The sequence below is a fragment of the Ostrea edulis genome, chromosome 5 (genome assembly GCF_947568905.1).
Source record: "Ostrea edulis chromosome 5, xbOstEdul1.1, whole genome shotgun sequence".
NCBI classification, from domain to species: Eukaryota; Metazoa; Mollusca; class Bivalvia; order Ostreida; family Ostreidae; genus Ostrea; species Ostrea edulis.
In genome coordinates this window covers 60308333-60452511 of record NC_079168.1, presented here as the reverse complement: position 1 = coordinate 60452511, position 144179 = coordinate 60308333, and the positions used below count along the sequence as shown (strand labels likewise).

General features: G+C 34.9%; 4 protein-coding genes and 2 long non-coding RNA genes across 51 annotated transcripts; 2 read left to right on the top strand and 4 right to left on the bottom strand.

Annotated features, from left to right (window-relative positions):
• Positions 1-26330: 26330 nt before the first annotated feature.
• LOC125652370 (von Willebrand factor A domain-containing protein 7-like) lies at positions 26331-60771 on the top strand. Of its 2 annotated transcripts, XM_048881516.2 has the most exons (20): positions 26331-26753; positions 27495-27617; positions 40531-40704; positions 40824-40902; positions 41099-41373; positions 45630-45866; positions 46760-46879; positions 47033-47197; positions 48537-48649; positions 49478-49525; positions 49785-49941; positions 50033-50106; positions 52299-52452; positions 53982-54151; positions 54261-54372; positions 54489-54687; positions 57470-57539; positions 58240-58463; positions 58700-58841; positions 60295-60771. In XM_048881516.2, the coding sequence occupies exons 1-20, from the start codon at positions 26525-26527 to the stop codon at positions 60544-60546; spliced, it is 3117 nt and encodes a 1038-aa protein (XP_048737473.2). In that variant the 5' UTR covers positions 26331-26524; the 3' UTR covers positions 60547-60771. The 2 variants fall into 2 exon arrangements, with proteins under 2 accessions (XP_048737473.2, XP_048737474.1); XM_048881517.2 differs by lacking the exons at positions 26331-26753; positions 27495-27617 and having other exon boundaries at positions 40572-40704; positions 41104-41373.
• On the bottom strand, positions 29366-31311 carry LOC125652390 (uncharacterized). The gene is made up of 3 exons (XR_007361557.2): positions 30778-31311; positions 29729-29841; positions 29366-29518 (listed from the first exon to the last, which is right to left on the bottom strand). It is a non-coding gene; the product is annotated as an uncharacterized LOC125652390 (long non-coding RNA).
• Positions 60772-73599: 12828 nt separating the features above from the next.
• LOC125652372 (titin-like) lies at positions 73600-123459 on the bottom strand. 44 transcript variants are annotated; one of them, XM_048881531.2, is made up of 10 exons: positions 123253-123459; positions 101700-101780; positions 93292-93414; positions 90512-90743; positions 88447-89706; positions 87052-87375; positions 80528-80584; positions 79917-80020; positions 77180-77276; positions 73600-75512 (listed from the first exon to the last, which is right to left on the bottom strand). In XM_048881531.2, exons 4-10 carry the CDS (start codon positions 90722-90724, stop codon positions 75456-75458), a joined length of 2112 nt encoding a protein of 703 aa, XP_048737488.2. In that variant the 5' UTR covers positions 90725-90743; positions 93292-93414; positions 101700-101780; positions 123253-123459; the 3' UTR covers positions 73600-75455. The 44 variants fall into 44 exon arrangements, with proteins under 44 accessions (XP_048737488.2, XP_048737486.2, XP_056020957.1 ...); XM_048881529.2 differs by lacking the exon at positions 123253-123459 and adding an exon at positions 121343-121779; XM_056164982.1 differs by lacking the exon at positions 123253-123459 and adding an exon at positions 121343-121779 and having other exon boundaries at positions 87058-87375.
• On the bottom strand, positions 112910-120864 carry LOC130054619 (uncharacterized). The gene is made up of 6 exons (XM_056165000.1): positions 116987-120864; positions 115106-115794; positions 114899-115001; positions 114482-114690; positions 113646-113862; positions 112910-113324 (listed from the first exon to the last, which is right to left on the bottom strand). Exons 1-6 carry the CDS (start codon positions 117189-117191, stop codon positions 113182-113184), a joined length of 1566 nt encoding a protein of 521 aa, XP_056020975.1. The 5' UTR covers positions 117192-120864; the 3' UTR covers positions 112910-113181.
• LOC130054618 (uncharacterized) lies at positions 117244-120924 on the top strand. The gene is made up of 2 exons (XM_056164973.1): positions 117244-117367; positions 118046-120924. Exons 1-2 carry the CDS (start codon positions 117323-117325, stop codon positions 120851-120853), a joined length of 2853 nt encoding a protein of 950 aa, XP_056020948.1. The 5' UTR covers positions 117244-117322; the 3' UTR covers positions 120854-120924.
• A 3475-nt stretch (positions 123460-126934) lies between the features above and the next one.
• LOC125652394 (uncharacterized) lies at positions 126935-140894 on the bottom strand. 2 transcript variants are annotated; one of them, XR_007361563.2, is made up of 4 exons: positions 140340-140894; positions 140062-140202; positions 127696-127894; positions 126935-127609 (listed from the first exon to the last, which is right to left on the bottom strand). It is a non-coding gene; the product is annotated as an uncharacterized LOC125652394 (long non-coding RNA). The 2 variants fall into 2 exon arrangements; XR_008802942.1 differs by having other exon boundaries at positions 140062-140894.
• Between the last annotated feature and the right edge of the window lie 3285 nt (positions 140895-144179).

Genomic DNA, 144179 nt, shown 5'->3' with positions numbered 1-144179 from the left:
GAAGCTCCACCCATTCCATCATCTAAATAGATGACAATTTTATAACCTTTGGATCTCCAAAATTTCAACACTTCTCTCATAACCTTAGAAAATATGTAACCTGCTGTACTGAGCCCAAACGGCAACACTTTAAACACATAATACTTACTTCTCCATTTAAAACACAGATATTCCTTGTCTAGTTCATGCATCATAATGTGATGATATGCACTCTTTAAATCAAATGAAAAAATATGATCACCTGCTTGAAATAAGCTTTTTGAAACATAAGCATTGTCATACTTGTGCTTATATTTAAACAAGTGAGGATTCACGTGCCTAGCGTCCAATACTAACCTTTTTTATTTTGTTTCCCGCTACCGTCAATGGATTTACAACCCTCGGTTTACTTGAACACACCTCAATACAATTCTTTCTGAGCAGTTTTTCAATCTCTTGATCTACAAACTCAGCGTTCTCTAACGCAGATCTATTGTTACATAGTTCAACCGGTTTTGGTGTGGTAAACAAAGGCATTTTGTAACCATACTCAATAGTGTCTAAAATATACCTGTTTGCACCAATCGAACGCCATTGACCTATATTTTCCTTTAAACGACCAACAGGTGAAATACACATATTACTTGTCTGATTTTTCATTGCATTATCATAATTATCGCTATTATTTGCGAGTGTATTCAAATGATTTTCTTGATGAACAAATGCACTTATCTTATCATCTAATTTCTCTGTACAATCCTTTCTCCAATGACCCCTTTTGTTACATCGATAACAGTGGCCGGGCTTCCAGGTAGATTCATTGGGCGTTGTCCGAGACGACAACAATGGCTTCGTGTAGGGACTCTTGGCTTCCTTCAGTTCCTTGCGTTGCTTTTTTACGTCTTTTACTTTTCTGTCAGCCCTAAACTGCGCTTTGATGATTTTCTTCTCGTCGTCGGAATCTGATGCGATGGGGTTAATCTGTCGTTGAACTCCTTGGGCGTCCATTTCGTCTATCTCGTGACGAACGGCGGCTAGAAGTGAATACCTGAATTGCAGCTCGAAAACCTGTTTTTCTAACTCACATTCTATTGGCTAAAAATGGATCATTCCATTCTACCTGTACAATATACTGTACCGTCAATACAACATTTTCCCGCTATTACTAACGAAACGCGGGAAACTATAATTATTCTTAACTGGTAGGGGATAACTGGGGTCTTGCCCAAGAAATTACTTTTGAGATTCTCTGTATTCATCGGCAGGATGGTTTCCGCCACATTGTTTGGATGGGTGTTTGAAACTGTAAATGGGGGGAGGGGGATTAGAAGTTTACCCCGATTGAATATAATACACGTGGTTAGTGGTTGTGGATCAACCACGTTTGTTGACCAAATTTGGTGCTTTGGTGGTATTTTATTGGTAATCAGACTTGGTCTGCCCGAGATAGGACTGCTCTGAGAGAGGGGATTGGCGACATACAGCTCGTATATATCCGGACCCGGGGATATTCAGGTTATTAGCCATTCTTAACTGTTCCTCGTATCTGAACTGACCAGGTGAACGATTTGCTGCGACGCGTATCTCCTTCATATATATTACCAAGTCTTGTGCTTTGTTTTGGAAATTTCCCAGAAAACACTATAACAAGAGATGTTTGTAAAACATAATATGCTCCCCTGATGCAAAATTTAAAGGGAAAATAATCTCATGCACGATTTGATTGATAGTAGTGGCAAACCAATTCTAGATATTTATCAGACAATACCTTTCTATGTCCAGAGTGGATTGACCATGTGAGTTAAAAGGCAATGGGGGAGGGGGGGGGGGTCATCTACTTCTGATGTACCAGTGTACCAAGACTGGTGTCAATCAAGCAAATGATTCTTACAATATACAAGACAATATATTACCATGTTAGTTTTACCTTTGAAAACATGAAGCCAAATTTTATAGGGGGCATCTAATCCTGATGATGTACCAGAGTACCCTCCGATCTACAGGATATGCCCCTCTTTGGAAAAAAAAAGGGGCATAAAATAATTAACATAGGCCGATGTCCAACTTCCTACGTTGAGATACCCGTTAGCCTTCTCGTCGATAGTTATCACTCGTATTGAGACGTCACCAGCTGTAGGAGAATTTCCACAAATTTAGACATACATGTATACTTAGCGCTCAGGGTTCTTTAGCGTGCCAGTACCTGCCGCGACACGAGACCTCCGTTTTTAAAGGTCATATCCAAAAGACCCGTGATTCTAACTTTTCAATGCCGAGTGTCCGGCGAAGGAGCAATGAGACGTCATCAGCTGTAGGGAAAGTTCCACATACTTAAAGACATTTAGGTCTGTAGCAGCGAGATTTCTTAAGCGTGCCAGTGCCTGCCGCGACACGGGACCTTCTTTACAAAAGGCCATATCCGAAAGACTAGTGACTCCACTTTTAAATGCCGAGCGTTAGGTTTAAAGCGACAAAGGCAAGAGCGGGGCTTGATCTCATGACCTCCCGGTTACGAAGCGAACATTCTGCCACTGGGCCACCGCGACCGGTTCATGGAACTGATACGGGGGTCAAAATAACTGGGATTGGGGGAGGTTGGTAATCATTAAATTTTAGAGAGCAGGCTGGATTGATAGAAAAGTATCCGAGTCCAATTGGGAGACATCAATTACTACCTCATCGCTTGTTGAGTTGTTCCCGGAGGGTTGTTGTTGTCATTGACGTCTGACGTTGGTGTACTCAGATTCTGCTGAGGGGGTGAGAACCGTATTTTACATCAGTCCCGGCCTCTGGAAGGTGTGACCCTTTGCTCATCTGTTTGCTTTTTGTAAAATATTGCACTTAGTTGCAATTGTGGTGATTTTTTGATTGATTTGTCTCCGCGACTTTTTTGGCCGCTGATCTGTGTTGATGATGCCGGAAAAGGAAATACAAGGGTGATGAGTTTAGATAACTTGATATGGGATTGGCTGTGCGAATATAAGTCGTACTTTACCGAATTCTTGTATTGGTACTGTCTGTATGACAAAGAATACTGATATTATATATTTTGATATGGGAATAAAATAATCTACATTCATGTCTCTCTTCCTCCAGGGGGAAACGTCATGCTTCTGTCTGTATGTCTGTATGTCTGTCTGTCACAAAATCGTGTGAACGTTTCTCCTCCTACATGGCTTATCGGATAGACTTTAAACTTTGTACAATATGCTTCATTGTCATGTGTAGATTTGCACATTTTCGGGACAGGAGGATCCAATTATTCTCCCTAATAGTTATATTGGATCTAAGAGGGGTGGAGGATGTAAAATATCCTGTGAACACCTCTCCTCCTATACGACTTATCTCAAGTTATCTGATAAATTTTAAACTCTGTACAATGCTTCATTGCCATTTGTAGATGTACATATTATCGGGACAGGAGGATCCAATTATTGTCCTAAATGTTATAGTGGATATTAAAGGAGTGGAGGGTGTTAAAATAGCTTGTGAACGCTTCTTTTCCTAATGGCTTATCCGATAGACTTGAAACGGTTTACAATACTTCAATGCCTTTTGCCGATATGCATATTGTAGGGACAGGAGGATCCAATTGTTTTCCTTAAAGTTATAGTGGATCTAATGGGTGGAGGGTGTAAATTAGTTTGTGAACACTTCTCCTATGTGGCTTATCAGAGTTCATAATGTCTATATTCTTGCTCATGCTTTTTTCTTCATACCATGCATTTGAAGCACTTCCAATTTGTGGGACTGAGACATATGTTTTTCATAAAAACAATCTCTAGTTATTATTATCATTTGGGGCACGCAAATGACCATTCCATGCTTCGCTCGGTCTAAAGATCACACCATATAATATACATATCAATATATACAGAACAGTGAAAACTGTCTAATCCGACACCTGTGCAATCCGTTTCACTCAACATTCTGACCCCTTATTTTATCTTCAGTTTCCTATTTTCATTGTTTATACACATTTTATTCAGACACGCTGTGTATTCCGATAATAAGTTGTCGGATTAGACAGATTCACTGTACCCATTTATTTTTCTAAAGCTAATACATATACACGAGAGCCAGAAAAGACTAAGATATAAGTGACCAACTGCATGGCACTTGCTTTATAGGTACACGTTGTAAGTGCATCGTGACTTTCAAGTACGTTATAGTAGTTTAGTAAGAAAAAAATCAAAATCTTACAATGGTTTAAGGTGTATAAAATGTAGAATTTCCCAAAAATATGCCTTTAACTTCCTTTTTAAAAGCTATCATTTAGAAATAAGCATAAAAATATTCATTACTCATGAAATGATTGATGTGATAGGAATGTGCATTGAACCAAAACAACATATATTTTAAATGTAATATTTTTTGGTCCAGGAAACAAAAATTACATAGCTGTTAAAATTATTTCCTTTGAAGAGAAATGACATATGTTTCTATAAAAATATTTCTGATATTTCAGTGCATTTACAAATTAGTAGCGATGGTTTTATTCTAGTCAATATATTATTTTTGGTAAGGAAGGGAAACAAAGATTGTTTTCAAAAGAGAGTATTCCTGTTCTAATCCTAGTGTTTGGTAATTAGAGAACAATTGACAAATAGTCTTGCATTTTATTGCGCTTTACAAAGGTATATAATTGTTTGATTGTAATGTTCTTATTTGAAAGATACACGTAAGATTTTTTTTTAAAGTCTGAATCGTGCACACAAGTATGTAAAGCGTCATTTTCTAAAAACCTTAAAAGATATATATAGCCCACATTTAAAAAGTTTTATCATATACTTAGTAAGAATCATACTGAGTATGCACTGTGCAATAGATGTCACAATAGCCTATATGGAAAACCGGTCCGAAAATCCAAATCACAGATCAGGCATTAAATTGGAACCCCTGTGGAGCTCGCCTCCTCTCGTTTGTGTGTAGCCAATTCAAAAATCCATATAAATCCGAATATTACGTGCTCAGTCGTAACACCTTTACTTCCCTGACAACAATGATGTGAATCCAGAGTTAAGGTATTCCATGTATAATGAAAGGATAATGAACAATTTTGAAGGATTTAGATCAACATAAATGTTTATTGTTGAATAATGATGAAAGTGAAGCAGGTGAAATTCACATGACTGGTAAATGATCAGAAGCTGACCTTTTTGCACTTAAGACTTTTTGGAAGAGTTGTCTGCCCTTTGTAAAAATAAGAAAAATCTAATTTTCTAAAAATGTGTGTGGTCAATGATTAATTTTATTTCATATTTTCATTAAGAGAAAGTGTATGTAACTTTCTACCAAGAGATTTGTATGAAAATATAATTTATTTTTAAAATATTGTAATAAAACATGCTTTTCCCATATACTTCAATGTTAAATTCTAGGTGAAATAAATCAAGCAGTAAACAAAATTTTGAAAATTCCTATGGTGGATTATTTTTATTTGATGAACCCTTAAAAATGATACCATGATTACAAAAATCTCGCCATCCATTTATTAGATATGAAATATTACATATAATACATTGAATACCTTAAGTTTGATTTGATGAATTCTTTGTAGAATTGACTCAGTCAAACAAAAACATTATGGAAAGTGACACTTATGACTTCTATTCGTATGCATACAATATTCAAGTACATTGAATATGATAAATAGAATCCAATAAACCAAGTCTGTCTAGTTGGTTATTGCAAAGAGGGCAAACAGACTCAATCATATTTGCCAAGTGTAATTCCCATAATTCATCTCGAAGGATGCGCATCACTTTCATGTTCATTAGTGTTCAAACTATGAAATCACAACAAGTAGTGCCTTAGTCTCGTTCAACCAGACACTCGGCTGTCTCCGTAAATCTCCGAGGAGCAGAGAGTCTGGTAAGACACGCGATAATAACTGTTACCGCTAGGGAGCGCTAATTTAGTTTCCGTTTGATTCTCTCTGACATAAACAGTCAATTCCGAAATTTGATGCTAATTTGTTGATCCTTCATTAGTGATACTGTAACGTACCCGGGCGGGAGGTTATGAATTTAATATTTATTTGTAAGGCAGTGAATTTATAATCAATAACGAGCTTCCGTGTCGTCGTGAGAGAGACGAGTGAGAGAGAGAAAACGTAACTATGAGTAAAAGTTCAACAACAATTTATTATAACAAAGTAGATATTCTAACCATTAATAAACTCACACAAATCCTTGTCGTCTTGTGTTGTTACTTGAATTGGCAAGAACTAGCCTATGTATCATTAAATATATAATAAAGGGGGGGGGGGGTTAAATCATACTGGTAATGACTGGCAACCAAATTTAGCTACGTATATAAAATATTTATACGGAACTCTGACAATTTCAATCAGTAGTGATCTCCACTTACTGTGGCACTGGATTCCTCAAAATAATGCGTCCGTGCATCAAGCTCAACGGACCCCGAATGACAGATTGTCGCTGTTTATATAGGCTTTGGGGCGGATCTTGTAGGGCACCAATGACGTCGTAATCAATCTGACGTCATATTGGTAACTTACCCAAACCGGAAATGGTGCATCCCCAATCATAAAGTGTAGGAAAACGGGAACAATGAATTTAAAGTGGAATAAAGTGGGCATCATCGCTTCTGACGGGTATAACAACTTATTAGACGATGCCAATAAGTATACGGAGGTAAGTGGTGTTCAATTTAATGGCGAACAACTGCATAAATCGGTAAATCAGCGTAACTTCATATCAATGTAAACAAAACATGTCGGATATCGATCCCGACCACGTGTTATTCAAAGAAACGTGCACATGTGCCGTACACGAACTAAATACGTTGCAAATCATAGCGGCAATTGAATACAATGGGAAACAACCATTGAAATATTCTCCGTACTGCAGCTTGTAAAATAATGCTATGCAATATATAATGACAGGTCACAGCTGTCACAGATACTATTGGGGAAAATCATTGTTACATGTACAATAAAAAAAATTACGCTCTTTGTCAGCTGGAAATTGTACTTTCACTTTTGCCTCCTAAAGTAGTTTTGATAAAACGGTTTTACCATTTTCCGTCGGTAGAACAGCAAATAAATCCTTTCCTCTTACAAAAGTTTTTATAAACACTCTAGTTGTAAATCTTTAAGCTTAAACGGCAAATTCAGGCAAATTCAATCTATTACAAATGTCTACGGTAGTCGTTATTTTGAAGGTGTGTTGAATCAACCAATCAAATTAAATACCGAAATTTTGGTAAGCCTCGTTCTGACGTTACAAACGTTATCACGTATCTTTACCAGACTCTCTGCTCTTCGAATATTTACGGAAAAAGCAGAGCGTCTGGTTGCACGAGACTAGTAGTGCCTGTGGGGTAAAGCTGGCGGAGCACCTGGTGCCAATAATCACGGCTCTCTTTGAGCTGTAGCATACCTTCTGAGTCGCACTCTGAAAATAAATTTTACAAAAAATATATTTAAAAAGACTGACATCAGCTATCTTCTTTCACTAAAATACCAATATATTATTTGGACATTCAACATTTTCTTTTAGCATAATATACATTTATTTACTTATACCCCTGCCTGAGAAAATTTGTTAAGAAAAACTTTATAATGATGTCTGCATTTACCAAGAAAAACATCTCTGTAAGTTTGGCATCCTTTGATGTTGCAGAGAAAGGACATTTTTAAAACGTCTATATTGTCAGGACATAACCTTCATATGTTTGGGATCATCTGAATTTACATGTATACAAGTATTCATTACACAACGATTGATTGATGTTTTCCGCCACACTCAACAATTTTTCAGTTATCTGATGGCGCCCAGTTTTTATCGGTGGAAGAGCGAACCCAGATACAATGTAACTTGGAAGAGACCACCGACCTTCCGAAAGTAAACTGGGACACTGTCTCACTTACCGGCGCGATGCAAGCGGGACTCGAACCCGCGCCGACAGAGGTGAGAGGCTGTGTGATTTTGAGCGCGATACTCTAACCACTGAGCCACGGAGGACTCCCATTACACAACGAATATCAATATAATATTGATAGTCTGACGAGCATATATTGTATAAACAGTTTCACGAGGTGTAGAATTAGGATGCTTGATCCAGCTGTGTAGTTTGCCCTTTGATATCTAAAAGATTAACATTGTAGCCATTATTACACAAAGCATGTAGATTTAGATGTATAAATATGCACATTAAATGCATGTTGACTATTTGGACTTGTAATACATGTAATCATTATATCATAATAGTCATGTAACGTGTTTTATCAATAACACAGCAGAAATAGATCCCCACCTCATGAAATTATCCCCCTCCCCAATTCCTGGATCTGTCATCCTAGTATATATAGAATTGTACTCTAAAATGTACATGTACATTGACTATCTGGATTAGTGATAATTTTGCTGAAATTCAGATAAATCAAAATTCATAAGAAGTATATCTAATCTTAAATTCTAGAATCCATAGAATATGCCAGACGCGGATTTAAAGCCCCCGAATTCCTGGATTTGCCCATGTTGTTTTACATACCAAGTGAATATACTATAATATCATTACTGCAACTACATGGTGGAAACAAAACTGACTCGTGGGACTTTCATATGTCACTGATATGCTTGGTGTTAGTATTGTTTTCATTTTCCAGATATATCTTTATAAAATAAATTTAGATACATTTCTAAATGAGACTGTATTAAAAACGTTCTAAACCATAGAATAGATTATGACTATCTCCATGTTGTATACAACAGGAAAAAGTTGAATTCTTTTCTAGTGCTCTGGGTTTTTCACTCGATGCAGATTTTACTGAAACTGTATAAAAACTAAATGTATAATAAAAAAAACAGCAGAAAAGTACGTACTAATTTTGAATTTCATAACAAGGGTTGTGACTCGAGGGCTGGTCCAAAATAGCCGTATAGTGGGTTGGTAACAAGCCATCCGATGCGATTTTGTAACAATTTAATCCGTCATGTTATGATGGGGAATCGCCCCATATGGGTGTAATTCTGTTTTGGGCAGTATGTGGTTGTCTATATTGTAGCAGGTCGAAGATTGTTTTTCCTTTACGTTTAACATGTGTATTATTGTCAATGCCACATGTAATTGAAATCCATTACTTTATGATTTTTTGTATTCTACATCTTGCCATAAGTTACAGGTATAACTCTGTCTCAAAAGTCCTTCTAGTCAAAAGTCTGGTCATTTTGTACTTGTAACATTTTTGCTCTTGGTGTGATTTACCATATGTGTCTTCTTCATTATTTAGTGATTCTGGGTATATATGTTTACATTTTGTCATTTATTGAATTAATAAATGACAGTTTTAATCACCTTCATCTGGTGTTCACGTATGTTGACAGACATGAATCATATAATATGTAGTTTTTCAGTAGTATGGGCAGTTTTGGGATAATTTATGTTTGAAGAGCACATCTTGTTTAATCCTGTTGCCGAATATTAGAATTTAGCTTTGATATGCTGAACAAAAATTCCTCTAGATTTCATGGCCCTTGGGACTAATGATTCTTTTAACTGATCCTCGGGTGATCGATAAGACCTTTGGGCCTCTTGTTTTATGCTCGTCTTTAAATCAGACATATTATGGTACTGTAATGTCTTTGTCTGCATGTTTGTTCCCCCAACTCCAACCTAAGTTTTCATGTTACAAAGTTCTTGTATATGTTACAGAATGTTTGTATGAGTATTGAAGATTTGCATTACATTAAGATTAGGAATTTTTTTGGCTCAAGTGAGCTTTTCTCTTCAAAATTTGTCCGTTGTTTGGCATCGGCGTAAACTTTTCACATTTTCATTTTCTTCTCCAGAACCACTGGGGCAATTTCAACCAAACTTGGCACAAAGCATCCTTGGGTGAAGGGCTTTCAAGTTTGTTCAAATGAAGGGTCATGCCTCCTTCAAAGGGGAGATAATCACAAAAATAGGGTGGGGTCATTTAAAAACTTCTTCTCAAGAACCACTGGGCTGAAATTGACAGGAAAGCTTCCTGACATAATGTAGATTCAGTTTGTTCAAATCATGGCCCCTTGGAGAAGGTTGTGACCACAATAAGGGATCAAAGTTTTACATGGGAATAAATAGGGAAAATTAAAAATTCTTCTCAAGAACCACTGGGCCAGAATAGCCGAGATTTACATGAAAGCTTCCTGACAGTGCAGATTCACGTTTGTAAAAATCATGGTCCCCGGTGGTAGATTGAGGCCACAATAGGGACCAAAGTTTTAAATGCAAATATATATGGAAAATCTTTAGATGTGGGCCAAGGTGACTGGTGAGCGATGTGGCCCATGGGCCTCTTGTTTAATTTGTGAGAAAAATTGCAGGGTTTTGAATTACGTAGTTTGCCTGTTTAACTCCTCCTAAAATGAGTAAGTTAAAAAAAATCATACAAATTTAATGTATTGGTATTAAGGTAGAGACGGATAGCAACCACGTGATCAGTAAAAATCGTGTATATTCACGTGAATTTATTTTCCGGAATTCCGTACACCGTCATAGAGTAGTTGAAAAACATAAAGGGGTTCCGAAAGTACAAGTTGTTGCTGTGACTGACTCGATGATTGAGGGGGTCGTCTCGACAAAAGATAGAGACAGTTGGCCATAGTTTAGATTAGGAATACGTCAATGTAATAATAGTGGACCAAATGTTTCGTCCGTGCAGAATGGCACTTTTTACCTCACGACCATGCATAGCTGCGCTACGTAAACAATTTTACAAAGTTGTTGATGTAGCGTGATCGTGATGTCCGACTCCGAGTGCTGCGAGTTTCAATACTGTTTATGTAGTCATTGAGAGTTTAAACAAAGTTTCTTCTGAGAAGAGGAATTCGATGGATGCATTCAACGTGGACAACGAGATTATAATTTCGTTTGGTAAGTGAAAAAATATGGCAAATTAAATTTGTATTCAACCCACTTTTCCTCTGCTATTTCACAACGTGATTTTATAACAACATCTATAAACACACAACTTGGAGATGTTTCATTTTCTTTACTTAAGGATACAAGTGTTTGTTTTTTGGTTGTTTTTTTTGCTTCAAATATGTTGTGAAGTATCACTTTTTTATGCACCTTGTACATGTAAAGACCATCACATGATTGTGCAAGGCAGCTTTCAGCAACAGGCTTCATTTTGATGCAGGATATATTTCTTGTCATAATTGGGGGGGGGGGTAAATAACTTACTGACAATTAATTGAACTTTCTAATGCCAATACATGTACTTTGTATGAAGTGAATGATTATAAATTTCATTTATGAGGATACCATCCTATGGGAGGAATAAAAATGTTTCATCTACACACATTGATAGAAATTGCAGCAATGTATCAACAAGCCAAAAGTAGATGAAACTCATTTGAGTTGATCATTAGGTTTAGTTTGAATAGAAAACTCTGTGTAAGCTACACTATTGATTTGTTACAACATTAAATATAATTCTAAAAGTTGTTGTTTTGTCTCTTTATTTTCATTTGTACAATTTCACTGATGGTTCTTTATTATATCAAGGACTTTTAAGTAAACGTCAATTCCAAAATTTGTAGAATTCCAAGAACTAGTTATTTTCTGGTCAAGTTGGTGTTTGCAAGCGGAAGTGATCATACTATCTGAAACGGAGGTAATGATTGGTTTGCCATCTACATCATCATGATCATTGGAATTTATTCCAAAACCCTCAGTTCCATATTCTGCATTGACAAAGTCTATGACCGTAGGATTCTGAATATGTCCCGAGGTCCATAAAGCTTTCGGGGACGATTTTGTTGTTCTCATTCTATGTCCAGCCCAAGCACCTTGCCAAATTTTTAGTTTCTGATTTATAAATGGAATGTATGTATAATGTAGAGCTGTTATCTGCAAATCATCAAGTGGATCCAAAATCCCATCATCTTCCATGTAGTAGAATAATTTGTAGAAAAGAGCCAACACAGCAGTATAGACATCTCTCCACAAGCTCTCTATTCTTTGATTGTGCACACTTTTACCAGTAAGCATGCTTCCTCTGCCAATTCCTCGATTGGCAATCATAAAATCAGCAATTGCAGTATTTTCTAATCCCTTATCTGAACGAACTCTGAGTGGAAGGCCAAATTGAGAAACACCCTCAGTAAAGCATTTCAACAATGTTCCAGCTTTATTATTGTCGAGACAGTTCAAGAAAATTATCAAACGACTGAAACCATCAATGCATCCTGCGATGATCAAATGCCACCGAATGAGTTTATGGTTGGTCCTCTGACATCATAGACTCTGCGTTTTAATCTGCCCCTTTTTCTTTCGTTCACACCCGTCTCATTCACACGATGCAAACTATCTCTGAGACGCCAGGATGGGACAATTATACCTTTCTGTTTTATTATTTGTCCTAAAATGTTCTCTCCGCAATATGGAAAATTGTTTGACGCATCCAAAACATAATTATCTACCGGTAGCTCAATGTCGTTTATATCGGAAAAACTTTTCTTGGACATTCCAAACTTTCTCATTCTGCGATGTACCGTGCTTTCGGAGATTGAAAGGAGTCTTGATATTTCTTTAATTGAAAACCCGTCGTTTAAGAGGTTTTTTAGGACATTCTGCGGAACTACAAATTCCTCTGGACCAAATCTAGAAAAATCTTGTTCGGGTCTTCGAGGACCATATGAAACACATGCATATCTTAGTTTAACCATGTCAGACTTGTTACCAATTCCCAATGACTTCCTTTCTTCAGCTGATAATAAACCCACAATGTCAGGAGAAATGTCCTGCTCTTCAAAGTGTCTAGAGTATTCTCCAAAGCCCAGCTCTTCCAGAATGTGGCGCATTTCCGACATTTTCAAATGGATTTATACAAAGCATTGACTCTTGTGTGAAAAACTTCAAATGCAAGTCTTCGAAACACAACATGATATACATACACGACATTATATATCAAAGTAACTACGTATTGTATAGTTTTGACAGTGTATTAAATGATGTAGCTACATTTTATATGCAAACGATTGTATGATATAGAATTTAAACCCCATATTTTAACGTTTTCGCAATTCATCATATAAAAATGACTTAATAGCATACAGTCACATCAAACTGTTATAGGAAAATGAAATGATAGTAAGGTGTTTTGACATCATGTGGATACATTTGCACCACATGTCATGCAGAAATGACTTATTGGTATATAGTTTTCACAAGCTACATCAGAATTCAGACTGTATAATTATTGTTGTGACATCATATCATAGTGTTTTCACTGCATGTCATAATAAATGAACTTGATGATACAGAGGATAGACTTGATATTGTGTGTGTTATAACGACGGAGTGACATGTTGTTTTGACGTCATCTTATAATGTCTGAACCCTCTGATTTATGAATATGACTTAATGAAATACAACTTGGACAACATAATATAGATTTTAGATTGAATATTATGTACATGTATACCTAACTATGTAATACATTGATTTGACATCATGTTATTGGTTTTTCACTACATATTATATCAAGTAGACGTAATGATATAAAAAATGTCCTTAATGGTATAGAGAATAGACCCATTGAATAAGGAATAAACTTGATATTATATATCAGTGACAATATGCTGCATATCTTATAGCCTTAAGACAGCTGCGGCGTTCCATAACTCTGTATCTAGAACAAATTTTCTAACCACCGCTCTCTCGCTTTTTGTAGTAAGCTCTGTGTGGTTTTCAACGTAGCGAGTCTAATTATTGGTGATGCCATCTAGTCTCGTTCAACCAGACACTCGGCTGTCTCCGCAAATCTCCAACGAGCACAGTCTAGTAAAGACACGCGATAATAACTGTTACCGCTAGGGAGCGCTAATTTAGTTTCGGTTTAATTCTCTCCGTTATAAAGAGTCAATTCCGAGAGTTGGTCCTTCATTAGTGATACTAATGGGGAAATCATTACTATATGTAGAATAGAAAAAAATTGCGATCGTTGTCGGCTGGAAATTGTACTTTCACTTTTGCCTCCCCAAGTGATTTTGATAAAACAGTTTTACCATTTCCCATGGTTAAAACAGCAAATAGATCTTTTCCTTTTACAACAGTTTTTACAAACACTCTAATTGTAAATCCTTAAGCTTAAACGGCAAATTCAATCTATTTCAAATTTCTTTGGTAGTCGTTATTTTGGAAGTGTGTTGAATCAACCAATCAAATTAAATACCGATATTTCGGTAAGCCTCGTTCTGACGTTACAAACGTTACTGCGTGTCTTTACCAGACTCTCTACTCGTCGGAGATTTACGGAGACAGCCGAGCGTCTGGTTGCACGAGACGAAATGCCATAATGACAAATGCCCGGAAGTACGACTTTACGTTATTTTTCTCGGGTCATGTGACGAGACTTTCCGACACTATAGCCCAATCGGATCACGCGCTCGTCCTTTTCCGTAACCGGTAAGAGGATTCAGACGTGGATTGACGCAATGATTATAGATCAACTCGATGCATTTCTTCGCCGGGAGCGCGCATGTGGATGAAGTTAAAAATCGAGAACCGAATCCCTATATAATGTGTTATTTAGATTCTCACCACAAATTCAGTTTTGGTATCATTAATGTCCATAGTCAAGCCTTGTGCTTTATGTATTGTTATACCAAATGAAACAACCAATGGAATTTGCAAGTCTACTTGCAACAATGTTTTTCTCAACAGAGTTATAAACAGTGAAGATTTCTTTCTTTATATCTGTCACAGTGACAGCATCTTTGGTAACATTTAAAACTCTTTCTTGAAGACCATTCACCATGGTACTACTCAAATTCTTAACAAGCATAACTGGACAGTGTTCTTTCAAATGCAAAGTTTTAAGTACGGTGAGCTTCTCCAGAAATTTACTATTTCCCTCATCTTATGCATTAAAAGTTTTCATATCCCCAGATAAATCTACCAATAATGAGGCATTGTATATTTCTTTATCAAAATTTCTAGCAAAAAATCGATTGGGATCTCCACCTGGTGGGAGAGATATGTGTAGACGTTTCAGAAAATTTAAGGTTTCCAATGGTAGTTTTCCATTTGACACATCATTAATTGCATTTACAAAATGTGCTTCATCTTGCCTATGTTACAAAATAATTTTATGTCGAAATACACTTGACAAAAAGCGTGATTTAAAGCAAAAACCACCAGTATCTTGTTTTAACATGTCAGGAACGGGAGGTAATTGAAAAAGATCACCACTTCCAACTATTTGAATTCCTCCAAAGTAATTGCCATTTTCACGAACTTTTCTACATACATTCAGTGGTTTCAACAGTCTCGTTTAAAGTTAATATTTCTCAAATTATGTGGTCGTTATAACGAGCTAGTTTTCCAATACAACCTATCATTGGGTCAAATGTTGTCTGACACGTTTCATACCGATTGTTAGACCGTTTTTGGCACACTGATTTTGACTACGGATAACTCCGTTTAACTGATCAAGATATAGGGCTCATGGCGGGTGTGACCGGTCAACGGGATGCTTACTCCTCCTTGACACTTGATCCCACCTCTGGGGTGTCCAGGGTCCGTGTTTGCCCAACTCTCTGTTTTGTATTGCTTATAAGAGTTATGAAATTGATCACTGTTCGTTATCTTCACCATTCATTTTCAAGTTGAGAAAATAGGTTGGCGGACGGCATGGAAATTTCATCGAAAGCTAAAACGTTGGTGTTTTGAATATTTTTTGTACATCAGTTTATATTTCATTTAAAAGTTCGCAGTCAGCGTATCGGCCATCACCGATACCTGGCCATGAGAGCGTAGTTTTTCCACAGCCACACCAGCGGTCCCTGTTAAAACTACCTTTTTACCTGTTGATTTTAATTCATTTCTTATTTTTTCAATAATGAAACTCTTCCCTGTGCAACTCTGGCCTAAGATAAGTACGTTGTGTCCTTAGATTGTAAGGTCTAGCGCCTTTTTCTGATTCATTGATGTCAACCATGATGGTTACTTCATGCTATAAATAAATCCAAAGAGTTCCTAACGTAATTTTAGAAGAGCATGACAGCCAATCAAAATCGCGCTTCTATTCCGCGCGGTGTCAGTTCAAAGCACTTCGTGGTATAAATTGGAAAATCGAGCTGTATTTCTACAGTTTTTGAAGATACGCGGTAATGAATGCAGTCATGCCATATATGATTTATTAGCTGAAATATCATAGAAGAGAACGATAGTATATACATTTGCATCGCAAATTCCCTGGAAGTTCAAAAGACCGACATTCTCAGGGGGGTGCCATTTGAACCTAAGTACATGTACCTTGTGTTATCATTAGTATACAGACGTCATATACAAATCGAGGTAAGCTACTGACAAACAAGTTGATGGTACAGGGGTTTCAACAGTCTCGATTGAAGTCAGCATTTCGCAAATTCTATGGTCGTTATGACGATCTACATGTAGTTCGTCAATACAACCTCGCATTGGGTCAAATGCTGTCTGACGTATTTCATACCGATTGTTAAGCCGTTCTTGGCACACTGATTTTGACTGCGGATAATTCCGTTTACCTGATCAGGATATAGGGATCACGGCGGGTGTGACCAGTCAACAGGGGATGCTTACTCTTCCTAGGCACCTGATCCCACCTCTGCTGTGTCCAGGGGTCCGTGTTTGCCCAACTATCTATTTTGTATTGCTTATAGGAGTTATGAGATTGATCACTGTTCGTTATCTTCACCTTGCATACAGAAACAAGTACCTGTGACTAAATCATATGAAAATGTAAACGTTCCTATAACTTGTGTGCATTCAAGTTTTTTATGTCCCCGTCGGAATGTGCATATTGTTTTTGTCCTGCCTGAACCTTGCTTAGAGATTCGTTTTCACCCGCTATGTAGCCTCCGAGTTGAAACGAGTCAACCATATTGAAACTTTAAATTTCCGGTGAATATCCGCAGCAAAAGTAGTAATATTGTCCAATCGTTTTGCACCTTTTGAACTTGAGTCATTCAGTGCTGAACAACCTCAATATGGTTGACTCGTTTGAACTCGGAGGCTAATAGCTGGTGAAAACGAATCTGATCTGCCGAAACGGACAATCAACATTCATTCAAATCGTGTGAGGGTGACCACAAGTAAGTATATCTTAAACAATAATTCTAGTTGGACTGCAACGGATGACAGATGCATAAAATCCAACGCAATGAAGGAAAATTGCATGGAGAAAATGGTTTAGGGTTAACGACGGCGACCTTATTCTTGGAAGTTGGACTTGTTTTTTCAAAGTTTCTGTGAAGTCGCGTAAACGATTTTTTGTATTACAAAACAGCACAATATTCTGGCTTTCAACTTGGAAAACATTTTTATGCATTATCACGATTAATACCGAAGTTTTGAGTATATACCATATATACCAGTTTGCTCAGATTCTGTCAAAACGCTGTGGACTATCATATGTAGATGACAAGACATTTCATTTAATGCTATGGTGTTTTACTTGGTGAACTTGACCTTGATCCAAATTTAAGAACTTTTAACTTTAATTAAATTAATGGAAAGAAATCTCGATTGCTAGACCGTTCCTGGCACGCTGATTTTAACTACGGATTACTCTGGGGGGGGGGGGGGTTTCTGATAAAGCCATAGGGCTCACGGCGGGTGTGACTGGTCGACAGAGGATGCTTGCTCCTCCTAGGCACCTGATCCCACCTCTGTTTGCCCAACTCTTTATTTTGTATTTCATTATAAGAGTTATGAAATTATCAATGTTTGTTATCTTCACCTTTCATATTCATGCAAGAAATGAACCTAGGACCCTCAATTGACCAAAGAAACCAAATGTTTTAGAGATTTCTGTATACGGCTGGCATCTTGGAAATTGTGGCACAAAAATGTTGCTGGAAATGGTTTCAGAGTCATCAAATTACCCTAGAAATAAAATTTTCTTGAAATCTGTCATTCATGATTTTTTGACGTTTTTTAAAAGCAGCCATTTTGAAAAGTGACTCCTTCAAAGTTTGGATTGGGTCCATAAAATCATTAGAACAAGTTTAGCAGGGAAGAAGAGGAATAATAATAAGAAAACAGGAATAATGGAAAGCGGATCAAAAACAATATATCCCTGTCAATATGTGTTCGCGGACATAATGATATAAAATATAATACATGTATACTATGGAATATATGAAAATGACATATTGAGTTGAATTTCTCCTCAGTAATGCTAATAAACTTTGAAAATTTAGTTTGATATTTATGCCCCCCCCCCCCCCCCCTTCAAAGAAGAGGGGTATATTGGTTTGCACCTGTCGGTCGGTCGGTAGACCACATGTTGTCCGCTCAATATCGTGAGAACCCTTCACTTGATCGTAATGATATTTCATATGTGGGTTGGTTATGAAAGAAGAGGACCCCTATTGGTTTTTTTTTCAGGTTAAAGGTCAAGAGTCAACCTACTCTGGACATAGGAATATACTATCCGCTCAATATCTCGAGAACCCTTTGCTTGACAGACCTCAAACTTGGTACACTGGTATATCTTTAGAAGAAAATGATTCCTATTGATTTTGAGGTCACATGGTCAAAGATTAAGTGTCAAACTGGACATTGGAATATGCTGTCCGCTCAATATCTTGAGAACCCTTTGTTTGACAGACATCAAACTTGGTACACTGGTATATCATCAGGAGAAGATGACACCTATTGATTTTGAGGTCGCGTGATCAAGGGTCAAACTGGACATAGGAATATACTGTCTGCTCATTATCTTGAGAACCCTTTCCTTGACAGACATCAAACTTGGTACACTGGTACATCTTCAGGAGTTGATGACCCCTATTGATTTTTAGGTCACGTGGTCAATCCACTCTTGACATAGGAAGATATTGTCTGCTCAATATTTTGAATTGATGATACTACTCTCAATTAAATGATGCGTGTGTATAACCCTTTTCAATTTTTCACCATGGGGGCATATGTATTTTACAAACATCTCTTGTTTTATTTCTAACTTAGGTGTTACGAAATTTGGTTCTTCATTTCATTTATATCCCATTAATTATTGGTATGAAACGCTAACTGATATCCAAATTGCACGCCGATTACTAGTGTGATACAGTTTATATATTTACAAATGTTTAGAATCTGGTTCCGTTATTCTGCCCGATCCCGAGTACATGGTCTGCCATTTATTATGTTTCATCTTTGAATGTCTTTATTTCTGTCGAAGTATCACGATAGTAGCTTCATGTACTTGTCGTTTTATAAAGGTTACACTGCCATTTTACCTCAGTATTAGCAGGATTCCATTAGCTATCTAGTCTGCGTGTATCTCCCCATTTGCTAAGCGGTGGGTGCCGTACGTCGCTGGTTCGACCCCGGGCTGGGGCGAAAATTTTCAGTACCTAGTTGTGATTATTTAGTGCTTTTTATATATATATATATATATATATATATATATATATATATATATATATATATTATTGGATGTATTTACTGTATCAAATACCGAATTCTTTATTTACAAACTATATATCTATATCTATATCTATATATATATATATATATATATATATATACAGTTACTACTCAAAATATGATAAGGATCACTAGGTTATATGTGTGTAATTTACCACTAACATAACAAAAGACATAAATTTGACTCAGAAACGTGTTTACTCAGGTTATGAATGAAAATTCATGAACGGCATGAACTTTTAGGCCATATCTAAAAATATGTTTGTTTCCCCTCTCCCGAGCCTAAATTTCAGAGGAGGGTCGGTAGGTAGGTAAAAAGATTTTTTTTTGTTTAGCCAGCAGAATTTTATTTAGTAGTATCAGAGCTAAGTTACACATGCGCATATAAATTAGGTGTTTTTCCAGATTGTAATTATATCAAGTTTGGAAACAAGTTTAGATTGAGAACATGTAGATGTAATGCTTTTTATTGACTGTCGAAAATATCACACCCGTCCAAAATATCAACACTTTCCCCAACTGAAGAACACAACATGCACACTCTGACGCCCCAAAGTCTCTTGTCTCCTCGCTCCTCTTGTAGACAACATTTCTCCATCTCGGTCTAGCTAGCAGACCACCTCTATTCGTATTATCTTTTTTATTTTAGATCGAAACCAATAAAGATATAGAAAATTCTGGTCATTGTGAAATACTGATCTGTACCTGAAACGACCCTGAAATTTTCCGGAATTTAAAAAAGAAATTGCCAGAATGATGGAATAAAAACTTTTGGGTTGGTGTGACTTTCTCAGACTCGGTCGGACGAGGGGAAACAAACAACATTTTTATTTTGGCCTTATTAATACGGAATGCTTGAAATCTGATAACAACACCAAAAGGCATTTCATTACAAAAAGTTAACAGCAAACCAGAGAAAGAATTACACAGTTTTTGGGGATAGTCCATCATTACATTTAGTCGATGAAGTGTCAATACCGGGTATGGCCTCCCCTTGCATAAATGACGGCTTGACAACGGTGAGTCATGCTGTCAATAAGCACCCGGATGTTTCCAATGGGAAGGTTGTTCCACTCTTCCACGAGGGCGTTTCCGAGCTCTGCCAAAGTCGTGGGTTGTGCTCTACGGCGTGAAAGGGCAACTTGCAACATGTTCCATACATGCTCAATCGGGTTCAAGTCCGGCGAGCGCGCTGGCCAGTCCATACGGACAATTGTCTCCTACTGAAGGTACTGCTCCACCACCCTGGTGCTTTGAGGACGGGCGTTATCATCCATCAGGATGAACTCAGGGCCAACAGCACCAGCGTAGGGTCTGACGTAAACATCGAGGATCTCATCCCGGTACCGCACCCCCGTCATTGTTCCTCTCTCCAGGACATGAAGATATGTTCTTCCATCCCTGCTGATTCCACCCCAGACCATGATGGAACCACCACCATAACGGTCATGTTCACTGATGTTGGCATCATGGAAACGTTCACGTTGTCGTCGCCACACTCGGTGCCTCCTGTCTGTAAAGTCCAAACAATACCTGGACTCATCGGTGAACAGAACTTGAACCCAATCGTTCTGTGTCCAAGTGACATCATCTTCAGCCCAGTCCAATCGCTCCCGCCGATGTCGAACAGTCAGAGGGACTCGAACACATGCCCTTCTCGAGTTGATACCTGCATTGTGAAGCCGATTCCGTATCGTGTTAGTGGACACATTCACCCCCGAGGCGTTCAGGAGGTCGTTACGTAGGCTGGTTGCTGTCCAGAAGGGATGGCGTCGTGCCTGAAGAGCCACAAAATGGTCTTAGCGTTGGGTTGTCGACCTCTGACGACCACCCCCATGTCGGTGTGCTGCTGTACCAAAAGTTTGCTGTCGGTTCCAGGCCCTGTTTACAACGCTCTGGCTGACGTTTAGTGCATTTGGAACGTCACGTTGTGAATAGCCAGCGTCAAGCATTCCAATACATCTGCCCAGTTGTTCTGTCGTCAGGCGACGCCTTACACGTTGAGGGGGCATTGTGTTGATAAACGTAGTGTAAACACTCAAGTGAGTTTGAAATTTTAGAAAGAATCAGACACCGATGCCAAAGTGAAAATCGTGCAATGGTAGCAAAAGCATAAACTGTGATGAGAAACGCATTTCCCATGGCATGAAATGCACGTGCAAGTTTGTTGAAGACGTTTTTGATTTCACTTGGACACAATATTGCCAGTTATGCAGTTATTAATTTTTGAAACAGAAAAATATCTATGATCCTTATCAAATTTTTAGTAGTATATATATATATATATATATAGAGAGAGAGAGAGAGAGAGAGAGAGAGAGATTATAATGTTCATTTTCTTTTTGTGAGAGCGAGAGAGAGAGGAGGGAGTCAGTTGACTAATGGAGATCATTTTTCCCAGTCCGTTTTAAATTATCTAATTCATTTCTTTCCTTATAACTATCCTGGTTGATTTGATACAATTGTTTCCAATTATTTATAAAGCTTTAACTGTTAGCTGATTTTTTTTGGCATCTATTCCTATATATATATATATATATATATATATATATATATATATATATAATCCAAATAGAAAGAGTTGATATCACACAGTCAAAATAATTCAATAAAAAAATCAGGAAAATATACAGTTCCAAAATATATTTAAATCATTTTGTGATTTAAATATATTTTGGAACTGTATATTTTCCTGATTTTTTTATTGAATTATATATATATATATATATATATATATATATATATATATATATATATATATATATATATAAGATAAGATATATATATATATATATATATATATATATATATATATATATATATATATATATTGATTATTATAAGTAATACATTGTATGACCTGAAATGTTTTTGTTTTGTATCACCAAATATACTTTTTCTGATAGTATTGTGCATAGTGTAAATAAATTTTGTTGGTTGAACTTTTTAACCTGACTTTATTATTCTTTAATAAAATATGGTTGACATACGAGAGTGAAAAGCCAACATGTTTGCCTGCTCTCTCTCAAAGGAGTGGTCTCAGAAGTGGGATCTATTGTCCTTTGTTTTTTAACAATTTCCACATTCTCGGTTACCTTTATTTCATTCGGAATTTAAAAATCAATTCAAAATAACTGAACAGAAATACATGAAAATCACAGAAAATGTCAGATTTAGAAGAATCCGGGGAAGTCACTTTTCGACCCGTAAGCCGGCAAGTGAATCTGTTACGGATGACGGAGAAGTCCCGACTCCCACAGGAGGTACCTCTGCAACAATTTCTTCCATATCTGAAAATGCATATATATCGTTGATTAGAGCATTGCAAGAGCAATTTTCTAGTGAATTTGCAAACATCAACCATTAGATAGGAGAGCAATTTATAGGTATGATGGAAGAAATTGACGGGAAATTGGGAAATATGCAAAATGATATCTTTAAACTGAAAAATGAATCCCATAATTTGTGGTAACAGGATCAACAAATGGCCTCATATCCCATGCCAATACATATGGACATTGATAATGTAAGGAAATTTTTTTAGATTATTAAACTCAAATAGCATGAGAAGAGTTGACAATATTAACAGAGGGATGATCATCTCCTGCAATAAGCAAAGAAACCACCGCTAGGTCAAAGTCAGGAATGGGAGATTACCATCAGCCACCCAATGTTAATAGATTTAGTACTCCCGATCACCATGGGAATCAGAATGGGTTTATTCCTAGGAGGGAACTCCCTAATGAAAAAAACAAGCCCAGAGTATTCGATGGGAACGAGGATTTTGACGATTATCTCTCAATTCGAGATAGTATCCGACCTCAATAATTGGGATTATAGGACCAAATCTTTACAGTTAGCAGGTCATCTAGCTAAAGATGCATGTAGCTTATTTGAAGAATTAAGTCCAGATCAGAGAAGGGATTATGATACCCTAGTAGATGCATTAAAGAGACGCTTTGGGCATCAGAAAGGTCCGAGATGTTTAGAGCAAAGCTAAAAACTCGGGTCAAGGGTAAAAATGAGAGTATTTCTGAATAGACTTAGGCAATTAAGAATTACAGAGAGGACTTATATAGGGAGTGCCTGCTGTCCAATACTATTATGAATTTTCATAATAAAATACTGTTTGAATTAAATTAATTAAGAAATTAATTAGGCAGGCGTATCCCAGTGCTGAGCCAGGTCTCACTAGTGGGTTAACTCTAGATCAATTCATAGACTCGTTACCAGATCCCGATTTTAGGCTACGCCTAATGGAGACCCGACGTAGAGATATTAGTGAAGCGGAAATGCAATTAGGTTGGAGACTTGTAGGATACCTGATACACAGAAATATGTGCACAGTCTAAATGTCATAAATTCTTATAGGAATAACACCCTAGATCCATTAAACGCCTTATTAGAGAAATTAAATGAGACCATAATTATGTTAGAAAAGGCAACCAGTGGCCGGAATCACAGCCCACCTCATAGAAAGGGAAATTGGGAAAATAGGAGCCAAGGGAATACCAGTAACAAGAGGGATCATAAATGGAAATCCCAAAAATTCAAGTTTAATAGGACCACCTCATAGTAGGGAAAATGGGAATAATTACTCCCATAAAATCAGAATAGGAATACCTATGACCAAGGGTCAAAAGGAGAAAACCAGGCCATGGGAATCTACAAGGAAACTGTCCTGTGTCGACTTCGCAGGTCGGGAATCGACAGACAACACGGGGAGATCAGTTGCAGTAGTTTACTGAAATAAAACCCCAATGTGATGAAACGACTATCCCAGAAATTATAGCTAGTAACAAAGCTGATTCAAGTGGTAAGGATATATTGCCCCTGAATCAAGAGAAAAGAGTTAAATTTAGAAGGGGATAAGGGAGAAAATGACATCCCAGAAGATACCCTTACTAAACCAACAAAAAAGTAATTGTTTATAATGCAAGGAAGTACGAATCAGCCAAACTTTTAGGAGATTCAGGAGCGGATATTACGATTGTAAATATCATTTTTTAGAGCAATGCTTTGATGGGGAGGTCCCTTCCTTAGAAGCCTATGCTGTTACATTAGTCTCTGCTAGAGAAGACCCGATACCAAATAGTGGGAAATGCAAAATCCGTTTTAGGAAGGAAATCACGAAGTCACCCATACAGTGATAGTAGCTGATACATGCATTAGATACAATGGTATCTTAGGTATAGATTTCATGACTAAATATTCATGTGACATTTTAGTCCAAAAGATGTGTTTCGGTGTCAAGGGTCAAGAGATCCCTTGCTTTAAATTTAGTAGCAATGATGTGAATAGTGCATTAAGAGCTGCATTAATGGAGGATGTGAAAATCCCTCCCAACTCAGAGTATATTACCCGAGATAGAATATTAGATTATATTCCCGAATGGGATATGGCCTTAATTGAGCCGAATATAGAATCTATGGGCAGTGTTAGTAGCTAAAACAGTTGTTAACCCCACATCTGGGAAAATCCCATTAAAAATCATGAATGTTTCAAGTAGCGAAACTGAACTCCATAAACATAGTTTTGTAGGATCAATGGAGAGAGCCTCTTTGTTTCAAGGTGATAGTTTACATTTTGTTATATCAGAAATCAGCTTAGTAGATACTCCCACTAAATTACCAGAACATCTGGAAGACTTGTATGAGGAATCATGAGAGGGGATAAATGAGAAAGAACAGTTAAAGGTGAATAAATAAACTATTAAACTGTAAATTAAAAACAAATACACCAGGATAAATACATATATGTTATTTCTCTTTTTACATTCTTATCTTTTTATGAAAAGTTCATGAGGGAGAAAATGTCACGTAAGTGAGTTCGATTTTGACAGAAATAGGAAAAATGGAATTTAAAAAAACCACACACACAATAAATCAGAATTATATGTATACAAAGGGATGTCATTGCTTATCACATTCTTATCTTTTTTATGAAAAGGTAGATTAAAGCGACTATTGAGGGAAAATGTCAAGACCGGGACCGGCTTTTAGCATTGTTTTTATTTGTTGGTCAACCAACTATCAGAATGCAGGCATGGAAAGTCATATTTAATTGAACGGACTTGAATATTCTGATATATTCTTTTTTATCGAATAAAAAAATCCGGGACTGGGACCGAAGACCGGGTTTTAAAGGCTCGTGTCATGTTTTTGTTTACATGTCTTAAATAAACTACTAAAAGATTCGTTTAAATCAGATTTTTTTCAAATCATAAGTGAATTCTTAACACAACTAAATATTTTCTAGTGTTTGGCACATCTCATTTTGTTTTAAACACGCAATTTTCTATTAAACAGTCTAATGTAAACAAAAACATGGCACGAGCCTTGTTTACATAACAAAGAATTCCAAGTGTTGTATCTCACTTAAAACTCAACAACTGATATTCAAATTTTGGTTGACCACTAGAAATACTTTAGTTAAGCATTGTAAACAATAAAAAATGAAAAGATAAAATTTGAAATTTTTCAGCTCAAATCGTGTCCATGCCCCTTTAATAACAGGGCCGAGACCAGGTTTTAGTCAGTACCATGATTTACCGATTCTTGTTATCGATGGATAAAAAGTCATCGATATATCTAACCGATACTGCCTTCCATTGTACACAATTCATGCTGTGTGTTTATTCACAACATTTAATATTGTTTTAAGGTGTAGTATATGTAGGTTTTAAATATGTAACTATACATATCTCGTACCTTATAATTTTATTCTCCATTTTGCTGTACTTCGGTTTCTTACTTTCAAAAGTTATAATGTTTTGGTTTTTTTTTTTTTTTATTTGTTGTTTGTTTTTGGGTTGTTTTTTTTTTAAAATCTCTATTATGTAGATTGTCCAATAAACTTTGGCAGGTTTGAAAGAATACTATATAGAATGGATTTAAAAATATACTTAACTTAGCATAAAAGTAAACTGTCAAAGTGCATTTAAAGATTAGCATGCTGGCTTTAAATCATTCAAGTTTGCCAACTTCGTGAGAATTACTGCAATTCGATATATATTCAAGGTAACGATTCATCGATTGGGTAATTCCCAATAAATTTTAGGTGAGACAGTCGCTAAATTTATAACATATTTGCTACTCTTGAAAATATCAACATGGGAGTTCTATGTGCAACATCTTTCTTGATCCTGATTTTGGGCGTGCCATATATCGTAGAATGTTTCCCCTCACAGGCTATTCAAGGAGAACGAAATACAAAATCTCATCTGCTTGTGAATGTTTATGGGATATATATATCTACCTACAAATTTATCATAAAGCATAATCTTGCCAATGGTACAGGACGGACAGAAACTGAGACATTGAACGACTTCTTTGGAATAGGTGAGGAAACCATCACCAACACATTTTTATTTATCTATCCATCTACCAATCAACCATGTTTGAAGTACAGTGTATTCGATTTTAAAGATAAAGAGAGGAAGTGCACACATGTTATTGTTTGAGGGTAAACCAAAAGTTTCGCTTGGTCCCATTTATTGTGTGGGCTTGTTTGAAATTTTTAATCCACAGCTAGTAGAATTTTATTATAAAAAGAAAGCATTATGATAACCGTCTTTTCTGGTCCTTCGTAAAACTAGAAATGTTAAATTGTTAAAGAAATGCTTTAATTTATGAAAGAAATGCCAATACAGCTTCACATAATTTATTTCCATATTTACAGCTAGTTGGGGTATATAGCGTCAGAAGTGACGTAACTGGAGTGTCAAATTTAATTAAAGTGCTTATTCTTTTAGGAAAAAATGGAACACAAACAGAATTTTTCTATCATACATGTATACTGAAAAGATAAATCTATATGGTATGAATATAAACTTTGTCCAATCTGCACTGGGTGTATTCTAGAAGAAAAACTGTCAAAATACCAAAAATGGCGACAAAACGTCTTCATGATATCATATTTCTTGTTTTACCTCATTCTTATCAGATTGAGAATGATAACTGAGTTGCATTGAAATTCTTGCACAAAATATACTTCAATACTGCATTTTGAAACATCAACACAAACGTCGATTTTTGGATGGTAAATGGAGCCCTAATCAGATATAGTGCTTTCTTTATCAGATGCAGATTCTCAGACCCACTTCTATAAAAATGTGTTTACGATCACCAATCACCAGAGTGAGATCCAGAAAGATCTAGCGAGCACAGCCCATTACCACGTCAACGCTGAACAAATACATTTGGGTAAGAATTCATTTCTTGCTTTTGTAAAATACGCCATCAAATTCATATGTACTCAACTATTGTTTATATGTCACCATTTTCCTTTTAAATGTTCTACTCAAGTCAAGCTAGCTTCATTGTTTTCCTATATATTCAAGGCCAGTTTCATATGATATACATAAAGGTGTTCATCGTAACTTCAGTTTCATATGATAAAGGTGAAGGTGTTCATCATTGAAATGCAAACAGCAACCGGACCGAACAAAATGCAGTACTAGGCCGGCTATGATGCACAGTTGTACACCAAATCTTGTCTTAATTTCTATAAATGTGTACAAATGAAATGTTCCTGTCGCTTATAAAATCATAAATATGCAATAATAATGCCAATATAAAGGTAAAATGGTTAATCCAACAGTTTAATACACACCATCTAAAAATAGTATTGAACATTGACAACGTACAGTACGGACCAAAAAAGCTGTTCCAAGCAAAACAGTTTTAAAACGTCATAGTGAAAAATGTGACGTCATTTTTGCATACTTTTAAAGATAGACGTCATGATTACCTATCACAAGTAACTGTCATATTTGATAGAATGTTCAAGTCTTTTCTTGGGTTCATGAATTACTGTTTTAGCAACGTTTAGGCCTTACAACTATGTAAAAAAAAAAAAAAATAGCATCTGTATAATTATGGATGATTACTGGAAATTACCGTCAGAATCAAGAGTTATAAATCTACTTGAAATATTATAAATATATACTTGACGAGTACATAGATCTATACAGGCACGAACATCGTAATTTCTTTTTTTCAAACAATCATAAAATTCTAAAAAAAAAAAAAAAAAAAAAAAAAAAAAAAAAAAAGGGGGGGGGGGGTAAAAATATATTATTTTAAATTCATTGATCATACTGCCATTCGCCAATATGGTTGGTAAAATGTGCTAATATCATATATAATCGGTGAGCTGAGAATCAATAATCCAAGTATTTCATTTTTGAAATATCAAAATATGAAATATGACAGAGAGAAAGATTTTCAAGTATTCATCATGAGGATGGGAAAGAAAGATAATTACACTGTTTATCATTTCATATTTTAAAAATTGAACCCTAATGTTGATTAAATATTGACCCGTTGTTGGTAAATGAAAACAAAAACAAGAAAAAATCACGGTATATTAATTCGGCCTCCTATATAGAAAAAATAACCATCAAAGAAATGTTATATGCTACCTGTCCCAACACCCTGCACGGAATTTTCTAAAAAAAATTCTATCCGCAAACGTAACCAAATCCGCGTGTTTTTCACATGTGTGTAAACAGCCTGAGTGCACTCCAAGAAGTAGCATCAGTTACCAACATCAAATAGTTCCTTAATAAACTACAATTACCCAAAATTTCCTAATCGGGATGCAAAAATTGAGAGAAAAGAATAAAAGGAAATTAGATCTTCCATCCGCTCCCCGGTTTTCGATACATCGAAAACCGGGAAGCAGATGGAAGATCTAATTCTAATTAGATTGAAAAGCAAATGAGAAAATCGCGAATGTAAGAAAAATCCTTTTAAATATGTGAAACTAAAATACACTAAGTTCGTCTTGATTTTGATTGCACAATTACATGTACCATTGTGATTCCTTAATATCCGCAGTATGACAAAGGGGAATTACACACTCTTTCTATTTTCTATTAAAAGAATTCAACTTGTTAAGGTCTCAAACTACCAGGAAATGGAGGAAAATTCACCTTCAGAAGCCCATATTTTAATTTTCAGATTTTATTACCATGGCAACCAATTTTCAAAAATAATGTATATGGTTCTTGAAAGTACACATGTGAAAGATTTTAAAGGTCCATCATGACATCTGATGCTAGCCTGGAAATGGGTCGAGATACACTCAGGCACCTGCCATCCTGGAAGTAAAAAAGCAACAAAAAATGAGGAAAATATACCCATTTTCAACCCCTCCTAATTCAAAACAAAAATGTTCCCCAGTATAATGACAGATATCAACTTTCAGCAAAATTCCTAACCTTTCCAACAAGGCCAAATTTGCAATAGAATCCTTGATTCCTTTTCGAGATATTTTACATCAAAGATGCAGCATGCTCTTTTCAACTTACTGTTTAAAGTGAAAGTAGAATTGTCCGCCTAGAAGTCAAACTCTCATACATCTCACAGTCACAGTTTCGAATCCCATAAAAAGGCACTGGATAAATGTAGAATGGTCACCTCCCTGTATTGATACAGATATCAATAACAATGAAACTATTTAAATTCTATAAAATACTCTTTTAACATATTTACATTTTAACCTGGTCACTTTAGCTTCGTATTGGCAATTCGCCAGGTATATTGAGACTTAAATATACAAACGACATTTAAAGGAAACAGACATTATTTTAATTCCAGTCACTTTCCTTATAATGTATTTTCACATGAGTAAAAGGGTATGACAAAATTTGTAAATGTTGATCAAATATGAAAGACCCGTGCAACGTACACCAAGCGCAAAATATATTTTATAAAGAATTCATGAATTTTTTTAAAAAAATACCTATTGACTATATGCATAGGTAATAGCTCAATTGATTCTCTTTGTGCCAAAATTCGCACATTTTCGGCAATAATTGGTAATGATAGGTTACAAAAACATGGTCTAGCCTAGTTCTTAATTCCACGGTTAAAACTAAACACACTTATCTTTTATTTTGTAGATTTCTTTCTATTCCGTTTAGGGTCGGATAATTCGAAGTAGTTCTTTTTTGCCTTCCAAAACGTTGTTCATAAACGTCGACGTCATGACGTTATATTTATATCATTTAATAACTTTTAAAGTGATGACTTATAAACGATGCTGATTGGTTGAAAAATTCGTTTGATTTCTATCAAAATTTCGTTCGGAATTCATCTGCACTAAGCACGCTGGACTATTTTTCTCTGGAATGCGTTTTCCCCGTTCTAATTTTAGCGCTATTTATAGAACGGGATTTTCCACACAAGCATTATATAGGCCTATAACGAAATGCATTTGTTTGATTTTTGTTTTTCATTGCAATCAAAAATTAGCACAACTAAAGATATGAATAAAATACAAATTAATTTAAAGAAACAACATACATAGGCGATGACGTGGCAGAATAGTCAATATTTGATGACATAGACCACTTACTGGTAGAAGTAGACAGATTACACGAGTTCCCGGTATGAATCGTCTGCTTTACGAGATCGATAACATGACGGAGCAAGTGGTGACTTCTGATCTAGTAAATATCAATGAAATTGAACTGCGTTATATGGGGCTCAGTCAACGAGTGCGTTTTGAACGTTTTCCTCGATATTGAAATGGAGCCGAATTGCATTCCACCGTTCCAACGACACAGCCAGTGTTCAACGTCTCCTCCAACACGATGCAGCATAAATCCAGTCACCACTTGTTATCTTCCTTTATATTTAATTCAGCTTTTAACCATTGCACCTTTAATTTGGCGTATAATCCATTTAAATCTGCACAGTAACTGTTCCTGACCTGAACGCACAGCCATGCCGTTTTGTTTTTGTTTTCATTCTTGCCTATATGTATTCCTACGCGCCATTTCAGAAACGTTAATTCAAGCTTTTTGATGGGAGAAACTATTTGTTTTTCTATCTTAAAAACATAATTAAATGATAAGAAATAAAACTTATAATTCTTTCTTTGATGCATGTATCAAACGAAACATTGGACGGAAAACTACGCGCATTGATGAAGTTTTCCGCTAGCGCGATTCACAGAATTTGCCTCAAATCCAAATCCGTTCATACTGACCATGAACAGCTCAAAAGTGATGTTCATTTCTTAAATGTGCGGTTTTTTGTTAGAAACAACGCTATATTTAACTAACGCTTACAAGAAAACGACAAGAGACAACGGGAATGTTTACAGATCTGATGCTGCTATTTCTTTGCTTAAGGAATGTTACCTTATACTGAAGTAAGTTTTTTTTTTACCGTTTCCCATCTGTTTAGCATCTATAAGTCGTTGGAATACGTCGGAAGATAATGGTTCTACTTTTCTCGTTTTATTGCCAAGTCCTCGGGATTTTAGATTTCAGAAATCGTTTTAAAACAGTTTTCTACATCAAAATTGCTGTAAATTAACATTTTATCTCCATTAGGACCGGGGATTTCTGAAAATGCTTCAGTATCACCCTCCATAATCCTCCTACTGTTTTCTGTTACCTAGAACGTTGATTGTTTTGAAATGAAGTTAAACGTGTTATTGTTCTAAATAAACAATTGTTACTTGGGTTACCCCCCTTTGCTTAGATACTCGCTACAATTTAGCGCTGTTTTCAAAAACGTTTTTATTTAATTTTTCTGCTTAAATTAAATTTTGTCGTGGAAGAAAGTATTATATATGAAAAAAATTGTGTCTAACATCATTTTTTCATGTAGTTATGTTAGATTTCAAAAGATTAAAGAAGAAATAGCCATTTGAAATTTGAGGGCGAGACAGCCCCTTGACAACGGGCCGAGACAGAGATATTTCGGCCCTTAGGGCGAGACAGCCCTACCTACTTGCAGCTGTCTCACCCTAGCCAAGATAGGTGTATCAGGGCTGATACACTACTAGGTATATGATATAGGGAAAAATTAATGTGTTCTGACAATAGCATATTGTGGACATTTTATGTGTTTAATTTGATCAAATTTGTAGACAGGACCGATTTTGCTTCCTAACGTACCAGCTCTTTAGATGAAAGTCGTCGCAGTGAGAGATTTTTTATAGTGACAAACACCTGTCATAACACAGGACCCCGGTTTTCAAGGCCCCACGACTCTCATTTCTAAATGCCGAGCGTATGGCGAAGTGGGTTAGACATGGCTAAGATACGTGCGGGTCTCGAACCCACCACCTATAGGTTACGAGACGAACCCCTGAGCCATCGTAAATATATCAAATCAATGCTTTAATTCACAGGAAATGCGAAGATTTTTCTATGAAGACACAACTGATGGCTTGCAATACTGCAATACTCTCTTTGGCCATCAATAGAGGGCATTCCAGAGTGGTGTTTCAACATGAAGGGACATAAATTTTTCTTGCATCAAAATTAATTGAATTAAAAATGGCAATTTTCATATATATAGACTTGCATAGATGGTCTAGCGCGCTGGTTACATGCTGTGCTTTCATTACATCTTCAGAAGCTTTTCAAAAATGTATACATAGCAGTATCATACAATCGGATCACGCGCTCGTCTTTTTCCGTAACCGTACGAGGTTCATTTGCGGTTACGGAAATAGCCGAGTAGTTACGATTGCAGTATCATAGTAACAGTGATTATGACGTCAAAGTAAGCGGAACGTTAAATGTCTATGACGTCAAAGTAAGCGACATTTAACGTTCCTCTTACTTTGACGTCATAATCACTGTTACTATGATACTTATAGGTTATAGACTTTGTATGGGAAAATATGACGCCCGCGACAAAAACGAGGTTGTCGTATTTTCCAATACAAAGTCTATAACCTTTTTATTATATACTTTCAATTACATTTAGAAATTAACAATAATTTTATTTTTAACAATTTCTTTATTGGTTTAACTGAGTAAAATATGAAAATTTTGAATATTATCGGCGTAATAACGGCTTGTGTATTAATTGTGACGTAATGTATGCGGGCCGGAATGTTTCCGGGCAGATATCGTGTGATATATGCCCGCAAACTTTTAAAGAAAAAAGAAGAGATGAAATTGAAAGTATATAATAATGCTATGTATACGTCTTTGTAACGCTTCTGAAGATGTAATGAAAGCGCCAAAGCTTTACGGAGGATTTCTGTGTTTTCTTTGCATATTTTATATATATATATATATATATATATATATATATATAGCATTCGTTCAGTCTTGACGCTTGTTCAGAACAGACGTTTTTTATTGCCCTGTATTACACTCTGTAGACGTTGTGTTTGTTCCTCACCTTTTTTAGACTAGGGACAGGATCCTCCCGAAAACGAAAATTTCATATCGTTTGTACTGTTTCTATTGTCGTTAGACGATACATGTAAGATACACAGCGCATTCGGCTTGAAAAATCTGTAAATCTATTTCATATTTCAATAAAATCGTACAGTGATATTTTTTTTTAAAAAATACTTGTCATGTGATTGCATTTCGGAGTAGACATATATAAAATTCTATGAATTATTCTAGTTAATACGTTGATCAAGCTGCGTTTAAAGATTTAATAAATAATGGCATGGAGTTTAATTAACATACCGCTGATTCATTGCATGTGCTCTGTGTGCGCTTCATATTGATTACTTATCCTGGGTTTTATCAACAATACAAATGACATTGTGTTACCAGGAAGTAGTGCAGAAACTTATAGACATAAGACTTTAAATCTGTTTACTCTGCTGATTTCATTAGCATGCAGGGGTTACCTTCCAGTATTGTATTACATACAATGCACCGATAACAAAGCTCAAAGAATGTAAATAGCATGACAAACACACCTAGTATACCCCAACCTGCGGGGCGTAGTTGTGACCGGGGTGTAAGCTATGTTATGGCCGGGGTGTTGGCTATGTTGTGACCGGGGTGTAGGCTACCGAAGTGGCAATATAGATGGTCGAGGTTCATTTTTGCCTAATATTTCAAGTTGTGGATATATTTCGCAGGAAAGCATATAATTACGGAAGAAAGCATTAATTCAGGAATATATGGAAACAAATATATTCACTGTACACTTTCTAGTTTTATCAAACGCTCGGGGCAAATTTGGTTCTATGATCAAATATCAGGGCGACGCTTCGTTTTATCGTCACTTTTATATGACCAATAATTACGTGCTGTCTGTTTAAGTTTATGCATATACTGTCAGTGAATAAAACCAATCGTATTCAAATATATTGACGAAAAATTAATGTTGTGCATGGTGTGTATGCTACCAGATTTCATTCAATATTTAAGCATGCTGATTGTAGTAGAACTTATATTTGTTGTTTTATATGTACCGTAAGTAAAATAGTTTATTGAATGAAACTACGAAAGCAATACTTCCTTTACATATACCATCCATTTACACGCGGTATGTCTGTATACCAATCAGTGCCCAAAAGCTTTTGTTTCATGTTATTAATTCAATCAACACACAACACATACGAAATGGTCATACACACCCTAGAGGTAATCTTTTCCCTCATCATGGCTATGCATAGCACACCTAGCTTATGTTCTTTGTCTAACCATATGAGGGTGGGGTCACTGAATGCAGCATAGGTGGAAGTGGATTCAAAGACAATTAAAAACGGCACATGTTGCCACACGATGATACGTCTCAAACGTGTTCCAAATATAAGAAAAACTTCATTATGTTAAGAAACATTTCAAATTTGCAGTATAAATCAAAATTCATCATTATATGCATGAAAATGTACTAGTCTATGAGAATTGTAAGTTTAATCTATGGATAGTTCTATTTTACTTAAAAAAGAGACTCATTTTCACTTTATTTTTCGCATATTGAAAGAAATAGAAGTTTGAAAGATGTATGGGGAGAGGGGGGAGGGGTAATGTGTACCCTTGAATTATCAAAAGGCTCTCAAGTTATATAAAAAAAGACCATTATTTTTTGGATAAATAATGACGTGGGATAAATTAACATGTTTAAGCGTAACATTGGGTCTGTATTTCCGATGAAGTGAGATATTTGATATGATTTTATTTATCACTTTCAAATGTTACTCTGGTTATTTCCATGGAGGAATGGACAATTTCCGTTTTTGAAACTAACTGATAAGTTTTAATCACTTTTAAGAATGTTACCAAACCAATGCCAGGCACAATAGATGAAAATCAGCATAATAATAATACACTTATATAGCGCCTTATCTAAAAATACTCTAAAGCGCTGTACAACATACTAAAATTTACAATTGATAATTAAAAGAAAAACCATAGAATACACAACGAATAATCCTTACACATATAATCATGAAAGCAACATTATGTCATAATGGATAAAAAGTACAAATCAAGACAATTTAAAGTATAAAATATGATGCAAGCATACAACGTCCTAAATATATGAAAAACAAACAAGTAAAACTACTCAAGGGAATCTAAAACACAAATGTGCCCAAAGTTCATTAAATTTAACAGTACATAGCTATTTAAAGGTTATAGGATCGACAGAAAAGATGAGTTTTTAACAGACGTTTAAAACATTCAAGATTTTTGGCGTTTCTGAGCTGACTAGGCAGATTGTTCCAGAGTGTGGATGGAGCCTTGTCGAATCTGCGTTCACCGTAGGTCTTAGTTCTGACTGATGGTACAGTTGATAGATTTGCGGTTTCTGAACGCAGGGCTCTTGTCGGGTTGTGTGGAATAATGAGTTCCATTAGATATCCTGGAGCCAGGTTGTGGAGACTTTTAAACACATAAAGGAGAATTTTGTACTGGATACGATAATCAACGGGAAGCCAATGAAGATTGATCAGAACAGGTGTGATATGATCGTGTTTTCTAGTCCGTGTAATTATCCTTGCAGCGGTGTTTTGAATTCGCTGGAGTTTGTTTGTGAATTGTTTGTTGATTCCATACAATAAAGCGTTACCATAGTCCAGTCTCGATGTAACGAGAGAATTCACTAGAATTTTACAAGCATCATCAGTTATAAACGGTCGAATGCTGCCTATCCGACGTAGATGTATGTAACATGATCTTGCAACGGAAATGCATTGTTTTTCCATTGTAAGGGATTTGTCGAGATACATTCCGAGATTTTTCACACTTTCAGTATCACAAATGATGTTTCCATCGAAAGTTATGTTGAAATTATTGTTATCGTATTTGCTTCGTTTTGGGACAAACACCATTAATTCTGTTTTGTCTTGATTTAGTTTTAGCAGGTTAGTACACATCCATTTACGGATATCTGAGAGACACTTTGTTAACCTATTCGAAACATCATCCCAGTTTTGACGCGGTTCGACTACAATATAGATATAGCATACCTCTTTAGATAATATGTGAATACTCTCTATATATATATACATGCATATATATATATATATATATATATATATATATATATATATATATAATCCTTTAGCATATTTTCATTATAGTTAGAATGAAGAGGTGTTATTAGACAACATGATTATATAGTTGCATATACATGTAAGTTGCTGTTTTCTCCCAATTTTAGACAATTTATCAAAAGGAACATTTGCAAAGCAACAATGGATAAAAATTTAACACGTATAGATAACATTCAGGACATATACCACGTGTATATGGATTGTATACATTCATGTAATGTAAGCCGTTTCATTGAATAAACTAGACTAATACTAATACATGTACTCGTATATAAAACAAGAAATAGAAGTACTACATATACAGTGTGCTTAAAATGGAATATTCCGCACTAATTACATGTATCTGTAAAAGAAATCTTATAGCATATACCCCGTGCACAACATGTATCATACACCCCGTGCATAACATTAAATTTTCGTCGATATCTTGAATACGATTGGTTTTATTCACTGAAAGTACATACATAAACTTATACAGATAACACGTACTTATTGGTCATATAAAAGTGACGATAAAACAAAGCGTTGTCCTGATATTTGATCATAGACACGCGGTAGTGACAAACTTGCCCCGATCGTCGGATGTGTTGAGGTGTTTGATAAAACTAGAAAGTGTACAGTGGTTATATTTGTTTCCATATATTCCTGAATTATTGCTTTCTTCCGTAACCATATGCTTTCCTGCGAAATATATCCATAAATTGAGATATTATTTAAAAACGAACCTCGACAATTTATATTTCCGCTTCGGCAGCCTACATTCCGGTCCCAACATAGCCTACACCCCGGTCACAACATAGCCTACACCCCGATCACAATATAGCCTACAGCCCGGTCACAACATAGCCTACACCCCGATCACAACATAGCCTACACCCCGATCACAATATAGCCTACAGCCCGGTCACAACATAGCCTACACCCCGATCACAATATAGCCTACACCCCGATCACAATATAGCCTACACCCCGATCACAATATACCCTACACCCGCATGTTGGGGTATACTCGGTGTACAATTCATGCCACATGTAGATCATCAGAGTAAGTCCCTACAAAAATGGGAAAAGTAGTCATCACCATTGCTCATCATGACGTAATAACCATCCAATTCATCCTGAAAATGGATCAATTTGAACAGTATATACTTATTCATTACTTAACAAGTACTAAAGTATCCGTAACCTCTTACTAGTACGCATTGCATGACAAACCTTCATGAAACAATTTTTAAGTCAATAATCGTTTGACACAATGAGAATTTCATTCAATCACCACGGAAAAGCCAACTGATTAAATTTACGATGTTTGCCGTCAAGCTGGCGATATTTTCGCCGCATAGTTGAAACAGCTGCATCAATGAGCAAACTTTTTTTCCCCAAATACCATGAACCATGAGACGTTTGCGTTCTACAAGTTGTGATCTTTTATATATATATATATATATAAAGCACTAAATAATCACAACTAGGTACTGAAAATTTTCGCCCCAGCCCGGGGTCGAACCAGCGACGTACGGCACCCACCGCCTAGCAAGATTGTCAAACCAGTGCGTAAGTCCACTCGGCCACAACGACTTCCCTAAAAAGGAAGCTTTGTTATGCTCCTAAAGCGCTACTTATACACACTGATGCAATCCCACACAGTCGCTGTGTCATTCAGTGTTTAAGATATTTTATAAAGAGAGTGGATCTCTCGATGCAATTGTATAGAATATTTAATGTAAAGCACAAACAAACAATTATAACACCCAACCTTACGTTTACCCCTAGGATCTAAACGATACATGTGAAAATCAATTAATTAATATATAAAGCACTAAATAATCACAACTAGGTACTGAAAATTTTCCCAGAGCCTACTCTATAACAATTTTAAAATAACTAACTAATATAATAGGGCAGCTGCCAGGGATGGGGCCCTGACTAAGCTCCCTCAATATATAACAAAGTTTTTACTAAAGTACCACGCAGGGTACATATTAACTAATTTAGATGTACATTCATTGAATACATAAAGTTCATTGCATGTCAGAGTAATATTGTCATAGTTGACATTTAAATATATAGTTTATACAGTATTCATATTGTATGATGATCAATGTAACAATGAGTTAGTAGATTACAACAGTGCCATAATGTTAGATATAATAAAGCTAGGGATTTTCTTAAAACATAATACCACTCATGCTGCCTCAGGGTCCACACACACACAAACTAGAGTCCAGAGATGACCCTAGGGCAGCCTAGCCGGGAGACCATTTTCTCCCAGTAGAGGTGGATTTATATCATACGTAAAACTACATTTACATAATTAAATACATGTTGTACGTGAACATATCGATTACAAATAAATACAGACATATGAATAGTAAGAAATATATGTATATTAATTAAAAGTATGTTACAATACTGATAATTAAAGTTAATCCGAAATTCCTAATATAATGTCTATATAATTCGAGTTATGAGTGTTACATTTCTTAAGTACTTTATGATATGTTAGCAATTCATATTTTATATGTTGTTTAACTCTTTCTTGTGTTTCATTTTTGCTATTGAGTCTACATAACATTTTGAATTTGTATATACGATAAGCAATGAAAGAAATTAAAATATTAAGAACTGATATTTTGTCATTTGTTTCCTGATAGAAGCCAATAACAATATGTTTCCAGCTAATTTCAAATTTTAATAAGGAACTTATCAAATTCCAAATGTTTGACATTTGAACAATCAAATATTAAATGTTTACAATTTTCTGTTTCATTTGGACATGAGTTGCATTTACTGCTTATATCTTGGCAGCATTTACTTAAGAGTTGTGATCTTAATGGAGCCGCCAATAACACGCCATGCCCTTATCCGGCTGGCTATGAATCTTAAAAACAGTCATGCATAAAATGTATTAAACTATAAGACTATGAAATAATAAACGTACTTGAATTCGATGTAAAAATCAGAAATAGTATGCACGTCGTTTCTTTTTTAAATGCATTTCAAAGAATCCTGTAGAAACGTTAATGAGGATGTACAAAGTATGCATTCAGGATGAAGCAAATATAAACGAGTCAATTTGTTAATGACCGATTTGATTTCATTCATGTATATAACTAGTATGGTCTTATAATCTTTGTAATGCATAGAATAATTTTTCTTCATCACAAATATTTAGTTATGTTACACAAATTAGAATGCATTTTCGATTTTAAGAACAGCTTTTACACAGTATCTACTGTGGTGTTGCAGTCGATACCAGGTTACTTGGGATTTAACAGAGTTCTACTGATAGGGATGATCATCGTAATCTAGAGTGAAAGAGAATCCGGTGAATTGTAAAAGATATACCACTGGATCCTACTAAATGCGAAAAATAGAGTTCGATGCAAAGAGTCCCGCGGGGATCCGGGTTAGAATAGGTCCTCAGTACCCCTTGCTGGTCGTGAAAGACAGCTAAATGGGGCAGTCCTTCGGATGAGACCGTAAAAACCGAGGTCCGTGTCACAGCAGGTGTGGCACGATAAAGATCCGTCCCTGCTCAAAGGCCGTAAGCGCCGAGCATAGGCCTAAATTTTCCAGCCCTTCACCGGCAATGGTAACGTCTCCATATGGGTGAAAAATTCTCGAGTGGCACGTTAAACAATACACCATCATCAATGCAAAGAATATAATTTCAGCTGAACTTCCATCGCGTGAACTCCCTGGCTACAATGACCTTGGTTTGCTAGATGTATCAAAGCAATGATTCTTGCATAAATGTGATCTATAATTATGAAACGACAACAGTATTTTGGGGAGTTTTATATAGGTCTGAGACATTAATTTCAGCTCACAATCAAGTGCGATCTCTACGGAAAACGTTGCTAGACCTTTCAAATTCCTCTGGGGCAGACATAGATATATTAAGAGAGAAAATAGGACATTGCCTTTATACCGTACAGCAATTCTACAGCAATACCAACTGGGTAGAAATAAACGGAGGCACAATTTTGAAAGAATTTGGTATGAAATTTTGAAATTCCAAAGATTTTAAAGATCTTCGTCGTTTTTTATATGCCGTTCACAAAAGAATAACCATTCTAAATATTTGATTGAACTATGAAATCATTCTTTTGTTTAAGGTTTATCACCAACGCTTCCAGTTACTGTGAGTGATCCGTCAGACGACACATGTCATGATTGTCCGACAGATTCAACGAGGTCAGTACTTTAACCAAAACTTAACTATTTTGAATGGCAAGTTTTCAAATTCCTGTATGTATTCTTACTTTAACCATTTGATGACTTCTTGTTGTTTTGACAATGCGTTGTTAGAATTTTTTTTTTTTTAAATTGACAAAAATATTTTACGCGGCACCTTACAAATGCAATTAAAGAATTGTTGTCATTGTGACAGCATAGAAAGCGGTCTATGTATCAACAATACGATATCAACTCATAACTTGACGAGTGGATACAGATCTGGACAAGATATTTCCAAACCGCTCACAACTGCACATAATTCTGGGAAGTGTAGCCATGGTTCAAGCGATGACACTTCCAGATTCCAGACAGCAACCGGTGGAATATATAAAGGAAGGGCATCTGCTGCGCATGCTCCACATTATCACCTGCATGACACAGCATTTGAAGCTGCCAAACAAGCAACCATTTATTTTTTGTCAGATGGAGGTAATTAGATGTAATGGTATTTTGTGCTTTAGAAATTAACATGACAGATAATGAGATATTATTTCTATGCTATTCTAAACGTTGATGCTTTTTGCAAAATAATATAAAATAACATATCTGGTATGGGTCAGATTTGCCCCTGAAAACGCGAAATATTTAAAAATACATGTATTGTGCTTTCAAGTTTGACCAGTTTTGCACCATTTTTTTTTTTTTTTTTTTTATATTTGAAACATTTTTGTCGTCTCTCCTCGTTCTATGACCGAACGTGGCACTATTGGTGCATGTTTTTCATTTACAAAACATCGAGCACATTAGAAATCTATACTTATAAATTAATAAATTCTATATACTCTGGATAAACTCCACTCTGTAGGTTATTTTGAGCACATATTATTTCACTACAGCAAGAACGATAACTTTTTATACTTATGCAAACGGGGTATGCTCAAGTGTAACTTCCTTTTCCTGCTTAACAAGAAAGTTGCGAGGTGCCAGAAATTTAACTAAATGGCCATGACAAGCACGCCAAACAATTACTTTTTAGTATGACTTATTTTGGGTAAGATCAGCAAGGTCATTGGGATAGTATATCAAATTGACCTGACTCGGGGGCACTTTGGTGTCTAAAAATAACAAGTTTTGCCAATAAACTCCGAAGCGCTTGCACCAGAGTTGCTGCTTGCACCTTTGACATTGTTTCATATGTGAGGTAAAGTCCGTAAACTATAATAGAATCTTTCTTGATTAGTAAACATTGTAAAATTGATTAAAAACCTACTTCCCTTTTCGATGAACTACCCTGAAATAGCAAAAATAAGAGTAAAGTGGTAGAGACACGCTTTGGTGGATCTAAGCCAGTTTTCTCTTCTTCTTTTAAATGACAACTTTTAAAGATAATACGATATAAAGTAAATCCGTTGTTTAACAATGCTTGATTTTGATCTTACAGAAGAAATAAGTTTTGCTAATTGTTGAATAAATGAAATATGCATGCCCGTTTCTTCAATCCGTGTTTATAGTCTGAAATTGGCCTTGTGGAAATTTCCAGATCGAAGCAACATCATAGACACTTCTAAAGACTACAACTGATCTTACATTCTCGGGCTTTCCGGCAATCAGAGAAGTTGCAATTGGTTTACAACATGATCAGCATAAAATTGTGTTGGCGTTCATTGCTAGTTACACTTCAAATAGTTTTGACTAGGCCCATATTTATCATTTATGAAGATTTATAATCATATTATATATATATACATCTCATTCAACGGGGGTCCCTCCCGATACAAACGATCTGACACATCGATACATTTTTAAATGCGATATTTATCTGATATTTTAGATGTTCTTAATTTTTCCGTGATTTTAGAAGTCACTGTTACGACCTTTTGTAATGATTTATCAACAGTTACTGATATGTACAAACACATAGATAAACTCAAAAAAGTTATTTGGGTAGAACGTGTTCTGTGATGACACATATCTTGAACGTAATAAGTCGAAAACTGTCTAATATGTCAGATATCGATTGGTCAGAGACTGTTCTGGGAAGCTTGCACCTTATAATTTAACATTTTACCGAAATAAGGTAGTACACTACCTGACAATGTCCAAGAAATCAGGCCACTGTTTACAATATAGCAGTTTTATATAGTTCATTATGTTTTCGATTACAGAGTACTGCGTTTGACGAGAAGAAACGAGTGTGTGTATTCAAATTGTCCCACTGAACAATAAACTACCATTATAAATGCATTCGCAATACCGAGTTTCAGAACGACCGCCCCTTTTGTCTTTGGTCAACTATTCAGCATGACAGATTGCGATTAAATGGTGGCATATTTCTGCCCCTTGTATGCAAGTTATTTTTTGTTATACACAAATTGTAACCTCGGTGGTCTAGAGGTAGAGCGTTCTCCCCGCATGCAGAAGGTCGGGGTTCGAATCCCGGCTGTGACAAATTTAAGTCATTAAAACAGGTAGTGACAGTTCCATCGCCAAACGCTCGATAACATATTTATGTTGCATGTCGACATAATCTATAGAAAAATAACTTGCAAATAGGAGGCAGAAATATGCTACCATACGATTACATTCGTAAAATCATTATCTAATTTTCAATACCGAGAGTATGGTGGCATATATCTGCCTCCCATTTGCAAGTTATTTTTCTATAGATTATGTTGACATACAAGATAATTATGCCAACATGCAACATAAATATCTCAACATGCAAGAAAAATATAATCAGATAAGAATTTGGAAAACTTTCAAAAATTATCAGATATTGCCCACATGTAACTTCCAACATGCTAGATGCAACTTATTTATGTCGTCATGCGAGATAAATATGTCGACATGCAACTTATTTATGTCGATATACGAGATAAATATGTCGACATTGAACTTATTTATGTCGACATGCGAGATAAATATGTCGACATGCCTATTTATTTATCTCGCATGTCAACATAGATAAGTTCCATGTCAACATAAATAAGTTGCAATGCTGTCATAAATAAGTTGCATGTTGACATAAATAAGTTGCATTTCGACACAAATATGTTGCATGTCTGCATAATTATCCCGCATGTCAACACAAATAAGTTGCTTCTAGCATGTTGGAAGTTACATGTGGGCGATATTTGATAATTTTGGAATATTTTGCAAATTCTTATCTGATTACATTTTTCGTACATGTCAGCATATTTATGTTCCATGTCGACATAATTATCCTGCATGTCGACATATTTTTCTTGCATGTAGACATAAATTATAGAAAAATAAATTGCATACAGGGTCAGAAATATGCCAACATAGGAGAGAGATCATTTATGTTACATAAAAAACATCTAATTTGGAGCTCCAAGTGACTTCCTAATAATCAAGTTTTATTTACTGTGTATGATTGTTTAACGTCCCTATCGAGAATATTTGTATATGATATCAATAAATACAACATAGTTATTGCACGCAATTATTAAAGAATTGTTTTAGAGTACCCCCATCTCGCATTATTATCTGATAAAAGTTTAAAATGTGTATTTATGTTTGTCTGCTACCCACAAATAAAACCCAACTCCGTTCAAAAGATAAAATAGGTCATTTATTAAGTATAAATGACAACAAATCAATCAGAATAAAAAACAGTTGCCTGGTATATGAAAAATACACAATATGCAATGAATAAAACACTCAACCAGGCAAACACTCCAAATAATAAAAAGGAGTTGACTAATGGTAGTATTTATTTTAATTTGTTGGAGTTAAAACTAATACATTATCAAATGAAATATACATAGGCCATCACAATTTTTAAGATGTGAGACATACATATGTAAAACTTATACGGTACCAATTTTGATGCACCAGATGCGCATTTCGACAAATAATGTCTCTTCAGTGATGCTCAACCGAAATGTTTGAAATCCGAAATAACTATGAAGTTTTAGAGCTAAATATAGCCAAAAACAGCGTGCCAAAAAAGTGGAGCCAAATTATATAAAATTATATATCAACGTCAGAAAATTGCAATTTTCCTTCAACAGCGTTATCAAAAGTTCACAAAAATTGGTTAAAACGATATAATAGTTTTCATAATAATTTCATGAAACTGTTTCTTTACAAAAATTTCTTTAAAAAAAATCTATCGCAAAATATTCAATGAAAACAGAGTTATTGCCCTTGGATTCACTATTTTGAAACATATTATTGATTATTTATATATAACTTTGAAATAGCTTATGTTTAACAAGATTGTTTACAATAACTATTGGATATGACTCCAACAAAATATATGGTAATATCATACATAAATCTGAATAAATCATTGATTTTGCAAAATCTTATGACGTCACAGGAAGATGGAACTACTTTAAATTCACTTGAATTAAAGATATCGTTCACTCAATTCATGAGCGCAACAATTAAACACGCATTCAAAAGTCCTTCCTCTATGCAATATTATTTAATTGTGATTTCCGCGCAAGTTTCATCAAGTATAATTTATTTTACAACCAGTGATTCATCTTTGAGTGATACATGTTCATGTAGTAACAATATGATTGTTAAGAAAACTACTGTGTGCAAACTGTGTTGATAAAAGCCATTTTGTAGGAGACCCATTATCATACAATTTATAAACTGTATGATAATGAGTCTCTTACAAAATAATAGTAATAGTTCTTTGGATACCATGTTATTCTTAAAAATATATCCCTACATATTTTAACAATCAGATTTTCATTGTATTTTAGGTAACGGTTTATTCAACAATATGGGTTTTGATCTTGTCAGAGAAGTATTTCAGGTTATATCAAAAAAGGAGGCTAAAAAAATGAAGGATTATTCCATTGCTTTCGCTATCGACGTAACTGGATCGATGTCGGACAACATAAGGAATGTTATCACAGCGACAACAACATTTGTAGACTTGATACGGGTTTCAGAATTTGTGCCGGAAAAATACGTTCTCGTAACGTTTAGTGACCCAGGTAATTCCAACTGTATAAATTACGTTTCTAGCAAATATTGAACCGTTAAGTTTGACCTTCTCAAAAAAAAAAAAAAAAAAAAAAGCTACCGTATGTACGATATCAACGAATATAGCAAAGTCTAGCATACCTGAAAGGAAAAATCAACAATAATTTATATCCCATGCAGTCAGTCTTACAATACAGTACAACTTGCCTTCAGATCAAATTAAAACGTGAAAATCCCTTGAACTTTGATATCGAAGAATTTTCATCCGTGTTTAGGACTGGAAGAAAAACTACAGAAGTTAGAAAAAAATAAAGAAAGAAAGAAAGAAACCACATTATGCTAGCGCATCATAAATATGAAGGGTGAATTTAACGAACAGTGATCAATTGCATAACTCATATAAGCAATACAAACTAGAGGGTTGGACACACCAGAGGTGGGATCAGGTGCCTAGGAGGAGTAAGCATCCCCTGTTGACCGGTCACACCCACCGTGCGCCCTTTATATTGATCAGGTAAACGGAGTTATCCGTAGTCAAAATCAGTGTGCCAGGAACGGCCTACCAATCAGTATGAAACACGTCAGACAGCATTTGTCCCAAAGATAGGTTGTATTGGCAGACTAGATCGTTATTTGCGAAATGCTGACTTTAAACAAGACTGTTGAAACCCCTGCACCATCAACTTATTTGTCAGTAGCCTGCTTAATATATTTCCGAAAGTACAAACTTGTAATCCGATCTTGTTTCATTAATGTTGTAGACGCATGCGTTACGTAAATCAGCTATCATATATTCAAAAGAATATTTTCATTATAATATGCTTTACTTCAAAGCGCCTGTTAGAATGTAAACCACTAATTATTGCATAACACATTACAATTATGATCTATACACGTTTAAAAGTTGAGCTTGAAACAAACCATACAACGGCCAATCCTGACGAAATGATGTCGATGTTGAACAGTCTATCCGTGAGTGGCGGCGCTGATTGTCCAGAGTACTCTATATCTGGTCTAATAACAGGTACGAAATTTGGAGATCAAACCATAAATCTGACATTCAGATATATTTTCAAAACAAAAATCCAGTGGTATAGAGAATAAACAATCCTTCAAAGCCATATTCATAGGAGACGAAGGTTATGTTTGCTCATGCAAGTGTTGATGGTTTTTGCAGCAGCCACCCTATCGAATCGCAACTCCAGTGTGTATGTTTACACAGATGCCTCCGCAAAGGATTCCGACAGAGAAGAGACAGCCATAGAAATTCTACAAGAAAAGAGCATCCGAGCACATTTTCGTCTGACATCAGAATGTTCGATGCGACGAAAACGCGGAACAGGTTTTAATTTCTAAACGATGTGGAACTATCTTTTCCCCCCTTTTTAACCTGTCTCTCTATATACTCCATTCTTTGACATAGTATTATTTGGACTCTTAATTTCTAACCTGTTTTTCTCTCTGTTACTCTATTTTTTGCACCATTTTCGCACTTTTCCCTGCATTGTTGTCGTCTTTTAATCTAACATTTGGCACTGCAGTACAAAGCAGTCTGAATGCTAGTAAATGGGATGAACAGTTTCCACAAGACTTGCATGATCGGTTTTTCCAAAGCTGGTGAATTTTGTTTGTGAATTTAAAAATGAACAACAAAAACAGCAAACAAACAAAAACAAAAAATAGTCATTGACAAATGTTAAAGCAGTATATGATTTTTGGAGTTGTGGGGTTTAATACTAATAATTCAATATGTTTTTAATCAATATTTTTACCTTGTTTTTATTTCCATGTGTAAATTTGTGGATCCTTTAAGTTATTTTTTAGGCGAATTTCAGACGAAGTATGATCACTTCATTCAAGAAATTAGCGTCTGTGCTACATGAAAAGTATCCAACTTAAAACGCTAAAGTTCATACCTTCCTATATTTTTAAAACATTGAAATTATCTTTTAAACTTATTTTCTATACTTTCATTTCTGTCAAAAGTCTCAGACGTTATGTTTATCAAGATTAATATGCGCATTGTTCACAAATGCACTGCATTCATGAGGAGATGACCATCAAGACATTTTAAATGTAAATATTTATAGGTTATAGTTTTTGTATGGGAAAATATGACGACCGAGTGTTTTTGCGCGTAGACAGACCGAGCTTGCGCGAAGAGGTCATCATATTCTCCCATACAAAGTCTATAACCTTTTTATTATATACTTTCAATTTCATTTAGAAACTAACAATAATTTTATTTTTAGCAATTTAGTTTTTGGTTTAACTGAGTAAAAGAAGAAAAACACGAAAAATTTGAAAATTAACGGCGTAGTAATTTGCTTGTGTATTAATTGTGACGTAATGTTTGCTGGCCAGAGGATATGCCCGCAAACTTTTAAAGAAAAAAAGAAGAGATGAAATTAAAAGTATATATTTTGACTTCATGTAAATGGCGTGGTGAGTTTGTGGCTTCATAGTTCTATTGTTAAATGCAACAAAGTCATATGATTATTTGGATCATATTTGCTTACGACCACATGTGTGTTGTGAAGCTTATCCAAAATTATTTGCACAATGGAAAGCAAAGATGGGCGATTATCTCTCTCTTTCTCTCTATCTCTCTCCAACATTTGATTTTAATTTCCATTGAATTAATGTTAAAGATGTAAATATAAGACTTGGTGTGATTTTAGGCAGGTACAAGAGACAATCTTCGGTGTATGACCGGATAGCGCAGAGTTCAGGTGGGACGGCTGTAAGACTCACTACTGCAGAGTTACAGGCAAAAGTTGAGGAAGACCTTAGGGTAGAATTTTCCTTTAAAGTTTTGGACTGAAAAGTCATCTTTCAAACAGATTCAATCCAACACTTCTGCGAAGTGCCACTTTATATTGCTGGATATACTATGTATGTTGTATTACCCGCGATTTTTAAAAAAAGTTTTAATGGATACCTTTGGTTTAGTAATCACAATACGAGATGTAAACAGATCATATGAGGTAATATGGCGGATATCATATCAAGAAACTTTGTCTCCCATCTCGCAAATGTATTGGAGCTAATCTCAGCGAGATTCGTCGAGGCTGGATATTTGGACTGACGCCATTTCCGAATCGCAGACCAGTGTCACACAGTGATTCGGGAAATCTTACCTGAACTTCGGCCGCTTGTTGCGATTAAAATGGGTTAAACTTAATTTCTTGTCCGCTTCAATTTTTCGACTCAGAAATCCCATTAACTTTCTATTACAATGCCTCATGCATTTCTTACCTTTACATAGTGTAAATCTCACATAAGTTAAAGTTAGCTATTTTTGAAGCCGTTGCAAATGGCCACCATTTCATATTTACCTTCTGGACACTGACGAGTTCCGATGGTGTAGGACGCCTTCAAATGAATTAGTTTAAAATTACAGTTTTCTTTGTATTGCTTTTATTTTTTATGTTTCAATACTTTGTATAAAGTAATTGTCTTTCAGAAAGTTCTGTATCTCAAGTCGTAGTACAAACTATCGTGAAATATACTATCGGAACTCTTCAGTTTAAGAAGGTAAAATTGAATATATTGGAGCAAGTTCCTTGCATCGTATCAGAATAGTTTTAATTGCCACGATGCTTTTTGTATTTACATGTAGAACGAACTTCAAATAATTCAGAGCAACTCCTCGCAGATATTAGACGTGGTAAGTGTTAAAGATACTAGATATAAATTATACTAATTGAGTTAAGTTGACTCAGATGATCAATACAGAACAACACTGTTTGCAATTATAAAATTAAATGACTTCTCGTGGAATAGATAAAAATAGAAAAGTTGTCATATCCCAATAATTTTCTTGAATAATTTTGTTTTTTGACCATTTATTTTCACATGAATTAATTATACATGTATACATGTATTTAGTAGAAATGTCTTGAAATCATTATTTCAATATTATTCAGAATCATTTACCATCCTTTACTTCTCTCATCAAATGGAGAACCATTGATTTGGACCATTCTAATTTAACGATAGAAGTGGACGAAACAGTATCGTCTTTGGATATAAAAATCAACGGTACCATTGATGCTAGTGAAGTTTTTCTTCGTAACCCTAGTGGTATGTATGGCACATTGTAATCAACAGCTTTATGGTGTCTAGAAGCGATGTGTAACGTGAATACTTTGTTACAACTATCGTGTCATGGCAGGTTCAGTCGTTGTGCTGGGATCACAGAATGCAACATTGCAAGATGATGGATTCCAGACTACGGTATCAATCGAAGTATGTTTTTATCGATAATTATCTACAATTTCATCCATGATTAGGCCTCGATACTGAATGTATGTAACAGTTACATGATATTGACAACTTGGTCTGAATGAAATATATCATTTTTTATGTTGGCACTTGGGGGCTCGGCCCTCTCGTGTCAAAACCATTACGTGATATTTGCTCTTGCACTTTTGGGACAGTTAAAAAAACTGCTAAAAATTGACCAATTTTCCAAAACCGCACATGTGTGAAAAAAATAAATACACTAGTCATCTGTAAATCATGATCCCCGGGATAAAGGTCCTGACTCCAGGGCGGGCCTAACTTGGCATATGGTGTTTATGTGTGAAACATTTAGATAACATCTTTGATTATATTGATAATAAATTGAAACTAAATAGACATTTAGAAGGAGCAGGCAGCCCTTTCCCAAAATTGTAAATTTCATGATCCCAGTGGTAGGGATTTTGGTAATAGGAGGAGCCGAAATGGTCATAGTGATTGTCTTTACATTAAGACTTCTTTAATTTTGCTGATACTGTATAAAACTTCATTGCATATCTAGGAAAAGCAGAAAGAGATACACCAAATTAGTGAAATTTGTAAACCCAGGGTTCTGATCTCTAGGGCGGTTCCAAAGTAGTCATATAGGGATCACAATATATGTGAAGTCTATCATCAGTATACACAGGGTTCTGATTGATTGATTGTATCTTGCTTAACGCCTCGCTCGAGAATTTTTCACTCATATAGAGACGTCACCAAGACCGGTGAAGGGTTTTCAAATTTAGGCTCACCTGAGACACATTGGCGTAAAGATTTTTCCTATGTTTTCGCATGTAAGACTTTATCCTTGTGGCCCCAACCTACTCCCGAGGGCCATGATTTTTACAAAATTGAATCTGCACTATGTCATGAAGCTTTCATGTCAATGTAAACTTTTCTGGCCAGTGATATTTCAGAAGATTTTTAATGATTTTCCCTATATATTTATATGTAAAATTTTGATTCCCTGCTGTGGTCCCATCTTAACCCCGGGGACCATGATTTTTACAAACTTCAATCTGCACTATGTCAGGAAGCTTTTGTGCAAATGTAAACTTCTTTAAGGAGAACATTTTTAAAGATTTTTTTCTATATCTTAGTTATGTAAAACTTTGATCCACTGTTGTGGCCCCATCCTAACCCCGGGGTCATGAGTTTAACAAACTTGAATCTGCACTATGTCTGAAAGTTTTCATGAAAATCTCAGATTTTCTGGCTCAGTGGTTCTTGAGAAGATTTTTCAAGATTTTCCATATATACTGGTATATAAAACTTTGACCGCCTATTGTCGCCTCATCTTACTCCCGAGTGTCAAGATTTTAACAAGCTTGAACCTGTACTATGTAAGAAAGCTTTCATGTAAATTTCCACTTTCCTGGCTCAGTAGGTTTTGAGAAGAATATTTTTAAAGATTTTCCTTATAAATTTGTATGTAAAACTTTGATCCCCTATTGTCGCCTCATCTTACCCCCTTCCCGTGGGGATCCGGGTTAGAATAGGTCCTCAGTACCCCTTGTGTCGTAAGAGGCGACTAAATGGGGCGGTCCTTCGGATGAGACCGCAAAAACCGAGGTCCGTGTCACAGCAGGTATGGCACGATAAAGATCCCTTCTTGCTCAATGGCGACAAGCGCCGAGCATAGGCCTAAATTTTGCAGCCCTTCACCGGCAATGGTGACGTTTCCATATGAGTGAAATATTCTCGGGAGGGACGTTAAACAATATTCAATCAATCATCTTACCCCCGGGGCCATGATTTCAACATGACTCTGCACTACATGTATGTCAGAAAGCTTTCATGTAAATTTCAGCTCTTCTGGCCCATTGGTTCTTGAGAAGAAGATTTTTAAATGACCCCACCCTATTTGAGTATTTTTTATGATTATCTCCCCTTTGAAAGGGGCAATGCCCTTCATTTGAACAAACTTGAAAGCCTTTTTACCCAAGGATCCTTTTGGCCAAGTTTGGTTATAATTGGCCCAGTGGTTCTGGAGTAGAAGTCGAAAATGTAAAAAGTTTACATAAGAACAGACGACGGACAACAGGCGATCAGAAAAGCTCACTTGAGCTTTCAGCTCAGGTGAGCTAACAATCTTTAGTGTTGGAACTAACTTCATTATTCTTACTACTAAGAAAAGAGTTTAGTCAATTTTGTAGTTTCCAGAGAAGGGAGTATGGACATTGGAGAAACAGGCTAGGAGTCCATGGAGCGTAAATATTACAGCGAACAGTACCTTCGGCATTACTGTATCGCTTCTGGCATTGTCATCAGATGGCTCTTCTTATCCAGTTAAAGGAAACCCAATCTTAGGTATGTCAAATCTAGTTAAAATAATCTGTATCTCGGGACAGGCCTTCGGCCACAATTAGACTGTCTCCCATATACTCGTACCGTAGCATAAAATTGTAGAATGGCTTCGAAATTATTTTAAAATCACAAAAGAATATTTACATTCACTGAATCTTTTCTTTTATATCTCTTTCAAAACTGACATTGCTTTCACCTGTGACAATGAATGTTTCAAACTAGTTCGATCCGGTTATTTTTAGTACCAACTGTCTGAGTAATCATGATCAAATATGGAGTGTCATCAAGGTCAGTGAAAGTGCATTGGTTAATGAATGGGTCAACTATATGATATTTTAGTACTTAAATCTAGTATATTTATATATATTTTTAGAAAATACATTAAAATATAAATAATAAAATGTATATTTTTGTTGTTTCATCGGGTGATGAAGGTAGCAATAATTGCAGAAAAAATGCATAACTCGCTTACGCGGGTTATGATATCCCCCCCCCCCCCCCCCTGCAATGCTGGCTACCTTCATCACCCGATGAAACACCAAAGAAAACATTTTATTGTTTAAATAAACGCATACTAGTAAATTCAAAGTTAAAATTTATAGTTCGTAAGTCCTTTACACCGTAAAAAAATTATTTGTTTGATTTGCTAGTTTATTTTACGCCCTGTCGAAATTTTTTTCCACTGATATTGAGACGTCACCAGCTGTAGGTGAAGACCTATGTATAGCGCTCAGGACCGTAGCAGTGAGGGTTCTTTAGTGTGCCAATGCCTACAGCGACAAGGTCATATCCGAAAAACCAGTGAATCTCACTTCTAAATGTCGAGCGTGTTTGACACGTCCATGGCACGAGCGAGGCTCGAACTCACGAAGGGAACGCTCTACCACGGAGCTACCGCGAAATTTTATTTATGAATGGTGATAATAACGAACAGTGATCAATCTCATAACTCCTACAAGCAATACAAAATAGAGAGTTCGGCAAACACGGACCCCTGGATATACCAGAAATGGGATCAGGTGCCTAGGAGGAGTAAGCATCCCCTGTCGTTATAGTTTCAAATAAACGCTGTAAATCAAGAAATATATACATGTTGAGTAAACATTGTAAGGTCAAATTAAATTTACATGTAATATGAAGGTTTTCCTGACAAGTTCCTGTAAAATGATATCTGTGAACGGTGAAATTCAAACTATGCTAATTAAAGTAGAATTAATGGCGAGTGATTTGTTTAGGTAGCTTTTTCGTTATAAATTTTATCGAAACGTACTAAGTGCGATTTTCATTTACTACATTGCGGACATATCGGACGCATTCTGTCGTTAAATAAACCGGACATTAGGATTTTAACGATGGAACAATCCATTGTATCGGTTTGCTTATATATATTTTTTATATATCAATGCAAGGTCTTGCACGACAAAGAGGAAAATAATGAGTGAAAATAAATGAACTCGAACTTGAAAATGACTCCCATTTAAATGTTGGATAAAATTTTCAGAGGTAAATAGATGTGGTTTCTCATTTTGAAGGTCATGAATACCTGTTTGTTACTGTTCTGGAAAACTTACCAACTAACTATACCGTGTCCTACATTGTGTGTGTCAATGAAGATGGACAAGTTCTCAGTCAACTGAACGCCAGTCTACTCAGCCCGGATCCTGTTCTTCAGTACTTCGCAAAATTAAAAGTCTCCACAAAGGTTTTTATTTTAGAACCATTTTCAAATTTTAATCTTCTCGTTGTAACAATGTTTACAATATTGATTCAGAGTACCTGCCAATAAAGATGTTTTGAATGTTTGAATTTAGATAACAGGGGTACAGGTACATGGAGTAGATTCTGCAGGCCGTCCGTTTATACGAACGGCGGCAGAAGCAGTACATCCAGTGGCCGTTCAGTTATCTATGCAGCCTTTCATTGGTATTTTCATTACAACATTATCAAATAATGTGTTGATCAAAATATTAAAGTTTTTTAAAAACCATTTTTTCTTTAATATAAACAGTGTTTATAAAATGGTTGTGTCAAATTTGCAGAAGCCTTGTCCCTTTCGACAACAGAACAACTTGTTTATACGATTACCAATCACGGGGTTGCTAACACGACCGTGACCTTTGTTGCTGATGATGACCAGGGATACATTACAGGAAACAAATCGACAAGATTCGTCATTCCTTCGGGAGACTCTGTACAGGAATCCCTTGATATCAGAGGAACGATCCCTTTCTCTATTGTGTAGGGATTTTCTCCCAATAGATATACAGTATTTGTGTTTGTAAAAAAAATTAGAGTAGTTTTTCTACTCTAATATTCGATGCATACACATCGGTATTCTAAATTCTGCATATGAAAGGTGAAAATAACGAACAGTGATCAATCTCATAACTCATATAAGCAATACAAAATAGATAGTTAGGCAAACACGGACTCCTGGATATACCAGAGCCAGAGGTGGGATCAGGTGCCTAGGAGGAGTAAGCATCCCCTGTCGACCGGTCACACCCGCCTTGAGCCCTATATCCTGATCAAGTAAACGGAGTTATCCGTAGTCAAAATCAGTGTGTCTAGAACGGTCTAACAATCGGTTAGCTGCAATAATGTAGCCCTCTCTGATTTTTTTTTTTTTTTTTTTTTTTTTTAGGGAGAGGGCTACAACTCCTTAGGATATCCGTAATGGTGCAAATGCGGGAGTGATTCACTCCCGCAACATTTGCGCTCATTCTAAACATTTCCTGACTTTCTTTACGTAAATAAAATGATATTCTATGTTTCTTAGTCAATATATAAATTTACAACCTGCAACTTAAGATTTGTGAGGCTCTATTCTACCGTTTTCAACAATTTTGATAAATTCCAATTTCTCGATTCATATTTGTGCGCCATGTTTGATGTACTGAAGTTTCAACTTCCGATTGTCAAGTCATTTGCATATGCCATATAAGGTAGTATTTACACCAATGGACAAGTATGGAGGCGAAAGCTATTTCGTCGGTATTGAAAAGGTTTGAATTTAATATCAAGTTAAAAACCGAACTGCAGAGTGTAAATTCTTTCTGCAACAATATGATTTTCCTTTCTTTGTCGAAGTGGCTCGAGTAACTACATTTTCGCGCTGATTGTCAATGTTTAGGTTTTTCATTAGATCCACCTACGAGATCTCGTGATAACAAGCATGGCGGAGTAGACGAAGAATTTTGCATACTGTACATTATATTTAATGAAGAACACCTTTATTAGACATGCCCGAGCACAAAGTTGGTACTCCTTTTGGTGTAAACAACATTTGGGACTAATACACAGAGTTTATTATCGGTTATTCGTAAAATTATTTTGCACCATTACGGAGATCCTATGGAATTGTAGCCCTATCCCGAAAACGTCAGAATTAAAAAAAAAATTGGATAGGGCTACATTATTGCAGCTAACAATCGGTATGAAACATGCCAGACAGCATTCGACCCAATGGTAGGTTGTATTGGTAAACTAGATTGTTATAACGACCACAGAATTTTCAAAAAGTCGTCTCACCGCCGCGGTGGCCGAGAGGTTAGAGCGTTCGCCCCGCATGAAAACGGGGTTCGAATCCCGGCCGCGACACACCTAAGTCGTTAAAACAGGTAGTCATAGTTTCATCGCCAAACGCTCGGCATCAGGTGTGTGAATGTCACGTGTCCTCGGAGATCATCTTAAAAACGGAATAGGTGTGGCACGCTAAAGAACCCTCACTGCTCAATGGCCGTAAGCGCCGAGCATAGGCCTAAATTTGAAGCCCTTCACCGGTCTTGGTGAGGTCTCCATATGAGTGAAAAATTCTCAAGCAAGATACAATCTTCAAACGAGACTGTTGAAACCCAGTACCATCAACTTGTTTTGTCAGTAGCTTGCCTCGATTTTAACAAGTTCTTGCCTATCGAATTAGTTGAGAGATATAAACACCATATGCAGCTGATAATGGAATATTGCTACATAAATATGGGAAGTTGACGATGAAGAAGTTGAAATCATCCCGTTTGTCATAAAGTTGAGTTGTTAGTTTGTCGTTGATGTCTACTTTCAATAAAATATTTAAGTATGAAGTAGAAGACTTTGTGGTGTCTTTTATTTCAAGCTCACAGGGATATATCAAATCGACCTATGAATGGAAGTCACTATTGTTAATAGATAAAACGTCGTCAATATATCTAAATGTCGTGAAGGCCACGGCAAGAGATTTTTTCTTCTCATGTAGAAGTTTTTGAATAAATTCTGCTTTTATGAATATAAAAACAGGTCAGCTAATAAAGGAGCACAATTCGTGCCCATGGGAATTCCAACAGACTGTTGGAAGACCTGATCACCAAAGACCACGGAGATATTGTCAATGAGGAACTCTAGCATATTTTTTCTTTATTTCAACTTCAGAGAACTTGTGCGTAGAATCAGAGTGGTGTTTAACAAAGTAATGTTTTGATGACTGATCACTAGATATGAATATTTCCGTTTTCCATTTTTGTTGAAGAGGCAACTGTCTATGATGCCTTTAATTTGTCGTGAGGAATGGTCGTGTATAGTGTTGAAAAAGACATGCATTTTGATGTTTTTGATTTTAGAAAAGTTTTGCGATTTCAAGTTTACTAAGAGTTCTTTAGAATTTTTTAGAATCCACATTTGATTTACACAACTTTTGGCATATGTAGTCGCACAGTAAGTTTGAAGTTTCTCCTTCAAAGCTGTATATATTTTGTAGAGGAACAAAGATAGGGGCTTGGTAGAGCACTGTATCGTTGTTTGTAAGGGTTTTTATGTAGTTTAGGAATCCAGTATATATGTACATGTAGGTACGGTATCTCATGTTCATTCAACCCATTGACTGGGATATCAAATGTATCTAAAATTGAAGAATTTCATTTTTTGAAAGGGCAGTTGGAGTATACGTACGATTATCAGAAAGTGGAATTAATTCATATCTATTGTGGAAGGACGCATATTTTTGTAGTGCCTGTAGCAAATGTACTTATTGCTGTTGTTTATCTCCTAGAACTGTAACAATGAAAGTGTATGAAGACGCAGCCTTAACTGAACTTCAAAGCTTAGAAAAGAAATTGATGGTATGTTAAAATATTTCTGTTTTAGAAAGAATATTACGATTTAAGCGGATATACGCTAACTCTACTCCTCGTCTTCTATTTTGCAAAATAATAAACAATAGCAGTTAGCAATATAAAAATGATAGCTCTCCTGCTTATCCTTCCTTGACACTATCCCGTAGGGATCCGGGTTAGAATAGGTCCTCAGTACACCTTGCTTGTCGTAAGAGGCAACTAAATGGGGAGGTCCTTCGGATAAGACCGCAAAAACCTAAGCCCCATGTCACAACAAATGTGGCACGATAAAGATTCTCCCTGCTCAAAGGCCGTAAGCGCCGAGCATAGGCCTAAATTTTGCAGCCCTTCACCGACAATGGTGACGTCTCCACATGAGTGAAAGATTCTCGAGAGGGACGTTAAAAAATATACAATCAATCGATTAATCCTTGACTCTATATTGAATAGAAAAATCTTAAATATGTAGAAAACAAAAGTTGAAAATAAATTAACCGTGGATTATTTACTATTTTATTTCATGAGCTTGTTCAAAAAGGTACAGTTGTACGATGTCATTCAATTGGTGAACATCTCAAATATCAACAATTTGCTGAATATCCAAGTAAAACAATGTTTCTCCGTTTATTCGCCGATTTATAGATGTTCATCTCGAATAATGAACCAGATTAAGACATTCTATTTTACAATGCGTTTTCATTTGAAGGTCTCTGCCGTCACACGTCCTTCGTGTAACGTAACATCAAGTGGTGAGAGCTGTCGATCTAGTGCGTTTGGCGCCAGTAATTGCAGTGCAATACAGTGGCAAGGAAGTGGTCGCATAGAGTTTTCGGGAACGACTCTGACATCATTATATATGTCGAGCTCTTCTGTTACTTTGACGCATCCTAGTTTAGAGAGTGCAGATGGTTCTGTTGATGTTTCATTGAAGTAGGTTCTTTAGCACTACTGAAACGTCTCTGCACCATATCGGAATGATATGACAAATTCTATGTTTTCAAACGTAAACATTAATTGAAACCAACACGTAATTTTTCTCTACCAAATAAAAAAGAAAAATATCATTCACGAAGGTGCTTTAAAATGTAAAACATTTGATCAATTATTGATGCAAAATACGGATACGCAACGTGTCACGAAATCCGTATTTCTCCATTCTGTTTCAGTGGCGACTGTTGTAGCTCTTCAGTGGTTCTCAGCGCGGTTGATGTCGATGGATTCATCGCTCAGTGTCGCTATACCCTGTATTCGGACAATGACGATCAACCGAACACCATCATTGATTCTCCTGCACATATAGAATCAAAAGTTTGATTTTACATTTATTATGATATTCAACTGAATTAAGCGTACTATTATAGTTTTCAAGAAATATAAGGCATCTACTGTGTGATAAATAATTATCGTGGGATAATGTAGTGCAAATACGTATATAACTTCTTTTAAGTTTTGTCTTTGCAATGATGATATATTAGATGCTAAATTGCATAATTATCTTGAAATGTAACATCCTAACATCCTGTCATAGGAATTCTTTTTTTCTCTTCTAAAACACGCTTTACATTTTTTTTTAAAAACCATACTTCATGTTGTTAGTCTAGCTGATAGCTCTTTCTGCTTAGCATTTTCGAATTTAAAATATCGAGGTTTACCAATGAAAACTTCAAGTGGTGAACTTACTGTTGGGTTGACCTTTTACGTGCAGATTTAAGTTGGAAGATCTATAGATCTACTCTGTCATATAACTTTACATTTTCTCCTACATTTACATGTAGATCGGTAAAATCGAGATTAAAAGAAGTTAGTGTAACTTGTGTTTTGGTGAGGCATAATATTGAAGGTCATTTGATGTCTAACTTTCAACTGTACACAATTCAAACCTACCTTAATATGGATGAATTATGCGGGGATATTTGTCTCATTAAGACAGGTCAATTTTTATATTAGTAGTTTTCTTATCGATGTCCGACTGTAGAAACATAACGTAAACAAAGAAACTAAGGTTACTGAATTTCGAAACATTGATTTATTATAAGAATTTACTGTGTTCTTCATTTGACGAGAAACTGAATTTTTATTACCGTATTCATCCCATCTAGCGCCACTGCTCCTACAAACGCTTCCTTGGACTGTTTTCTATTGTCAGAAAATAAAGGTCCCCTATTAACTTATGCGTTGAACAGGATCTGCATGGTTATAGTTTGGATCTGTTACTATTAGCAATAAAGCAATAATTTGACCAAGTGGGGTATTTTTCTTAGGAACTCCGAAGTAAAGTATTTAAAGTATATGAATGTAAAAAATTAACCCATCACTTTTCGCAGTTTTCTTAGCACTAAATGAGGAGGGGACTCCGTGGCCGAGTGGTTACAGCACCGCGCTCAAAATCACACGGCCTCTCACCTCTGTCGGCGCGAAATCGAATCCCGCTCGCGCCGGTAAGTGAGAAAGTTTCCCAGTTCACTTTCGGAAGGTGGGTTCTCTCTTCCACCAATAAAAACTGGGCGCCACCAGATAACTGAAAAAATTGTTGAGTCTGGCGGAAAAAAAAATCAATCAATCTAAATGAGGAAAATACAGTATGAACATTTTTAGTGTAGGTTAAGAACTTCCCAAACGCTCGCACGTTTCTCAAAATAATTTGGTTCTTATTGGTAATTTAGGATCCAAGCAATTAAAGCTAGACATTGTCCCTTTGAGCAAGTATTTCTGTTCAATGTTAAGCTGTGTATATTTGGTTGGTTTTTTTTTTTTTTTACAGAACGTCCTTGACCTGACGATCGTTGGTGGAGCGATCGGTGGATCCCTGGCTGGGATAATTATTGTGTCTGTTGTCGTATTTATGAAACTGCATCACACCCCAACTACAAAGACCTCTCCAATCACAGATGTTGATCTGTCGGATGTCAAGAGACCAGACAAAATTAGAAATACACATTTTCTACCGACAGAAAAATCTACTGCAGGAGAAGAACACATTGATTTCGACGATTTTGATTACCACGACTATTAATAATAACACACTGACAGTGCCTACTGAATTGGATGTATAGCTGGCAATGAATAAAATATTGATCAGATGTTAAGGTGGCAGGGGACATTTTTTCTGGTTCTGAAACATGAGGGTAGGGGGTATACATCAAAGTCAGATTATGATAGACTAATGTAAAATCATATTTTCCTTTTATGTCAATACTTGTATTTCATATTGGTGTAGTTAATAAATTATGACCCTAAATTACATGTAATCTATACATACTGGTGCTGGTGCACAAAACATGCTCTGAGCAGGTGCCCCGTTTTTGCTTTGATTTTCACTCATTTGGGCTAATCCGCACCACCCCCACACCATCACAGTACCAAGCGTGGGGATTTAGATACTGTGCACAATCAAGAACCCGGTCTGCCCTTCTTCAAAATCTACCTTTCGTATGGCAGCCGGCACCCCCCCCCCTAAAAAATTTAAAATTTAAGGTAAATCGTGGTATCTTGTTTAGAACAATGTACTAAACGATAAAAGAAGCAATAATTTCTTTCACTCCCGGAGAAATAAATGACAAAATCTTTTGATTTCTTGAATTACTTTGTTGGGAGAACTTAATTTTTTTTCCCAAAATCCTTATAAAAAATGATAGAAAATAGTACAAATGAATAAGTAGGAGACATATTTCAAGCTCTATAAAATCCAGGAGCCTCAAGGCGGCCCCCAGTCCCCCTGCCTCTTAAAGTGGCGCCCCCCCCCCCTAACCGTAATTCCTGGATCCACCTCTGTATGGGGCCATCCACCTTCCCTGTCAACTACAGACCTTTTGCTGGACCATCCATGTTTTCACTGAATTTTCTTCAGCAACTGACCACGTGTCTTAGTTTCGTATTTGCACCCATCTATATGCTAGGAATCATGGTGACACCTACATGTTGTATATCACCACATTTGACATGTATCTATACATTTTTACACATGTAATATCACTTCAAATATGATGTATTTCCATTTTTATTTTTTTTTAAGTTGACCGGGCCTATAGTGCAAAACTGTCTCCTGCTACCAAGGAGAGACACATGCATGAACTCGTTTTTATCGTACATGTAGCTAACTAAACGTAGTATTGAACACTAGTGGTGACTTTTCCTTGCAAAAATGATTTTGCTGAAATGATACAGATGTTGAAAAGTAGATATTTTGTAGATGATTTTTAGTCTATCAGATATCCACATTTTACAATTATGAAATTCCATTATCATACAGAACTAGATGAAACTCCACGCAAAAGCGGGAAATCAGAATTAAATAATATTGCAGATAGACTTTTTAATGCGTGTTTGAATTGTTGCGCACATTAATTGAATGAACGATATCTTTAAATTACAATAGATTTGAGAAATATATTTTAATAATTGCGTGCATTAGTTATGTTATATTTATTGATATCATATACAGTAAATAAAACTTGATTATTAGGAAGTCACTCGGAGCTCCAAATTAAATGTTCTTTATGTAACATAAATACTCTCTCTCTCCGTATCGAAAATTAGATAATGATTTTACGAATGCAATCGTAATACGTCATGCCCAATAGCTGACTAAAGACAATATGAGCGACCATTCATAATTTTCAATATTTGAAACTCGGTATTGTGAATGTGTTTATAACGGTACTTTGTTTTAGTCCAGTGCGACAATTTAAGGGCGAAATTATTAACACACATCGTTTCTTGCAATGATCGAAAACGTAATGCACTATTTGAATGACAAACAGAAAAACTGCAAAATTATAAATATAATGTCATTTCTTCTCGTCAAACACAATAATCACCTAGATGCTGTCATAAGACAGTAATACCTGCACACAAGTGTTTGCCTTTAAATATACTCTTAAATCAAACCTAGACCCCTGAGAGTAATGTCGAGCTACAATAAGAAGCCAAAGTTTAAAATTAAAGTATTTCAGAAAAATCTTTAGAATTTTCTTCTTAAGAACAGTGATTAGTCATGCCCCCCCCCCCCCCAATAATGGTAGAGTGGGGCTATAATATGCTTATCAAAGTTCTACATAAGAAGGAACAGCAGGGCCATAGTAACTCAGGTGAGCGTTGTGGCCCATGGGCCTCTTGTTTGTCAGCGAGTGTTCTCAGAAACTGCTCATGCAATTGAGTGGAAATCTTTTAAGGGTTAATCAAAATAGATACTGAATTGAAATATTGAAAATTTTTGTAAATTAAATTGTCTCATTTCAATATACATCCCTAATATATATAGACCATAAGTACTTAAGTTAATTTTCTGCTTCAAAGTCTGAAACTCAGGAGCAATTGAGATCTAATGTTTAGTGACTAGGTATTTAAATCCTAATGAGTAGTAGTCACTAGCATGAATAGCCAGTGAAATCATTGAGTACAGTAGTAATTACATGTACTTCACAGAAAAGTTGTATGCATGGATGATTTTTGTTGATATATCTAGGGGTGGGGATCAATAGTGGTGGACTTTTTAAATATGTTTGATAAAATTATTGGGTCCAAAGTTCAGGAAAAATCTCTCAAACCATTTGAAACCTTTTATAATAATTGAAAAAAATTATATGTCAAGAACAAGAGATATTCACTTTTTCAATACTTTATGCCAGAATGATGAAGTGTTATAAAATTGTGATATATTGCTATTCTTAACTTTTACTGCTTTTTGAGTGAAAATGAAGCATTTATATTCAAATTCATTTCAGTAAGAGGAACATTTAAATTAAACTATAACAAGAAGAACATTCATAACCATAACAGTGAAGAAAGATTTAATTTGCATGTACATGTACATAGAAAAGACTGCAATGGTACCGATTCTTAACTTCCCAACCTACAATGAATAAAGATGAATGATTATATAATAAATTCTCAAATGTAACAATTCATGAAATCATGTTTCATTACTCCATGATATCCTCTGCAAACAGAGTTTGGGGGTTTATAAAGGAATCACCTTATCTGTCTGTACAATGTCCATGCAATCTTTTCCAGGCTATTAATTTGGAGTGAAGAATCAATAGAAGCTCATACTTATTACAAAAATTGTTTATGACCTGAGGGTGTGTCATGATCTTAAACAAGGTCATTCAAGCATGTTCAAGGTCACTGATAGAAAAAATATAAAATTCTTGTACAGGCAATAACTTTATAATAGAGAATCATTGGAAGCTCATACTTCGTACAAAGATAGTTTTTGACCCAAAGGTGTGCCATGACATTGACTGGCATTTTCAAGGTCATTGGCAGAAAAACAACTATATTTTTCTTTGGGCTATAACTTATTTGAAACTCGCACTTAGTAAATAGATCATTTATGACCTGAGGGTGTGTCATTACTTTGAACCAAGGTCATTCCTGCAAGTTCAAGGTCACTAAGCAGAAAAGTATTTAAAAAACATTTTGTGGGCCATACCTTGTAATGGAGAATCATTGGTAGTTCATACCTAGTATAATGATTGTTTATGACCTGAGGGTTTGTCTTCAGTTTAACCCAAGATCATTCCTACAAGTTCAAGGTCACTACGCGGAAAAAGTTTTTTTTTTTTTTTAAATTGCAAGAGCTATAACTTGATTATGAAGGATCATTGGTGGTTCATACTTGGTATAAAGATTGTTTATGACCTGAAGGTGTTTGATGACTTTGACCCAAATTTATTCCTGCAAGTTCAAGGTCACAAACAGAAAAAGTATTAAAAAATTAATTGAGTTAAAATTTTGTAGTGGAGAGTCATTGGAAGTTCGTACTTTGTACAACGATTTTTATGGCCTGGGAGTGTGTCATAACCTTGACTCAAGGTCATTGTGACAAGTTCAAGGTCATTGATACCTTCCAAAAAATGATTTTTTCCCATGCATAAATTGTAAGAGGAGTTCTGGGAACCAAGGTTTTTTGTACAAAAAGCATCATTTTCGACCCCCATTTGGCCCCCAGGGCAAAAATAAAAATTCCAAAACCTTATTGCGCATCTACAGGACACCAGCAACCAATTTCCTAAAGATTATTAGGATACTGCTAACTATATTAATGACAAACAGAAAAACTGCTATATTGTGAACAGTGGCCTGATTTCTTGGACATTGTCAGGAAGTGTACAACCTAATTTCGGTAAAATGTTTCAGTTTTAAGGCACAAACTTCCCAGAACAGTCTTGGACCATTCGATATCTGACATATTGGACAGTTTTCGATTTATTACTTACTTTTAAGATCATTGTCATCACAAAACATGTTCAACCAAAATATTTTTTTTAAAAACCATTTTTGTGTTAATCCATGTGTTCGTACATATCAGTAACTGTTAATAAATTATTACAAAAAGTCGTTAAAGTGACTTTTATAATCATGGTGAAAAATCAGAACATTGAAAATATCAGATGTCCAGCTGGGCATGTCATTACTGGTGATGTTGATATAGTTGAAAATGAGGACCTCAAATCACTCATTCTAGAGGGTCCGAAATACAGAGAACGTCGGTCTTTTAATTGGCAACAGAACTTCATCTCTATTATGAATTCTGTCGAAGAAAATCCCAGACGATGGGCTAAATATGAAAAAGAAGAACTTGATACATTGCCAGAATGGGTTAAACACATAAGAGGAATATTAAAATCCCACATTAGACACATGAAAACAAAAGTACGTACCATCTATCCTTCTGTGTTTAGTAAACCAGAAGTGATAAAAGAATTAGATAGGTTACATCAGGAATATGTTTTGGTTCCAGCTGACAAAGCTAATAACAACATTATCTTTGTTTGTAAGGCTCATTATTACAACTGTATTTTCAACGAACTTGGCATTAATTTCACTTTTGGTAATCGTACTTATACTCCAACTGCCCTTTCAAAAGATGAGGTTCTTCAAAACCATGCTTCGCTTCAGTTTTAGACACATATAATATCCCACTCAATGGGTCGAATGAATATGAGTTACCGTACCTATACTGGATTCCTAAACTACATAAAAACCCTTACAAACAAAGATACATTGCTGGATCCAGTAAGTGCTCTACCAAGCCCCTATCTTTGCTCCTCACGAAAATATCAACAGCTGTGAAGGAGAAACTTCCAACTTACTGTGCGACTACATATGCCAGAAGTGGTGTTAATCAAATGTGGATTCTAAAAAATTGTAAAGCACTTTTAGTAAACTTGAAATCGCAGAATTTTTCCCAAATCAATAACATTAAAACCTATGACTTTTCAACACTATACACGACCATTCCGCACGATAAATTAAAGACTAGACTTTTAGACATCATAGACAGTTGCCTCTTCAACAAAAACGGAAATATTCATATCTAGTGATCATTCATTCAAAAACTTACGTTGTTAAACACCAGTCTGATTCCACGCACAAGTACTCTGAAGTTGAAATAAAAAATATGCTAGAGTTCCTCATTGACAATATCTTCGTGGTCTTTGGTGATCAGGTCTTCCAATAGTCTGTTGGAATTCCCATGGGCACGAATTGTGCTCCTATGTTAGCTGACCTGTTTCTATATTCATATGAAGCAGAATTTATTCAAAAACTTCTACGTGAGAAGAAAAAATCTCTCGCTATGGCCTTCAATTCGACTTTTTGATATATCGATGACATTTTATCTATTAACAATAATAACTTTCACATATGTCGATTCGATATATCCCTGTGAGCTCGAAATAAAAGACACTAAAGAGTCGTCCACTTCTGCTTCATACTTAGATATTTTATTGAAAGTAGACATTAACGGCAAACTGACAACTCAACTGTATGACAAACGGGATTATTTCAGCCTCTCCATCGTCAACTTCCCATTCTTATGTAGTAATATTCCATTATCACCTGCATATGGTGTTTATATCTCTCAACTGATTCGATACGCAAGATCTTGTTCTGCGTATAGTCTGTTTTTAAATCGAGACAAGCTACTTACAAACAAGTTGATGGTACAGGGGTTTCAACAGTCTCGATTGAAGTCAGCATTTCGCAAATTCTATGGTCGTTATAACGATCTAGTTCGTCAATACAACCTATCATTGGGTCAAATGCTGTCTGGCGTGTTTCAAACCGATTGTTAGGCCGTTCTTGGTACACTGATTTTGCGTACGAATAACTCCGTTTACCTGATCGGGATATAGGGCTCAAGGTGGGTGTGACCGGTCGACAGGGGATGCTTACTCCTCCTCTCCGTATTGAAAATTTGATAATGATTTTACGAATGCATTCCGTCATGCCGAATAGTTGACTAAAGACAAAATGAACGGTCGTTCTTTATTTCAAAATTTGAAACTCAAAATTGCGAATGTGTTTATAATGGTGGGTTTTGTCCAGTAGGACAATGTAAGGGCAAAATTATGGATACACGTCGTTTCTAGCTTCTCGTCAAACGCAATAATCGAAAACACAATGTACTATATGAATGACAAACAGAAAAACTGCTATATTGTAAACAGATTTCTTGGACATTGTCAGGTAGTGGACAACCTAATTTCAATAAGATGTTTTAACCTTAAAGTTATAAGGGGCAAACTTCCAGAACAACCCCGGACCATTCAATACCTGACATATTGGACACTTTACGACTTATTACTTACTTTCAAGACATGTGTCATAACAAAACATGTTCAACCAAATTTTAAAAAAACTGGTTTGTGTTTATCCATATCAGTAACTGTTAATTATTACAAAAAGGCTTCTATAATCACGGGGAAAATTAAGAACATCAAAAATATTAGATGAATATCGTATCTAAGAATTTATCGATGTGGCAGATCGTTGGTCTCGGGAGGGCGGAGGTGTCCTTCGTTGAAGTAATATAATTATAAATCTTCATAAAATGATAAATATGGGCCCTGTCAAAACTATTATAAGTATAACGAACACTGAACACCTACACAATTTTATGCTTATCATGTTGTAATCCAATCGCAAATCTTGTTTGCCGAAAGGCCCGAGAATGTACGATTGTTGTAGACCTAAGCGTGTGTAGTGATGTAATGCTTTGGCGCTTCGTTCTAGAAATTTCCATAAGTCGATTCAAGACTAAACTCACGGATTGAAGAAACGAACAGGCATATTTCATTTATTAAAAAAAAATATCGAAATTTATGTCTCCTTAAGATCAAAATCAAGCATCGATAAACAACGGATTTACTTCATATCATATTATCTTAAGTTGTTATTAAAAAGAAAACTGGGTTAGATCCGCCAAAGCGTGTCCGTCACTGTACTATCATTTTTGCTATTTCAGGGTAGTTTATCGAAAACAAAAATAGATTTTTAATTGATTTTACAATATTTACTAATCAAGTAAGATTCTGTTATAGCTTACGGACTTCACCTCACATATGGAACAATATTAAAGGTGCAAGCAGCAACTCTGGAGCAAGCGTTTCGGAGTTTATTGGCATTTTGTTTTTTAATTTATAAGTACAGATACTTTCATGGGATTTTCAACTGTGTCTTGGATTAATAAATATTCATGACAAAAATATTCATGACGACACAAAAATTAAATTTTCAATCCAAATTTGTCGAACAGTCTATAGTACAGGACCAATGCTAGTAAATTCTACCGCAACTACGAATGTAGCATTCAATGCTATCAGGGTAGGGTCACAAAAGGGTTCAAAGATAGGTACGTATAGGAAAATTCTTTTAAGATATTTTCAAAAACCATAAGTGTCCAAATGATATGCAAGTACCTTCAGGTAATGTAGATTCAAGATTGTTCAGAACCACAGCCGGGGATTACTACTATATAACATAGGAACAATGGAAACCCTCACTAGGGGAAATATGGGTTATGTGAAATACATATGTAACAAGTGTTTGGTAAAATGTCGAGCTCAAGTTCAGAATCAAGAATTTTGGCAGCAATAGAAGAGTTTTCAAAGAAGTCCATATATCGAGTTTGAATGCTGTTTCACAAGCATGTCAAGAGTTGTGGTTGATGACCGATTGTTTGATAGCTTTACTTATTTGTTTTGATTTACGTTCCTTTGACAATTTTGCTCTCATTTGGAGACGTCACCAACTTGAGGTGAAGTGTTATGGATAAGTAGGTCATTATCAAGGTCATAAGGTCAAATGCTTTTGAGCTGTTGGGTAAGACTTGTTAATTATTATAGAACAAATGAAATGTTAACAACTAAAAAACAAAAGCTCTTCCTTGAAATATTCAAAAGTTAATGGGAATTTTAAAAGGTCATAGGTTACCACTATTGTTACAAGGGCAAATACTTTGATATTATGAGATAAGTATTGTTTAATAGACTAAAGCTCTTACTTCAAAACTTATGAAATGATAAAAATGATAAAAAGTTTTAAATATTCTATATTTGATTTTAATAAAATTTCCCTATCAAACCAGTCTTATTTCATCATTCTTCCCAAAATTTTCCTTTTATATCTGTATGGAAATTCAAAGCAAAGACATGAAAAAATTGAAATCTCTCGGAATAAATACAATTGTACTCTAATTTTTACCATGTAACAAATTAATGTGAACTTTAGAATGGCAAAAACAAGAAGGATTGATGTAATCTACACTTTCTCCAAATTTTGTGTATGGTATAACCTTAACAGCAAAGAAACCCTTAAAAAAATAAATGGACATGTATATGTCACACTGAATACATTGCAAATATCTTCAGACTGGTGACCTTCACCTTTTAATTGTGGTCCGAATCCAGGTGTTGAGTGTTGTATACGCATTCCGTCATTAAACAACGGGAAAACCCCACATAAATTAATGATTAACATTCTCTCTCAGAAGAAATTGTATGATAATTAACGAACAATATTCATCAAAGTAATATAATTGCTGCAATAGTATAATCAATCGTAAAAAAAATTTCAATCGAAGAATGACCTATATTTCGTGAAAAGACTGAGGAGGCAGCTAGCGTATGAATATGAACACTTCTTTTTTACATTTCTGGGGGAAAAGTGATTTTTCTTAAAAAACATTTGACTTTAATTTTGTTTTCTCCCACCTATTACATACACATCGATATTCTATACATTTGTTGTAATCCTGTATCTGCTGATCATGAATGGAACTATATTTTTTCAGAGCAATTGTATGAAGAGCACCTGAATCCAGTAATATATCTTGAATAGATAGTATGCACTGATCGAATATATTAAAAATTACCAAATTTTTCATGTTTATTCCCTGTCAAATAGTCCAATAAACGTGGTATATCCGGGTCACTGGCTCATTGATCGTCTGCTTTGATCTTGTCGCTATGGAATACATAACCACAATATATTTTCTGAAAGTATTGAAGTCAGCATTTCGCTAATTCTACATGATCGTTATAACGATCGATCTAGTTCGTCAATACAACCTATTATTGGGTCAAATGCTGTCTGACTTGTTTCATACCGATTGTTAGGCCGTTCTTGTGACACTGATTTTGACTACGGATACTCCGTTTACCTGATCGGGATATAGGGCTCACGGCGGGTGTGACCAGTCGACAGGGGATGCTTACTCTTCCTAGGCACCTGATCCCTACTCTGGAGTGCCCAGGGGTCCGTGTTTGCCCAACTATCTATTTTGTATTGCTTATAGGAGTTATGAGAGTGATCACTGTTCGTTATCTTCACCTTTCATTGACATATTATGACGATGATATCAAACTAGAAAACCGCACAAATTTACTTTAATGCTATATATTTTAAAAAATTGTCATGAAACATAACATTCCTTTTGTTTCTTTGCCTTTAATTGTGACTTTTAGACATTTGGAGGGAAATTCGAAAAGGAGGCTATGCTAGTCTCTGTTTACGGTAGTGTTCTTTATATTTGTCTTTCTTTTGATGATGGGGTGATTTCTTGTTTGTTTTTAAAAAGTGATGTATGTAAGTAACAGACCGCGTTTGATTGGCGTATAGAGGGTAATGGCATTTTTTCCACACCTACATCAAAAGTCTGCTATTTTAAACTTACCACACAGACACACAAAATTGTCCAATACGCAAGCTCTGAAAATATCTTTATTCGGGGGTCATCGGTCGTGTACGTAGCAGAGAAACTGCCATAATTATGCCCCATTGTCGTTTTCGGCCGCCATTGAAATTTCGAAAGAAAAAGCGGACATATTTTGCCAAGTGAGAGTTACGTCCCCATTGCTTTATCGTCCTTAGTAATATAGGCGCCAATCATTCAAATTTTATGGAACATATACCTTCTACCATTTAGACTATTGCAACATTAACCACCACTTTTGCAATATTTACTTCATATATTTGTATATTAGGTGCAAAACAACAGAAGCGTACTTGCCTGTCGTCATCTTGGCCTCGGGTAACGCACTTTACTCCAGTACACAATGCAAATGATATCACAAAGCATGTGACGTTACCAATTTCCACATGTATTACCAGGACCAAAACCCTTGTTCATGATCATATGGTTAAAACAAGTGAAACCACATTCTAAGAGTTAACCTAATTTTGAGCTGAAAAATGGGACTTAGCTCATTACACTGAATTTTTATTTAATGGCTCATTAAAACACCTCTTATGAAGTAGATAACTTTTCAAAAAAAAGCCTCGAGTGCAATAAGATTGGCTTCTAATTATTTACCAGTCATGTGAATTTCATCTACTTCACTTTCATCATTATTTAAAAATAGATAAACATTATCCTTTTGTTATACATTGAATACTTTAATGTACCTTTCTCTCACCTCAGATATAAAAGTTAATTTACATGTAGTCTGATTAGATGCTAATTTTGCACTGGGAACAATAATAATCCTATGCCAATCTTATCTCGTCTCTCCCCTTCCCCCCACGTTTACATGCACAAAATACACCTGGGTGCAAAATTTTCATGTACATGAAAGGTGAAGATAACGAACTGATTAATCTCATAACTCCTATAAGCAATACAAAATAGATAGTTGGGCAAACACGGACCCCTGGACACACCAGAGGTGGGATCATGTGCCTAGGAGTAGGCATCCCCTGTCGACCGGTCACATCCGCCGTAAGCCCTATATCTTAATCAGGTAAACGGAGTTATCCGTAGTCAAAATCAGTGTGCCAAGAACGGTCTAACATTCGGTATGAATCACGCCAGACAGCATTTGACCCAATTATAGGTTTTATTGGTAAATTTGCGAAATGCTGACCTTAAACGAGACTGTTGAAACCCCTGTACCATCAACTTGTTTGTCAGTACGAGGAGCTTGCCTAGATTTAAAAACTGACCATACCAGAACAAGCTCTTGCCTATCGAATCAGTTGAGAGGTATAAACATCATATGGAGGTGATAATGGAATATTGCTACATAAATATAGGAAGTTGACGACGGAGAAGTTGAAATCATCCTGTTTGTCATAGTTGAGTTGTTAGTTTGCTGTTAATATCTACTGTCAATAAAATATCTTAAGTATGAAGCTGAAGTGGACGACTTTGTGGTGTCTTTTACTTCAAGTTCACCAGGATATATTGGATCGACATATGAATGAAAAGTATTATTGTTAATAGATAATACATCGTCAATATATCTAAATGTCGAATTGAAGGCCACAGCAGAGATTTTTTCTTCTCGCGTACTGGTTTTGAATAAATTCTGCTTCATATGAATATAAAAACAGGTCAGCTAACAAAGGAGTACAATTCGTGCTCATGGAAATTCCAACAGGTCGTTCACCAAAGACCACGAAGATGTTGTCAATGAGGAACACTAGCATATTTTTTTAAAATTTCAACTTTAGAGTACTTGTGCGTGGATCAGAGTGGTGTTTAACAAAATATATTTTTGGATGACTGATCACTAGATATGAATATTTCCGTTTTCCATTTTTGTTGAAGAAGCAACTGTCTTATGATGTCAAAAAGTCTAGTCTTTGATTTATCTTAAAGTGTTGAAAAGTCGTACGTTTTGATGTGGATTTGAGAAAAGTTTTGCGATTTCAAGTTACTAAAAGTTCTTTAGAATCCACATTTGATTTACAACACTTCCAGCATATGTACATGTAATGGCACAGCAAGTTTGAAGTTTCTCCTTCAAAGCTGTTAATTTTTTCGTGAGGAGCAAAGATAGGGGCTTGGTAGAGCATTTGCTGGATCCAGCAATGCATAGATTTTTTGTAAGGGTTTTGATGTAGTTTAGCCATCTAGTATAGGTACTGTAATTCATATTCATTCAACCCATTGACTGGGATAGTAAATGTGTCTAACATTAAAGCATGGTTTTGAAGAATTTCATCTTTTGAAAGGGCAGTTGGAATTCAAGTACAATTACCAAAAGTGGAATTAATGCCGAATTCGTTTAAAATACAAATGTAATAATGAGCCTTACAAAGACAATGTTGTTACAAGCTTTGTCAGCTGGAACCAAAACATATTCCTCATGTAACCCATCTAATTCTTTTATCACTTCTGGTTTACTAAACACAGAAGGATAGATGGTATGTACTTTTGTTTTAATATGTCTAATGCGGGATTTTAATATTCCTCTTATACTTTTAATCCATTCTGACAATGTATCAAGTTCTTCTTTTTCATATTTAGCCCATCCTCTGGCATAACCTTTGACAGAATTCATAATAGAGATGAATTAAGTTCTGTTGCCAATTGAAAGACCGAGGTTCTCTGTACTTAGGACCTTTTAGAATAAGTTATTTGAGGTCCCCATTTTCAACTATACCAACATCATTAGTAATGACATGTCCAGCTGGACTATAGTTGAAAGAAGATGAAGAAAAAGAACACGTAGGTGGATTAAGTATACATGTAAGATGGTCTATACTAGGCACTGCAAAGTTTGTTTATAATTAGAAAGTTTGGATGTAACACATAAAATTATTTGTACATCACGTGTAATAAGCAGATAGGTAGTGGGGCTATAACTGAAATGCTCTGAAAACTATAAATCTAGGAGGTTAACCATGATTTCGTTTTATGTAATTATTTTGTCATACGCTTTGGCTTTGCTATATACAATAAATCCTGGTTATTTGCCCTAACTGGTTGGTTTACTTTAGACAGTTGAGAGATGAAGGAAATTAATCTAGTTTGATACACTTAATGAAGTCACTGTTTAAGTTACATTTTATTTCATGACATACATAACACTACATTTGACTACAAGCACTGTTTACCACTTTGAATACTTTGGAATTTTCAAAATCATTGTGTCACTCATTAGGTATAAAAATGACTAGATATTTAAGAGGTTACATTTAACAAACACTAATTATATATTAACAATACGATACAATAAACTTTACAATGAGAATTTTTAAATTGTAGACATTGGCCGATACAAAAATTTAATATTAAATTGCTGGAAAATGAAAAGTGTTTGTCTCTACATCTGAAATTAAACACATTTTTGGGATGAAGATAAAATAACATACCTAAATCCTTCTTGGGAGAGGGTAATGATAAATTTAATCAAATGGTAACAAAATTAAGGTTTTACCGAGTACAGAATTTCAAATTTCAAATGAGAGCAGTCTCACATTACTCAAAAATGCACATCACTCAGAGTGACATAAATACCACATATATACAAAAATAATTATGACTATCCAACAAATTGCATTGCAAAAAAATGAACATGAATTATCTCCCCTTGAATCTGTTACTCCACCATACCAATGCGTTCAAAATGTGTTACATCACCAAGAATCAACTGATACAAATGTATCAGGGCAGGTACATTAATATTAATATAAAAAGTCAACACCATGCATTTGGAAATGAAACCTTGCTCTAGTGTGCCGACTGTACATTTACAATGACAATTATATCTTGATGCTTGTAGTAAGCATGTCAAATCCACAAGACATATGAAAACAACTGCTCAAACCATATGCTTCTTCATTTAAACTTCGGACTCATTCTGAGAAAGAAAACTGTCAAAATTAAGATTAATTCATGAGAATACCAATTCTAAACAAATTTAACAATCCCAGATTTTGTAGTATATCCTAAAATTGTACACTCATGTCAACTTACGGTGTTCATTATGCTTGTTACTGTGAAGTACTATAAATATGATTACAAGAAAAAAATGTTTTAGATTTTTCAAGGTCTGTATTTGCCTGAAAAGTTTACCTAAATATTTCACATTTTGTTTGATTAACTGAATATTCTATGTTACACAAATTATTTCGAGGCAACCAAGAAATATTCTGGGTTCAGAAAAATTAGTTTAAAACAGTATCACCCTACCTATAATACAACAAGAAATCTATCTGTTTGCAGAAATCAGATCTTATAGTTTACTGATCTGCTATATACAATATAGGTCTGATTTTTAAACTCAGATAGAGAAAAAAATGCACAGAAATATTCCGAATAGTGGACAAAAATAAGATATGTCTTCACAGGTATTTAGAACAAGGAATGTAAATCATGGAGTTCTACCTTTCAAAGATCATTTAAGGAAGTAAAATATCATTGCTTCCTTGAAATAGATTATGAAATGAAATACTTCCCACTAGAACTAGCATGACACATCAACCACAATAGAGCATGCACTGGCAACATATCTTGTTTTCATCAAACTATATGGGATTTTTGAGAGACTAAATATTCCACTTCTAAGTTTGACATGAACACATACATTCACACTTTTAAAGCATAAAAACATAGATGGATTAAAGATTGTGGCATATTAAAAGCATTCCGAGGATGGAGTTAGACCTTCATGATTCCTCAAGGTAACCCAGTCCAAAAAAATATATATATAAAAAGAGCACTCACTGAGCTCATAAACCCTCACAAGAGTGCTTGTCAAAAAATTGTTGATTTGCTTTGGGAGTTATGATTAGAATTTCTCAGAAACAAGAAAGTATGTCCACTGATCAAAATCTGTATGCTTGGAATGTCACAGAGAACAAGGCGGAACATGATGGTGTGTCTGTATAAGGTGAGGGGAGACTGGATCAACCGGACACTACCACCACATTGTTTTCTACTCCTTCATTTGCAGATTTGGTTGGCTGAAAGTAAAGCAAGAACAAAGGTCACACTGCTCGTCCAATATATTCAGAAATGCAGATTAACATCTATATCAACCAAAAATGGTCAAAAATGGCTTTCACAATGTTCTTTTGGTACTTTCTACAATATCAAAGAGTATATACTACAAGAGGCCCACAGGCCTTATCAGTCACCTGAGCATTAGTTAAAAGTATCACCAGCCCCAAGGGCTATGAAATCTATAATAATTTCCTGTTCTGCATATCTAAGCTAAATTCTAACACTGTAAAAGTGGTTGTTGACATTGGGGGTTAAGTACGCATTTTTCCACATCCAACATTACGCTTTGGGGGAAAAGTATGTGGTAATTGAAAATAATATATATTATACAGACCCTGAAGCGTACTACTACACCAGTCGAATGGTGAATGAATGCTGAACTGTTTGGGAATGAACAGTTTTCAAATATATATGGAAGAAGAGAAGATTTAATACATGTTCCCTGTCATAGGACCTGAAATTCTGACCGAGGGGCCATGAATTTCACAATTTATATTCCTCTTATCCTTGAGATGCTTCACATAATAAATTGTATTACAATTGGCCATGTAGTTTTCAAGAAGAAGTTGAAAATGTAGAATTGTTAACGGAGAAGACCAATGACGAAAACTAATGGCAATTACTCACCTGGGTGATTCAGGTGACCTAAAAATACTGTAAGTACAGGAAAGACATCTTTTAGGGTTCCATTGTCCCAGCTGTTATTGGCTATAACCTTAATAGTAACATCTTTGTCACAGTCACAACCAATAAACAAGCTCGACACATGGATCCACTGGTCAAATGCTTTTCACTGCATTATCTGAAGAAGATCTGCAAACTACGTTTATACACATTTATCATGCATACATTTCAAAATTGCTAGAGTAGCAAGGTAAAAAAAATAAATAAGGAATTGACATGAAAAATTTGGGCCTTCTTTAGGATTTCCCCTTAAATTCAACATATTTTTAGGAAGTTTTAGCAAAACTAAAAAAAAAAATTTTAGGATTTTTTAAAGGATTTTTAGGGTCTGTATTAACAAAATTAAGTCTTTCAAATGATAAAGACAATAATAACTATGATAATTTTAGCCTCACCCTGGAACCAAAACCCCATTCCTGGGATCATGAAATTTACAATTTTGGTAAAGGGCTACCTGCTCCTTCTAAATATCTATAGTGTTTCAATTTAGTACCAATAGCATTAATGAAGATGTTAGTGAAATGTTTCACAAACACTATATGCCAAGTTGGGGCCCAGCCTGAATCATGAAATTCATAATTTTGGTAGAGACCTTCTTTCTCTACATGACTATGCATTTAGTTTTTCTTCCAATTGTGCACTTGTAGAGAAGATTTTTGAAAACTGGTTAATTTATAGTGCAGTTTTTACCTGCTCCTGAGGGGCAGGAGTCCTGAAATTTACATTTATGTCCCCCTTATTGTCCTAAAGATACTTATAGTAGTTATCAAGAAGAAGTTAAAAAATGTTCAACTGTTAATGCATGACGACGGATGCAGACCAATAGCAATAGGTCACCTGAGTGACTCAGGTGACCTATAAATGATAGTTGTAGGAAGATTTTGTTAACCATCAAATTGAAGGTAGATTTCACCCTAATATAATCTGAGAACAAAATAATTACCAGATCCGAGCTAACTATCCACTTATCATCCACAATAAATTTGAAGACATACTCTCCCTTGGGCAGATCAATCATGGTCCGGAACACATTATCCCCACTGTAAAAACAATGAACAAAATTACAAATCAAGCAAGTCTATGCAAGAGTTATCTTTCTTTAAACATAAGCACTATGGAGCGCCAAATCAACATAAACCCAAATATACTACCATTAATTATTTCAAGATATCATTGATTCAATTATTGCCTGCAATAATTGAATTGATGTGTACATATCAATTCAATTGATGAGTGCAATGTGGTGGAATTTTTCCTCCCAAATGATTCAATTGAAGGTAATCTTTCATTATTTATACAATATGATTTGTAAATGGAATTAAGTGCACATCAATTCTTTTAAAGAAAGCAACAATTCAATTAAAGAGATCATTAATACAATTGTGGAATTGTCGAATACCACTTTATCTTAGAAAGTAAATCTCGATCCACTTTACAGAAAGAATTTTTGGCTCCTAGATATTGTCATGTACCAACTCCTAGATATTGTCATGTACCAAATACACTGAAAATAAAATAAATGACAACATCAAACTTTAAAAACATTAAAAAACAACATGTATATTTATTTTTAAAATCCAGGAGTAAGTCTGCTGTCCTCCCTAACACAGTTCTCTTCGTATACATTATGCCCTCCATTTTTATTTTGTGCTAATGAACACGAATGTATGAACATGAATATATGAACACAAATGTATGAACATGAATGTATGAACATGAAATGAATGTATGAACATGAATGTATGAAAATGAATGTATGAACATGAATGTATGAACACGAATGTATGAACACGAATGTATGCACGAATGTATGAACACGAATGTATGAACATGAATGTATGAACATGAATGTCAAACTTCCACCAGAGTTCGTTTGCTCACAAACCAAACTCTTCCACTTAGGCATTATGGGATAGCAATTTCTTAGGCCGCGTATACTGTGACGTCACTGTAGAATGACGAAAAAACATAACGTCAAACGTAACCAACTTTCAAAACAAGAACGTAAACATCAAATTCATTACTTTACACAATAATTTGAACAGAGTATCCCTACTTTTTAATGATCTTTTGATCATTTTATGTTTAAAATAAAATCCATACTTTTATATTAATGCTTTTAATATTAATATCTTCAGACTTTTAACTGCGAACTATACTTCTTTAGTGTAATTTGTCTGCGTGATAATCGCGGACTCACAATATACAAATCTGTATATTGTGGTGCGTCACATAGGAGAGGTCTATTCGTAGGCACTGTGACGTAATGAGGCCTCGACGGGGAGTTTGCATGAATGTATGAAAATGAATGTATGAACACGAATGTATGAACATGAAATGAATGTATGAACATGAATGTATGAAAATGAATGTATGAACACGAATGTATAAACATGAATGTATGAACACAAATGTATGAACACGAATGTATGAACATGAAATGAATGTATGAACATGAATGTATGAACATGAAATGAATGTATGAAAATGAATGTATGAAAATGAATGTATGAACATGAATGTATGAACATGAAATGAATGTATGAACATGAATGTATGAACACGAATGTATGAACACGAATGTATGAACATGAAATGAATGTATGAACATGAATGTATGAACATGAAATGAATGTATGAAAATGAATGTATGAACACGAATGTATGAACATGAATGTATGAACATGAAATGAATGTATGAACATGAATGTATGAACATGAATGTATGAACATGAAATGAATGTATGAACATGAATATGAACACGAATGTATGAACATGAATGTATGAACATGAAATGAATGTATGAACATGAATGTATGAACATGAAATGAATGTATGAACATGAATGTATGAACATGAATGTATGAACATGAATGTATGAACATGAAATGAATGTATGAACATGAATGTATGAACACGAATGTATGAACATGAATGTATGAACATGAAATGAATGTATGAACATGAATGTATGAACATGAATGTATGAACATGAATGTATGAACATGAAATGAATGTATGAACATGAATGTATGAACATGAATGTATGAACATGAATGTATGAACACGAATGTATGAACATGAATGTATGAACATGAATGTATGAACATGCATATATATGTGCATGGATAACATGTAGTTATATATCCTTGGCAATATTATTTAAATAATAACTTAATATACATTCATGTACCATTGTATGAATAGTATGAGTGAATAAATAAATTGTACTACAGTTGAATTAATGATGAGATGATTCAATCATTGTGCACATTATTGTCTTAAAATTGATGTGCAGAATATTTAAATTGAAGAGAGCAAAAATTAAATTACCGCATACCTTAACTGAATTGATGCACAAATTAATTGAATTATCAATCTCTTCAAATAGCACACATCATTCAATTGTTGATATCATTAAGTCCTGAAAAGAGCTACAATTCAATCATTGCATGCATCAATTCAGCAAAATAATTAATGCTATCAACAATTAAGAATAATGCAAGCAATAATTCAGAATTGAAAATCATTAATTATTTGAGGAGCTCTTCAATTCAATTGTTGCATACATCAAATGAATTGATATCTTCAAATAATGAAAATATCTTCAGTTATTTGAGTTCAATGTTAATTTGAAGCTCCATAAGTTACAGGTTTTCTAAAACCTCTTCCATCTTACTTTTTCTCTAAAGGCACTTCCTCCTTCCAATCATTGAATGAACCTGACACTTTAACAGTCTCTCCATCACCTTCCCATCGGAATTCTGTGGCAAACTTCTGACTCTTAAAATTAAAACATTACACATACAGGAATTTGTACTCACACTAAAATGCATCCGATTACAAATTGGAGACTGCTTCATTTAACAAACACATCATTCAATATCAGTACATGTATATATGTATCATTAGATGAGGTCAATACAAGGGTTTATCGACCTGCAAAGCCAAAGTCTTATTTCAATATAAGTTTCTCAGGACAATGAATCTTCCATCACAAATTGGCCTCTTAAAAATCTGCACAATTTTTAAATACTATGGTTCACTTTCAAAGTGTTTGTTAAACAAATACTGCATCTATCACATATTACTTTCAAATGAGACATTTTACAAACTCTTTATTTCTGATTTTTTCAGTGAGGCAGTCAGTGAAGACTTGTTTATTTATTTTTAGAAACACCAAGTCAGGAAATGCTCTCTCATATGCCTTCTACAAGTACCTATCTCATGATATCTAAAATATTCCATTAGTAATATGTTGTAACAGCTGCATTACATTTTCTCCCATACCTCATCATTTTCCACTCCATTTTGCACGGGTTCCTCAGTCTCAGCTGGTGGGGGTTCCTTTAAAAATAATTTAATACAATGAAGATTGTTCTGGTTAAATTCTTATTCACAAATATATAATTGTTTAATGTTCTATTAAGAATACTTCCTTAATACAATTTGTCAAATGAAAGATCAACTTTCAACACTGTATTTTTTATCCCTGCCCCTTCCTATCTCTAACACTGTATTTTTTTTTATCCCTGCCCCTTCCTATCTCTAACACTGTATTTTTTATCCCTGCCCCTTCCTATCTCTAACACTGTATTTTTTATCTCTGCCCCTTCCCATCTCTAACACTGTATTTTTTATCCCTGCCCCTTCCTATCTCTAATACTATATTTTTTATCCCTGCCCCTTCCCATCTCTAACACTGTATTTTTTTTTATCCCTGCCCCTTCCTATCTCTAACACTGTATTTTTTATCCCTGCCCCTTCCTATCTCTAACACTGTATTTTTTTTTTTATCTCTGCCCCTTCCTATCTCCAACACTGTATTTTTTATCCCTGCCCCTTCCCATCTCTAACACTGTATTTTTTATCCCTGCCCCTTCCTATCTCTAACACTGTATTTTTTATCTCTGCCCCTTCCTATCTCTAACACTGTATTTTTTATCCCTGCCCCTTCCCATCTCTAACACTGTATTTTTTATCTCTGCCCCTTCCTATCTCTAACACTGTATCTTTTATCCCTGCCCCTTCCTATCTCTAACACTGTATTTTTTATCCCTGCCCCTTCCCATCTCTAACACTGTATGTGATTCACACCCATTGGCATCCCATCTCTAACACAAAGTTTGACCCACACTCCTTCCCACCTCTAACACTATGTTTGACCCCTGCCCCTCCAATCTCTAACACTATGATTCACATCCCTTAGCTTCCCACCTCTAACACTGTTTGATCCACACCCCTTCCAATCTTAAACACTGTATGTGATTCACACCCTCTTGGCTTCCCATCTTTAACACTATGTTTGATCCCTGCCCCTTCCCACTTCTAACACTATGTTTGATCCACACCCCTTTCTACTTCTAACACTGTATGTGATCCATGCGGCGATGCCCCTTCCTATCTCTAACACAAACTCCCCGTCGAGGCCTCATTACGTCACCTACGAATAGACCTCTCCTATGTGACGCAGTACAATATACAGATTTGCATATTGTGAGTCCGCGATTATCACGCAGGCAAATAACACTAAAGAAGTAGTTCGTAGTTAAAAGTTTGAAGATATTAACATTAAGAGCATTTATATAAAAGTATGGATTTTATTTTAAACATAAAATGATCAAAAGATGATTAAAAAGTAGGGAGACTTCTGTTCAGTAATGAACTTGATGTTTACGTTCTTGTTTTGGAAGTTGTTTACGTTTGACGTTATGTTTTTCGTCATTCTATGGTGACGTCACACAGTATATGCGGTCTAAGAAATCGCTATCCCATAATGCCTAACTGGAAGAGTTTGGTTTGTGAGCAAATGAACTCTGGCGGAAGTTTGATCTCTAACACTATGCTTGATACACGCCCCTTCCTACCTCTAACATTGTAATTGATCATACCCCTTCTTCAAATACAATCCTACAAATAGCTATTGTTGCATCAATCAAAGCAAGGTCTTGGACAAATCCAAAAATCACTTTGTCATAAAAAACGGCAATAGTTGTGTGTAGCAACTGTGTACAGTGTATGTGTGTGTGATCCCTGCCCCTTTCCACCTATAACAATGTGTGTGTATTTATGGCCTTTCCCACCCCTATGTGTTTCATCCCCACCTCCAACACTGTAAGCATGATCCACACTCCTTCTCACCTTTAACAGTGTGTTTGTGATCACTTCTAACACTGTATAATATGTATGTGTGATTCTAACCTCTAGCACTGTGTGTTTGATCCACTCTACTTCTCACCTTTGCATGCAACACTGATTTCCTGCAACCTTCCCATATCTAATTCTGTATGTGCTTAATAAGATCCTTAATAGAATCCTTAATAGGATTCATATTTTGGCTAGAAAGCACTATAATTTGTTATTAACTATGCCTCAGACAATTTCCAGATACAATATCAAATCAACATTACCCAAAAATATATCTATTTGTAATTAGTAAAAACAAATAAATAGATTTTGATAGATATGAGAGACATATCAACTTGGTTGATTTAAAAGAGGGATCCCCATCAAAATGACATAAAGAGTGCTTCAAAACAGTCATGCAATTAAAGATGTTCATCTTAAAGGGGCATGGACATGATTTGAGCTGAAAATTTTCAAATTTTATTTTTCCATTTTTTAATGTTTAGAATGCTTAACTGGAGTATTTCTAATGCTCAGCAAAAATTTGAATGTCAGTTGTCGAGGTACATAGGAGATACAGAGCTCACAATTCATTGTTATGTAAACAAGGCTTGTGCCATGTTTTTGTTTACATAGGTTAAATATACTAGTAAAAGTTTTGTTTAAAGCAGAATTTTTTTCAATTTACAAGTTAATTATGAACACAATTAAATAGTTTCTAGCATTTGGCACATCTCATTTTGTTTTAAACATGCTATTTTCTATTAAGCAATCTATATGTAAACAAAAATATGGCACAAGCTCACTAGTACCGGTAACTCAACAACTGATATTCAGATTTTGATTGACTATGAAAAATACCTTAATTAAGCATTCTAAACCTTAACAAGAGGCCCATGGGCCTAGAATCGCTCTTCTGATACATTGTAGAACAGGCAAAAATTCTCACTAACAAAGATTCATCAATTAACAAAGTTTGATGATGTTAAGTCAAATAATACCTGAAAATTTAAATGTAACTGTCCAAAAGTAGGTCAAGGTGACCTACTTTTGGTCGACACACTAAAGACTCAAGATGCATCAACTGACAAGTCAAATAGTATTCAAATATAGCCGTCAAATTCCAAAAGAAGGCCACAGTGACCTACTTTTTGGTCGACATACTCCAAAGACTCAAGACCCATCAACCGACAAAGTTTGATGATTGTAAGTCAAATAGTATCTGAAATATTCAGATATAAACGTCAAATTCCAAAAGTAGGTCACAGTGACCTACTTTTTGGTCGACACCCTCTGAAGACTCAAGACCCATCAACCGACAAAGTTTGATGATTGTAAGTCAAATAGTATCGGAAATATTCAAATATAGCCGTCAAAATCCAAAAATAGGTCACGGTGACCTACATTTTAGTCAACACACTCTGAAGACTCAACATGCATCAACTGACAAAGTTTGATAATTGTAAGTCAAATAGTATCTGAAATATCAAAGATATAGCCGTCAAATTCCAAAAGTAGGTCAAGGTGACCTACTTTTTGGTCAACAAACTATGAAGACTCAAGATGCATCAACTGACAAAGTTTGATGACCCTAGCTTTCATAGTGTCCAAAATATGCATCTAAAATTGAAAATGTGAAATTTGAATGTCAGCAAAATTCAAAAAGTAGGTCACTATGAACTACTTTTTTCTAATAAATATGTTTTGAGGCCTCCAGATGCATCAACTTACAAGGTTTGATGATTCTAAACCTCTCTGTATCTGAAATAACAACCTAAAATATATTCATAAATGATTAGCCATAAAATTCAGAAAGTAGGTCATGGTGACATACTTTTCAAATGACGCAGTTCAAGGTCCCATGATCCATCAACTGAAAACTTTTGATGATCAGAGGCTCAAAAGTGTCCAAGATATGCATCAAAATCCATTTAACAATAATTACCTGCGAAATTCAAAAAGTAGGTCACCATGACCTACTTTTGAGAAAACATGATATTAGGTCCTAAGATGCATCAACTGACAAAATTTGATGATCCTAGTCCTTATACTAAGCAAAATATCAAAGTTTTAACAAAACCAAAACAAAATTTAAGGTCAACTTTGAAGTGACCTTGAGACCACACCCTTTGCCCCAGGATGATGCCTTAAACAATTTTTTATCTACAACCTATCCTCATCCTTATGCATAAGTTTGGTGATAAGATGCCCAGTGGTTCTTGAGAAGAAGATTTTTTAGCAACCACTACTTTTGTTTGCATTTTCCTAATTATCTCCCCTTGTTAAAGGGTCACAACCCTAGTTTTAGTACAAATGAAAGCCCTTGGGCCAAGGATACCCTTTGACAAATTTGACAAAAATTGGCCAAGGGGTTCCTGAGATATAGCACTTTTTCCAAAAAGTTGACGCACACCGCACGCCAGACATATGGCCATATGATTAGCTCTTTGAGCCTTTGGCTCAGAAGAGCTAAAAATGGAAAAACAGAATTTGAAAAATTTCTGCTCAAATTGTGTCCATGTCCCTTTAAGATTCTAAATCATCTTTATATTTGCCAAATTCATGAGAGAAAAATCTACCAAATGGCATTACTACAATACTTCATATGGAATTTATTTTTGTTCCCATTTTAGCAAAAGAGGGAAATATCAATTTAGGTCTGTTCATCTGTCTATTCATTCATCTCTCTGTAATACTTCCATTTATGGATAACATCTCAAAAAATCTATGACCAAAGGATGACCCCCTATTGTTTAGTTTGCGTGCATTTTTTTTTTCCATCAGAAGGTCCAAACTCAAGGTAACTGAATCTACATATAGTGACTGAATCATTTTATATACTACATGCATGAATTTAAAGGGAAAGGCAATCCTAACCACATTGTTGCTTTTATGAATAAAGTAATTGTTACTGATATCATGAATGACAGTCTTTAACAAGGTCTTGCTTAACGAGTAAATCGATATTAATATATCATATATTTTGAATTACCCGCCACAAAGAGAGCGGCCATTGAAGTTTAATTTATGATGTCACATCGTCGGTTCCGGTTTATTTCATCAGCAGCACTGTAAACATGACAAGTAAGTCACGAACAGTGAAGTTTGGAGCTGTATAGATTTGAGCCTGTTCTTTCACAAGAGGAAATTGAGAAAAGAAGATGTTCAGTCGAGTCACAGACCTGTGAGGCAGACGATACACATTTCTTAATACAAATGTCTCAAACCTCAACTTATCATCACACAAATGATGGATCCATAGTCTTATCTTTTCAGATGACTTGGTTGGGTCAGGATTTTGAAAAGAAAAAAACCCACAACTTTTTTTCACATCCCTCCTTTGCATTAGTGCAATTTACAGCTTGACACAGGAAGGTAGGGCTGAAATGATTCACCGAAATATCGATATTGTTCAATATAAACTTTCAATTCAATGTTCGATTCACTGCCTCGATCTTCGGTTCGATACATTTTTAAAAATTGGATTTGGTAAAATGCATCCCATGCAAACTGTACTTATCATTTTTACAAGGGGCAAATTGGCATTGGATAATGGTCAGAGCTGTTGTTAGCCTCGAGTTTGACAAACTGAATCAGTTTAAACCATGAAGCCAACACTGACATCTTATCGTTCAATGGTTTGGAAACATTTTGCTTTTGAAATTGTAAATGTGAATCTTTCTAAAGAAAATTATTTATTGATTTCTTCTGTAAAATGTATCGTATTGAATCTTGGTACGAGTATTGAAATACATATTGTATTGGGAAATGGACATATCGTTTCAGCCCTAAAGGAAGGCATCAACCTATTTATTCGTAAAATCTACCACATCTTTGATGATCTTAGAATCTCATCAAAATCGGAACAGACGGTGTGACGTCAAAATTATTGATTTTTGTGGTCTTGAATACAAAACAGTTCCACATCATGGCAGCCTCTATAGATGGCGGGAATTTCAATTTTTAACGTTTTCAAATTAGTACTGAAGCTTATCTAGAACATATATCAACAGAATAGTATGACAAATTTTTATCATATAATTAATCCTATCATTTATCATTCATGTAAAAATATTTTGGGTTGCCATGACTTATAATAAAACCTACTATTGTTTTCAGGTCAAAAGGTTAAGGTCTCTGGTGTTTACAGTGAGAGATATCAATAAACGTTTTAAGATTCAGCAATGAAATGATATATACAGGTTCTCTATCACAAAAGGACTACCACTATCTATTTAGAGATCAAAAGGTCAAAGTTCAAGGTCACCAGCTTACATAAGGTAACTGGATTTCTTATGATGTAATTTAGTACCGATACTTTGCAAGGAAAATCTTAGTAAAATGTTTCCCATTTTTTAAAAATAAAAAGCATATACTATAGTATCAAATATAATTAAAAGAGGAGGATATTTTACTGAATTTGTTAGAAACACACTTTATCAGCCTTGATCTCTCTTTACCATGGATCTGATACAATGTCACCCCACATCAGAAAATATAAAGCCCTACTTTAGCATCCATATAGCATAGCAATGATAGTGTTAATTCATGATTGCATGAAACAGCCCATTTTCTGATAGCTCTTGATGATCAATTAGAAATAAATACACATACAGTAAATGACAGGAGGAACTGCTTCTCTGATGTATCAGTCACTGAAAGTGAAAGAAAAGGAAACGAACACCTACGCAGACCTCCTTAGGAGCCTCTATCTCCTGTGATTCCTCTGCAGCGGGTTCCTCCTCCTTAGTTTCCTCCTGAGGGGTTTGCTCTGGTTCATCTGGCTTAGGCGTCTCGTCTGACTTAGGCGTCTCGTCTGGCTTAGGCGTCTCTTCTGACTTAGTCGTCTCGTCTGACTTAGGCGTCTCTTCTGACTTAGGTGTCTCGTCTGGCTTAGGCGTCTCTTCTGACTTAGGTGTCTCGTCTGGCTTAGGCGTTTCATCTGGTTTGGGAGTTTCATCTGGTTTGGGTGTATCCTCACTGGGTTCCTCTTTAGATTCTGACTCTTGTTCCTGTCAAAATTACACTGGGTTTTTCTTAGCATGTCAGGATATCTATTTCATATACAATGTATATGTATCTAAAGACTCCATGTTTTGTAAATCTGGTAAAGTCCATATAGAAATGGCTAGTATGAAATATATTCATTTTATATTATTGACGAATTCATCTCTATATTCAAGCATATTTTTCTCAATAATTTTACCATTAATATGAATTTTAATATCATAATTATTAAATGAAATTCAATAAAATTTTAGTCGGAATTTTAAAAAAAGAATAAATGGTGGTATTTGTAAAGAAATATAGTGGTATTATTCATGTTCCATTACTACACTGATAGGTGTAGTGTTTTTTATGTCAAGTTTTTGCAGTTAAATAGAATCTGGCAAAAGAAATTAATATTTCAGCATTGCATATGAAAATGTGCAAAAGTGAGAAGAAATAAAGAAAATAGAGTTATTGAAATTTTCTAGATAAGGCTTAATAAATTTGATAGCCAAAGAATGCATAATAAACCTGATGCACATAGAAGGCAGACGATTTTAAGGGATTGTTTGAATTTAACTTTTCACCCACATCTTTGCCAGAACATGCACTTTGTCGTCACCCTGTTGTATTGAGATATCAAGTTAAACGTTTGCAGGAAATAAAAATAAAGATTACACTGACAAAAAAGGTAGAAAAATAACTATAATCAACATTTATGATCTGCACTACTCCTGCACTAGAGTATTTCATGAACAAAATTTGAAGATAACTTGATCTGCACACTACAACAACCTCCCCAAAACCAGTTCACCGAACTGGAAAAACTCTGGCTCTGTACCAAAATTTAAGGCAACCAAGTGCTTTGGCTATCCATTCCAATGGATCTGGATCTGCTTTCAACAGTGGTCTCTGTCAAGCTTCTCCTCGGCATTTGATTGTATTGTTTGGTTCAGTTTGGTCACATTTTGGTTCAGGGTTAGAATATGAGGTAGGTCTGGTTTTGGTGATTGCACTGCTGGTTCATTTGAGTCGTATGGTATAACTTCTGCTTCACTATCTTGATTTAAAGAATTAGGTCGACCTTGACTTACCTCTGGAATTTTCTCATTGACAACCTCCTCCTGTGTTTCTTCAACTTCTCCAGAGGTGGGTTTCTCAACTGTTTCCTCTGGTTGCATTTCACATTCTTTTTCAACCTCCTCAGATTTTTCCTCAACTGATTCTGAATGTTGCTCTTGAGCATCTGTTGCCCTCTCTGTCATTAATTCCTCAGTTTTTTCACCATTACATGGTTCTTTTTCAACCTCCTCAGATTTTTCCTCAACTGATTCTGAACATTGCTCTTGAGCATCTGTTGCCTTCTCTGCAACTACTTTTTCAGTTTCATCACTGTTATATGGTTCTGTTTTAATCTCCTCAGAATTTTCCTCAACTGATTCTGAACATTGCTCTTGAGCATTTGTTGTTTCCTCTAGGACTACTTTCTCTGTTTCTTGAACTTGTGTTTTACATGCATCTTCAACTGCCTCTGGAACCCCTTCTTGAACTGAAATTTTGGGTTGGTTCTCTGCCTCTTCAATGGGTTTTTCTTCCTTAGATTTTAAAGGTTGTAAAGGTTGTTCATTTTGAGCAGCTGTAGGTTCTTCTGACACTACATTAACCTGTTCATTAGGATCCTCAGCGTTTTCTGCAGGTGATTCTGTAAGTTTTTCTTGTAATTCTCCAATAGGTTTTTTATCCTCATTAGGTTTTTTATCCTGAGATGGTCTTTCTTCTGACTCTGCCTCTTTTGATTCTAGAGACTTCTCTTCAACTACTTCCTTTGATTCATCCCTGTTTGTTGTTGGTTGTGTATCTAGATCTTCTTCTTCTGGTTGAGCAAGTGGAGGAATGGGATCTGCAGCACTGTCATTAGGTTTACACTGCTCAGTTACTCTTCCTTCTGTTGTCTTAGAAGACTGATCCACAGGCTGTGCAGTTTTTTTATCTGGGTTGGCTGCCTCTTCCTTTGTTTCATTTTGACTGTCAGATTTTTCTTTGCTAGGAGACTTTTTAGTCTCAGTGTCTTGTGATTCCTTAGCTTCCCCTACCTTTTCCTCAGATTTGGTATCATAACTTTTTTCAATTTTTTGCTCACTACTCTTTTCCTCTGTGTTATCAGTGCTAGTATTTTTTGGCGATTTTTCACTTGCATCTTCTTCTGCTTTTTCTCCTGCTTCCTGACAGAAATATACAGACAATGGGTTGACAAACATACACACCAAATACCACAATACACCAAGGACTTTCATTGTCACATATTTCCATGGCAACCGGTTATCAACGCCCAGTGGCACAAGTCCTCCTGATTTCTATAAGTATGGAAAATATTATACCAGTAAGAAATGAACCCCAATTTTAGAAATAAATGATGTCCAAAATTTTGATATTGGGGCAAAATTACTTGTTTATGATTAATAATTTCTTAAATTCATATAGAAACAATTTTGAATAAGCTTCTGTGCTACTTGTTCTTTGAAATATCTACATGTAAGTATATTTTGTTTGAGAATGAAAAGCTCAAGAAATTTTTTTTCAGTTTCCGAAAGCCATTCTTCATACATGCCCATATCAACTTTGATTTTGTTTTCATTACAATTTCTAACAATTATGCAAATATAGCATGTGTCGGTATTTAGTACTTTATTTCAAGGAATGGAAGAGGTTAAGGTACACATTTTTGCTAAGATAAGCACTTAATTTCATGTGTCAAAACTCTGCATATGTCTGGTTTGAAAAAAATTTAAGAAATTCATTCCAATATGTGAAAATGAATACATTTTGATAGAACAGAAATGAAAATCAGCATAAAAAGGATGAGCACCATGGAAATATGCACAAGCACAAAGTCCTTACATACTTCTACCACTCGATGCAAATTAACAGAGATGTATATATTCACAACTACTTATGAGCCACAAGCAACCATTGTCATGCAAAATGAGAGATAAAAATTAAAGATTATTTATATGGGAGAAATAAATGAAATAGGCCTAGAAAGAATGAAATAAATACAAAGATTTTCAATAGTTATTTTAAAAAGTAATATACTTGAATATTCCCTACACACCAATAAATCATAATATTGATATATAGGGTTGAGGCTCTACTGGGTACCTTTGGTTCATCCTCTTTCTTCTCTCCGGCCCCTCCATCACCTGCTTTGTCTTCTTCTTTGTCATTGGATGCCTCCTCTGCAGGTTTGTCTTCTCCTTGTTTGTTGGCTGCCTCTTCCCCTTGTTTCTGTTCTGTTTGCTCATTCGCTGTTTGTTCTTCTTTTTCATCTTTTCCCTTTTTGTTTTTCTTATTTTTTCCCGAAGAATTTCCCATAGTTCTTCCTTTAAGTTTTCTATAAATATACAAAATGAATGATTATTGGACAAAATTTTCTACACATAAATTAGTTGATACATGTACATCTAGTGAAACATCTTCATAACATTGTTAAAATGAAATAGGTACCTGTTTATAATGATGTAAAATAAAAGAGAATGTCGCCATATTGCTGTGTTTGACTCAGACTACAAGATTTGAGAGTTCCAAGGTGCTTGAATTTGTATAAACTTACCGAACAGAGGTCTATAAAAATTCCACTGCACTTTGGAAAGAATTAATACAATGTGATACAGAATTCCCCCCCAAATCTGCCAGCATTCCCATTCAAGCAGATTTATTTGAAATAAATTAGCCTACAGATGTAGAACTATGCAAATAATGCCAAAGAAGTGGGTCACATTTTAAAATCTGGATAAATATATACCTAATAATATCTCATAGATTTGAGGGTCTGTTTAAAAAACGATGATGCGAGTCAGTCTTACAGAGTCTTTCATGGCAAAACATATCTGGCAATAAACTGTTGCATTTAGACTCCAATGAAGTGAGCACAGTGTGGAAGAATTTCCTGATTGCATAATGAAGATGATAAAAAACAGCTTTGAATTGAAGAAAGGTATTTCTTGTGTGTTAAAAAATGAGTTTATACAAGATTCAGGTTCTTTGATGATAAACAAGTTAGCTTGCTGCATGTCTAAAATTTATAGACAACATTTAACAAGTCTGAGCAAATGTTTCCCAGATCCTTCATTGTTTTTACAATGTATTCAAAATGCAACATCTTTTTCTAGTTAAGGGTACTTGAATCCAGACAACAAACATATGTTAGTGTAAACCATTTACACAAATAAACTGATTTTCTTGATGTGTCAAATTGGTAATCAATTCATACAAAAAATTTACACTAGTACTAATACAAAACAATTCATATTCTTATACTAGCTTGCAGATCTTTGACACTACTGCATCAAGGAGGGGGAAAATGTTGTTTCCGGTTGCTATGGAAACCATCTGAGAGATCACACAATTACATAAAGGAAAGTGAAGAGTGTTGCCTTAATAATGTTTTATTCATGTGACATCCCCACATTTTCGCATTCCAGAGATATTGTATGAGAGGTGTTTTTATATTGTGTCTATTTGATTCTTGTAATAATTAACTAAGACTGAATTGGATATATAAGCATGAACTGGATATGACTATCTTTAATTCAAATCTGATTTTCAAAGAAATATAGAAAATTTTTAACTGCATTAGTGATGATGAAACTTTACTTAAAAAGATCAAACTGTGAATTACTTGTAGAAATTCACATAAAATAGCACACCTGTCTTATTTTCTGGCAGATTGCCAAGTTAAGTACACAAGACTGGTCACAATACTGGTATTAGGTAATTACCATGGTAACATTTAGGATTGCCCTGGTGAGGTCATTAGCAGACGGCCAAATTATGGCTGTATCAGATGTTTTTGGAGCAGACGACCCCACACTGAGTCTGGTGTTAAAAACTCTGCAGTTTCCTGATTAATAATTAATCTACTTACATTAATATAATCAAATCCAAGAAATTTTCTTCACCCAAAAATTATTTTTAAGATTGTAGCACATTTACTTTACTTCATCTTCTTTTTCTTATCAAATAAGATATTTCTTATGATGAATGTTATAATTACTGATAAAACAATTCAATTAATTCCCACTGCATATTAGTAATCATGCGCCGTATGTCACTAAAAGGTTCGCAAAAGATGAAAGTATACATGTAACATTTACAAGGTGTATATCATATTATAAGTGTACTGAACTTGATATATCAATTATCACTCATCTGTTACTTCACAACAATATGGACTACAAAATGATTTTAGGATGGATTCTTGTCATAATTAATCTAGATGAATCAGAATTTTAGATATATATGCACCATATGTGCATGTATTTCCTTCAGTTTTAAAATGTGTTGGTCGTAGAGACATTCTTTATTCTTACAGTTTAATATATTAATGCTGATATGGGAGTATGTTTTCTGTGGAATCAGCTATATATATACATTCCAACTGTGTAGTGAAAATTACTATGAGAATAATTAAGCCTTAATTGGCAAAAGAAACAAAGAAAAGAAAATTTGCATGATATATTAATGTAGATACCCATCTGTTACCCATTTTAGATGCCTATAGTTAAACTATAGCTCTTTTTTAAAGGAAAAAATTGGAAATAGTTTTCTCTTTACTTCATCTCATATCATTATATAATATATCATGTGCCTTGTAACATCAGTGCTACTCTAAGAAAAAGTTATAGTGTTCTAAGCTCTAGATTGATTGATAGTTTGTTTTACGACTCGTCAAGAATTTGTCACTCATATTAAGACGTCACCAGTGTAGGTTAAGTACCACAGACCTATGCTTATATAGCACTCAGGGCCGTGGCAGTGAGGGTTCTTTACCGTGTCAATGCCTGCCGCAACACGGGACCTCCGTTTTAAGGTCATATCCTAAAGACCCGTGATTCTCTCTTTTAAATGCCAAGTGTTTGACGAAGGAGCAATCGCTATACCTATCTTAATGTCTTAGGTTTGATGGCCACCATGGCACGAGCAGGGCTTGAACTCGCAACCTCCATGTTATGAAGTGAACGATCGATCAATCTACCACTGAGCTACCACGACCGGTTTAAGCTCTAAAAGTATGACAGAAATAGTTATAAATGTGCACATTTATAATTTTAAAATATCAAAGAAAATTCCAAGATGTGTCTAACGCACATTTATATATACAAATTGCTGTTCATTAATAACTATAAGCTTCAACAGGAATACAGGAAAATATCACAGTATAAAATTTTGAATTCCGATACCTATCATTCCTTTGGTTTTGGACATCTGCATATACATGTATAATGAACTTAATTCATTTTCACTTCACTATATATGTGCAATATATTTACAAAATTATAAATCTATGACAAAATAGTTTTGTTCAGTTTTGTAATGTATTAGATGCATTAGATCAAAATAAAAAAATCATTTTCTCAATCCTTTCATAATTTCTGAAGATCCCATGTCTCCATCAGATCTGGCTCTTAACTAATTCCAGTTTTATGTTCTAAGATCAGGGGTCAAGGTCACTGGAGTCACTTGACCTTGATACTAGTTTGTAGTTCCTATCATCCTCTTGCCATTTTTGAAGATCCCATGTCACTATCAGTCCCAGTTTTAAAGATATACCAGTTTTTATGTTCATGGTCAGAGGTCTAGGTCACTTGACCTTGATACTAATTTGTAGGGCCTAGCTGTCATTCTCTTCTCATTTTTTCTCCATAGAGTTCTATGTTAAACCTCATCCCCATTTGATCCCCCCAAAATATACCCTGAATCTGAAAACAAAAACATTTCTGCGCATCTAGATACATTGGCCTATCATATTCTTGAATATCTAAAACTTATATCAATTGGTCACAGAGAACAATGTCGGACAGTTTTAGGCGCGAGAGTTTAAATGGAAGAATACAGGGCCTCAAGTGAATTTTGGTCCAAAAAATATAGGACATACCTCAGAAATATAGGACATACCTCAGAAATATAGGAATATATAGAGGACAAGAAAAACAAAGAACTTCTGGACTTTTAAGCCTCCTCCTCCACTCACTACACTCTCCTTTTATTTACAAGTTAATTAACAGGAATTACAACTTTCATTGTTTCATTAAAATAATGTCAATTAACAAAATGACACATTTGATTTCTGTCTTACAAATGGTACACCTAGCACTACGATCTGAATTGCCTTTAACACACCATGACTCTAACCTGTGTCCATTGGAATCTAATTCAGTTAACCAGCATTCCTAAAACTTTCTTTTATATTTCTTATTATAGGCATTTTCACACTAAGTCTTGTTAACACTCAACCTGAAACATGACACTTGTTATTATTATTATTTATTATGTTTATTCAGATAAAGGCACGTTAGACAAAGAATAACAATTGACATGACACAATATCACATAAAATAACACATATTCTATAAATAATATCACATTTTGCATTTACAGTCACAGATTGGACTTTAAAATTGTCCCAGCACTAGGCTCACTTAATAAACATAACATAAATACTGCCCTTTATCTTGGATAACCCCAAAAAGCCATGGTTAAATAATCTTAAAGCATCAAGGACTAACTGACTAGTGTAATGAAGAGCATTTAGGTACATGTAATAGTAAAATTGTACTAGGTAACATTGTTTGAATGTGTCACACCTGAAGTAGGGATCTTTAGTGTGCCACATCTGCTGTGACACGGGACCTCGGTTTTTGCAGTCTAATCTGAAGGACCGCCCCATTTTGTCGCCTCTTACGACAAGCAAGGGGTACTGCATGAGGACCTATTCCAACCCAGATCCCCACGGGACCCGGATATAGTGAATTCGACATGTTGCGCATACTTTTTTGCTCTCATTTGTGTAGAAAGAGTATCGCATTGAAAACTTTTGCTAAATAGTAGTTTATTTACCTATATTGCATTGATATCAAGCTAAATAAACTAAACAACACTTGTTTTCTAAATAAAACATAGGAAAATGTATGTTGTTTAATTCCCCTCGGCCTCTTATTTAAGGAACTGGCCCCGAAAACTTGATATGGTCAAGTAGGTCTTGTCATTATCTACAACTTTTGTTCTTTATCGTTGAACAACATGTTTTTTAGTTTTCAAGATAGAATGGATATTCAGTTTTACGGGCCATCCCCTGAAGGGAACTTACGACAAAATTTAAGGATGGCTTATTGTTTAGAGTCACATTCTGACCAATTTATGTTATATAGCGCTTTACAAAATATTTTTCGTTTGAGACATAGAAAGCATTAAAGTTTCGTACGTTATTCCCCTTAAAATCCCTTATTACCTGATCAATGTTCATTTCGCCGATATGATCAGCAATTGCAAAACGTCAAAACAAACAACTTTGCTTCAATAATGCTTTACAAATTCTTTCTAATTTTTGAGATATTAAGAAAAATACTTTTGACACCTTTCGGCCCTTAATTTGAGGGTCTGGCCCCTAAAACTTGACATCATCGAATAGGTCTTGTCATTATATATCTACAACTTTTGTTCTTATCTTTTCAAATTATTTCTGCATAAAAAGATATTCAAGAATACGTGTCCAAAAATGCCGTAAAAAAATTATGACGTTTTGTTCGGATCCTCTGACAGTTTTTGCGTGAATCAAATTTGAATGCTGCTACGCACAACTATGAAGTCTCTACTACAATCGCTGAAAATTTGAAGTTAATATCTTCAATAGTTTCCACTTAGAACACTCCCGGACAAAGTGACCCCCAAATTTCACTAAAACATCAATATGAAAGGTGAAGATAATGAACAGTGATCAATCTCATAACTCCTATAAGCAATACAAAATAGATAGCTGGGCAAACAAGGACCCCTAGACACACCAGAGGTGAGATCAAGTGCCTAGGAGGAGTAAGCATCCCCTGTCGATCGGTCACACCCGCCGTGAGCCCTATATCCTGATCAGGTAAATGGAGTTATCCGTAGTCAAAATCAGTGCGCCAAGAACGGCCTAACAATCGGTATGAAACATGTCAGATAGCATTTGACTTGACGTAATAATTGACGTAAACAAAATCACAACAACAATAAATGAATCGAGTTTAAGTGAATATCTATCATGCCTGAAAATTTGACGATAATCGGTGGACGCATATTCAAGAAATCATGTGAACAAAAATTGTAAGAAAAATAATAATAAAACTTTAAAAGAATAATAATAAGAACCGAGAAAAACAATAAGCCTCCAAACTTTGTTTGGGAGACTTAATAATTTTTATTCAAAATGAGAAACTTGATTAAACAAGACAAACGAATTATTTCTATACACACAAAAAAAAGAAAAAGAAAAGAAAAAAAGAAAACGTCAACATCTAAAAAACCTTCACTACAAAAGCTTTTGAATGAACAGAATTTCAAAATGAATTCAAAAACTTCATCAAATGATTAAATCTGCATGTTAATTAGTATTCTAAAATTTGATATACCATTTAGCTATGGGGTTTTTTTTCTGTGGGACACAAATTTGACAGACTTGGGACCACAAGTCACACCATTTATTTTTTGTGAACTCATTTTTATTCAATGTCTGCAATGTACACTTATGCAATTTTTATTTTGGTGAACCCAAAAGAATACTACATGGTAAGAAATAAAGCTAGTTGTATCTAATATGTATTCTAAAATTTGTGATAGCAAATCCACAATAATAATTAATTTACAACAAAACATTTCATGGGTTTCCATACTTTCTTTTTCATTCCTATAGGGGCTTTAATGCATCCAAACATTTGTTTTTAATTCCTTTACTTTGGTGACATAGTGACCTTTGACTCTTATAGATCATCCTCAGGCATACTCTATAGTTTCATTGCAAAAGTTTGAATAATAAGCATAAAAACAAGAGTACTGCAAACGGTACTTATACGCCCGTCGGACATTGAAATTCAACCTGGAAGCATATTGTGCACTCTGAATTGATACAACATACATTCTGAATAGAAAAGCCTTAAAGAGGGTCATGGTGCACCAATCCATCTGACATGTGAACTGATTATGTATTTCTCTGAGAGTGAGGTTGTGACTAAATGTCGGTGCAACATCTATCTTTGATAGATAAAAAGTCCAGGAAACCATTTGATCTACTTTTAGCCCTAAAGTAGGTCATAGTGCACCAATTAAGTTGAAATATTTGAAATGTGAACTGATTATGTATTTCTTTGAAAGGGAGGTTGTGACTAAATTTCAGAGCAATACCTGTGACCATACCAAAAAAATCTGGAAAACTGTTTAACCTACTTTAACCCCTAAAGTACTGTAGGCCGTTACGTGCGTCAATACAGCTAAAATGTTAACTGCCGTTGTCTTCCTCCGAGAGGAAGCCTTTGACTAAATATCAGGGCAATATCTGTATCCGTAATGAAACAAAGCCCGGAAAACTGTTTGATCTATTTTTTACAAAAAGTAGGTCAAGGATGGACCAATCCAGCTGAAATGCAAACTGAACTTGTATTCTTCTGAGAGGAAGCCTTTGACTAAATATCAGGGCAATATCTGTATCTATAATGAAAAAAAAGCCCGGAAAATTGTTTGACCTAATTTTTCCAAAAAGTAGGTCAAGGACCAATCCAGCTGAAATGCAAACTGAACTTGTATTCCTCCGAGAGGAAGCCTTTGACTATAGCTCTAAAGTAGGTCAAGGATGGACCAATCCAGCTGAAATGCAAACTCACTCTTACAATTCATGAGGGAGATATTATGACCAAATTTCAAAGTTGCACATGTATCCATTACGGAAAAAAGTCAGGAAAACATGACCCCAGACTGACGGATGGACAGTCAGCAGCCGGACAGATGCACGAACAGCGCCATAACATAATATGTCCCATCTAATGATGGGTGTATAGAAAAACAAACATATTCCTTGTGTTTGTAATGTTGGACAATTAATCAGATTGGGGTTACGTCTAATGTTGGACAGTTAATCAGATTGGGGGTACGTCTAATGTTGGACAGTTAATCAGATTGGGGGTATGTCTAAGGTTGGACAATTAATCAGATTGGGGGTATGTCTAAGGTTGGACAATTAATCAGATTGGGGGTACGTCTAATGTTGGACAGTTAATCAGATTGGGGGTACATTTGTACGTCTAATGTTGGACAATTAATCAGATTGGGGGTACATTTGTACGTCTAATGTTGGACAATTAATCAGATTGGGGGTATGTCTAATGTTGGACAATTAATCAGATTGGGGGTACATTTGTACGTCTAATGTTGGACAATTAATCAGATTGGGGGTACATTTGTACGTCTAATGTTGGACAGTTAATCAGATTGGGGGTACATCTAATGTTGGACAGTTAATCAGATTGGGGGTACGTCTAATGTTGGACAGTTAATCAGATTGGGGGTACATCTAATGTTGGACAGTTATTCAGATTGGGGGTACGTCTAATGTTGGACAGTTAATCAGATTGGGGGTACGTCTAATGTTGGACAGTTAATCAGATTGGGGGTACGTCTAATGTTGGACAGTTAATCAGATTGGGGGTACGTCTAATGTTGGACAATTAATCAGATTGGAAGTACGTCTAATGTTGGACAGTTAATCAGATTGGGGGTACATTTGTATGTCTAATGTTGGACAGTTAATCAGATTGGGGGTACATTTGTACGTCTAATGTTGGACAATTAATCAGATTGGGGGTACATTTGTACGTCTAATGTTGGACAGTTAATCAGATTGGGGGTATGTCTAAGGTTGGACAATTAATCAGATTGGGGGTACGTCTAATGTTGGACAATTAATCAGATTGGTGGTATATTTGTACATCTAATGTTGGACAATTAATCAGATTGGGGGTACATTTGTACGTCTAATGTTGGACAATTAATCAGATTGGGGGTACATTTGTACGTCTAATGTTGGACAGTTAATCAGATTGGGGGTACGTCATCTTAGGTCATGGAGATTGACTCTTTATTTCGAAGTTCTAATGATTTATGTTACACAAATATTCAGAAAACAAATGTTGATGCTCATCCCCCCTCCCCTCATTAATCTATGCACCACAACTTTAACTGATATGGTATGCTATGGTAAAATCATATTCAAAATAAGTTATCTGAGAGTAGTGCTGATCGATAGCTAAAGCAATGCAAGTCTTCTACTGGTGCCCAAACAAGAAAAACAAATTTTGTGCAATTTAGACTTGTAACTTAATTCTTGTCAAAGTGGGTTAATCAGGTTTAAGGGAAGTCGGAATTAATCTCATGTTTGTTCACTAGAAAGCTACATTGTACGTTTTATATTAATATCTCAATTGAAAGCATGATGACAAGAAGGGCAAAAGTGGACTCCAAGATCTCCCAGCCTAACAGACTGATGGATGGAAACAAAGTGCCCTTCTAAGACAAATTTCTTATCTCAATACAAATCTGCTCTGCATTGCAATATACCAGTGACAATACAACATGCATCCATCACATTTCAAAAGGAATTTTTTGTTACATAACCCAATAAAGCTAAATTCAGCTGATGCCCAAATATAGCCTAGTGTGTTATGTTTTACAATGATGCACCTATTTTTTCCCCAAAGTTTACATTGTGATGTCAGAGACAAAACTGCAGGTGACATTTCCATGTTACTTCTTTAACATAACATGAGTAAATTTCAGTGGGTAAAACTTATCTAACTATCTGTAAATATCATGTTAAAGGATTAAAAAAAATACATTGTAAAATACATTAAAAAATAATGATATTTGGTTTGGGTAAAAAATGTGAAGGGTCCAGGCTGGGTAAGCATTGTCCACTATCACATTTTCTTACCCTCATACAAATATCACTTTTATTTAAAAGACAGTAACCATTAGATTAACAATGGTACAACATAAAAACATGCAAGAGCTTGACGCCCCCATGTAGTTATAGCCTGTAGCATATATATTATCACAGTAAACTCTTTTTTTACGCTCTAATCTAGGTCCTGTTGGTGGCATGTGACTTTTTAAACATTAATTTGTATACATCAGCAAGATACGGTACACACTTTTATTTAGCCTTGACAGGATAGGAGGCATCTATTACTTTACAAAACACCAGCTGTGGCCTCTATGTCTCACAGGGATACATCCTTACAAAAGGATTGTATTGCACTTTGAGCACCACTGCTACTCTACTTATATCACAGCCTGTAATTTTGTACCTTGGATTGTTGTTCAATTTTGTTTTCCTTTCCTATTGAAAGTTTCCTTGAAAAGTCATCTTTGCTCCTTGTCAAAATGTATTACTCTAACAAAATATTACCCTAAATTGCCGCCCTAGTATCACTTGGTCTCCAATAGTATATTTTGTAGTGAATTAATAATTATATATTTTGACTTAACCATCTGTATCTAAGGGAGTCTAATGTAATTTGTATTTAGCACCTTGAGCAATATTTTGGGATGAATATAGTATTATATACTAATTATTTGTTTTATATAAGGTCTCTGGAGCCTTTTAAATGCATACTGTGATAAAAATACAAAAACATCACAAGTGACCCATATATTTAATGGTACCAATGTTTGGCAACCAAGAGTTGGTATTTACGTGCATTTTTGGTAACATATATAGGTCATGAGATCATATCTTCTATACAGTGCTGCTGATCCTGCACTCACTGAGTAATGGACAGAAACAGACACACTACAAAGTAAGGAGGGGTAACATAGAACTCCAGATTACCAGATAGACAGTCATAACTTTCTCCTCTCATTATCGGAATGACTTTGAAATGCTTACATAATTTGCAGATTTCGTTTTACAGTATCATGTCATCAGATCAAGTCTCAAAGTATCTAAAGCTATACACATACTTTGAATAAATAACATTTTTTCCTCCAATGCAAACTGTGATAGTAAAACAGTAACTGAGCCAGAAACATATTCAACGACCAAATATTTTTACATTGAATTGGTGCTTCAGTCATAACGATGCCGTGTTTCTTTGTAATCATATTAGTAATTGATTTTACTTGAGTTAGCCCAGAAACGGTCTCTGAAAGTCAATATCTTCACAAATTTCTGAATGCCATCTCACAAATAAAATGCTTGCATGGCATTGATTTGAGGAAAGTCTCTACTGAAATTCCTGTCAGTTTAAACCTCATGAAATAATACACATTTTACTAACTTCAGATATCTTGATCAACAAAACTGTAAAATCTTTAATTGTGCTTCGAGTGAACAGCAAAGGGATGCAACTCTTTGTGAAACAGTATGACCAATCTTTCAGTTAATGGTGTGGATCATGTCAATATTAGAGAGAAACATAAAGAACTAAATGAATGTATATTTAAACACTAGACATAAAGCATATACAGACAACATACACAAACTTACCCGATTGTGAGAACCCTACTCCTTTATCACTCTTTCCACTCTTCTGAAGCTTGTTAGCGAATGGTACACACTTTCCTTACTCTGAAAATAAACCCATTGAATACATTAGTCCAAAATATGATAATTGACCCCAAGTCATCTTAATCAAAAGATCGAGTCAGTACATCAAAGAGTGACCACAACTGCTGCACCCACACCTCCAGAAATAATATCCTGTGGTAAAGTGAAATCTGGGATAGTGACCCACAAGTTCAGATTATGCAGTGCTACTGATGGTTTATCAGATGGAAAATCCTCACTCTCAATTCCAGGATTCCTTACTCACATCTGTTCATCATCAAAAAAGTTTTCATTATAAATGACTCTCCAGTGTAACAACATTCCTTTCATGAGTAATGTGGATAAAAAAAAATGTTTCCTTCCAAGTTCATGAAAATGTCATGATTATCACACAATTCTAGTGATATCCTTTATGGTCTACAGAAAGTATCAAAATAGTGTTAATATATCTCTTTAGTCTTACAATAGAGATTGATTGGATTTCAATGGTGTTTTGATCCTTAGTAAAAATAGGGGGTGAACTTTTTACATCAAAACAGTAGTCAAATATCATGGGAGTATATAATGATCAGCTTATATACAAGTACATTCTGTTTATGACTTTGTCAACAACAAAAAGTCAACTGATTTTTCCCCACATGAATTTGATTGGCATATGAAAAAAAAAGCCATTTTTCACATCAGGTCTGAGTCGACACACAGATTTAGAAAGCAGATCAGTTTAAAAGTAAAAGCAATTTAGATCATTTTCATGCCTGTCTTAAAAAGGTAAGAATATGTTTAAATATATTTGTCACATTCCAGTCATGAGGGTTGATTATGATTTATTGATTTTCTTTCTCATGGATGAGACAGGCCCAGGACATGAACATCTGTCTGCAGATTGCTTTTCACTAGGGGCATGTCAGGGGAACAGACACAATATGGACTAGATCTCTCTCCCTCTACAGCAGCAAGTTCCTGATGACATGACTGATAAAATTAGAGATTGCAGGAGGCACACAAAAAATTCCTCAAGATTTTACGTCTCTTTGATTTGATGTGTTGGAATGACAGCCAGGAGAAATCTACAAATGAATCCTGCTGGTGGAGGATAATTTTTTGATAATAATGGTTGCATCTTCACACAATTGCAAGCACTGCACATTGCATGGTTTGCAAATCATTGAGTCTATAATTATATATTGCAAGTTGAAATAATATATGAGTCAGGCAGGTACTACATAACAGTAGATGCAATATGTTTGTTTATTTCTACAGAGGAAACACATCAATCTAGAACCATCATGTGTCATTAACATGGATCTCATTTCTCTGAACTTCAGTTCTTTGGGCAATTCTGACTCAACTTGGGCTATGTCAGACTCGTGTGTTAATGATAATGTGTCTTGTATCAATTGAGAACAACACTCCCTTCCGTTGCTTGAATTGTTATAGCTATGAATTAGAAGTATAAGATCTTTTAATGAAAAGTTTCTTTAAAAAAAAAAGAATTGAAGTTAATCCTATCAATCATACAATGAATTTTTGCCAAAATGGCTCACTACACCCAGAAATAATTTCTCAAATCTGTACGAATTACAAGAGATATGATGATATACAATAAGTATATATGTCAAAAAGGCAAAAACTTGGATAAAAACATGATTTTCAAAAAAATTATTTCAACACATATGAACAAAAGACTGGGGGATTTGAACTCGAGATCTGCGGTTCACCAGCTGAATGCTTTAACATGCATGCACTGAGCTACGGTGATAGACAAACAAATCGATCGATACAAATACTTTCACAAAACATTTCAATTGTCATCTTGTGACCTGGTATCATACAGAGTATAAGCTTTAGTGTAATGAGCTACATGTACCTTAAGATCATATGATTTTCTGCTAAAGGGGAGTAACTCTACCAGTACACCATCAATTATCATTATGCAAACAATAGTAGAATGACGATATAGATAATACCTACAAAATTACTATATTACAAAATGCTTGCAAATAAAAACCATGAAATCAACGTAACTTACAAATATTAAAGAAATGAAAATTACCTATGATATAATCCTTTTGTTTACACGTTTATAATTCTTGTATCTATTTGATGGTAACACCTACATTAACACCACAGCTCTCTCAGTGACATTAATGTCAACAGGGAAGGTGTACAGACATGCATAACGACTAACAGATAACAAACAACTTGTCTGATATCATTATTAGCTTATATTTCAGTCAAGAAAAAAAGTAAGAAAAACCTACTGAAATGCTAGCTAGGTCCTTGATCTAAATCATGTGACAGTAAGATACTTGCATGGTCATTTCATGAGAGAGAAAATGCTTCAAAATACTTCCTAGCCTACACACTGTGCTCTATCTGACAAGGAAGGAAATGGACAGAGGAGGTTACTTAATTTACATAAATTTATAGTAATGACACATATGGGTACTTGTTTCTAATTTCTAGCATGCTCTAGATTAAGCATGTTCCATTAATCTTTTATTGATGGTGAGTTTTCCAATGCACATGACTATATTGATCATGGATCCACCTAAACATGCATGAATCACATCCCATCACCATTACAATATCAACACTGCTTCCAATATTGTCCTAATTCATAATGAGCCATATATCTCTATCAGCTTCCATGAAGGTCATGGGGGAAAAGTCAACAATTAGGATGAGAAATAAATGAGTTTCTAGTTACACTGATAAACCACAGATAATCATGGGAATGAGTCATGTGACACACTTGATGTAGATGAGTTTTTCCCTAAGTGCCATCACTTGACCTTTTAACTTTTTGGATGCTGAATATGTTATATTTTTAGTCACATCTGACCACTGGTCTCTTTACTCAGGCCGACTGTTGTAACCCTTTTCTAATTCATTTTATAAGATGAGTTGATGTAACTGTAACCATAGTCTATTGGTTCAAAATACCCTGTATGTCTAGTAATAATAGCAAACAATCTGAAGATGAAGATCTTCAAATACACAGATACTTAAAATCTATAAAGGACCATTGATTTAAATACAAATATTCTGAAATTAGTGGCACCTACCTGAATTTACATAAATCTCAAATATAAACCTTTACTGGACCAACAAGTAGAAACAAATGAGTGCATCTCCCTGTTACAAATGTCAGAATCCATACAATAATGATGTAGCCTGGGGCCTGAATCACAAGCAGGACACACTATAAATTGCTCCTCCACACTAATCTATACATTATGCTGTGCCTAAATGAGAACACATAGATCTGTCTGTCATAACCCAAATACCAGGCCTGTGTACAAAATAGGGAGGAGGAAGACCCTTATGCATCAGGTCAAGCCAATATTATTTTTTGTTTCAAGTCAACTCACAGGATTCCTAGTTTAATTAATATCAATCAATCCATTTATATTGATAGTAATTAAGACATCCCCCCCATTTTTTTATACTATAAATATATATATATATATATATATATATATATATATATATATAAATCTCAATATTTCTAAAGTATTCATGAAAAATGGTGGAATAAAGCTGATAGCATTCACTTCATCAAAAAGATGCCGGTAACTGCGATAGTTACAATTTAGTTTTAAAAGTTATCTGTACAAAATATACATATATATAGAGCAATTGTTTTTATTCAGGTTCATAGGTACATTTCACTCAGACAAGAATTTGAAATTTATATTTCATTATATCTACTTTATAATGCTATTAGATCATTATATTTACACCCAACAGGTGTCAGATATTTTTTTCTGAATAACTGGAAAACAAATCAAAATGTACCAGTGTCCAAATAAATACTCAACTTCATTTTGTAGATCAATGAATCATTACTGCAGTCAGTTGCCACTTTAGCACATGAAAATTTAACACATTTTTAAGAGATAATGCCAAAAGTTTAATAAATGGCTATTTACACTAAATATCAGATAGATAACATTCTAAAGTGAGAAAGAGTTTTTGTTAGAATAAATATTCAACTGAGAGATCAGACTTAGATGGAAAGTGGAGTATATATATAATAACATCTTTAATTTGAAAACTTTATTCAGTTAAAAAATACGGTTTTAGAAGAAAGTAATCTGAAAATATTTAAAAGCCCTGCTAGACTTGAACCCATATGATCTACATATCAGCAGTTGATATGTTAACTGACTGAATAACCTAGCTAGGCAGTTAGATTTAAAAGGAATAATGTAAAAGTGTTGCTGATACTTATACTCATATGTTTCAAAAGGAAGTCGGCCATTATGACAATGTGCTATTCCTCCTTAATTTGGTGTCATTGCCACAAATAAGCTGCTGTTAAGAGGAGTGAGGTTTAAGGGGTCAGTCACACCTTACTGAATAGCATACAAAGATATCCAACAGATGCCAAAATCTGTGACAAAGCACAATCCCATGCCCCTGCTGCTGCTTGAGGCTCTCAGGATGAAAAGCACATTAAATGGAGAATAGCCATATCATTACTGGATTTGTACAGGTCAAGAAAAGATCAATGAACAGACTTCAATTGAGTAATGAACCAAGTGAATTACAAGTAACTGATGAAACAGTCTTCAAATGGTAAACAAATGAACATGTGGTCTGTGTCCTCAGAGCACCTCCAGTTTACCCCCTGTCATGTCTGGCCAAGTCTCAGGTCCACTGGACATCAACAAAAGCAGATCAGACAAGTACAGGAAAAGAAGAACATGGCTTCCGAACAATATGCATGCCAGTGAACAGTTACAACTTCGTGTCTGTTCCAAGTTTTGAACAGATTCAAAACTTTCCACTGGATAGAATGGACTACAATGGACGATGATTTAACATATTTGCCAAATGAGAAATGAGCAAGAAGTGCATGTGAGTGGAAACAAATGGATTGAAAATTTCACTATCCACAGGACTTCCTTCAGTATTATCTATGATAGAGGTATGACCAGGGCTTTTGGAAGTCAACATTATAAATACTACTGTATGTATATTAGTTGTGATGAAGGTGGGATATACAGCTGTTCCTTTCACACTGATCAGTTGAGCTATTCCAAGGAAGTAGTTCTGTATGTGAGAATTTATGCATATAATTTGCATGTACTACACATAGTATTATCTTCAAGTGGGTGACAATGATCAAAGACTACATATCATAACAGGGCTCTATTCACCAAATTTGACATTTGTGCTATTGTTTCAAAAAACAGTTGAACTTCGGTCTCTCGAACACGGAGATCTCAAATACCATGCATATGTGCAAGTGATTCGGAAGTCCCAACCACTTATTCTTTAAGTATTTTACCCTTGATATCTCAAATTCTGGGATATCTTGAAGTTTTTTCTCTGTCCCATCAAGTTATAGAGATAATTTTAAAAGTTTGACTGTATGTGTATTCTGTGAAAGAATCTAAATTCAATTTGGTTGTTATTGCATGTCAATTTGATAAAATGATATAAAACTAGAATTATATGACATCATCAGGGTTAAACCTTCGACTAAATACCTTTGGGGGCAAGTGGGCCCCTGTATAAGAAATCATTTTAGCCCATATGAAATTTTAGTAGCCGCGTGCACATGCACATATAAAATTGAATAACATGGGGTTGTTTTTTACAAGAAAAAAGAAACATATGATCACATATTGCAATTTTATTGAAAAATTGAAATATCAATATTTGAATTCTGTTTCCATTTCCGCAATTGTTTCAAACACCTCTCCCTCTCTCATTTCGTTAACCTAGCAAAAATATCAGAGTTCATGGACTTGATGATCTTTGTGGCATTTGACTTCAACACACGCTTCTTCAGATTTTTTATGTGATTTCGAAAGTTTTCAGCTTCACAATGCTGTCAAGTTTATAACTCAGGCAAGCTGTCATAATGATTGGACCTTTTGTGTCATGTTTTGTACACGCAACACAAAATATGCCATCCCATTTTGCCGGCATCGAGCCATATTCTCCCCCCTTTCCACTTTGAAAAAGCAGAAGCTTTTCGTTTGAAGTAACCCTTGCGTTGTTGACAACTTCTTCTGGTTTATGTTTTGGAAGGTTTGATACCCCAAGAATGTCTCGTAAAGTGGCAAATTAATCTCAACCGGAAATTGAACTTTGTTTACATTAGGACTCGGATCGGTCGGAAAGAAAAATGTTAATCGGACTATTACAGTCGCCAAGTGGGCGACAAGAAAGGAAATTTGGGGTGCCCACAAGCAAAGTATAGTCGCCAATGTGAGTGGGCGAGTGATGATTTGGAACTCTGCATCATAAGTAGGATGTTGTGTTGCCATGTTTGGTATTTTGACTTAAAAAAGCTATTTTTCATGTACTTTTTCTTTTGGGAAACATCAAGTAAAAGCTTAATTATTTAACAAATTAAGTTTATATTCATACCATATAGATGTATTTTCAGTATACATGTGATAGAAAAATTTGTCCAACCGAAACAGTTACCTAATATATTTTCTGAAAGGAAAATGTTCACAAAAATAAGTATTTTATATAAATTACATATTGAATTATTTTGTCATTGTTTAATTATTTTCTTTCTCCATTTCAGTGACATTTTCAGTGGATTGTTTGTGAGTCTGATCCCCTTGTCAGTAGTTTGTTATCTAGTTCGTCATTTGAATAAATGACATTTTTCATACCCAATTTGCCTTATGTTTATATATGATACAGCAAAAATTAGCTGTGGTGACATGCAGTGAGTTGCTCAGCATTTTAAGACATAAAGTATTTTATCTAAATTTAGAGGAATTGAGAAACTGCATCATCTTTTAAGATGCTGTGTACGTCATATAACTGTAAATATCGGAGACAAATTATGAAGCTCTATTGGACAGGATCTCTTCTGTGAAATAGAAGAAAGTGTAATAATCTCTCTTGAAAGCTTTAAATTTCAGTTTTATGGGGGCTCAGAGGCTGTTATCTGATATATAATATTTTGACAAACAGATCAATTAAGCAAAAGACTCAGAAGCAGAAATTTCTTATTAGGAGTATAAGGTCTATCAATTGAGATACCAAATTAGTAACATACTGTCGAGTGCTATGCCATCTATATCATACTATTAAATTAATTTAATGATTATCAATTTACACTTCTCTGCCCTATTCGCTTTTTGGTAACTATGCCTATCATCTAAATTTATCAACCAATCAAATGTTGTCTTTTATTAGTATCATTTGTTACTATTTCGATCTATCTAGAACACCCCCCCCCCCTATAGGGACAATTGATTGCGCCCTCTAGGGGGACCCCCCTTTCTACCAATCATATTTATTAATTATCTTATTTCAAATCATAACAATTTAATCATCCAATCAACGTTCATAAATTTTCCTACTTTGGCATTTCAAATTCTAGTTAAGCGTCACTTTCGAAAATTTCACGAAGGGCAGAAGGCACGCAACCTTTAGCAGCAAGGCCACGCAGTCTAGGCCGTTTTTATACCATAAATTTTCCAAACAAGGAATTATTTCAATGTGCTTATAATACTAATTTATACATATATATATATATATATATATATAAATTATTATATAACTTAAACCGTAGAAGTAGATTAGGTTAACCTGATGATTTCGCTTTATGTTTTGCTCTATGTACATTATTTTGTCTTACGCTTTGACTTTGTTATATATAATAAATCATGGTTATTTGCCCAAACTGGTTGTTTTACTTTAACCTACACAGTGGAGAGATAAAGGAAATTAATCTGTTGTCAATTAATATTCCCATGCCATTTTAGATGAAATTTACCTTTTCTACACCTCATTTTTCTTCAGTGAGCATTATAGACTATGAAGAGCATTTTTCTCCATTAGACAGCAGTTTCTTCAGAAACTGCACCCATCTCCACCCCCGGAGAAACATTAACTGACATAAAGTCAACTATAGATCATCTCCATCATTACTGCATGGAATGTGGACAAAAATGTGTCAAGCAGAATAAGAAATTGCCATGTGTATGCAACGACAATGATTTTTTTTATCTGAATGAAATGTCAGGGTTTAATGATCACCAACTGGGTTACAATGAGGCCTCAGAGAAATTCCCAGGATTCCATTAATTCGTACCTATCCATGGCATCGGGTACAAAAAACCCACATATCTCACCAGCAGCTGAGAATTTCTACACCATTGGGTTTTGCCAATAAAGACATAGGGGGATGAATAAGGTATAATTCAGTTCCCCATCCTCAGGTAGTTAATGGTGCATTTAATGACATACATACTTCCTCTTAATGACCTTCTTTACCTATATCTTCATCAAAAATATACATTTGTTATACTAATTAGACAGATTGTCCACCTCCCTGATTAAAATTCTTTTAACTTTATCATTCACAGACACACAGTGACAGACGTTCCTCTGTATTATGAGGGGTTTAGTGTGTCTTACCAGTATTGTAATTTAATCCAGACCCTTTAAAATTTCTTCCTTAGGAATTCTCAGTCTACACTTGGATACTCTTTCCCTCTAAGTATGTACTTGCGAACCCATGTGCAAGTACATTTTCTCTGCAGGTATGCATGAATTATCAATAAAGATAGGGACAGTTTTAACTTACCTACCTATGTTTTGATCATGAATCTGCTTTACACTCCCGTACAACACAAAATATTTTCATATGCATTCCATAGGTGTGTGTATATATCTATATGATAAAAAATATCACAAAGCCGATAGAGTATACTCAACTAGTTTGTTCAATTCTTCCCAGTATATGAATATTGTTATTTTGATATTTGCTATGAAGCAATATCCATATACTCCCAAAGAATTGAAGAAACTAATAGTCAATTATACTCTATCTGCTTTGTGATATGTAGATTTTTCTATACCTTAATTTCTGGATTATATATATATATATATAAATAAGCTTCTAGGAATTTATTAAAAGTTGTGAAAATTTGTTTTCCTTTATAATACAGTATTCAATAGAGATTGATTTCTTGGTGAAGTGTTAATCCTGCTGAGATAAATTCACTATATGAAGAGATATCACATTGTACCAATAACATGTAGTGTATAGGAATTAATGCCACTATAGATGCATTAGTGTTGCTTTTAAATTATGCCTAATGTTTTATTAAGCGATAATCTCTTCCAAAAGTCAATTCTCACCTCGACCTACTTCAAATGGGCAAATTTAAAATCAAGCAAAAATGAATCCATTCAATAAACAACTTTGGACAAATCTAGAAATCTGGTCAAATTCAATTTCCATTGTGCATTGGCAATTAAATACATGTATCCATGGATGTATAAAACATGGTGAAATTTAAATCCCTGCAAACAGCACATATTTATGGAGAAACTCATCAACAACAGATTTCATTAAAATCATTCATTTAAAATCTTTATTGTTATATGTTCATCCAGTTATAGAGAAAATGTCCCCTTAATACAATATGCATAGATCATATTATAACATCATCAAAAAGCTTGTACATATCTATGCAGTCTGTTACATTTGGCTGTGCATTTTTACATTACATACATTAACTAAATACTTAATACATACTAAAATGTTATTAGAAAAAAACCAAAATTAAATTCAAGCTGAAATTGCTGAAAACTCAATTTCTGTTTAAAAGTATTGTACACACTAATAATACATTTACCTTCCTACTTGATTATCAGTCTCATGATGACACTAATTGTATTAAGTTTGCAATACAGGATCTTAATTGTTGCTTTATGTATTAATTGCTAGTTCTGGGGTTTTATATGTTAAGATATCAACCAGCAGGGGAATGTCATGGGTTTTCCCTATAGACAATATTGACCATTACAGAGCAGAATAAAAAAAATCAATATCTCCCTCTTAAGTCTAAATGTCTGGGTGAACAATTGACCTATATCAAAGGGCTAGGTTACCAGATGTACTTAATGAATTGCATGTGTACACATTTTTCACTAAGGATGAATTGGCCTCCAGCACAAGCTGGCAAAAAGACAAGGATATGCACACAATGTTACAGGATGCGAGATTTTATGCATCTACTCCAACATAACAGATGTAGATTAAAACTGACATTTGGTTTTAATTAATTATTCTAGATTCACTTATACTCAGTTAATTTTAATTTCAAAACAGCAATTTTTCTTTTATAATTTGTAGAGGTTTAAGTTCGATTCTCCATCTTACAATGCAGACAAACACTACACTGGTCATAAAAGGGAGTGGCAGGTTAAATGACCTTATACTGTAAGTATTCCACAATTTGCTGCAGTCAGCAGCATCTATAATATGCTGAAGTCAGCATTATCATAATAAGCATAGCATTAAATACACAATCATACTGTTAAAATGCTACAGATAGCATCATTATAACAAGCATACTGTTAAAATGCTACAGTTAGCATCATTATAACAATCCTACTGTAAAAATGCTACAGTAAGCATCATTATAACAATCCTACTGTTAAAATGCTACTGTTAGCATCGATCATTATAACACGTACACTGCAGATAGCATCATTATAACATGTTGCAGTTAGCATCATTATAACATGTTGCAGTTAGCATCATTAATATAACATATGCTGCAGATAGCATCATTATAATATATGCTACAGTTAGCATCATTATAACAATCATACTGTTATATATGCTACAGTTAGCATCATAAAACAATGAATCAGAAGGTTGTTTGTATCTGATGAATATCAGTGATGATTCTCTACAAAACACCTAACAATGTCAGTTCTTGCTCATGCAGTCACACAACTAAAAAAAAAAAAAATTGGTCAACCAACTATATTGTCAAAAATTTTGTGAGCATTCTTTCCAGTATCATAACACTTCAGCAGCAAACTTCACACTCAACATTGAGACTGACAACACCTGGTAATTTCTGCATGTTGTGCATTAGTTTTTCAATCCACATTGAACTGGATCGATTAGTCACAAATTCATAATTAATATATATAGTCACCCAAGCAGCAGTCATAATTTTAAGATGTGTAAAAAAGCTAATTTTAGACACAAAAGTGCATATTTAATACAACCCTTATCAAAATGAAATCCATTTAAATACCATTCAAAGACCATTTCTTTTCAGACCATTTTAAAACCATTCAGGAGCCATTTCTTTCCCAAACTCTTTCAAGAATTCTCAACAGAAAGGATAAGATCATTTAAAAACCATTTTTCATTTTATTTCCATTCAAACCATCAGTAAACATCCATTCAAACACCATTTTTTTGGGCCTTATAACATGCAAATTAACCATTCAAAAACCATTTATGCAAATGAGACAAAAATGGTTCTCTTTTAAACCATTTAATAACCATTTTAAAACCATTTTTACAATAAGTAAAATATGAAAATAAATTTTGGATCCTCTCCACAGATTTGGCAGTTTACAAGCAGTATCTAAATGGTATTAACATAGACATGCAACAAATTTACTTGTTCATTTTCTTTGCAAGTTTTGTTTTTTTCACTCCTTTAAATCTCAAATTTCCGATCTTGTTCTGAACTATAGTTGTCTGTGTCTTGGATGAAACATTTTCGATATCCATTTTGGTACACCATGCGAACAGGTACTCTGAAATAAAACATACAAGTTAAATATGATAAGAAAAAAAAACCAAACAATACATGTACTAACTTGTCACATCATTTAATGGTACCATTGTTGACTTCTATAAGCCAACTTTCCTTGGCATGAGATTAACCTTCTTTATTATTAAAGGACAGAGAGGTCATAAACAAGAATATAATGCCTGTATTTTGTTAATAACAGTAAGATTGCAAAAGAAAATTAAACACGCACATGAGAAAATCGAGAGAAAAAGAAGTCCTAAAAGAATAATTGAAATTGATCAGAATTTACAAGTTCCAAAAAGATGGAGGAAAGAATATTTACCACTTATGGCTTCCATTTTGTGTGTGTTCAGGCCTTTTACACCTTTGGAGGTTTTCAACTCGTCTACACGGAATACCAAATCCAAAACTTTATTCAACAGAAATGCTGCGGGATGTTTTGCCATCAGCGCACTTGATTCTGCATTTCTTAGTTTAGATGGGTTAACAAGGACATCCTTGAAAATGTCATCCTTATCCATTATCAATGGCACCTTTCGCTAAAATATACAAAAATACAGTTGAACATTGGTATTGGAATACCATGGATATGTCAAATTTTAAAGTGATTTGGAATTAGTTCCAACCACTAATTCTTTAAGTATCCTACCTCTAATTTTTCAAATCCTCGGATATCTCAAAGTTTTTTCTCAGTGCAAGCGAATTCAAGATAGTGAAGTTTGACTGTACAAATGACTCGATGTATCTGACAGTAACTTTCTTTGTTAATTCGGATGAGACCGCAAAAACCGAGGTCCTGTGTCACAGTAGGTGTGGCACGATAAAGATCCCTCCCTGCTCAATGGCCATAAGCGCCGAGCATAGGCCTAAATTTTGCAGCCCTTCACCGGCAGTGGTGACATCTCCATAAGAGTGAAATATTCTCGAGCAGGACATTAAACAATATTCAATCATTCAATCTTTGTTAATTTGTTTAATAAATGAATTTCACTGACTTTTAACAGTTAAAAAGTAAACAAGTTATGCAGCAGAGATAAATAAAATTTAGAGTCATTTCTTTATCTATAATTTTCAACTTGCCCAAGCTTTAAACTTTAAGTGATATCTGATAAAAAATTTCAGATTTAACTTAAATATTTAAAATACATCATATCATACCTCATTTTCATCTGTTGTTGATGCATCAGCAGACAGAGCTCTGTGTTGTTCTACTGAAAAATCATTCCCAGTCATGTTTGAACTGTTTGGTGGGTTGGTGGAACTGCTTGGTGACTGCCCATATGTTATACCATGCAACTCAGAGGACAGCATATTCAGGAATCCAAGAATTGTTCCCTGTTGTGAAGGGTCCAGCTGCTGATAGTAACCTTATGAATGTTTAAAAAAAACATTATTCAAGCAATGAAGAATGTGATATAAAAAGCAGTATATATATTTACTTCACATAGACTGGAAAACATGCTTTGAATAAGCCTGTTTTCCAGTCTATGTGAAGTAAATTTAAAAAAAAAGGTTTTCAAAACTTTACAATCAAATATTAATTGCATCACATTATTTCACATTTTTTAATCTTACCAATAACATTTTGAATGGGGGATGATTGTCCGCAAGTCTCAGATTGACCCATGTCTGAATTATAACCATATTCTGGCACATAATAGGCATCGGAGAAATCAACCTAAAACAAAAGCAAATCTTTAAATTCCTTTTCAAAATTTCTCAAGATACATAAGTTTTCTTATACTCTGTATTACATGTTAAAGTGCTTGAACATGTACATACCTCCCCAGTGTTGTTATACTCCAGATCTGTAGGCTCCAGATCATTAGAATTCAATAAGTTTAAGCTAGAAGAAACAAGCATGGAAGTAGCTGATGTTGTTTGCTCTGGCTCAACAATTTTCTTAGTGCTGGTTTCGGACGGGACAGTAGCATTTATATGTTGTAAAGTTTCTGTTTGCCTTCCTTGAAACCCACTTGCAACACCTGTTGCAGATGTGCTGTCTGCCAATGCCTCTTTTCTAGGGCTGCAGCTACACTGAGGCTTGTTTTGTCTGCTTTGAGATTCCATAGAGATGTTGGAATCTGAAACTTTTGGACTTTCTGCAGAACTTACTCCTGCAAATGCCATCATTTCTTTTAATTTCAAGTCCTTTGTTATTTGTGATTTGGATTTCTTTGCTTCTAGTTCACTGAGGGGTGTGTCAGTTTTTGTTTTTCTTTTGGTTGTTTTTTTTTCTGCTGCCGATGTAGTGGTAGAGTCACTTTTTGATTTTTGCTTTTGCCCTTTTTTTGCTGCCATTTCCCTCGTTTCCTCCTCCAGTGCTCTTTTCAGTTTTATGCTTGCACCCCTTTTCCCACAGCTTTTAACTTCCTTTGCCTGGTTTTGTAAAGAAGTAAAGAAATCTGTATCTCTTTCACCGCCATCCCCCTCATCAATTTTCGATTTCATTCCTCTGCATTTTGAAGCACCTAAAATATTCATACAAAAGTATTATAATAATGCTTGGTTAACACCTGTACATGTACTTTGAATTGTTAATAGTGTAACTGTATACAGCAGTATTAAAATTAAATCATCCAATTTAAAATCAATTAGGCTATTTGTATTGTGTAGACTTCATGTCTGTACATGTATAACCAAGCAGGGTCCAGGGGATGTCATTTGCGTTAATCCAGAGTATATGACAAAATTATAACAAATTAATATCAATGTAATGACTTTCTTCCACAACATTATTTTGTTTGTTGGAATTATGTGTATAGCAGTGTACAGATTCTGCTTTCTCCCTCATTCTCAACACTTTGTACACAAATTGAAAAGATATTGCTTGACATTAGACTTAATTCCTGTGGAAACGAGGGGGTGATCAGGAAAGACCGAATTAATCTGAATAACCCCCTCGTTTCCACAGAAATTACATTAAAGTTAGAGCAATTTTCCGACGAGTCTGCATACTACTTAATTATTTCTAGCGATAATGTTGATGTAATGTATATAATAAATTCGTAATATATCTATTACATTCGGATGATAACTATTACTCTCTGTGTACGTTTCTAAGTCTCGAATTTCCTCGACGTGGATTGTTGAATTATACACAAAAATCATTAAAATTACTTACACGCCTATATCGTAACAGTAACTCCCTTTTAGTTTTTTTCGACTGGTATGAAACAATTCCATTGTCAAGTTATATATAATAAACGCACAGTATTTACAAAAAATCACATTTTCACGATGTGATGTTGGCTGGCCTTCACTTCCTAAGTACCCGAGGTGTTCCGATGCCTATTCGGGAAAGTGCATTTATTACACCAACGCCCTCTATATAATCAACCATACGCGCGCCTTTTTTTCAAATGTATAAATTTTTATTTCATAGCTGTTGGAACAATTTTTTTTTTTTCAAAATGATTTTAATATTACATGCCTAAATACTTTTGAAATAACAGGATTTAAAACGATTTTTCATACAAAACATGTAAAACCCAGATGGAATTTTCCAATGCAATATGGCCATGTGGTAAATGTAGACATGGCCTGGTACGTACATGTATTGGTAGGCCTAGATGTGAATTTTGGGAACTTTTAGCTTGTTTTCTCTAAAAGATTTTTTTCCTAAATTGATATTAATTTTAAAAAATGTATATATTTACTTACTTCCTGAAAAGAATACTCTTCCAGTGTATGCTATATCTTCAATTTCTTCTGTACCATCCTCTCGAAGATTTGATGTAGGAAAGAAAACTGTCACATTATCTTCATCCAAGAAGGTAATCTTCTGCTTTGGCAATAATTGCACAGTTTTGTCAGCATCAAAAAACACTAAAAAATGTGAATCTTCCCTGTGGAATAATTGAGCCATCTTTCAACAGTTCAAAGTGCCAGGTCGAAGTGCGTCTAATGTGTTAAGCTAGAATCTCCCGCCAGTGTGCTCTCCTATGTTGAAGGCGCTGATTTCCGGTAGGTATAAAGTTGTTACGGCGCAAGAACGCGATGGAGACCCCACCGAAAAAGAGATACCGCAAAAGAAAAGATAAGGTAGGACTATATACGTGTTACGAATATTAATTAGTTATATGGCAGGGATTAGAGATAATTATACTACATATTTTTCTTTGTAATGAAAATATGTGCTTTTGAAGTTGATTCTGTCTAGAATGTGGTGAGAACATGAAAGCTATAGCAGACATATTAGAAGGGGGGGGGTGGTCATATTGTTGAGCCTGGTATTCTATAACCATGATGATAAATGAAAAAAGGCCATCAAAAGGTCGGATTCAATCCAACTAAATGTAGAGGGATCTTGCTGGGCATTGGAAAAACAACTAAAACATCAATTTGCGGGGGGGGGGGGGGGGGGGGGTTAGAAAAAAACGATGCTAAGGCTTAATACTGCCACTGATAGTACAGTTATAGATAAAGCTGGACTAATGTATGTATTTCTTCTTCTCTTATTCAATTTCTTAAAATATATAGAATGCGGAATATGTATATTAGCCTTGAATGTTTACAAGTATAGATCCACCATGCATGTAAAAGAAATGAGGTTCATAATTCTAAAATAAGAGAATTTAAACACAATAGTTTGAAATCAACCCTTTAAAACCCAATATTTATATTATGAACTAAATTGATATCAAAATTCACACCAAATTGAAAATTAAACTTTATGTGTTAATAAATTAAATTTCAAATACATTGTTATTTTTTTTACAGGTGAATTCAACACCAAGTGGACAACTTGAAGTAGTTGAAAGCAGCTTAGCCTGCAGTGCAGATGCACAACTTGCAGAACATGCAGAAGTACTTGAAACAGTAAACAATTCACAACATGAAATCAAAATGAACAAAACAGAATCTGAATCCCAAGCAAGTGGTGCATTTGTTACAGATGAAAATTCTGAGCACAGAAACAACAACTCAGATGAATTGTATGACAGTTTGAATTGCACTTCATCTGTGACAGAATGTGTCAATGTCACCATTTCACAAAATGTTGAAGATGAACAGCATCAACGTGTTGAACAGCATGGTCAAGATGAACCAGCAATGGAATGTGCTGAGTCAAATAATGCTTTTGATGAACAGTTTGATGAGATTTTATTTGCCTTTCATGAAGAAGCAAAATTGAGGGACAGTGATTTGTTGGCAAATGAGGATGACTTTACTTCTACATACACTGAATATGACGGAATAGAGATTGAACATATAGGACAAATTATTTCAGATGAAATTTTGCAAACTTGTTCCAAAGAAGAAGAGGAGATAAAGATCAAAGATCAAAGTGAGATCCCTTTATTTGAAAATTCTCGTCATTCCGTTGGTGTAGTTGTGTTACTCATATGCTGTTTTGTTATAAGATTCCGTCTACCAGATGAAGCAGTATCATACTTGCTAAAGTTTATGGCTTGTATTTTACCACACTGCAATCGACTGATGGGTAGTTTGTACCACTTTAGAAATTTTATCAAAAGATTCTCTTGTGGTGCCTTACCAAACATAATATTTCACTGTAATTATTGTTACACAGTGGTAGAAAAACACAGTAAACAATGTCCATCTTGCAAAAAATCTTTGACTCAAACTGGAGCAATGGCTTATTTCTTACAAATCAAATTAGTGTCTCAATTAACTTCTCTTTGGAAAACCCCTGATTTTTGCAATTCTGTTAGAAAGCATAGATTTCAACACTACGAACACAATTTTAAGAGTAAATTAAGTGACATATATGATGGAAATTTGTACAAAAAATTCTTTGAAAATAATGGAATTCTTAGCAACAAAAACAATTTATCATTTTCATTAAACACCGACGGTGCACCTCTTTTCAAGTCATCAAATGTAAGTATTTGGCCTGTGTATATGCTAGTCAATGAACTCCCACTTTCTCAGCGAAAACGACGACAGAATGCATTGCTTTATGGTGTTTGGATTTCAAACAAAAAACCACAGATGTGGTCATTCTTCAAACCACTTTTCAGTGAAATGCAGTATTTGGAATCAAGAGGACATAACTTTATTGACAGTGATGGCAACAGTTTTTTATGCAAATGCATTCTTTTAACATGTACATGTGACCTTCCTGCAAGAGCACTGGTATATAACTGTAATCAGTTTAATGGTGAATACAGTTGTTGGTTTTGTTTACAAAAAGGAGAAACTCACAAACATGAAACAGGAGGAATTTCTCATATATTTCCTTATGATGAGTCAAATCCAAAAGGCCCTCCCCGCAGCAAAGAAACGATCGATAGAGATGCACAGTCTGCTGTTGAAAAAGTCTTAAACAATGAATCAAAATGTACAGTTAATGGACACAAAGGAAAGTTCTGGTTCATGTACTTAAAACATTTTGATCCTGTCAAAAGTTGTGTTATAGACTATATGCATGGTGTATGTTTGGGTACTGTTAAACAAATGCTTACTTTATGGTTTGATAAGAAAAACAAATCAAAAGAATTTTCATTCTTTCATTTAAGGAGTCAAGTAAATGACATGTTAAGAAATATAAAACCTGCTATTTTTGTGACACGAATACCAAGGTCAATTGATGAAATAGCCCATTGGAAATCCTCAGAATACAGAAATTTTTTGCTGTATTGGGGCATTCCACTTCTTGAGGGGATACTGTCTGGACCATACTTTGTACATTTTTGTTTGTTGGCTAGATCCATATTCATTCTTTCAAAAGAGGGAATTAGTAATGAGGAATTAGAAACAGTTGAAAGAGCGCTGCTTCTTTTTGTAGAACAGTATCAATATTTGTATGGAAAACGATATCTAACTTTAAATCAACATCAGTTAGTTCATCTTGTTGAATGTGTGCGAGAAACAGGACCATTGTTTGTAAATAATTGTTTTATATTTGAAGATCTCAATGGTTTTATTGTTAAACATATTCATGGTACGCAAGGGGTTGATACACAATTGACAAATATTATAAACATGTTAAAGGTACCTCCAATAATGTACAATATTTTTCTTAAAGATAGTGCAGATGAACAAGTTTTATCACTTTACAATGAACTAACTGACAGTGTTACAGGAAGGCACAAGTATGAAGATGAAATAGAAGATGGGATTAGGCCAATTGGGAGTGCAAATGTGAAAGTGTTAACTCCAATAGAGCTAACCCTTGCAAGAAAATTTGGCATTATAGAAAAAGAAGTTAAAGTTTTTAACAGAATTGATATGTATAGAAAAGGTTTTTATGTATATGGCAAGGAGTATGAAAGGCTACAAAAAAGACAGCAAAATGTTGTAACTTGTGCCATAAGTGGAGAAATGCAATTTTGTACAGTTATAGCATTTTATCAATGCTTAAAAAGAAATCAGGAACCTGTTAACTTAGCATTAGTGAATTATTTTAAAAAGATACAGTCTGTTGGTTGTGTATGGCAAGTGGAATGTCCTGAAAAATTGGATATGATTCCTATTTCATGTATAACAAATGTAAATAACATTGTTAAAGCACATGGGAAGACATATGTTTGTCCATCTCCAAATAGGTATGACAGAGACTAATTCTGTTGTCAAAGTGTAGGTTAGCAATGTACATTGATGAACAGAAATATTGAATAAATTTGTATAAAACATGTACAGTCTTTATCATTAGTTCTAAATGTAGAATCTTTATAAGTGTTAAGAAATGATAGCTGAAAACTAAAGGTATATATGTTCCTAAAACTAACCATTTTCTCATTTAAAATGTTTCAGAAAAAAAATGGGAGAAAAATGGCTAGCTTAAGCAAAGTGGATAGTGAAACAGGCATTTTTTCCCCATTTGCTCAAGTAAATGGATATAAAATGTGCCAATTTACCATTTGAAAAGCATTTTCCAAGAAAAATGGTTTTTAAATGGTTATGAGAAAATGGTTTTGGAAAATTCAAAGATAGAGAAATGTAGGAAAAATGTTTTTGAAATGAAAAATGGCTGGAAAATGCTGAATGAATGGAAATAAAATGGGAAAATGCCATTTTCTTTAGCTAAGGGAATACAATCAAACTACTCACCAAAAAGCCCCAAGCCTTAGTATTAATATAATGGATATGTAAATCCTAGAATGTTTACCACATTAAAAACAAATCCTGTTGAACTGTGCCGAACAGGAAGGAACTGCACACAAGGAGCTGAGTGGACTGAGTGAGGATGTATATTGTATTATAACAGTTTTAGAAACCTTGTAAGTCTGCAAGGAGAGGGAGAGAGCGAGTGTATGATGCGTAGCCTGCCAACGGTCTGATGTGCACGCCCTTAACACAAATCTCTATTGCTCAGTCTCCCGTTCAATATATTAGTCACCTAGGAGGTTCACACACCTTTTTCTTCAGTAAAATACATGTATTGAGCAGTGCAGATCACAGGCTCAACAACAGAATATCTGTCCAATCCAAAGTCTCTTTCTAAGATGAGATTTGTCAGACATTAATACTGGTTATACAGCAGTGACAGACTGGGGCCTCATTTTCTTTCTCTCTGTTGTGGTCTGGTTAATAGCAGACTCATAAAGATTTTTACTGGAGATGGTAACCTGAGATCTTAATTACAGTGGCTGCTACCAGATTTTTTTGTCTCCATCATTGATTGACCTCTGAAATGGATACTTGTGTCTTTTAAACATCGCCTGCTACCTCCCTAGATCCACCAGTTGTTTGCTAACAGATGCAGAAACTCTTTAGGGATTTTCAATTCAGATTTGAAATAAATGAAGTAGAATAAGATACATCTTTTCACATGAAACCCAAGTACACCACCATCTACTATCTCTTTCATTCCCTCTCTTCTCTTCTGATGTTAAATTTCAAAATGAAAATAAAAACCATAAACTAAGGAATTAAATTTGTTTTAGAGATCTATTAAATGGGAGTACCAGTGACTAATAAACTGAAAGAAATAGCAAGGCATTAATTTACATTGAAGAGAGAGAAATCAATGGAGGATTGGTTGTGAGGAAAGTGTCCCTCCATAATATGTCTTATATGGAAATTTCAGTGCTGGTTCATTCTGTTTGTTTTACACACAGCTATACAGCTGTTTATTTCCTTGAATTATATCTGAGACTATGTAGATGGGTAACGAATATCAACCACATTTCAAATCATCCATCCTTCCTCATGTTTATGTCATTCTAAACACTTTCCTTCACAGAGCAACACAGAATCGGTTGTAACACAAAACTGTTAATATTGTATGATACATGTTCCAAAACTTTTGTGCAAGTATGTTGTGATAGATGTTTCTGTACTCCTCAGCTTAGTGGAGCTTACATGGAGACATGTAACAATACAAAGTGATTGTGGTTAAATAATACAAAAAGTCAGGAAAAATTATTTGAATATTTTAAAATTTCTAGCACATGAATAAAATTGTTTAGAGGATTACAACTAAGGATTTTCTGCAATTTTAATGTCGTTTAACATGCATGTACTTGATTAAGTAACATTGTACATGTGAAATGTATTTCATTATTTTCAAAAAATTCAAAGCATTATATAATATTGCATTTGCCCTTTTAATTTTGTATTCTTTATGACATTGATCACTATTCATTATCTTCACTTGTTAATTCATCTACAACATATGTATATAAGAGAAAAATCTACTGACAGGTATAATCATATTGTGAACATCTGGATATTCCAGTATATTGATACAGCATTTACCTGTATATAGAGAAAAATCTACTGAGGTATAATCTTATCATAAACATCTGAATATTCAATTTATTGACAATTCATTCTCCTCTGTATATAGAGAAAATCTGATTGATTTATCATATCATGAACATTTGAATATTCAGAAAAAATCTACTATCATTAACATCTGAATATTCGACTTATCGATGATTCATTTATATACAGAAAATCTTCTAAAGTATACTTATTGATACTAGATCATACATATTGTAATGTAATACACATACCTCTCACTTCCTGATTGTTTAGCCACAACTGATCACTCGGTTAAGCCGGGACAAAATCTTGAATTGACTTGCCAGCTTCCTACTTTATATGTAACTGTCTACTAATACCATTAGGTGTCTAGGGACATATAAGGGATTTTTCTTACAAACACATAGAGCATACTTCATTGAATAGCTCATCCTTCAGTAATTGTTCTTCCTCCTATGAAACCAAGACGAAAAAAAAAAATCATCTGTTATTGTAGATACATGTAGTTCTGATGATAGATGTGAAAAATAATTAAAAACTAACAAAAAGTGTTTTAGCACACTGAAACTGTTGTCTACCCTTCCATTTTCCATAGTTTTTAAAAATTTCATCTAACTTTCAAAAGACATTCAAGAGGCCTAGAGGCCTTATCGGTCACCTGAGTACTTAAGTGAAAAGTATCCGAAACTACTCTCAAGGGCTATGAAATCTAGAAAAAAAATCTGTTTTGAATATCTAAGTTAAATTCTAATGTTCAGCAACAGTATATAACAAGATGTGTTCTTAAAACTTCAATGCCCTCAAGAGTGCATACATACACTGATGAAAGGCTTTACATAATATAATATGTGTATTTACATTAAAAGATATGACTAATCTGGACCCATCCTAGAGTCAAAACTCTGGGTTCTGAAATTAACCATTTTTTGTACATCCTTTACTGCTTTTTCCGAAGTATGCATTTAGATTTTATACAGTATCGGCAAACTAAAATAAGTTCTTCAAATCATTAATATAATTATGACAACACTGTGAAACCAAACCCCTAGGATCATGCAAATTTACAGTTTTGATAAAAGATTATACCTACTCCTTCTAAATATCCATTTAGTTTCAATTTAGTATCAATAGCACTAAAGAAGATGTTAATTAAATGTTTTACACATAAACACTATATATTAAGTTTGGCCCTGCCCTGGGGTCAGAACCCCTAAACCGAGGATCATGAAATTTACAATTTTGGTAGAGGCATTTAGTTATTTTTAAACATGTGTATGAGTTCTAGAGGAGATTTTAGAAAATTTGTCAATTTTGGGCAGTTTTTCCCCCACCCATAAGGCCCTGGGGGTGCAGGAATCCTGAAATTTACATTAATGACCCCTTGTTCAAAAGATGCTTCATACCAAATTTGAAAAGAATTAGAATAGCAGTTATCAAGAAGTTTAAAAATGTTCAATTATTAACGCACGATGGACGACCACAACTATTGCAATAGGTCACCTGAATTTACTTAGGTGACCTATAAATTTATGGTCCAAACAAAATGCCCTCAAAATTCAATTATTTGACCTTTACATAAAAGGTCAAGGTCATCAAAAATAGCATTCAACACACTGTCTTATTATGGTATACCCACATACAAAATATTAAAGGCCCTTGACAAAAGACAAACATAAGGCCCATAGGCCACATCGCTCACCTGAGGTCATATTTTAAGATTTTTTTCTATATATTCGCAAGTAAAACTTTGATCCCCTATTGTGGCCCCAACCTAAACCCAGTGGCCATGATTTCTACAAACTTGAATCTGCACTATATCAGGAAGCTTTCATGTAAATTTCAGCTTTTCTGGCCCAGATGTTCTTGAGGGTTTTTTAAAAAAATGCCCTAAATTATTTGACCTTTACATAAAAGGTCATGGACAAATTAAGGTCATAAAAATGGTACACAACACACTGTCTTATCTTAGTATACCAAAATACCAAATATCAAAGGCCTACGTCAAAAGACAAAAAAGTTATAGCCTGGACAATCTTTGTATGAGAAGTGGAAGAATTTACACTAAAACAATATGTCCCCTTTATAGGAAGTGGAGACGTAAATATAGATGTATACAGCCTTCAATGAGGTAATTTTCATTGTTAATCCATTTTCCCATATAACTTTAATTCACCATTTTTTATGACCATTCTAGACATAGTTATATTCACTGTAGTTTTAATTTCCTGGTCCTGCATGGCCTTCATTGAAAATATCAATCTAGACTTAAACTGCAGTGAATATGAATGCTGTATACAATAACTAACCTTATCTACAGTAATACCTAAAGAGTACATTCAAATATCAGACATGACACTGAAAATGAAATAATTGATATGTATTTTAATTCTCTCCACTGTACAGAATATAGAGCTACATGTTAAGCAACACAGACCAGTTGACCTAGGATCAAATGCATTTATAAGCAAAGGGGCATAATCCACTTCATTCAATATTGTGGCCCATTCTAGGAGACTTCAGCTGGGTTCAAAGTGTGTGTAATAAGATTTGGCCATGAATATTGCATTATTTGTACATGTAGCATTGAATATTACAAAATGGCCTTGAACCTTGCCCAAAGGTTCATGATACAGTGACCCTCTGCTCACAAACTCAAAGTAAGGTACAAGCTTTAACAAAGTATATTGTGTTCTTCCCATCATTCATTGAAAATCCACGCTCTTTGCACTTGTTTGATCCTAGTTTATCATACACCCTAGTTTAACAAATCATCAGCTGAAAAACAAAGAGGAAACTTTAACCCAATAATTGCATATTTCACTGGTGAATCAGCAGAGAATTTTTACAACTTTCTTCTTGTTTCTCAGCTTTATCTCTACACACACAGACAGTATGAAGTTGTTTTTATAATCACACTGATAAAATGTGGTTGAATTCCAAAAAACAGTTCTTGCCAAATCTATTATATTTTCTCCCAGATAGATAAAACAAAAGAAGAGGGCTGTCACCTCACTATCAAAACAGATTACCAGTAAAACAAAGTTCCTTTCTAAGCTGACCCTGATCATTTACCACAATTCTTTTAGTACTTAATTTATTTCAACTTCCATTTCAACATAGTTATACTGCCAGGATCCATCACATGCAAACTTCTATATCTAATTTAAATTTTGTCAACAGTTTAAGGAATCTGCCCTTATTGTCAAATGTAAATGGGGCTAAATATCAGGGATGTAACCATGGTTATTAGGTGAGAACAGACTAAACAAGAGGTACTGTGAGCAATGCTCACTAAGAATACCCCCCCCCCCCCTTACCCCAATCTCCCAAAGGGTGTTGTTAATAAGTATAAATTACCTCTTTCCTGAGTGTAAAAATATGGTATGCCTTTGCAGAAGAAAATGGAAGATATAGTCTGAACACAAATCCATGGCATAAACCTATAATTTTGATCTTGAGATTAAAGGTCAAGGTCATAAAGAGGTCATGAATGTACATGACACATAGTCTCATGGTGATACACCCATGTTTTATGGTATGACTTTGTCAAAACCCTATAATCAATTTTGACTTAGAGGTCAATGTTCATGGTCATATAGAGGTCATGAAGGTACCCGACACATCGTCTCATGGTGATACACTCATGTGTCAAATATGGTATGCCTATGTCAAAGAACAAAGAAGTTATGGCCCAGACATGAATCCATTGTAAAAAAACCTTTAATTTTGACCTTGAGGTCAAGGGTCAAGGTCATATAGAGGTCATGAAGGTACTCGACACATTGTCTCATGGTGATCCACCTGTGTGCCAAACATGGTATGCCTAAGTCAAAGAACAAAGAAGTAATGGCCCAGACACAAATCTGCACAGACAGACAGACAGATGGACAGAGTGATTCCTATATACCCCCCCCCCCGAACTTTGTTCGGGGGGTATAATAAACAGATTTTAGTCCACATGGGGTCCATATTATAGTTAGCTTTTAAATGAGTGCAAACTATCTAACACTAACACATTATTCTTATTAGTCTTTTCCACATTTTTTCCAAGCTTAATGCCATATATTTACATTTTCAACTGTTTTCTCCTATATAACACTATTATGAGCAATACGTATTTATCACTGTATAAATACCTATAGGAGGTCAACAGAGGTCACGGCTGTGCGTATGAACATTTGTTAAAAGTAGGTTACATGTAATACTTTTACTAAGGCAATACACATCTAGCAATCGCTCTCACTTACTACAGAAGTCTATCAATAGATGAAATCGACATCACAAAATGTATTTGTATTCCAAGCAGTGCATGGACTCAATAATTGATAAAAGCATTTCTGTAAAACAATGTCTTACTAATTAATATATGTCTAAAATTTCATCTGCTACAGCTACACCCTGATCATTGGCGATGCGGAATTGTACCTACTGCTAGACGATGACATTAGGCTTTAGCAAAAAGGTCATTCACAGGATTTATGGCCGATAAGTCGTCAAAGTGCATTAAGACCTACACACCACACTGCTTCTGTGCCACAGTACCCATGATGAGATGTCGGTTTCCAAGTTTATGTCGGGGCATCGAAGCGAGGCATCGTTGAAAACCTACTACAGAAATTTATAAAGTCAACAGAAGCGTTCAGTGAGCTCATGATTGTCAACAATTACAAATCCAAATCCAAACCATCCCTTACCTTCATGCACTTCCACATTCTCTGTGATGTCAGTTCTTTCCGGAGATTCATCCGAGCTGCGTCCTCTGTCCTGTCTATAAATGATTTGCCTTACATCCGACGACTGCCGCCCTGTGCTTCATGTTCCTCCACCTCAGTCTTCTGTTAACTCCATAATGTCCACAGAATATCTTTCAAAGTCGGTCTTCAACAACTGCATCTACAACTTTCAAAAGTGAATTTAAGCGCATCATAGCTGTAAGTGTAAACGTTGCACACCTCCCTCCCCCCGTTTCGCAGTACGTTTAAATTATCAGTTTTTTCCAAAATTAGACATAATGAAAAGTTTTCCATTATATACTCCCGAGTTAATGCTTTTTAGCGTCTTAATAATTATAAAACAGTTCTTCATTTGATGGAACTTTGTTTTGTGTTTTTGTCATTTTGAATGAAGCATTATGTAAGTCAACAATGTGAAATGTGTGGAAACGTGTTGTTAACACAATTAAGCAATGGTTATCAATAAACAAGAGTACCACAAATGGTACAATATACGCCCGTCGGACAGTGATATTCATGCAACCTGGAAGCATATTGTGCACTCTGAATTAATACAACACACATTCTGAATAGAAAAGCCTTAAAGTGGGTCATGGTGCACCAATCCATTTGACATGTGAATGGATTATGTATTTCTCTGAGAGTGAAGTTGAAACAAAATGTTAATGCATTTAATATCTATGATGATAAAAAGTCCAGGAAACCATTTGATCTACTTTTAGCTCTAAAGAAGGTCATAGTGCACCAATTAAGTTGAAATGTTTGAAAATGTGAACTGATTATGTATTTCTATGAAAGGGAGGTTGTGACTAAATTTGAGAGCAATACCTGTGACTATACCAAAAAATCTGGAAAACTGTTTGACCTACTTCTACCCCTAAAGTACTGTAGGTCATAGTCTGCCAATCCAGCTGAAACGTTTACTGCACTTGTCTTCCTCCGAGAAGAAGCCTTTGACTAAATATCAGGAAAATACTTGTATCCGTAATGAAAAAATCCTGGAAAACTGTCTGACCTATTTTTAGTCCAAAAGTAGGTCAAAGATGGACCAATCCAGCTGAAATGCAAACTGAACTTGTATTCCTCTGAGAGGAAGCCTTTGACTAAATATCAGGGCAATATCTGCATCCATAATGAAAAAAAGCCCGGAAAACTATTTGGCTTATTTTTTTTCAAAAAGTACATCAAGGATGGACCAATCCAGCTTAAATGCAAACTGAACTTGTATTCCTCCGAGAGGAAGCCTATGACTATATATCAGGGCAATATCTGTATCCTTAATGGAAAAAAGCCCGGAAAACTGTTTGACCTATTTTTAGCTGAAAAGTAGGTCATGGATGGACCAATCCAGCTGAAATGCAAAACTAAACTTGTATTCCTCCAAGAGGAAGCCTTTGGCTATATTTCAGGGCAATATCTGTATCCATAATGAAAAAAAAAAGCTCAAAAAACTGTTTGACCTACTTATAGTCCTAATGTTGGTCATGGACGGACGGACCAATCCAGCTGACATGTAAATTGAACTTGTATTCCTCTGAAAGAAAGCTTATGTGTAAATTTCAGGGCAATATTTGTATCTGTAATGAAAAAAAGTCCGGAAAACTGTTTGACCTACATATAGCCCTAAAGTAGGTCAAGGATGGACCAATTCAGCTGAATGCAAACTCACTCTTATAATTCTTGAGGGAGATATTGTGACCAAATTTCAAAGTTGTACATGCATCCGTTGCGGAAAAAAGTCTGGAAAACATTAATTATCCTGGATGGACAGCCAGCCAGTCGGACATACACATGGACAGCGCCATAACTTAATACGTCTCATCTAATGATGGGCAAATAAAATTGTAAATATAAATAATAAGGTATCATTTCAAAATATCTATCGGGATATAAATACAGCTGGTTGGTCACATGATCAAATTTCATGGAAAATTTGATCACGAACCAACCTGTTTTTCTTAAATGTTGTCTTTATTCTTGCAGTATCTATATATAGGTGACAAGGTCAAATCCCATTTCACATTATTGAAAATTTAGATTTTTATAAACAGTTGTCATCCTAGCCAAATCAATTCATAAAATATTGTGTCAAGTGACCCTTACCTAAATGGTACTATAGATTCTAAAAATAGCACACATCACTTTAAATTGTGTAGTGCTAAGTATTTTACATCTATATGAATCATAGATATTATATTGGATTTGAATATTGTCATATACTGAATCATTCTGTTGATTTTAAAGTGATGAAAATCCACATATACATGTAGTAGTCTTATAAACTCTAATTCTCTATGACTATATAAACACCTAACTTAAAACATTGTACGATGTTATACCAATTGAAATTTATACTCGTTTCTTATAGAAATATAGTCAAAAGCACTAAAATATATCATTTAATATATCAGAACTTAGTACCTTCAGGGGACTTTGCCCCAGAACCCCCACCATGGCTTCTCCCTGGACCCACTAGGATCTTCAAGACAGACCCCATAACCCCAGCCTTTTACTGTACCCCTGTTCAGAAAATTGTGGATCTGCCACTGCACTCTATGGGTCATTACACATAAAATGTATATGTTATTGTCCTACATGGTTTCTATGTTTAAATCCTCAAAAATAACTTGCATATTGAGACTAGAAATATGTCCATAGGACATGAATGCCCCGCCTAATGTGACATTTGTTATGCAATATGAAAATAAGCTAGGGGCCTAGGAGTCACCTTGGGTCATATCTAAAAATTTCCCCTGTAAAATTTTGATCCCCTATTGTGACCCCAACGGGCCATGATTTTTACAAACATGAATCTGCACAATGTCAGGAAGCTTTCATGTAAATTTCAGCTCTTCTGGCCCAGTGTTCCTTAAGAAGAAGATTTTTAAATAACTCCACCCTATTGTTGCATTTTTGTGATCATCTCCCTTTTGAAGGGGACTATAGCTTAGCCCTTCATTTGAACTTGAATACCCTTCACCCAAGGATAATTTGTACCAGGTTTGGTTGAAATTAGCCTGCTGGTTCTGGAGAAGAATAATTTAAAAATTTGTCGGTGTATTTTCACTATTTGCTATATTTATTCCCCTTGGAGAAAGGCATTGTCCCTCATTTGAACAAACTTGAATCCCCTTCATCCAAGGATGTTTTGTGCCAAGTTGGGATGAAATTGGCCTGATGGTTCTGAAGAATACGATGAAAATGTGAACAGTTTACAACAATGGAAAGCTTTGACCAGAAACGCTCACATTATTGAGCCTTTGGCTCAAGTGAGCTAAAAAAAAAACCCAGGGATTATCAGTACCTTCTCGTGGCCTGATATTTTGCCTCATTCACAATGGAAACATATTTATTGCAGGTTGATAAATCTAACCTGCTACATCGAACACGTGGTTGCTATTTATAGTTTGTGAAGGGATTCAGGCGTGTCATACCAGAAAGACCGTTTATATAGAGCATGATTAGTAGGTTCTGTTTTTCAGTCATTCGAGCTCAAGACTTTGCGCTGTTTGCACGCTGTACACCCATCCACCCACCCTCTACATACACATTGATATTGTGTTGTAATGTATAATTATCATACAGGTATATAATGTACATGTATATGATACAAATATGTATTACACATAAGGTATATATATAGATGTACATATCTGTCATGGTAGATATTGAAAATATTATTCCTCAAGGCAGTGAGGCAGATCGCCTGATATTTGTACTTATTATGAATAAATGCACAAGTCTTGGAGCAATTACCCATAAAAAGTGTTATGATTTTGAATCAGGTAGTAAATATTTTATGTTCTTTTGAGACTGGGTCAAATAAGAACATAAAATAAGTTGAATTTTTCATTTATATCTTGAAAAACTTATAGCTGTAAAGTAGGTCAAGGACAAACCAATCCAGCTGAAATGCAAACTCACTCTTACAATCCTTGAGGGAGAAATTGCGACCAAATTTCAAAGTTGTACATGCATCTGTTACGGAAAACATGACCCCAGACAGCCAGCCAGCCAGACACATGAACAACACCATAATATAATTAATACATCCCACCTATAATGACAGGCGTATAAAAATATTTAATACTTGCATGAAATGCTCATCCTCATTTACATACATGGATATCATCCACTGACATGACAAACACCAATTCAATCAAAATTTGACTTGTAAGTCTGCTCTTCTACTATATTCAGAATGGGACAACAAATTCTTCATTAATTGCTTTGAAACTGAGCTATAAACACCAAAATAGGAAACAGTGAGGTGGGGTCATAGGGAAGGTCAAGGTAATAAAATAATGCCACAGTCGATATACTAGCTACCACTAACAATGTATCAGTGTAAGAGTTTTCATTAGAATATTGTCAATAGTTGCTTTGAAACTGAGCTAAACACCAAATATGGAAAAGTGAGGTTAAGGTCACAGAAAAAGTCAAGGTTAAAAAACATTGAGGCAGTTGAATAGATGATACCTATATGTTTCAGCATTTAAGGTTTGATGAAAATGTCTTGAATAGTTTCTTTGAAACTGAGCTAATTGAAAGTGTGACGGAAGGACAGACAGAAGGACAGAGGGAGGGAGGGAAGACGGACATATGCATGCAAACACTATATGCCCCGGCAATATTTTAATTCCCATTAAAAGATATAGTGCAAAGTTAGTTTTAACATTTCAAACTTTTAAACTTTAAACAACTCAAATATTTTTCATTGATCATAGCAGGCTTAAGGGATCAGTATCTAATTTTTTCATTCAAACCCTACTATGGGACTTGCTATTAGGGACGTGCATGGTTTAAGATATAGCACTCTCAATCATCTTTCATGAGACAGATTTAAAGTGACAGTTGAGATATTAAGAATCTGAGTATTGCATTGGGTCGCGTCATTTTTAATTCATGTTTTCCGGACTTTTTTTCGTAATGAAAGTCGTTAAACATTTATTATTGTAGATATATATATCCTTTGGTGTTCCATTTTACGTCACTCAAATATTGACGTCACAAAATAAAATATTGCTGTGGAGGTATATATATAAAAGCATAAGAAAATCTATATATAGTTAATAATAATAATACCATATTTATATAGCACCCTTTTCATACACTATATACGCTCAAAGGTGCTTTACAATGCATTATACCTTACAACAGAATGTTATACACATAATACATAGAAAATAAATAAAACATTAAAAGCTGTACCTATCCTCATTGTACATATAAAACATGAAAACATAAGATACCATAAATATGCTAGATAAGAATAAACATCAGTTTCAGGGCGTATTAAAATAATAATAATAATGAAATACACACACGCACACACAGCATATAATGTCTCAGGTATAATACAGTAAAACATACAATTCCTTAGTTACATGATATTTGATTTCTGATTTAATAAATTGAAGTTGCAGATTGTCATGGCAGTTGGATAGTTAATAGAATATATTTTGGAAATTAACATTTAAATTTGTGGGAGCCAATTTTCATGGATTATGGACATCTTACTGTGTCATTGGGATGTAATTTTATGATAGGGTTTCTGTACATTAAATATTGTATAAATTGTGTATTTCATTGTGGTTTGAAATTCGTGGGATACAGGTATCCATGAAATCCACAAAAACTGAGTTGCAACAAAATCTACTGATTCCACAGTCAACCTCAAGTTATACGTATTTGTAAGCAGTCAGCAATCACTTCTCAGTCCATGAAACGGGTGGTTATACTGTATGATTGTGTTATTCCAATGTTAGTAGGGATAGAAATGGGTGGTTATACTGTATGATTGTGTTATTCCAATGTTAGTAGTTAGCCATTTCACGTCTTACTCTAATTTCTTTTCTGATCATCAGTGAAGGTCAACAAACCTAATTAAATCAATTAAGTTATGTGTTAAATTGATCGAATATTGCTCGAGAATATTTCACTCATAAGGAGACGTCACCACTGCCGGTGAAGGGCTGCAAAATTTAGGCCTATGCTCGGCGCTTATGGCCATTGAGCAGGGAGGGATCTTTATCGTGACATGGGGTCTCGGTTTTTGCGGACTCTCATCCGAAGGACCACCCTCTTATGACAACAAAGAGGTACTGAGGACCTATTCTAACCCGGATCCCTACAGGATTTGTGTTATACCAATACATACACTGTTACATCACAGTGTATGGTTTAAACAGATTTTACATGCCTAGGGGGTCTAAGGCAGAACTTCTCAAGCAGAATGTCATTTTCTTTGTTTTATTATACTGAACAATACTATAATAAATGACAAAATTCCAGCGATATCATCCCAGTGATGACTACAGGGTAAACCGTTGTGGTGCTTTATTGGAATTCTAATCACTCATACATGTATGTAATTTCATCCAGCTATATACTGTATTTACTGCCAAATTCATATGTATTATGTTACTGACTTATGCCAAGGTACTGGGGTTCTACATTAGCGCCAACATCTACAATAAACATCAGGAACCTGTCTCAAAGATCTCCTCTGGAAGATTTATAATAACAAAACAGTGTTTAATGCATGTACATTCAATTTCATGTGAATTTTTTCTTTCTTTTTCTAGTTTTTGACAGATACCCGAGTGTATTGGTAATTTAAGCTACGTACATCTCTCCTTGATAAGAGTGATAACTCTAGCTTACATTGACTAGACAGCTAGGATGTTACTAGTACTGGACACAGACTACCAATTATTTTGCTGTACAATATTTTCTTTATAACATAAAAATTAATCTAAAAAATTCCACAGCCTCAACTTAATACCTGAAATTTGGCACAGAGTTAGAACAATTCAAGTCTCAAAATATTTGTAAATCGCAGGAAAATCCATAGTACTGTAATGTAAATAGTGTTATTAAATTTGAATTTGGCGCCATTAGTTGGCATGTGACCTTGACTTTCGCTATAAGGGTATATAAACGTCATCCCGCTAGCGTCAGCACTTTCAGTGTTAGTTTGGCTTTCGAAGTGTAAGGTTGCTGCGAGAAGATTTTAGGTAAGCCGACAGTTTCCCATAAGAGAACGTGGATAAAGTATCCTTCCTCTCGCGGGAATAGCTCGACTAGTCCTTAGTGGACATATATAGTGTTTATCGTTATAAAATAAAAGTGCTGAGTAGCTGAGTACTCATTTGTTGAGCACTCATTTCACCTTTCAAGGCAGGAGGTTTTACTCATCCGTTGAATAACATTTTTTTTAAAGTAACATTTTGTATATAGTTGGTTGATCTTAGTTGATTATTTTGATAGTGATTTTTATTAGTGATTAGTTAGTTAAGTAATTAATGGTAATCATTTTATTTTCACGAGAGGAACTCGTTTCGCCGTATTTGTATATTTTGGCAGGCGATCATTAGTTTTATATATAAGTACTTTAACATCATTTTAGAGTCTCGGTCTCAGTTTAGTAACTGAGGGATCCCGTAAACGGAAGAGAACACGTTACAGTACACAAGTAGTATTATGACACCGCAAGTAACCCCTACCCTGCATATTTCCCTTTCCCTTTGAGAAGCAGGTAAGTAAAGGCCTATTTACACCCTTCCTACTATGCACTTAAGAGCAAAATTTCCCATTATTATATATATATTTTTTTAAATTTCCAGACCCTCTCCTTTCCATTTATGCCCTAAAATAACACAATTCCACCCCATATACATCCCCAAGAATTTCAAAGAAAAAACCTCTAACTGGCACTTAACTTGCTTAGTAGAAATAGAGGTAAAATTAGTAGTCTGTATAACTTACTAATGACACAGAATCTAAAGTTTGTTATGACAAAGTAATTCAAAAATGTTCCAACTGCAGGACCATTAGACCTTTGTATAAAATATGAAAGTTCCCAGTGGGTAAAGTGCTGTTGCCTTGACCTTTGACCTCATGATAATTTTTTTTTTTAGATGTCTTTCAATGATAAATTTAATCAAATCATTTGTATACGATATATAAATGTTTTTTTAAAATTCAAAACTGTTGGACATATCATACAAAAGTGATGATCTATCATGATCAAACAATAATCACTTTAACCTTTCTGTAAAACATGAAAGCTGAATGCTGAAAACCTTTCATTTGTATCACAATATGAAAGTGTTTTTTCAAGTTTGCTGTGAGCTTTGATCTTGTGACAAGGTATCGTATCACAATGAAAGTGATGATGGACAGACATGTGGAACAAAATCTATGGGTGTCTTAATTCCTTTAATGGTCAACTACCTTGTATTAGACAAGTATTCAAGATGTGACAAGTAACGTGATGACAGACAGATACAGCTCATTCCTCTTGGGCTTTCATTGAAATAAGTGTACTATAAATGGGCATAAACAGTAACCTTAGTATTATACAGCAGAAACCTTAAATTAGTAGAGATGCAATTTTGTTTCTGTCTAAGTCTGAGAATTCAATGGCTTTTATTGAAGGATCACAACAAATTGTCTGGTCATTCATGTTTTCAAATGCCTCTCCATTATAAAGTTAATTCCTATGACTACTTGACATGACACACTGTCAGGTCATAATAAATTTATACCCCATTATCCCTTCTAGAAAGTTTTTTTTTATCATTGACCATGACTTAATTTGGCCCAATGGCCTTGTATTGTTCAGATCTTGATACACTGTCTATTCATAAGAAATCTTTGTGCCACATATGATTTTCTAATGTCTCAATTTGAGGGTTATGGCTGAAAAAGATATTTTCAACTTCATTTAATGCTGGAGACCTTGACTTTGGTAAAACATCCTTGGTTCAGAACCAGTACATATATGTCTGCTCAGTAGCAACCTTAATTACAAAGTGATAACTCTGATATAAATATCCTAAATTCTTTCATATAAGTGACCTTCACATTGCTCAAATGGCCTTGGTCTAGGGTTATGGCATACTATTTAAAAAAAAAATCTATGGTTTTTCCATTACAGAGTTGTGGCCTGACAATTATTTCTAACCTTTTTACTAATGTCCTTAACCTCAGTCAAGTGATCTAGATTAAGGTTCATTACACATTTTCTTGTCATATGTATAACCTTTGTGTCAATTATCAACTCTGTATGTCTCTCTTACAAAGTTTGGGCACAAAGTAAAATGGAAGGACAGAGGATTGTCATGTAGGCAGAATTCTTATACCACTTTGTTTGCTGGGGATATTAATGCACTTAGTATTCTTTGTTTGCTAAATTTTCTGAAGAAGTGTAGTAGTTAGGGCTATATGAACCATGGACATTGGCCTAGAAAGCTCAGTGGTTAGAGCACCTACAAGGGCGAGTCAATAAGTAACCAGCCTATCCCATTTCCGATTTTCATGTCTTGTTTCAATACATGTTTTATACCTGGGTACAAAATTGCACGCATATCAAGTCATTCTTTAATAAGATATTGAATGTCAAACATGGCTAGTAATGCAAAGGCATGCTTTTCATCTGAAGTTGAGTACCATGCTATAATTCAGTACTTGTATTTAAAAGGTAAAGCAGCCAAGGAAATACAAAACGAGTTAGCCAATGTTTATGGGTCTTCTGCACCATCTTATGCTCAGGTTAAATTCTGGGTAGGGAATTCAAACGCTGTAGAACATCTTTAGAAGATGAAGCCAGGTCTGGACGCCCACTGGATGCCATCGACTTAGAAATGTGTAATTAAGTTCTGGATCTGGTATACTCTGATAGGCGAATTCAGGTGGAAGAAATAGTGTAGGCATTAGGCATTTCACATGGTAGTGTTTCAACAATCTTAAATGGTCATTTAGTCATGTGCAAGTTAACAGCCTGTTGTGTCTCCAAATCCCTTAGCGATGAGCAAATGGCAACCAGAGCATCAGTATGCAGCGCCTTGTTGAAGCGTTATAGGTTAAAATGATTTTCTTTTGCATCTGGTGACTGTAGATGAAACTTGGGTTCATTATTATGAGCCAGAGAATAAAGCTCAGAGTTATCAGTGGGTAGGGCCTGGGTCCCTGAGGCCAAAGAAGTTCAAGACGCAACCATCTGCTGGCAAGGAGATGGCCACAGTATTTTGGGACACAAAAGGCATTATTATGTTGGACTTTTTACCCAAGAGAAGTACGATAACTGGAGTGTACCATGCAAACTTGCTAGACCAGCTGAGAACCGCCATTAGTGAAAAACGCCGAGGTAAACTCGCTAAAGGTGTTTTGCTGCAACAGAACAATGCGAGAGTGCACACTTGTAAAGTTGCAATGGATACTGTAGAGTGAAATGAGTATGAATTAATACCACATCCTGCCTATTCGCCTGACCTAACTCCTAGCAACTTCTTCCTATTCCCAAACTTGAAAAAGGATATCCGTAGACGTCATTTCTGGTCTGACGAAGAAGTCGTGACGGCAGTTAAGGAGTGGGTCAATGGAAAGGACCCTGACTTTTTCAGTTCTGGGCTGATAACACTTGAACACCATTGGTCAAAATGCATCACACTAGAGGGCAATTACATCAAGAAAGAAGAAGCGGATCTCAAGTGGAAAGAAGTTAGGTTGATTACTTATCGACTCGCCCTCATAACTACTAATGTAACGATTCAATTTCCAGTAGTCATGAATTTTCTCCTTTCCTATATTACATTTGGTGCCGTTGACCACCCCTGGACTTCAGGTTAAAGTCCTGCCAGGGGCAAAAGAATCTGTGTTGTGTGGGGTTTTTTTTTTTGGGGGGGGGGGGGGTGAAGACAATTCAAGGAGGGAGGAAGATGTGGTAATTAGGGTTATACAGGACTGTGACTGAATTCCTCAGAAATCAAGAGGAAAAGTTATCAAAAAGGAAGGTAAACACCTCACCCTACCTTGAAAAATATAATTTTCTGTCACTTTAGGTCAAATCCAGTGTTTCATTTTTTCGTAAATTGAGCAAATCAGAGGATTTCCTCTGAAAAGAAGAAAAATCACACTCCTGGAGCCTATATGAACTATAGATATCAGCCTGGATAGGTCAGTGGTTAGAGCACCTTACTAGTAATGCAGGGGGCCCAGGTTCAATTCCTGGTTTTCCTCATATCACAGAAGATTTGTTTTTAATTTTTTCATTTGTTTGTTTTACATCCATTCTTCCACTCATATAAAACATCACAAGCTTTATGTGAAGTGCTACCAGTTTAGAAATATGCAGGGCCATAGCAGTGAAGATTCTTTATCATGCAAGCACTTGCCATATGACACAGGGCTTCGGTTTTGAAGATATTGTGTGAAAGGCCCATGACTCTCCTTTGTAAAACTGTTTGGTGAAGGAGCAGTAACTATCTATTTTTACGTTTTAGGTTTTACGTTGTCAAGGTACAAATAGTGCTTGAACTAATGACATCCTGGTCATAAAGCGAGCACTTTATAACCACTGAGTTTCTTCTACCAGTGGATTGAGAATGATCATCTTTCCAAGATATAATTCAATTTCACAATATAATCCACATGACCCCATCCTTGGGCCTGAACTCTTGAATCAGGGAACAGGAATTTCAAGTTTTGTAGAAATCTCTCTGTTCATTGTTATCACAGTACACCCAGCTTGTTTGATGTCCAGAAGTAAAGAAGTAATATAATGCATATTCAATCTTATAATTGTAAGCCATTATTCAGCCCTACTTTAACACCAGGACCTCCAACCATGAAATTCATTTTTGGTAGAGACTTCTCTCTTCATTATTTCTTATATACTCACTTTGGTAGTGTATAATGTGTAGGAGCCACAATTTACAATAATGAGTAAAATATAACCCAAACAACCTAAAACCAGAGTCCCTGATCCAAGGGTCAGAGACTATAGAGGTGATGTTACTATATGTATGTACTTGAGCAGTTTAGGTGTTTAATGTCAAAGATACTTGAATGTTTGGCATTTCAAAAAACATGTGCATCAAGTCTGGCAATATGTCAAGTTCTGGAAAAGATGTAATTTATTTGAAGCTTTGACAGTCATGTTGAAACACATGAGATGCTGCTATTCTGGAGAACATTATGGTTAAAGTAAGATTAAGAAGAAAAGTAGCTATTTTATTAAATGAACCTCACTTTTTCTGCATTCTATGAATACTGTACAATGCATCTATAATTAATAACTGTAGTAAACAATATTGAAAACTTAATAATCAGAATTAATGGTTTTAATTACAAATCTATCTATTGACTTGCAGATTGTATAATAATTACTTTTGATACAGCTAAACCACCTAAAAGCCAAAAAGGTCACTTAATCTCTATGGATTGCAGTCAAACACATGAGTCATCTTCTGGTAAATTAATAATGATTGTGTCATTGACAATACAGCATTATATTATTTAAATTATGTAAGTTCATATTACCTGGTATGTTAATTGAGTCAGATGAACAGCAAAAAAAATCTGTTGCCAATTTCACCATCATGCAGTCATTGAATGTCTACATTGTTAAAGCACAATCAATAAAAAGCTTTCATATCCAGGGAAAATGCATTGGCTTTTGGTCTATAAAGAAAAAAACAAATACACATATAATGCATTGGCATGCAATTTCATATAAAATTTTGTAAAAGAAACTCATTATGCATGTCATCTGAAGAAATGGCAAGTATATCTGAGTAATAAGTTACTTAAGTACGTACCATCTGTCTGTTTTAAACTGTTGAAACCATCTGTTTTACTGTTCCAGGCCATTAAGGTAGATCTAATACTCGGCCTTAAATGGACTCAATCATGAAAAAATTGCCTTCATATGATAGATATATTTTCCAGTAATAGATAGACATTGAAAAATATACATGTTGTCATGCTACTTTCATTGTTATTGCTTCTCAAAAGTAAGCACCCCATCACCATTAATAAAAAATGTACTCCTTTATTTTTCTTAATCATTTTCCCAAACAAATGAGTTGTAATAATTAATATAGACTATTTACCCTTTATTTAATGATACGCAATCATTTATTATGATATTAATTGGAATATATATTTTCATAATGTACACTTTTAATTATCAGCCTAAACATGTAAAAAGAAATACTGTTGAAAATACCATTTGATGTCAATATTCAAGTCTTCTCAATCCCCATTTTTATGGACTAAAACTTTAATAAATTGTGTTTAATTTACAGATTATTATCTTAGAATAAGGATTTCAGTAAGAAAATTATATGTTGATGTATCATTTTAAAAACTATAAGACTCTACAACAAGTATACCCCCCCCCCCCCCCCACACACACCCTAAAATCTTGAAAAATTATACATTATCATATTTTTCAAAAGACATGTGAAGCACATGCAGGCACTTGTTTCATACATGAGTCCCCCTCCTTAATAATACCACAAGGTACCTAACTAGATTTCGGACACCTCTCGCTTCAAGTCTCATTTTACGATTAGTTCACTATTCATCCTCACTTTTGTGATATACATTTGTAAGTCGCTTTAATAGACATTGTCCTTGCTGGTATGTCGTTTTCAGCACATTACACAAAGCCCCATGTCTGTAAACTACTTTTTAAAAAAATCTTTTTACGTAGGAATGGAGGAAAGGGTGAGGTGTTCCGATTGTATATGTCGAGTGCACGAGACATTCGAGGAGTTCCAATTGCTACAGATAGAGTAAAGAGTTATTAAACTTCCATAACCCTCTACCTTTCTAAAGTCATTAAAAGATATCTTCAAGGATATCATTGAGTGATCTGACCTATAACTAGGTTCTATAGTACACATTTCTAGCCCAGACAAAAGAGTCTCGGATATTAAAAAGAAATCTAACCTACTTTGTTTCAATGGAGTTTTTCTTCTCCATTAGTATCTACGAATATTTTCATGTAGCTGTCTAAATGGGTCTATGTACTTTCCATTATATTTCTAAAACTTTATCTCTTGCCTTTGGATTATCAATATATTTGTAGTTATAATAATCCAAGTCTGGGTTTAAAACCAGATTAAAATCACCACACCAAATAATATTACTGCATTGCATATCATCAATGTGATTTTGTATATTTTCAAAAAATAGTGGTGTATCATTATTAGGACCATAAATAGTACAAATTAATACTTCATGACCTTCTATACATGCTTTAAGTATAAAATAATTTCCATCAATGTCACCCTTTTCTATCAGAGGTTTAAAGTCAAAATTATTATTGATAAGAATTGCAATTCCCCTGGAGTTTGTAGAATATGAACTGAAGAAGCACTGGTATTCCCACAAGTCTCGTCTTCAGTATCATGTGAAAAGTGTGTATCTTGCAAACAATAAATATTACACTCTAAAGCTCTAAGTAGTTAAATACGTCCTTGCGTTTCGCAATATCACCTGAACCTTGGCAATTTACTGAAATAATTCTAACCATACCTTCAAATATTCATTAACATATTAGAATAGGTCCTCAGTACCCCTTGTTTGTCATAAGAGGCGACTAAATGGGGTGGTCCTTCGGATGAGACCGCAAAAACCGAGGTCCCGTGTCACAGGTGTGGCCCGATAAAGATCCCTCCCTGCTCAAAGGTCGTAAGCGCCGAGCATAGGCCTAAATTTTGCAGGCCTTCACTGGCAATGGTGACGTCTCCATATGAGTGAAAAAGGCCTAAATTTTGCAGGCCTTCACTGGCAATGGTGACGTCTCCATATGAGTGAAAAATTAATCTCGAGAGAGAGAAACGCTAAACATTAAGATAAAATCAATCAATCAATGCACTTGTAAATGCAAGGTCACAGGGCATCACTTTGACCTAAAACAGAATATCAACCAATGATACTAGCTGTAAACATACATGTTTATGCACAGCACTTATTTCCGCTGAGTGTGCAATCACATAAATTCTGTATAACAAATGTTCCAGCTAGGGACTTAATTAAGTATGTTAGCTATTTTCATTTAACCCAATGCAATTCAGAGCAATCTTGTACCTGCATGCGGACCAAACCAAATATGAAAATCTGTGAAATTAAAAATACATCTAAAGAACTCAAAAGAAAAAAAAAAGAAAGAAATCAGTTAAACCCACAACTCTATAGAAAATGAGGGGGGGGGGGGGATTATTTGTTTTTGTTAAAAACAAATGTCTCCCCAAATTGAAAGAGCATATTACAATACAAGATCAACATCGATGTGACCATTGTCTTTGTTGTTTTATGATACAAAAATAATTGTTATACTGAAGTACCAGTAGGAAAGCAATCATACCCTTGTACATGAAAAGAATTAAGCTATAAAGCACTCCTATACCACTGTAAATTGTGGGAAAATATTATATTACTGGTTACAACGTGAACATCATTAAATGATAATGAAGTATAGCTACAAAATTACAAAGCAATCTGATAAGCCATGTATATACATGTATATACATGTTTTTACATGCTATTTTACACCCTCCATCTCTCTTAGATCCACTATAACTTTAAGGATAACAATTGGATCCTCCTGTTCTGACAATCTGCACATCTACAAATCCAAGTCTATTGGATAAGCCATTCAAGTCTATTTAATAGGTCATACAGGAGGAGAAGTGTTCAAAGATCTTGTGACAGACATTCGAGTCAAATCTGGAAATTAAAGGTCTGACCATTATCTTATGGTTTAGATTTTATAGTAACTCGTAACAACAACATTTAATAATGCTTAGTTACTTACTAATCAGCCACAAAGACTTTTTCCAAGAAATATAATTATTCCAAAATTAAATAATACTCTGTTGATTCTCTGTTCTAAAGATATGCACGGTTCAGAAATATGTGCTAGTACTTTCTATTTGTGATTGACATTAATTTGGCTCACTACATCCTGAAATAGTTTCTTAAATCAGTATTAATTGATTTTATCATAAAAGACATGATGATATATATATGCCGAAAAGGCAGAAAATATGCAAATTTGGATAAAAACATAATTTTCAAAAAAATTATTTGAACACTTGAAAAAAAGACTCCGGCGGATTTGAACTCGAGATCTTAGCTGCGGTTCACCAGCCCAATGCTTGAACCACTGAACTACAATGATAGACAAACAAATCGATCAATAAAAATAATTTCACAAAACATTTAAATCGCCATCTTGTTACGTACTCATTTACTAGTTTCAGGTTTAAAACATGATTTTTTTTCTTTAAAAATTGCCGAAAAATGGAAAACTTATTCTGTAATCAGGTCATATATAGATATTATAGACCTTTGAAAACAATTATTTTCTGAATTAAGTATGTAACCCTGTAATTGAAAATCAGATTGTTTGACATTAATGCATGGAGAGTTTAATTTTTTCAAGTTTTGGGGCAAAAACATGAAATTTGTCATTATAGTATTGTTAAACAATAGGCTCATGGGCCACATCACTCACCTGGGCTCATATTTATAGATTTTTCCTATATAATCGCTTTGATCCCTATTATGGCCCCAACCTACTCCCCCATACGATTTTTACAAAATTGAATCTGCACTCAAGTATGTCATGTAAATGCAAACTTTTC

What these genes read in the sequence shown, in the direction of transcription:
- LOC125652370 (XM_048881516.2), top strand. Translation starts at nt 26,525, where the DNA reads ATGGGAGTTCTATGTGCAACATCTTTCTTGATCCTGATTTTGGGCGTG. An exon ending in CCTCGCAGATATTAGACGTG is followed by an intron (nt 49,526 to 49,784) that starts GTAAGTGTTAAA and finishes AATATTATTCAG; the next exon opens with AATCATTTACCATCCTTTAC. An exon ending in CTGCACATATAGAATCAAAA is followed by an intron (nt 58,842 to 60,294) that starts GTTTGATTTTAC and finishes TTTTTTTTACAG; the next exon opens with AACGTCCTTGACCTGACGAT.
- LOC125652372 (XM_048881531.2), bottom strand. Translation starts at nt 90,724, where the DNA reads ATGGGAAATTCTTCGGGAAAAAATAAGAAAAACAAAAAGGGAAAAGAT. An exon ending in TCAATGAGAAAATTCCAGAG is followed by an intron (nt 87,376 to 88,446) that starts GTAAGTCAAGGT and finishes TAATTTTGACAG; the next exon opens with GAACAAGAGTCAGAATCTAA. An exon ending in AGGCTCCTAAGGAGGTCTGC is followed by an intron (nt 80,585 to 87,051) that starts GTAGGTGTTCGT and finishes TTATTTTTAAAG; the next exon opens with GAACCCCCACCAGCTGAGAC.
- LOC130054619 (XM_056165000.1), bottom strand. Translation starts at nt 117,191, where the DNA reads ATGGCTCAATTATTCCACAGGGAAGATTCACATTTTTTAGTGTTTTTT. An exon ending in AGTATAACAACACTGGGGAG is followed by an intron (nt 115,002 to 115,105) that starts GTATGTACATGT and finishes CTTTTGTTTTAG; the next exon opens with GTTGATTTCTCCGATGCCTA. An exon ending in CAACAACAGATGAAAATGAG is followed by an intron (nt 113,863 to 114,481) that starts GTATGATATGAT and finishes TGTATATTTTAG; the next exon opens with CGAAAGGTGCCATTGATAAT.
- LOC130054618 (XM_056164973.1), top strand. Translation starts at nt 117,323, where the DNA reads ATGGAGACCCCACCGAAAAAGAGATACCGCAAAAGAAAAGATAAG. An exon ending in ACCGCAAAAGAAAAGATAAG is followed by an intron (nt 117,368 to 118,045) that starts GTAGGACTATAT and finishes TTTTTTTTACAG; the next exon opens with GTGAATTCAACACCAAGTGG.